A 144,179-nucleotide genomic window follows, 5' to 3' on the forward strand; every position below is an offset into this window, starting at 1 on the left:
AAAAAATATAAAGTGACCTTTCCAGTGGGCAACTGTGACTCAGAGGGAGAGCAGGTAGTCCACTGATCATAAGATCGGCAGTTTGATCCCTGGCTTCTCCACACCGCATGTCAAAGTGCAAGACATTGAACCCCAAATTGCTCCCAAAGCAACCTGCCAGTGAGCGAAAGGCATGCATATATGAGAGCAGTGATAAAGCAGTAGCAGGTAACTCGTAAAAAATATCTCATATTTTCTGAAACTCACAATATCTAGGCAGTAGTACCTGACACATAATGAGAATCAGCTTCTTCTGGCCCCTGCTAGTGCTGCTAATGCCATTTAAAGGAATCTACTGTGCCTGCATGAAAACAACCAATCAGAGCTGGTGCAGTATCAAACGCAGTGTCAGTCACTGCTTGTGCACTCGCTGCACAGAACACCCACCCCCCCACCTCCCCTCCCCTCCCCTCCACCACCTCCTTCCCCCGAACACGCTCTCACTCATTCAAGTTCAATATCTTCAGCTGCGGCTTCGGAAGCACCATTGCAAACCTTATGGCTGAGAAAAATTATGTCATTCCAGCTCTGTGTACTATAGTTAGTGTTTCATTTTTATTCCAGGGGCACACAGGAGGCAGAGGCGCTGCAAAGCACTGTGATATGTTGATCCTCAGCGAGCAGCAGCCTGGCTGTTCACAGCAGAAGCACACTGGTCAACAAGTGATTCTGCTCCCCTGCTTCTTTATGATCACACATAGAGCTGATCCTCGTCAGTGACCTCAAATTCATAACATAAAGGATCCACCCCTCAGTCATTCTGTCTGCGTGTGTGTGTGTGCGTCTGACACAACTGACAAATATGTGGAATAGGTTTGTAATTTAATTTAAAAAAAAAAAAAAAAAAGAAAAATCCCAAATAGCAGCGACACAAGCTTATTTCTAATAAATATAGTGGAAGGGCTTTGGAAATTTCATCATGTAGAGGGAAAAATATTGGGGGAAGTGAAGCTCAGGGCTTGTGCAGTGGGCTGGCTTGTGATCTCCCCAGAGCCTGCAAGCGGCTCGTGCCCACTACCCAGAGCCCCGTGGCCCTGCAGTGTTACCAGCGTGTGCCGTTACTGACGCCATTGTTTACCTGGCCTCTTCAGTTGATTTGCTTTGGTTAGCTATGATTTGCTATGGTAAGCCTGTGCATGCGTGACAGGATCCTCTGCAGGGAGGCACTTTGGAGGCAGAACTGAAGAGATGGAAAGGGAAGAACCTGAAACTGTACTCTTTCAAATTCTGAGGCTAAATCCACTCTCTGCTTTAAAGCAACTTAAGTGATCAAAAGCTGGAGAGGCGCTATCCAGATTGTGCAAGATCTCTGATTTTCTGATGTGCATATCTGGTGGATATTGTAGTTTTAGCTTTTATCTGCCTCTTTATTTCTATAGGATTTAGTGGCACAATCCCAACTGAAATGCTCTTTGTTTCTCTTCATTAGTCATCAAAAATAATGAATGCAGTGTCATTAGAGGGGACGCAGTGATTCTGTCAATATTATAAGCAACCGCCCACCAAAAGAAAAGGACAAATGAAAATCAACATAATTCTACTTTATGTAATTGCCTGCACTTCAAAATAAGTGTGAATGTCACATCTAGATAATGAACACAAAAAATAGATGCATTTCTCATTACTAACTGAACAGGAATTAAGCAGTGCATTTAGGTTCTGCAGCACGCAATTTATGAGCAATGCCAATGTTCCCTGCCAACGCAGGAAGTAGTGTGCCCTTTATGCAGCCAAGTGAAAAGTGGGGGTGTGAAGGTCGGTGTAGTGAATGAGCCTTCAGCGTGTCAGACTGAGACGGAAGATCACATCCCATCTCAGACCAATACTCAATGATGGCTTTTTTCACCATAACCTCATTCTTTCCTAAGCCGTAACCAAGTGTTTTAGTTACTTAACCATTAACTCTCATGTGCATACACAGACACGTTCTCTGAAAAATGTTCATTTTCAATGTAGAGCTATGGAGTTTTCTATAAAAGCCCTAAAAGGACACATTGAATCCTAGCTGCTAACACTTAGTAGAAACTTTTGATGATAATAATGATAATGAGAAGAAGAGGATGGTGCTGGGAGTTCGTTATGTAGCTTGATCCCTGGGCATTAAGGGCTTTGGAAGGAGGAGGACTTTAAAGCCAATTCTAAATGTTAAAGGAAGCCAGTGCAGGGCAGCTAAAACTGGACTGATATGTTCTCTCCTTCTCTCCTCCTGGTTCTGGTTAATAGACAATTTTTTTTTATTTTTTATGAGAGGACAGTAAGAATTAAATGGCCATACGTAGAATATGTTTCTATGGTGGAAAAATTATGTTTTTGTCACCTTGTTAATGCGGGACTTGATATAAGATAACACTAAGACTTGTAATCTCACATTTCATTCACCATGTTCATTTTTCCACATTATTAAACACCATATCTCTTTTTGATTTGTTGCTGAATAGTAGGATTTCAGTAATGGTAATGGGACAGAGCTCATCTTACATGTTTCTGCTGCACCGGAGAATGATTTCTTTTTAAATTGCAGTTAACAAAAAAGATATTTTCTTCAAAACAGGGTTGCATATTGCCAATTTGCATGACCTCCCATGTTGTCCTGCATACCTTAATGCTAAACACCATTTTACCATGCCCGAACCATTCCCATAACTAATGTCCTAACATCACCTCAAATATACAACGCCCACTACAGTAAATATCAATTACACTTATGATTACACTGGGCTAAAGCAGCAGAACAGAGAGGTGAGAGTTGATGAATAGAGAAGAGATGGAGTTGGTGGTGTTTCCCAATATAAACTGCACCTGAGCTAGGCTGCGGAAGATAAAGAACATTCAATTTGCTGCTCCTGATTGAATGTTTGAGAGCTAGACTGTGTAAATAACATTGGGGCTGGCTGTATGAACATGCACAAACACACATACACGCACACATATCCGTGCTCACTCAAATATATAGAGCACATACGCTGCATACCTCAGACTCACATTTGCCTTATTCATTACTGCAGTAACTGTAGACATAATTGTGCTCTCAAACTCTCTACTGTGGAAGCAGTGCGTGTGTGCGCGAGACAGTGAAGCATTGGAAGATAAAAATTTGAAGCTTCATTTGAATGGCTTTGGGCTGTTGACAAGGGTTGAGAAAAATGCTTTTCCTCTTGTATGGGTAAAAAGAAAATCCCACATGTGCACACAAACGCATACACACACACACACACACACACACACACACACACACACACACACACACGTATCAGTACACTCTAACGTGAATTTGCACAAACACACAACTGCACACTCACACTCACATAAGCACCCATCCAGGCAGTGATCTGACAGGTGAGAATGGCTTACAGCTAGGTTAAAGGGGAAGCACACTACATAAGCAGGTCACCTCTCCTGGGACACGGCAATTTTTCAGAGTGTTGCACTAGAGAGAAAAAAAAAAAATGCAACACAATGAATGGGTACGACCTCGTGATCTTTCGGTTGACAGTTTGTCCCCCTCTCACCTCTGTCTTTATTTCCTTGCAAGTTGCTTTTTTTCCCCCCCATGAAGTTCAATTCTCCAATTTTCTGCATAAAAATGGCAGTGAGTAATTTAGCAGGTTATATAACCGCAGTAAGTTGTATGACCTATCCTTTTTAACACTTTGTTCATGCTAATGGTTTACTCCTGAGCATTTCTGTGAGTTTGCAGAACTGGTGCAGTATGAGTAAGGCGCATCTTGACCTTGACCTTTCTCTGTGGTGTTTGTGCATACGTGAGAGGGAAAGAGAGCGAGAGAGAAAAATGCAAAGAGTCTGTGAAACGTTTAGAATTGTTGGAACAAACCACCACTTCTGAAGCAACTGATTTTGCTATAAACGGGTCCATAATTTACTCAATGAACATCATGTTGTGTTGAACAAGACTTGAAACCAGCGATTGAGACCATAAACTCATGAGGGAAATGTCTACTGAGTTTATTAATCAAGTGAGAGCCAGGGCTATTTTTCTCATACACTTTCCATACAATCTGACTCATTTTTGCAACTAGCAGAGTCGCTGGTAGAAAGAGTGCAGGTTTAAGGTACTTCCACATTGGCTTCACTTTTGAGACATGGAAGTTGTGTCCACTTCTTTCATACAGTCTATGGTTGAAAAGCTTTCATGCTTTCACATGCTTTTTTTTTTTTTCTTTTTAAACGCTTGAAGATCCAATCATCACTAAAACGTGTGTCATGCAAGAGAGCTGATCAAAATAAATGGAATGGTCCAAGTTGTCATATTGGCATTTATGGTGTGTTGACTGATTCACAACCACATCTCATGCATTGAGTATCACACAAGAAATCATTCCCCCTTAAAAGTTGCCAGTAGCTGCTGGTAGCCTCTGGCAGTGGCGCAATAAAATATGTTTTTCTCCAGTCTACAGGCAGCTACCATCAACTAGTATAGATGAAAAGGCAGCAAAACATCCTTATGTTTTACGCTGATGTAGCGACTGCAGCATGATATGGTCAAACGATGAAAAAAATTGGGTGTTCTGTTATTCTGTTGTTCTGTTATATCTACTGTATGTAAACGTGCCTCAGTTGGAACAGTGGTTATATAACCTTTGAAACTAGCCACAACTTAGCCCTGCACACAAATCATCGGTGTGCTGCGGCACTTAAACAAATAGCACCATTCCTCTTCCAAAAAGGTAAAGTATAAAAAAAAATGCAATAAACCACTGGTTTATTGAGTAATGTTGCTCAGCAAACCCTATCTGTCTACGTATCTATGATCCCCAAAGAGATCCAAAAGATATGTAAGCTACATCTAGAAAATATCCCTGAAATATAAAAAAAGATATATTTTTTTTGTTACTTTATTCTCATGATACTTTGCCTTGTGATAACAAAGCAAAAGAACATAAAAAGCTGGTTATAATATTCGCTCACTTATAGTGTTCATTATGATCCAGACAGATGTGATCCACTCTATTAAGAGTTGAATATCAAATGAAATGTAATGTTTGCAGTCATCATACAATCCCGTAAAATGAAATGAAATAAAATGTTCCACGCAGAACATCAGAGACCACCCAAAAAAAAAACCTTGCACAACTTGCACCTTCTTGTTAGAACATTTGTTCATGTTTCACAAATATATTCTCATAAATTAATTAAAAGACTGACTAAACTCAGAATATCAGTGATGATTTCCCAAAACCTCCCGACTAGGATGTCTGTCTTCTCTCCGAAAGTATTTATCAAGGTAAGAGACCTTGTGAGTCAGACTGCTTGCAGTGTTACTGCTGTGTGCAAGTGCACCCTCAATATGCTTCTAACAACTGTCTGTGCTTGCAGAGGCTGAATGGGCTCTGCTCATTGAACATGTTTGACTTTCTTGTTTTATAGATTCTCCACTCAAAACCGTCTGCATTAATGGGTACCACTCATTTGGAACATAGTCAAATGGTCAGGGAAGCCTGAAAGACCTTTTACAATACCTCTATCATCTTCCTCATAATGTGGCGGCCACAGGAGCCGCAGCCACTTGTGGAGTCTTCCAGCCGAACAATGGTTCCATTTGGACGGGTCGATAAACTGTAGTACACACAGGGGTTCAGACACTCAGAGCGCTGCTTTATTCTATCGAAACGCTGAAAAATTTGAGGTTCAGATTATAAAGAAATTTTAAAAAAAGACAAGACAAGACTCCCAGGTCTGTCTTCGTGGCATTTTGAAGATAAAAGCCTCATGACTAAGGTGAGACGCATTCTGCTTCTCCAGGAGAGTCGACACTATGACACTGAACCAGCATCAGTGTCTGCTTTCAGCTGCTTTGCTTCCAGTGTGGTGAAGTCTGACTGCAGAGACAGGCAGAGTTACTTTCAGATTTTGGCAGGCTGTGATTAGTCAGGCCTGTGCTCAGCATGCTGCTTATTCTCATATTAATTTCTCCATGTGCCACTACTGACAAAAGTAATGTGGTAATGGTGCACAGTGATAACGGTAAGCAAAGGTAGTTGGCTTTGTCATTTTAGAGGGAAAATAGAAACAGAAAAGGAGACCGAAAATATTTTTCACACCATCTAGGTTTTCTATGTGTGTTTCCTCAACTTATTCTAATTAAAGCAGTTTGACCAATTAGTACAACATGAAATTGACACCAACACCGTGAATACTAATCCATTCTCTTACTGTTTTTACATTTTTGAAATTGCTTATTTGCAGCACAGATTACAATAGTCAGGATTGTCTTTGCAGTAAAGTGCATTAAATTGGACCTGAGCAGTCATGAATCCTATTACAGTCCCAAAAAAGTATTGTTTCTAACATCAGGTATGATGTGCGATATTATCATTAACCTCAATGCAGCAAAAAAAAAAAAAAAATTAAAAATACAAAAAACAGAGACAAATAAAACAAATTTGGAATTGTCTTTAGAATTCACCTGATACATGGCAGTGGTGCTCAAATGCTTTCATTTTTGTATCTTCTTGTTGATATTCTGTCGATTGCCTTTTTGTAGATTTGATTGTGTATTGTGTTAAAACACAAAGGAATTCTGCCATTCTTGCCATTATCTTTATTTCATGACCACTGCCATTTTTAGTTTGTTTTGTTTTACTGTTACCTACACATCACTTGTCATGTTAATTCTTTGTCTCACCCATATTGCTTCTCTGCAGTTACTGCTTTTTGTAGGTTTTACTCTGTGGATTTTCATTGCATTTCACAGCATCTTTGGCAACCATCCTGTCAAATCTGTGAAGACCTTAGGAGTATGTTTGTGTGACTGTTAAGTAGCATGCTATTATGCTATGGGAGTAACATGCTCTCTCAGGTACATTTAGAAAAAGGGGCTAGCGCTAATTTCGCTGGCTAATGAGTGAAATTCTCTCATTAAGTGGGAAGATTTGTCTGAGTAGCCAGTTAGTTGGAGGACATTACACAAGGTCAGAGCCTCTGGCTGCAATGGGAAAATAAGTGAAGTAGAAAAGAGGCAGAGCAGACAGGCTAAAAGACAAGATACTTGCTACGCTGTCTGAAAGCTTCTTGTCTTTTTGACTGGCAGGGCTTGATCTGAGAGGAGTTTGAAGTATGGTCAATGCTGTTTTAGAACATGGAGCTGTTCCAGTCCTAGATGGGGCAGGTGTGTGTGTCTATATGCGGCAGGATGTGTGCTGGTCCATGTATCTATTTAAAATGACTTTGCTGACCATCACCGAGGGGCTAGGTGGATCCTCTTCTTTCCATTGGGCTATAAGGTTTGCTAGCAGAATGGGAAATCAATAACGTCGATAGGATGAGCATTAGGATGGCCAAGTGGCTTTAACAGCCCCATTGTCATTCCACCATTTTTGTAAAGCAGTTTGTGGGCTATTCTCTCTACAGTTTTCAGTGTTCAGAAGGTTGAGGAAGACAGACAGCTACAGAGACGGAGAGACAAAGACAGAAGGAGAGAGGAAAAAAAGAGTGAGCCCTCAGACAATCAAACTGGAAGCACATTTCTGACACATGTCTACTGTTCGACAGCTATTCACAGAAGCTTTCAAGATGTGAGTTTTTTCCACACCATCAGCCCCTGAATTGAACCATAGTTGTTTTCTCATCAGTACTGAACACTCTGCACAACTTGCCCTTCACCAAGGAGGCTGGCTTTTATGATAAACTATTTTTTTTTTTTTTCTTATCGTCAAGCAGCTTGTCCTATACTATATGCCCTTTTGAGCTCAGAAAAAACATATCAAGTGACTCTTAAAAAAAGAAAAAAAAAACTTGTTTAGCAGTACTATATACTAAGCAAAGATTTTTGCATAATTATTGATATGCAACAAATAACTGAATGGCTGTGTGTGTTTTGTGCTACAGTAGCACTCAATCTTAGACCAGAAAATGTGCTTCGATATCTAAACAATCATCCAGGTCTATGAGGATTAGAGCTATACACTGGTGTGAAATCAGAGATAAGGGTGCAGAGCAGCCTCCCACTATTTCTCTGTGACTGTGGGAGACAGTAATGACAGCTTGGTAATACAGACCAGGGCCCCGTTCTTTCAGTTTGGCTTAACTAATTCAGGCCAATTCAACATGCCGTAATCTGGCTAAAATGATAATATTTATTCTCATCCAGCTAATTTGGGTCTTTGAATGCAGCTAGGGGATTGATTTGTTGATCCTTGGTGAAGTTATCTCAATTAACAGTGTCATCTTATTTTTGAAAAAAAAAAAAAAAAAAAAAAAAAAAAGTTTCCCAGCATGCATTGCGGCAACCAATTTATAGACATACCGTCATTTTCACTTTATATGTGTTCCTGCATTATTGTTACAGATGTTGTTTTGTTCTGCGCCGTGCTTCACAACGTTTCCACTGCCGCCACACTTCAGCAGTTGTTGTATAATTAGTTATTATGAGTGCATGTGACTAGACTGTGAGTGATGTGTTCAAGATTAAGCTTGACTAGTGATTTACAAACTATTTCAGCAAACTGTGTCTGATACACAAAATAATGTACCTGCCTTCGGTAAACTCTTCCCATTTTACTTATGTACAATGTTGGGAAGGTTACTTTTGAGATGTAATAGGTTACAGGTTATCCTGGTAAAAATGTAATAAGTACTGTAACTTTTAACTACGCCATCAAAGTGATTTGATTTATTACATCACTTTTCAAACAAATGTGTTAAACTCTGGCGACACAGAACATCAGACACAGAGTCATCACTGGCCACAGAGGGTGTGTCGAGCATTATGTGGTAGAAGTGGGTCGTCCACCAACTGGAAGATTGCTGCATTGATTCCCGGCTTCTCCTGTCCACATGTTGAAGTGTCTTTTGGCAAGGTACTGAAACCCTGAAATTGCTTCTGAAGTTGCAGCATGTGAATGTGTGTGAATGGTTGATCTCCAACTGATGAGCAGATTGGCAGATTTCACAGCTTACATGGTAGCCAGTATCATCAGAGTATAAATGGTGTGTGAATAGATTGATGTGAATTTAGTGTTAAAGTGGCGCTTGAGTGGTTGAAACACACTAGAAAATACAAGTACAGTCAATTTATCGTTTTACTGTTGAAGTTCATTGCCTGAGAAAGCAACGGGTCAGGGTCCTAAACCTAACCAAGTAGGTTTAGTGCCTAAATCTAACCAAACTGCCACTGTTTATTATTGTTATCCATGATGACAAAGGCCTGGTATGCTTGTGGCTATATTGGATGGTCAGGGGCCAGTGTGTCTCATCCGGAGCACCCTGGAGCGTCAGTATTTGATGACCTGGGAATGAGAGTGAAGTGACAGCTAAAGGATCGTGACAAGGCAACGGTGTTTGACGCCCAGGGATGAGCATGGGTTAGTGGATCAGTCCTGCACTTAACCCACCATTGTCACAACAGTTTTGCTGACCTGTGTTGTCTGGAAATATGCCAGAAAAAGGCATTCAAAACTGATTACTTAGTAATATGATAAATCAATTGATAGTAAGGAACCCGTTTGTATGGATTTCTCAAGAATTTAAACCTTTATCCTTGGCGGTGTTCATTTTTATATAGTTCTGTATTCGATGAAAGTGATGTATGTTTTTTTCAAGATGTGTTGCCCTCAGTCAGTCAAATCATTTTCAAGCTCTAGAGCAAAAAGATTGCAGTCAGATGTGGCTGTTATACAGTTAGATTGATGGTCATTTCTCCAAATGTCACTTTTCTCATGAAAGCATCACTTTAAAGTGTCATTTAGCCTCATATCTGTCTAAAAGCATCAGGTGTTTTGTAGTGACATCTCTTCAGACCAAATCCTTCAAATGCAGAGAGGTTAAACTACCTGTTAATCACAATCTTAATGTCATTGTACATTTACACATTGCAGCCCTGCTCTGTACATGCTGCTGAGCTAAGTGTGACTTTGCATAATTGTTTAACTTAGAAAATTAAATTCAGCAATCCCAATTTCCCATCATAAAAGAGCGGGTTATTATTTCGGGTGAAAGTGTGGTTAATTATTGGTCCCGGAGAAAATGGGTTCTTTGTAAGTAATAATTTATCTTAGCAAATGCACAGTAAAGGTCATATTCACAGTGATGTCTCAACATTTCCATTCCTATTGCTTTAATTAGACAAATACATTGTTTTCCGTTGAATGTGAGATTTCAGTATGTTTGAAGTCCTTTTATCTATTGTTGGCAGGAACTTTAAGAAGTTTACTCATAGGTGCAGGACACTGTACACAGGTACAGCAATTTTTAGAAGCAGCAAAAAAAAAAAAAGCTATTGAAAGAGTAAAGAGTACAGATGACAAGAGAAAGAGCAAACAGACACAGAGACAGTCAGGCACACCTTGTTCTCTTATTCCCTCACGATTCACAAGTCACACAGTCTTAACAGAGGAAGTGATTGTAGAAATTTCCTTTGTACTACTGGCTTGCTTTACAACTGCAGCACTTCTGCCCCGCTCCCAAGAGGAATATTAAAATTATGAACTTCCATAAAACTGTTCAACTACATTATTGATTCTACAATACAACGTTAAAAGAGAATTTTACTTCAGTCCTTACATGAAGGATGAATGCATGAAAGGGGACACACATATATTACAGCGATGTGTATGCACATGCTCCTACTTTATACACATTATTTTGATTTGGTATTTTTATTGCTCCACAGTTTTAAAACCTAGTATTACTGTGCTGTTAAATATGAAAAGACACATAAACCAATGGCACATTAAGATTGCTTGAATCCATGTCTGCTGACATCTGTCTAACCTATGGAGCCCTAAGGGTCACAGCGAGAATTTTAATATTTTGTGATCCCTCCCAATATATTATGTGGTCTTTCGCAAAACATCTTTTGTTCTCTGCAATACTTTTCCTTTATCTCACAGTACTTTTCTTCCATTCCTTTTGAGCCATATCTATATCCACTCAGGAGCTCGCAGCGCAATGCCCCAGTATGGATCAGTGAGTCATTGAATATTACTTTGAATGCCAAAGCACTGCAATAGAATGCAACATTTGTACAAAATGTGTACAAAAGAAAGAGAAACAAACAAAGAGACACAAGGCAAAAGTGACAAGATAGTGTATCAAATGGATGCATCCCTTTCCAGTTACAAAGTGGAACAATTATGGAAAGTGATGGCCTAATCTAGTTTCTTGAGCATCTGTATTTATCTGATGTGTGTATCTGTCACGCTGCATTAAGTTGAATTATCATTGCAATTCTTTTTAAGTTTTAGCTTTCATCTATTTATATGTAATTATTGTGGGGGTAGACGCATGTCTATTATTCTTCTGGTTCAGAGGTGGTTTCTCTCTTCTTGGCTGCCGTTTCTGATGCATTTTCAGCCTGACACAAGTTAATGATAACATGGTAATTCTCAGTGAGCAACAGGATAACGCTTACATGCTTAAATAGTGGAGGTTATGTACATCAAACAATTTTTGTTAAAAATAATTTTGGTTAAACTCTTGTGTTTAAACATGCATCTGGAGTTCCTTGCTCTTTCTTGCTCTTTGCTGGTCAAATCAGAGCCTTTACAAATGCTATGTCCCCCTCTCCGTGTCTTGTCCATGAGAATTAAATATCAACACATTCAGTCACATTTTCAGTCCTCAGTCTCACTGTATTGGATAGGCCAATTTAACATGGCTTCACTTCAGTCTGGCTCATTGATAAGAATAACCCAGAGCAGCAAAGGAAACCTTTTCCTTTCCTTGATCGTGTTATCTTAAAGGCATATTCTCTCACTTCCACCGGATGCTGTCATGTTTCTCAGCCCATGTTTTATTTCTTTGCTTTGCACAGGGGAGCCTTGTGCCAACCGAGAAGGGAAAGGGAAATTGCCCCTTCCCTCTCTGTCTTTTTGACTCACTGTAGAGCTCTCCTGCTCCTTTTCTCCATTGTAAATAATGCCTTTTCATTGCATGCATGCTCTAGCTCAACAGTGTGTTGAAAGCATTTTATGAAAATCTGAAGTTGTTTGAAGTTGAAGCTTATTTCAAACTTCAATCTCTTGGCCTTCTACAGTACTTCAGCCCCTCCCCTTTCCTCATTCTCTTTGATATGCAGGCAGTGTACACAGAGCTGATTGAATTTGTATTCATTTTCTGTCAGTATTTTTCTTCTTTGAGACCTAATTTTATCAAATGCATTGGTATTACTGAATTTCTGGTGGTTGATAACCATCCTTGCAATCATTTACCCTTGATGTCTTTTGGTAAAGATAGCTGGATAAGAGAGATGAAGAAAAGGTGGCTGATTGACTTGGATATTTGTTTTGCTTTCTAACTGCTGTTTGAAGTGGTATACACATGAGAGGGAGATGCTTATGAACCCTCATGAGTTTCTAAAGCTTCCAGTGTAGATTCGTTTATCGTGATATGCTCATCAAAAATTCCACTTGGCAACCACACTCACTTTTGCACTCCCTCTTCCTCGTATATCCCTCCCACAGACAGGCATAGCTTCTTCATGTTGGCAACAGACAGTCACTCACGCATTTTCTCATGCACAAAACAGTCATAGACACACCGACTGTTCAGACTGAAACACACAAACAAAATACACCAGCGAAGGCTCTGTCAGGCTTGTCAGATTTGACAGCCTGTCTGTCATTAGCATAGTTTTGCCTTACAAATCAATACATCTCTGGCCTTTTGAAGCACTTGTTGATGTCGGCTTCTGTTTGAAAGTGTGAGTGAGTGGGGTACGAAACACAGATTGCAGCCATTAGTTGTTAAGAAAGCTTTCGAGGCTCGTGAGTCTGCGGGTATATTTAAATATGGATAAACATTTACACACATGCAACATGTGCACGCACACACACAAACACACATTCACTGAGTCATAACTTGCTGTGTTTTTAGCCATAGGGAAGTCCTTTATCCACATAACTAGATTAACTCACAGTGAGCTCTGATCAGCTTAATTTGGATTCAGCCTACTTACCCCTCCCTGATCTGGCTGTCAGTCTGTCTGCATGTTCATCTGTCATTCTGTCGACTTGAATGGCAAGATACTTGCCTGTATGGCTGTGCGTCACTTTCTTTAACTAAGTCACTATGTCTAGTCTTTAACAGGGATTACCACTGGCAAGTTATACCTCCATCCATTTTTAGCTTTTCCCCCTCTCTCACTCATGTGAAGCTCATTTCAGTGCACAGCTGTTTTGTTTTTTCATGAATAACATAAAACTCTTTTACCCTTACAATGAACAGAGGAATATATTATATCAGTTGTTTGTTCCACAACAAGAAGTGCTCTTGCTTCAGGAAGTTTTTTGTATTTTTTAAAATCTTTTTTTAAAACTACATGTAATGAACTCATTCTGTCTGCATGTGTTGGCAGGGTGTCAATGGAATATATTGACTGCAGTAGTCTCTCAGTGTCTTTGGATTGCAGAATCTTTAGGATGCCCCAGGGACAGACTGACGATGAAATAACACACAGAGTGTGGAAACTGTCAATTTTCTGAATAGAAAAAGTCTCCAAAAAGTCAACATTTTTACAAACAGACAGTGATGCATTTTTTTCTTCAGTCAGAGGCATTTTTTCGCATAGTTCACTGTTTCAAAATTCAATCACCTTTGATGTAATGGCTCCATTCAAAGCAGCTTTCCTGCTCAGTCATGAAGTCATTTCAGAGGAGACAGCAAAAGCAAAACCCCAGATGATAACATATATATTCAAATGCCAAGCGGATCATGGAAATTGTGAAAGCTAATAGTCAATAAACATTTCATGATTTGTTGTAATGAACAGCCCTGTTGTGTTTACTCAGCGCCCACAGCTCCTTTTGATCCCCCTTCAAGGACAAGGAAGACAAGGACAGGGCCAGTATGCTTGGGTGTATTTCCTAAAACATGAATTGCAATAAGTCACCATCAAGTAGCACTAGAATTAAGAGTTCAGTTAGTTTAGACATTCAGATAAAATATCCTGAAAAATATTGTCAACAACCAAGTAGTAACAAAAGCTCCAGGGGTGCTAAGTTCGTCATTAATTATTCAAATTCTACCAATTGCATCACTGAATCAATGAGGAACTGTTTTGAGGTTTATAGTTGTGTATGCTATTTTATACTTAACTTAAAGTTGGAAAACCAGAGGCGTCAGCAAAGGAGTGGGCATGGTAAGCTTATGAGCCTGTTTCCCGATGATCAACTAGTCACAAAGACTTGGTGGATGAGGAATCAGGAGGGTACGGCCTTTCGGGACATTAAGACACTAAGACGAGTGGCCAAGGCTAAAGAGTCCCATTACAGAGCTCAGCCTGTGTTCACAGAACTAAGGTTACAAAGCGTAACCATCCGTTCTTTAGTCTCTAGCTGGGAAAGATGGGCCTCGAGCCTCGTTCATTACTGAAGTCTAGAGAAAAACAGCAAGATGAGGACGAAAGATGGAGAAAGGGATGAACACAAAATGGGAGGCGAGCAGGATAAGGAGGCGCGGAAAGGAGAATTATATGAAGGGCCAGAGGGAAGGAGGGGACAGATAGTAGGACAGAAAGCATGAGAAGAAGGAGGATAGAAATAATGAGGGATGGAAGGAAAGTGGGGATAAGCGAGGAATGGAGGAGAAGGAGGGGGCAGCAAAGAGAGAGCTGAGTGGAGCTGAGGAGGCACTGGGCCTGGGGGATTGCTACGCGTTTATCCTCCTCTGCAGCAGGCTTCTGAAGCACTACCTCAGGAAAAGACTTTAAAGCAGGGTGGCTGCTGCTCTGTGCTGATCTGTTAATACCCACAGATACATGAGGCTTCGCCATAGTACTCTGGGGGTGGGGTGGAGTGGGACAGTGTGTGTAAGTCTGCATGTGAGTTTGTGTGTGTGTTTTGTTATGTGTTCAAGGATCATATCATATCTCTGCAGACAATTTTCCATCCCCACTGCTAGCTTGCCCTAACTCACCCGGAGACATGAAGTTACCGGAGCGATTAAAAGATTAGATTGGACTATCATGTGGCTGTGTGTCAGCATTGTCACCTAAAGCTGCTGCTGTGAAGGAGGGGTGGGGGTTATGACTACCCTGTTTTAGGATCCTGTATAAATAGACTTCTGCCTCCTGGGAATTGGTGTAAAACTCCCTCAGAGCCACAGTATGCAGCAAAAAATATACACACTGGGAGGTGGAGAGGATGCATGGGATTTGGGCTGGCTGTTTCACAGACGAACAAGCCCCATACTCTCAAGGGGGGGGCCTACATGATTAATTCAACGAAAGTAAAAGGCCTAAGGGGAAGATAAAGATGTAAAATCGGTTTCTTTATGTTTAGCCCCCCTATTTTACCGATAAAGTTGAATCCCAGTCTGCAGACATTGGCTGAAATTTATAAAATTGTGTCTATGTGAAGTAAACATGTCAAAGTGCTCTTTATTAACTGAATAACAGAAGCAGAAACGTACTATCTGGAAAACTAACGGATATAATTTTTAAGGTTATGTGAAACTACATTCAGGACCATTTCTTACAAGTTAATTTGTGCCAACATGTTTGCCTCTGCTGTCCCATCTTTGTTTTAACACACAATCTCCTCAAAACATAGCACAATTTCTTCTTATTTTCTATTTGAGGAAAGCCTGCCAGACAGAAACATACTTTTTTCATAACTTTTCATATTAACTCCAGTACTGTCCCTCTTAACTCTTTGGTGAGTGTATTTTAAGCAGTGCAAATATTATTATTGATTTGATCTAACGTGACCTGACGATTGGCTTTGGTTAAGGACAGAATAATGCTTGAATAACGGTCAGGCATATAGCGGTATTGGTTATGGTTAATATAAGTATAAACATCCATGAAATGATTCAATTGTCGTACATTGTCCTAAAAATTAAAGCTGCTTAAAAAATACAGGACAACCAAGTGAATAACAATAAAGTTAATAAATAAAGACAAATATTACTGCCAGTGTGAAAGACATGCATGACTGCTTTGTTATTTGTTTGAAGTTGGACACAAAACTATAGCAAATTGCCAATGTGGTGACAGGTAAATGATACCTTAAAAAGCTCTGAAATGATGAAAGACCCGGCGGATTTAGAGCAATAAGCAAAAGCAATGAGAGGAAAATGGAAAACTGAACAATAAAACCATTGCAGACCCAGAATCCGCACTATGTTGGTGTTTGATTAAGATAAACTTAGAGTTCAACAATAATCTCCAGAAGCTTCCTTGTATTCTCCACTGCAAACAAACCTTTTAAACTCCATGTCCTAGATGAGCAACTTTAAGCATTGGGTGTATTGCATGACACAAGTGTTTTCATTATGAATGTGAGCCTAGAAAAGCAGGGGAAGAGGAAAAAGGGATACTGTTGGCAGGTCCAAGTAACTGAGGTTTATCCAATTGATTTTTCACATGTTGTCTTAATTTGTTTATTGACTTCCCAACAGATGTTAACAGTGCCAGGATACTGCTATTTTCTTTATTCCTGTGTTATCATGTCTGATTTAGAGTAATTACTGCTTTTCTTTTCTTTCTCAAACACAGTGTAGCTGTAGTTTTAAGTGGACAAACTGTTCCAGCATGAAAAACATGCCTTGTCATTTACTTGTGTTCTTATGAATGTTTCCGCTCACACTCGCTTGATCGTGTAATTATAAGTCGAGTGTGGTCTGCTGCTGCCTGCTAGAGTGTTAGTTGGTTCTTATCGACCAGGGCCACTTGTCCACTTGATAGCAATCACCTGTATTCTCAGATAACATGACAGGCTATTAGAAAGACGTGGTTAACTAGGCGTGTGATATCGCCCACAGTCGTCTTTAATGATGGTGTAAACAACAGTGGTACCGGGTCAATGCTCTGTGGTAGATGCACTGAGCTTCTGCAGCTTGAATTTATTTGCTTAATATAAAATATAGGGTGTACCTTACAATATATTATAATATAATTAAACAGTTTCTGATCGCAACAGACGTAACATATTATTCACCAATTTAGCATTTATTGCCAGGCTTTTTTAGGCTACAATAGATTCCACCGATGTCCATTATATTTTGCAAACACCCTGTTATTAGAGGTTATTAAAAGAGGTTTACATTTTGTCAGGCTCATAAAAAATGTTGACAAAGATTTTGACTAAGCATGGCATTTCAGATGTGGCACTGAAAACTTACAGCTTTTTCAGCACTTATCCTCTATTCTGCACAATTTGTTGAAGTGTCCTCATTGGTACATGTCTCTAAAAGTGTTACATCTGCAATGTAGATGGCAGAGACCAAAGAATGGGTGTTCACGCCTTCAGAGGTCTTAAGATTGTGTCTGTGCTCGCATTTCAGTCAGCCAAACATCTACACTGTTCAAATGACCTCCATTTCAGCCAGTCGGGAGCAATTGTAAATAATGTTCCACTGAATTAAGAGGCCTAAATCCTGGAACTTCATCTTGCTGACAGAGTCTGTAGCTTGTAATCTGAACACGTGGTTACAGGGCAACTGGGTTTCAGGAGATAGCTTTTTTTGTAATGCCGTCATCAGGACAAAGTTTGTGTGATAAGACTCAAGTAGACTGTAATGAACACAGTTGAATAGCTGTACCACAATCTCCTGGGACCCTTGCATGTTACACTCAAGGTAAGCAAGGGGGAGGTGGTTTGGAGATGTAAAGCAGGCAATTAAATGAAGATTGCAGGCTATTAAATTATCTCCTGGGCAAATAAAGTATGTCCTCATCCGCCCCCCCCCCCCCTTTTTCTTTTTCCCTTCTTCCAACCCCCGCTCTCTAGCCTTACACCTGAGATGAAGATGACAGTTAATGATGGTGTTTTTTAAAACCACTTTAGCTCCTGCCCTATAGCTCACTCTCTCTCTCCAGACAGACCGAGGTTATTTTTTTTCGCCTCTTCTTTCATCCTATCTACCGAGATAGGTCCATGCCATTTTTTTTTTCCTACTTCCATTAGCAAATTGCCTCCCCCTCTTTCTCTCCTCCTTTTTTCCACCTCTCCACCTGCCCCCTCACCTTCCCATTAAAACTCTAACTGGGGAATTTATTCATTTAAACTGGGAAAAACAATGAAGTTCACTCCAGGGTCTGTTTTATTTTTCAGAAGTCGGAGAGCAGCCACAGAGCACGAGAGAGACTAATGTTGGATGGCGTAGTAAAGACAACCTGAAGGACCTGAGAGCCATCATTCGCACAGAGTGGCAGCAAGGTCATCTGGCTAAGGGATGGTGAGTCTTTTATTTGCATATGCCGTGGGCTAAGAGGTAATAAGCTGCTTAGCTTCTCCATTTTAATCATTTAAAAAAGTTTTAGGACAACCATTAGTAAACTGGCCAGCAGAGTGTTTGATTTGCCCGGCTGTTATCTACTTTCTTGCATGCATTGGCCTAGATAAGATAATCCTACACATCTTTTGGAGGATAAAAAGAGACAAGTATGAGCTATATAATTCTTTTGTCAAGCTGTACCATTAATGTTGATAAAAGCCATGAAACTTTGATTCCAGTGTAACATACACAAATTGGTTGAGAGGCCACAAAATTACAGGTCTGGATTGAGTAATTAAGGCCCTAATAGAGAAAACGATTCCCGTTCAAAGCACTGAAGAGGCAGTATTAACACTGTAGGCAAGTCTGAGTAGCGTACAATCACAACACAATTTCTTGCTGAATAAATATATTAATGCGATCCATTATTACTAATCAATCTATTCACTACATATTTGTATGCACAACCCAACAGCTGCATTACATTTGGAGTAATCAACACTTGATTACCATAATAAAATAAGTCATTTAGTTTAAGTCGAGTAAATGAAATGGATAGAGACATGGGGAGAGAGAGACGGTGTTTCCAATCCTTGTGTGATTCACTCAGTATTCTGTCTTCATTTGTGTTTCACTACAGTACTGTGTATTCCCTGCGCTCCAAAAACTGCTGAGTCAGCCAGCTTAGAGCCCTCACACACCGCCCCTTGTCTTAATATGTCTAGTCCTGTGTCAGGTCTCTGGATATCAGGGTTAATATCTAACTGGAGGATCCCATCTTTGAGATTATGTGTGTTTGATTTTGTTTACAGCATCTGCCATCAGATGTAATTGAATGTACTGCATGGTATAATCTGATACATCCGGGGGTGATGTTTTGCTACTGCTGTCGTTTAGTGTGTGTGTGTGTGTGTGTGTGTGTGTGTGTGTGTGTGTGTGCAGTGTTCTATAGCCCATAGATGCCCTGCAGGAAACCAAAAAAGCCTGAAGATGTCCTGCAGGAATTAGTTCCAGGCTTATGGTGAATCATGCTTTCTGGACTTAAGTCTTAACTTATTAAGGAAATATCCTCAGCATTTGATTACGGTGTTGCTACACATCCCAATGAAAAAACGTCCTGTTTGTGCCCATCGATGTTTCCAAAATAGACAAAACCTCACTTTCCAAAGGAGCTCTTCATCCTCTTAATGAGTATTGTTCTTTTAGTTTTATTTATTTTTTTAATTTAACCTTAGTACACATTGTTGTAATGTATGTTTAATGTTTGATTCTAGCCTTCTAATGTGGCAATAGGTCATTTGTCTGGCCTGTGAACATTTAACACCACAGTCCTCATTAACCACAACCTGAAGCATTTGATACTTACACTTGACACACACATTAACATTTTAGTCTGATGCTGCCACGTAGAGTGATGACTGAACAGGTACAGTGGGGGTTCAGTGTCAGGCTCAAGGACACTTCGACAGGGCACAAGGCTGCTGCTGGGACACATGAGCACTTGAGGTGATTAAATCGTCCCTTTTACAACCAGGTGTCTCTTAACTGGCTTGTATAGAATGAGACAATAGTTTTAGCTGTTGCCATGTTCTTCTCGCAGCGTCATCTGAACTATATATACACTTTGTACCACAAGTAAAAAGTCAGTTTTATATCTCTTTTAATTGAATAGTTCTAAATCAAATATGTTGAATTTGATTATTCGTTGTCTTTCCCAGAAATAGTGAGGCACGATCAATACCACTCCCATATTTCTGTGAAATATTAAGCTATAACCAGGTGTTAGCTAAGTTAAAAATCCACCTACCAGCAACTCTAAAGCTTTCTGCACAAAAAAATAAATGTAAAAATTATGAATTATGGTCTCACAGGGAGTTGCTGGACTTTTCTTGGCTGGATTCAGTATCTTGTCATCAAGGTTACCAGGAAATCAGCACAGCAGCTTGTTGTTTATACACTATGTTTGTTTAATGATTGATTGATTGATTTATTTCATGGCTAAAACAAATAAAATATAAACTGGTAGACTGTGTAGGTATCAATAGGGCTTCTAGTATTTATACTAAGCTAAGCTAACATCTCTTTTTCTGCAGGGTCAATTTTCCAAAATTTTGAACAATTTAACCTAAGTTTACCGTTTCATCTTGTACACATGCTTATCCTACCAAAATTCAGTGAACATAACATTGACACCTACCAGTGATGTGAAGTGTTACAGCAGGAAAATACATTATATATATATTTTTATACAAAGTTCAACAAGGGCATCATAAAAACAACTACAGTAAACTTCAAAGCTGTATCCTGAGAAATATAGAAAGAAGATGTTACATGTGATTTGTTTTTCTCCAGCCCACAGAGGATCTGCAGTTCAAAGAGGTAGCCTAGTGAAAAGTATGTCACTGGTACCATGCCAGGATAAGGTATTACTAGCTTTAAATCCTTCTGCACTGATCAAAACCAGACTGACTGCACACATACACAGACACATACACTCACATGCACACACACATACACACAAACACATGCTTTGATCACAATTACTTGAACAATTGCCCCAAAATAGTGACCTATTGGGCCAGTCCACAGGCCAGATGACAGTCAGCAGTGGGTCATACCATGTGGCCAGGGATGCTGTTGTTCTGTAGTTTTCTGTCTTTTATCCTGCTGTCTTACTTTATATTTATTTTTGGCAACCGCAGTATTATCAATAATGCATCAACAAGCGAGGGCAAAACATTGTTATTTGGTTCCAACTCTATTGGTCTGTGATAGGTAGGTACAGTTTCCTTGTGTACAGTGATTCAGCTCTCAGACTACTATAACAATGTGTTGTTTTACATTCCACATCTCTGCTTTAATCAATCATACTGTTAGCTTTGAACAGTAAGTTCATATTCAGACTCAAAGGAACAGTTTTGCTTTGAGACACTGGAATGATGGGAAATGCTCTTTAGAGTTTGTTGCTCCAGCCCCAGAGGTTTAACAACTAAAGATTTGGATTAACCTCTTCAAATGAAAATATGACTGTTAAGTCTGCAAGCCTGAGTTGGAGGGTTTTTAGAGGCTTTTCCAAATCTCCAATTTACACAGTTTAGTTTAGTAAAATCTGTAATGTGCAAGCTTTAAAAACGTGTGAATATTTATAGTGCGTCTGTGTGCGAGTGTGTCTATCTATATTGGTTTCTCCCATCACTGTGCTTATACATACATTAGGTATGCTGTATCTGTAACTGTGTGTGCATGAGACTGTGCTAGACTTTCTGAGTTCATTTACTCATGCTTGTGTACTCACATGCCTCCATATGTCTCATAATCCAGGAGACTGGCACACATCATAGCGTTGGGAGCAGGGGAATTCAGAGCTGTTCTGCCACATTCACCAGTCTAAAGAAAAAGACAGAGAGAACTTATGTGGCTGTGTTTAGCATATTACACAAAATAAAGAAAGATTTTGACTGTGCGCAGGGAACGGCTGCCTCGCTGAATGAGGAATCCGCTGTGGAGAAGATTCAAAGGGGCAATTTTACACCAGCTTATGAGCAGGGGAGTGAATAGAGGGATGCACGCTGCCTAGAGACCGCCAGATGTTACACAAGGGAATCCATCTACAGCAAGACTGACCAAGGGTGGAATGATTCTAAATTGTCTCTGAAAAATTGGGTGCTCGCATACAAATAGATGAAGGAAATATTTAGGGAACATAGTGTTTTATGAAAAATGGGTGCCAGTTTAATTCAGCATCATTTCCATTTCATCTGCCAAGGAGGTCATGTTATCAGCTTGGTTCTTCTGCCTGTTGTTACTTTGTGCGATGTCGCAAAAACTAGACCAGAGATTTCATCACATGCCCAGCCATGGGCCAAGGAACGACGTGTTTTTGGTGTGCAGATCCTAGTTCAGATAAATCAAGGATTTCTTAAGAATTTTGAACATTCTGTTATTTTTCCTACATCCTGCATATGTGAAAAAAACAAACAAGAAAAACAAACTTTGTTTAGGATAAACTTTTTTATTTTATAAAAAAAAAATGTATCCTGTTCACATCACCGTTTAGATGCATGAATGTTAAACATTCTGTAGGATTGGTGAAACATGTAAATATCCTCTGTGTGCTTACTAGTTTTGCAGCATAATTGCAGAGTACTTTTGAATCAGCAGGGACATGCTACTATGTTTTGTACAATACAATGTGATGAGTATCTTTACTAATGAAATGCAAGTAATCTTATTACACAACATATTCAGGCACATAGCTTTATCATCCATTGATGCCTTTTAGCCTCTTAACTGTTTGAATTCTGATAAAAATAATCACATTATACCATGGAAAGTCTTGAAAGGAATGTTAATTACAGTGAGCTGGTCTACATAACACAATATTTGACCCAGGTTGAATCATATTGTCATCACATACACTATGACAGAGTCATCTATTTCTTGAGTCTCTTGAGAGTCTCTTGAGTTAGAGTATTTTTTTTCAACACAGAGTTGGCTTGGTGGGCAGCATAGAGTGATTGAAAATCAATTAACATTTTATCACATACAGCACAAGAAAATTCATGCAGTAATATAAAAGCCATACAGGGGAAGAGCAGGCTGGTCTTAGCAGCTTAAAAGCATGTCCTGGTCAATACCTGGTGTCATATGACCTTTATGAAGGCTACCTTGTCATTCCATTTGCTGTCAGTGCCTAGCGAATCCCCCGGGGTACAGCGTCATAGTGAGGTTGAAATTAACCAAAAATCAAGTTATAAAGAAATAGCCATGAAGCAGAACTGTAGAAGTAACATGGTTACCATCGAATATATTAATGGTCAAACTTTTTTCCAGCTACGATGGAGCAAAATCCACTGGATGAATTTATACTGTAATTCAAAGATAGTGCCTCTACTGGGTAATCCTATAAACACAATAAAAACACACCCCAGTATGAGACTGCTGTTTGTTCAAACCCTATTATCCATCTCCAGAGGTGCTTTGATTCCTTGGCGGATGGAGAGGTGAGAGGCAATAGCATAGTGCACGCTGATCATTACATTGGGCAAACTGTGTGGGTTTGTCTATGTGTGTTTGTGTTCACATTCATGCTCGAGATTGAAGCAACTGCTGGTCTAATCATTCAGTGAGTTAGCTATGGCAGGTGGCTGGCAGTCAGGCATGCTCCATGTTAAATCCAGCTCCTGTTGCGTTTTATTGAACTTTTATCTTTTAAGAAGTAACAGAAAGGTCTTTGGTTTTTGCATCTGTAAACACTGATGTGGTTGTAGGCTGTCTGTAAAGTTAGAGACATTGATCGTGACTGATTGGAAGGCGATGCATGCGCAGTTTGTGCATATAGATGTAAAGACGTTGCCCTTCAAGCTTTCAACTGGCCTTTGCAGGGTAAATGCTCCAATGATCCTTCAAAAGGGCTACCGCAATATAAGTCTAGCAGCCCTTCTTAGCTTGTCTCACAGTATATGTTGTTTCCTTGTATAACTGTATTATTGTATAGTTATCACCTGCCTCTACTAGATACATAACCAAGCTGAGGCCGCTCCTGTGATTCTTACATTCAACCTAATAAGTTCCCATAAGTCCTCTCTCTCTGTTTCAAAAGCTTTCCTCACATTCTGTACGCTTTCAGTCCGTCTGTGACTTCCTTCTCTATCTTGCACCAGCTGAAAAAATAAAACCCACAGACATGAAACCGGAATGGAAATTCTGCCAGGCGCTGCCACCTCCTCAGATGCAATAGTGAACTAAGCAAGGGGATCTTTGAGGAAGCAAAGGGACTTTTAATGAACAGGCTCTTTATTGATCTGTGGACAAAACAGTCGTTAATTATGTGCGGGTGGGCATTTAATTGAGGGAGTGAAACAAGGTCCCTGCTTGCTAAGCTAATGCATGGTCAAGACTGAAGAGAATTTGATTGAGTCCCGTGCCATTGGGGTAAAGGATGAGACACCACGGTCATTCAGCCAATGCCTCTGGATCTTCCTTTCTCCCTCTCGCACTTGTGTCTTTTTACTTCCCTGTCCCTCTCTGCCTCTCCCTTTCTTTGTCTTTCAGTAAGTGACACTTGCTGTGTTATTCTACACTCCCTTTGTTTCCATATTAGGAGGAATTTCCCTCCATCTCCTCATTTTCCTCAACTCTGTGCTCTTTAGTCATCTGTTCAGCCCCGTCTGCCTCGCGCAGCTTTGATTTTCTGACTTGCATAAACGGTAGCAGTGAGGAAGTGTCTAAAGCAATAAAGAATCTGGAAGAGGAGCATATTGACTCAATATAGTTTGTGTGTGTGTTTATGTATTATAGCACTCATATCTCTATGGTTTGTGCAAACTAGTCTATCTCTTTGATTTGTAGTTGTCAGTCATCATCACGCAGCCAACTGTCTTATGGCTCTGCTCAGTGAGTCTTATTATGTGCAAGCACAACTCTCCATCTCTGCTGACTGTCTGTTATGTTGTTTCAGTGAATCTTGTGAAACTGATGGTTATTTAATTGGTTCTCAGCAGCAATTTTAGTCATTTGCCTAAACTGTTTGATCAGAATTTAATGGTTCTTACGTTCACTTCTGAGAGTTGAGCTGTAAAGCCATGGAATTTGCATTAAAAGTTAGAACAATTAATAAATGAGAAAAAGAGTGAGGATATAACTATAACAAAAGATTTTAAGATACATGATGAATCTAATACGATAAATGATTGATTGCGTATGTCGTATGTTACCAGTCATATGGGGGGAAATTGTACACACACACACACACACACACACACTCACACAAATCTGAACACACTCTATCCAGGAGTCATTTGGGTCACCTGTGTAGAGAAATCGTTTGAGGCTTAAGTCATCAGTCCCAGTGTGGTGTGTACCAATAAGCAACAAAATAACTTTCCGTCACTCATGCCACACAATTCTGGAGATGAATGGTGGTGTTTAACTGAAGAACTACGCAAGGTGTAATCCCTACAGAGGATGAGTTGTGTTGCTTGAGCATGAGTGTGTAAGCTCAGCGTGAGTTAGATTCTCATTAAAAGAGGCTTATTTATCTCTACACCTCCTAAAGAATCAAGGCTGGCGTCTTCAAGTCTTTGGGCTGGCAGCAATTACCATACCTATCAAGTAGCTTTTATAACGCCTGTTCTGTGTCATAAGAAAGATGTGCCAAGCTATTACTCAAGCTGCCGGCACTTTTCACAAGGTGTAAGTGCTGAATGCGCCCTCAAAATGGATTTATGTAAAGGGATCAGTTTCTGTGCATGGAAAAAAACACATCCATTTTAGAAGTTAAAAATATAGCTTTGCCATCCTTGCCTGTCTGGAGAAAAGGGAATAGTAGCTCACAGTTGTAAGATGTTGAAACCTCTTGTGTTGGGGATACGCTTTGTATTTGTAAACTCTAACTTTAGAAAATATTATACTAAACATCAAAGAAGCATTTGCCTTTAGTGATACATGGCAATCAGTTACACATAACACAGATTTACTGAAAAAAAAAAAAGTCGCTCATTTAATTTTGTTCCTTTCAAGTCTAGCTTTACCCATTAAAAAAACATCCTAGTTCTTTAGGACAGAAAGGGGAACGACAATTAACAATAAGAAAATTAACAATGTGCATTGTTTTCCAAAATTCAGACCAAAATAGGGGAAAAATCCAAACACAAGCACAGAAATCTGTTTTGTGCACCAGGGACCGAATCAGGAACCGGATGAGCACTTTAAGATGCCATCATCAATTTAATTTTACATCTTTGATGCCATAGTCATGTCATTGAGTATTTGTGTATAGATGCTTTGGCTTTCATCAGCTCAGTCCAGATAAACCCCAATGTGTTTATTTATTAATCTGAAATACTAGAGCTCATTTGTCCACTCATCACTATATATATGATATTCATTTTATAGCCTGTCCATTTGGATGTCAAAAATAGTGACTGCATTCAATCTCCAGTGATTGTCGGAGGTAATTTTTACTGCTAAATTGAAGTGCCACCCCAAGGAGAGATAGTTCAATGCTTGGTAAATAAGACTACCGATTCTATATGATGAAACTCAAAGCAACTCCGTGAGGTCAAGGAATCCAATGTAAAGTCAGCTAAAAAGAAAAATCCATTTATAAGCCTTAGTTGAGCTATACCTCTTTAATAATGCAAAGACTCCTCCAAATGTTCACCTAGTGTCGGGGTCTGGTTGTAGAAAATTCCTCTGCTGATAGTATTGTGTGACTAGCCATAATATCCCACTGCTGCTTGGAGGGCTATTACTGTCATAGTAACCCAACAGGGTGTCATTATATGGCTAGCAGCTGCGACTATTTGTTTTTTCCTGTGTTAACTCAGCCTCACAGCAATGCTTGTGTATATGAGCATGAAGAGGAATGTGTGTGTGTTTGTGTGTGTGTGTGTGTGTGTGTGTGTGTGTACAGGCATGTATACAATACATACGTGTGTGTGCCTTTAACATGCCTCTGCCTGTGTAGTATGTATCAAGCATGAGCATGTGTGCGTGTCAGTGTGTGTGTAATCTACATTACTCTTTTCTCCCAGGGTCCATAACCTCCCAGTGCTCTATGATAAATGTGTGGTACTGTGGTACATGTGTGGCCTTAAAATGAAATGGTCGGCAGGCGCCCACGGGAGCAGTGCATTCTGTTTTCAGACACATCATTACTTGTATGGATCTATTGATTGTTTGTTTGTATTGTATTTCATTGTGTTGTTTTATTCTTTTCAATTAGCTGCACTTTAACACAAATTAAACACTGCTCATGACTCATGCTAAATTATTTGCCCGGGTGAAATACAGTTTGAGTCATTTGAGATTTTGCTCACCAGAAAAACAATGTTTTTTTTAAATAGGCAACCCATCGTAGATGTGTGAAAAATGATTGTTCTCTCCACTAAAACAGTCTCCATTGATTGTTTTTTCAAACCAAATACATTTAATAGTAATGGTGTTGCTTCTATAGCGTGATTAGTCTTTACACTATGTTGGTAACACTGACATTTTACATCATATCATCAGCAAAGAAATGAACACGGCTGTAGGCAAAAATCTGCCTTTGTAGCATAAAGTGATGGGAATTATTTGTTACATTGTTGGTGTGAAATGGATTTTACCTGAATGTTCATCAATTATCTGTCTTTATATTCAGCATTGATTGATACTAGGAATTCTGTATGCTCTGCATTGCTGATGTGACTGAATGTGCCTGTGTGTGAGACGTACGTGAGTGATTTAACCATATCTATGCGCCTCGTGTACTTGTGTGTCAGTCACTCTTCACTAGGTAAAGCAAGGTCCATGTATTTGTGCTCAATGTGAGGTCAGATGCAGCCAGTTACTCACAGCCTTGGAAAGGAAAGTCAGCCCACACACTCGACTAACATTTTGACTGAAAACCTTCAGGGCTTTACTGTCTCCAGCTCAACACTGGTTGGAACCGATCAATCATTTTATTTTTCTCTAGACTGCAGGTGTCTTTATCAATTCTTTAGCAAAGCATTCAGAATCTCCAAGTCCCTTTTTCTCACTATAATAAATCCTAGTGTGGATATGAAAGTTTAATACTAAGTATTTCATTAAAGATTATGGGCTGTGCAGGTCGCATGTGTTGCTTCACTGTAAAAAGATACTCTTCTTCATCTCTTGAATGCAAAAGAAATTGCCTTCACTTACCAATGTAATTACACCCCCCCCCCCACCCCCCCAAAAAACTCTTCAGTTTCCAGGAGTGATCTCTCCTAACAACCCAAGCCTACCAGGATACGTAAGGCCATTACCATTCATAGGAACAACAAGAAGCAAGGCAGTGCAGATGTCCCATAAGACTAACAGCAAATGCATGGTCTTGTCTCACTGTGTTAAATCAACATCATGCTCTGCTCAAAAAAAAAAAAAAATCTTGATGCTTTGCTCTCTCTGTTTGCATCTTTGCTGTCTGTGAAATGGGATTTTTCTGAAGTAGGATCAGACGAGCCCTAATGCTTTATTTTGGCGAGGTGGCACGCCAAACTTAGAGGACACTGATTGCTTGTGTCCTCCACTCTAATGGTCTTGTTAATTCTCCAATGAAGCTGATTGCCACATTCAGATGTGCGGAGCGGGTTAGAGAGGAAAACTCTTAGCGGTGTAGTGACGAGGTCCTGCGGCAGCCTGCCATTAATTCAGCCACTGAGTTGTTTCACCTCTTGTCTTTCGCTCCCCTTCTCTGGCTCTCTTCCTCTCACACTCACTCGCTCCGTTTTTCTGTCCCTCAACCGCTTCACATAACGCTCTAGGAATTAAATTAGAGCTTGCGAAATCTTCAGACATGCTTATTACCGGGCTGGCATTGTTGTAATGTGTCTGACCTTGACCTGTTAAGGATTAATCCAAGCAGACAGGGCTGAGCAGGCGCCCTGGCTGATTCCCATGCAGAGCACAGACACCAGTTGTGTTTACCAATCTGAGATAGAAGAGGAGAACAAACAACAAGTACCAGCTCTACACTCAGGGAGAGCAGTTTGGACTGGACTCACTGTGTCACATCAGACGGCATTGTGTGTGTGTGTGTGTGTGTGTGTGTGTGTGTGTGTGTTGGATGCATAAACTCATGTTGTCAATGTCTGCATGGTTCACTGACTGTGTATTTGAATATTCTGTGCCTTGATTTGCAAAGGTTAAAACTGAAATTTCTAAAAAAACAACAACAAAAAACAACAGAAAAACACAAACAAACTGATCATTCACTTAAATTCCAGCCAAAGTGTCCATGCAGGCCACACTTTGGTTAGTGAGGGGACAGCATTTACTATGTCTGCCAGTGTCGTTTGCTAAAGGGCCAAAGCGGTCTCCAAGTGGAGGCTATGTGAGCAACCATGCAAATAGTACATGGAACATCCTTTACCTGCTGTTTGGACCAAGGTAGACTACTACATGTATTCATACAATCAGTATTACTTTTACCTTCCTCTCTTTTTAGTCCTAGCCAGTCGCTCTCATTATTAAACCCAGAAATCAAAAATTGACTGTATTTACCCAATACATGTTATTTTTTAAGGGAAAAATAACAATAAATCCAACAAGCCCATGATTTGAGAGCAATACTACAGAACTACTTAAATGCTGGCAAAATTTAGCCTTGACAAATAGCAATGTCTGTAATGGCATATTTAGTGCAAACAAAGCCAAAAATCTGAAGATATCAACAAACTAGAGATTAGTTTTTGCAAATGTAGAAAAGCATATTCAGGGCAAGACTTCATATATATATATATATTCAGATTTAAACATAAAAGCAGACTGGAAGCCAATGCAGACATTTGAAAACTGGGGTGATGTGCTCAGCTGCCTTTGTCTGAATCAGCTGTAGCTGTCTGACAGCTTTTATGAAGACCTGTGAAAAGCTCATTACAGTAATCAAAGCTACCAAAGATAGGCATAGCTTAGTTTTTGTTTATCTTGTTTCGACATGAAACAGTCTTCACAGTCTTAGTGTATCTTGAGGTGGTAATGGTTTGTTTTCTTCTTGTCTCGATGTGGCTGTTCTAAACCCACCGCTAACCATCTACACTCCAAGTCCCAACTGAAAAGGGTTTTCACTTGAGATCGGAAGTGTAGATGAGCTTTGACTTTAACTCTTTCTTCTTTGGCACTCAAAAAAAAAAGGGAAATTTCAGTTTTACCCTTTTTTCAAGCAAAGGAAATTTTGGCAAGTCCATTGATTTGCTCAGTGCACCTCTGGTACTGCTCTCAGTGACTGCATGAATGTAATAAGAAATTGTGTGGCATCAATTGAGTAAATGGAATGTGTTCTTTAACTTCCATCTCCTGATTCTGGCGTACAGTCCTGTAACAAAGTGAACAGTTTCTTCACTCATCCAATAAACGTTAAGTGCTGGCTAAAAGCAAACCAGGGCTGTGCCCACTTTTAGTGAATTGTACTCTATTACTGTTGGTGTATTGTGGATGTCTATTGGTGTATTGTGGTATGTGTATTTCCGTATGTATAGTGTAGTGTGGTTTTATGATACCGACAGCAGTATATTCTAATTATGCTATACATGTAAAAGCCCAGCGAGGGACAAGAGTTGGAAATAAGCGATAGCTATAATCTCTCTGTGCCGCACATTGTTTTCATGCTCTGTCTTGCATGTTACAGGTGAGGAGATTGGCTGTGGTGCTTTCCCATGAAAACTGAACAGTTACTGCAGACCTATCCATATATAACAACATGAAGATAAAGGAAAGGAAAACATTTGAACGCACCGTCTAGGAACTTGCTGTGTATAGTCCTGTGTCCTGGTCGGACTGCTTTTGTTACTCCCACAGTCCACTGATCCTGATGGGACTGCACTTCTGCCGTCAGGAGTCTGGTACACTGCAGGAGGGAAACACAAAACACACGAATGACACCGCCTCACACATACACAACTCACACACATACGCGAAGAAGGAGGAGGAAACTTTTTTGATTGTTGCTTAGGTATTGCATTCCTAGACATTTTTTTCTAGTCTTGGCCTTGAGTTGCTCTCTGTGGCTGTCAGGGTTTCACTCTGACCATCACGGACAGCAAGTGTAGCCTGGCAGCGGAGCTCTCCTTTTGTCTCCCCTTGTCCATCATGTTTTTCTATCGCCCCGCATCAAAGGGCTGCTCCATTTCTATGTCTCGCTGTCTCTGTTTGTCCTTGTGCCCTCAATCATCATCTTGATCATCACCATCCTCCACCATCTCCATACTCACATCCCACCTGCTACACTCCCCGGAGCCTTTTCTCTCTCTCAAGCAACCTTCTCAACAACCATGCTTTGTGACCTTATGGCACTATTGTAGAAGATACCAAGCAGTTGCTGTCAGTCACTGAGCACAGCCATTTAATTCATGATCATTGCAGTCACATGCAGAGAAAAGTACAACAAAAATGTGTAAAAAATCAATTTGAATTAATCTCTCTAGTGTTTGTAGAGTTATTACAGTCATCATATTCAGACATGCCAAACTAGGTGAAATGATGTTCACCAGTCTCCATTTTTAACCACCCTATAGGAACATTTCCCTCGTCCATGTGTCTGCACAAAATTCTAATGCAGATTATTTTGGAGCCGTTTCTTAAAAAGAATATATGATATGAAATGTATGATTCCACAGTGAATGTGGTCTGTGTGTCTCTTGTTTTTGGCGCCTGTTTGTTCTAAAGCATCACTAACTAAAACATGTGGTGTGAATTATGTGGCAAGGTGATGCTTTTCCAGAAGAGGACCATATATACTGCTTCTATGTAGGTCATTAGTTCTCAAAATCCTCCACTCTCAACGGTGCTAATCGCTTGCCTAAATTTAGTAATCCTGTTGGCAGTGAGGGCACAGATTCTCTGAGTTTGGCTTCTGCAGCACTTGTGAGGAGCCTGCAGAAATATCTTGTTGGTTTAGCTAGTTTCGACGTCTTCAGATGTGGACATAGCTGAATGAGTTTAGAGATAATTTTGGTTGTCTTGTCATTGAGCTATAATTACACATCTATTTTTAACAATAGGCCTATTTTGTTCTCTTTTTTTTATTTCACAGTCCATCAGTGCATTTACATGGTACTAATACTGACACAATGGTTTTCATGGTCACTAAACACAACTAGCCATTAAACAAATAAATAAGATTTAATCAAAAATGAAAACAGAGAGGCATTCTTTGTTTCAACATCCTAAACTGAGACACAGGAGGTGGATGTCATATTGATATAGTGTAATGCAATTTAATACAATAGCCTATTATTTTGTGAAGCTTATATGATTTATTTTGGGCCGTCATGCAAGAGGTGTCGATTCAAGTATGATAATTGCGACAATATGTTTCTTTTTATGAGGGTAAAAAAAAAAAAAACAGTAGGGGCATGTTACACTATATTGCACTGGCGCTGGATTGATTTTGACCGTATCGGTCAATGTGCTTTAGTATTTGTGTGCTCATTATGGCACATCAACATGAGGCGGTCCATAAGAGCTCGACAACAGGCAGCACAATAAAAGCATATTAACAGCGTGTTAGTGTAAAAATGTATTTTCAGTCATCTGCATTATCTTATGTGAATGGAATGAAGCATTGATTAACAGAACCAGAAGGCAGTACCTATCATGTCTCTGGCGAATGCAACCCACAGCTACATGGTCTTAGTGTTCAAGTATCCTTGCTTCTCTGCGTGTCTGAGAATAGGATGGAGACCCGTTTATCCAGGCTCCAATTAGTGTTGAATATTCTTTGCATTTCCAGCATGCCGAGTCTTATCTTTACTAAAGAAATATAGAAAATGAAAAGGAATGGAGTTATCTAAATTTCCAGTAATTTCCAGAGCAGCCAGCAAATTTGAGTCCCGACCCATCAACTGGACTCTCTCACGACCCTATAGACCCTATTAGTCCTATTAGGCTCTTTTTCTGCTATTTTTTTTCTTATTCTCTGTCCTTTTTTGTCTCATCTTTCCTCTCTTTCCTCGTGGAACTGCAGTGACTTATCCTCTCTGTCTCACACATGTGTCTCTGTCTCTTTCTTTTCCTCTTTTTCCTCTCCTCCTTTCTCCTCTTCTCTCCTTGTCTTTGTCTCTGTTCCCCTTTTCTCCCTCAGCAATGTTTTGTGATTGGCAGCTGAAGCTTGACTGCAGCAGAGTTAATAGAGAATAGAGAGGAATACCTAGAGGATTTACAGCTGAGTGGAGACGCACAAATAAGATAATGACTTGGGAATAACAATTTCGCTGCACCGTTTGGGAAGGCACTGGAGAGAGAGAAAGAGACAGAGGGCGGAAACAGAGAGAAGAGACAGACAAAGAAAGTCTTAAAGACACTGAGGAAGAGAGGAAGAAAAAGAGGCAGGCATAAGTGAACAAATTCTAGGGGCAGCCGAGTTAACAAGATTTTTCTAAATTGGAGAAAATAGTCAGAATCCCTGTGGGTTTTCCGAAAAGATAAAGCTTTGTATTTTTAGACAAATAGCATTGATGAACTAAAACAGTTATTTTCCTTCTGATACAAGTCTGCTTGATTGCTGACCGTATCTTATGTTTCCCAATGGGATTCAATCGACATTTTGAACATTAATACTTCCAAGGCAATGTTAATGTGTGTGTGAGTGTGTATATTTGCGTGTGGGTTGGCGGGTGGGTGGGTGTGTGTGCGTTCGGTGTGGGGTGTCTGCATTTGTTTTATATCGTGCTTTGTTTGTGCTATTTTCATTCGTCATCTGAAACAATGTAAAGACATTTTTCCCATAATGGGAGAGCCGCCTGGTGAGGAGAGATAACCCACGAAAATTCATAACGAGCATCCCTCTAAGTTGCCAGACAGGAATGGGTCAGCCATCAAAACCATAATCTATAGTCATTTGGATGTCAGAGTTGTTGGTTGAGTTATAGAGGCTGGCGGCACTCAGAAGGCCCTCTTAAGGGACCTAATCTCAGACTAAAGACAAGGGCTCTTGGTGATATCATTTTTTCCCTCTCACTTCACTGCTCTGTCCCTCCATCTTCTCTTTGACATCACTCAACGCTCAACAAAGTAGCTAATGAAGCAGAAGAGGAGAGAATATTTGCCCGGTAATTAAGAAAAATGAAAGGAAGTGGAGTTTGAAAGCTGACACGGATGCACACTATAATTGTCCTCTCCTTGACGAGGGAGTATGGCGAAGGCTATACTCTTCCAGTGCACTCCTCTTAATTCAAGTCTCATTAGCTTCTCACTCTTTGCAGCCCTAAGATCTCTGTCTATCTCACAAATTCTTTCTCACTGAATCTCTCCCTCTTTTTCTATTTCTTTTCAAGCCCACAGACAAGTTGGCATTTATTTATTGCATTTGTCAACAAATTGAGGCACTGAGGCCAATGAATGCAGCTAATGTGTCATCCATTTGTATTGCACATGTTCATGTTAGTCACTGAGGTTCTAGTCAGTTCCTTTCATGAGGACAAAATGCACACACCAACTCTTAATTATTTTTTTTAAAGTAATGCACAGTTTTTCAGGTATTTTCAGGGCTCTGAGTTGAAAGCCTTCAAATCAAATTATCTCCTTACACCAGCTCTGGAAAATGCACACAAAGGTCTGAAATACCGACCTCTAATTATTAATAAAAGGCTGCTGAGTGTACCCAGCACTGAATGCAATGGTTTGGAGATGTGCTGAACTGCTTGTGCACATTGTAGGGAATTTCAATCTAGTCGAGAACACAGCTGGAAGTCTTGAAAAACTGTTCAGAAATGTACTATTACTAAGCAGGCCCCAGGTACCAATTCTTCGCACCGTTTCCTGACAATGGTGGGTTACTGTTATATGTGGATACAGGTTCATCTTATATTTCAGGCAGTCACAAACACGTATAACACTGGTATAAAATAAGCTTCGATTTAGTGTATGCTGAAAGAAGTGCTACAAATCACCAGGGATTATGTCTGTTTAAACCACAGGCAATTTTTATATATTTTTTTTCCCCTTCTAATCGGAAACTACCCATTAGGCGTCAACCGGAGGCTTAAAGAAGCTAGTAAGGGATTTCTTCAGCTTACCTGACCTTCATCAGCAAAGAGGGGGATGTACTTCTGAGAACTTCTCATTACCTAGTTGTGGTAACAGCAGCAGTAATTGCTATCAAGAGAGAACATCCCACATTTTATTAAGTTGTCCCGATTCGAAGGAGTTAAGATGTGCATTTTAATTAGTCATAACCAAATCTAAGAACATCACAGACTAGTTTTAGCCTCTCGTGGATGTTGCTGTTCGTAGATGTAGTTTAGGTTTACCAGATTAATCACGTGCTTACTTATGTTTCTTGCACAGTGGTTTGTCTTTTTTCTTGAGGATTTAAAGAGGACGTGCAGAGAAAGAGCCACCATTGGTGGTTTGGTAACCAAAGCAATTAATGGTTGAGTAAAATCCTGAGCACATTATTATTTCCCAAAGGGAATAGTTTGGCTGTGTAGGCCCCACTTAAAGAGATGTGAAATGGATGTCTAATTCAGTGCAGAGTGTAGCATTTGACCTTTAGTTTTTACATTGATTAAGAATATTTTCACATCTTAATTTTGTTGCAATTTATTCATTTCAGGGCATTAGTGTACAAATTGCACTAGATATTTTCTATTTGCAAGCTCATTATTAAATGGACTAGTATACTCCACTGTGTCATTGAAACAGTATTCCTCTTTGCATTCGCTACTAATAGATAATGTTAATCTTTCTTTATCTGCTCATATTACAACCATTACTTCAGCCTGTCCTTTCACAAAAGGACAAAAAAAAGACACACATGAGTAGCACTAGAGCTATTTATTACCTTACTACATGATATCATATTTTCAGAAGGCTACAGAGTCATTTGTTAATATTTCAAGCAATTATTATCATTATTTTACAGCTACAGTTGTTTAAAATCAGAATAGTCATGTCTCCAATCTGAGTAATATTCCATCACATTTGCATCATATTGTGCACACCAGTGAAATTAGCTATTTTTACTTGAAGAAAATCCAAGTCAAACTTGGCATGTAACCCCACCCCCCTTGTAACACAGCCACCTCCTCCTAGTCCACTTCTGGCCACATGCCGTGATCCTGATTGACTTCTGATGGACATTATTCTTTTTATGGTAGCAATAATAACTTCAATGCTGTCCTAATGATAGTGATCATAATGCTGGGAACTCACTCTCTCAATAGTGTGTTGATAGCCGTTCTGCGACCTCAGCGGGGAGTGAGTGAGCTGACTTCAAAGGTATGATTTACCTCACAGTGGCGTGCAGGGCATAACAGCACACATGGGCGCCTGTCATTTTCTTGGTGAACTTCTTCGTTTTGATCCTGTAGTTGAATGTTAGTGCTGTTTACTGGCCAGGATCTCTAGGACTGAGAGAAAGACTCTAAACATCTTCAGTGATTTTCTTTTTTTTAGCGGAGGTCATACCTTCATCTCCACGTAGTATCTCTATAGATAGTCCATCCATTTAGTAATATTATGGCGAGCTTGGCCATGCACTGTAGTGCCAGTTTGGATTAGACGGAGAAGAAAAGTTACACAGAGCACGTCTTGACATTAATATTGATCAGTTAGCCAGTAAACGCCACTTCCTTGCTCAGCCGCAAATTGAACCCTAACACTCCTCCACTCCTCTCATCTCTCCTTGGAATCCTTCCTGCACTGGCCTGGTCATTTTCATGCAAAAGATTGCCTTTTCTGCCCAGAGGAGAACACAATGAATAGATTGATTAGGCAATACCGTAATGGGGATAGGATAATGAGCCTGTCAATCATACAGTGGGCTGTGTCTGGCAGAGAAAATACGCCCAGGCAGCAGAATTACTTTGCTTGTAGATCGACATGCGGTGCAAAATAATGGTTTTAGGATGAGTCAAAGAAGACAGCTGAAACAGAAATTATTTGGGCAAAAGATAGACTTTTCTATTTTTTAGACAAAAGAAACACAGAACAAAGCCATTTTGCGCTTGAGGGTTTAGTAATTTCATCTATTATTTATTTGTTGATTATGCACACGATGAGGATTTGTATTCATCTAAAGTTGAAAAAAATATATATATAAATAATGTTGATGCCTACCTAAATACCCAAACTGCACATCAAAGCATGACGCCACTGAATTTGTTACCACTGAAATTGAAAGCTCTCTAATCCTCTCATGAAAACAAAGGCCTCCCACTGACAGGAGTGAACAGTTGCATCCTTATTCACTGGAAATGAACTGACAAGAAGGAAAAGTATATTGAGTTGCATTACATGTCACCTCCTTTGATCTCTCTGTACTTTTTGTGTCTGAGATGTGAACTAACTCAGAGGTCAAGAGTCACACAGTGATAGCATTTCAAATGTGATATTCTCCGTCATGCACCTTCCCTTTTAACGAATTACTCTGCAAATGTAAATTCTAAAAAGTCATACATGCAGCACAACACACGTGTGACTGATATAAATGCCATCTGCAGGGTCCAGTCATTTCCAGTGTGAACAAGTGCATTATAAACCTAAAAGGAGAGAAACCGTCTCTGTGCCATCCCATTTGTTTTGCTGCTGGGCATGGTGAGCAAATTCGCTTGTATCTGAAGCTGAGGCAATTTGTTTTATTTGACTTCCCGCCCCATAAACTGTCAACTCTGGTTCCTCTAACCCAGAAGAGGTTTGCTACAGAAAACAAATAGGTGCCGTAATGACCCTCTCCAGCAGAGTTCAGTTTTGGGCTGTGATCTATGTATTTATCCTAGAATGTTTGCTCTGTTTATCTACGATGAGGTGGATAACTAGCGAGTTTATTCCTGTGTGCCTCAGCGCCCGTCCTTATCTTTTCATGGATCTCATCATTTCCTCAGAGGGCTGTTAGAAATAGTGGGGAACAACTTAAAATATTTATAGAGCTTCAGAGAAACTGTTATACAATTCAAGACTCTGCTAAATGTGTTTCCTTTCAAATGCACACCTGTATCACACCTTAGGCACTTGTATTTGTGTCTAGGTGTATGGGTCTCTGTGTGTATTTGTGTCCGTGTATGCTGTGGAGAGACGAGAGAGAGAGAGAGAGAGAGAGAGAGAGAGAGAGAGAGAGAGAGAGAGAGAGAGAGAGAGAGAGAGAGAGAGAGAGACAGAGACAGAGACAGAGACAGAGACAGAGACAGAGACAGAGACAGAGAGAGAGAGAGAGAGAGAGAGAGAGAGAAAGGCATTTGTGTTCATGTGTGTGAAACTATGAAGAAGTGAATGTTCTGCCAACTATTGATTTTGGAAAACGCTCTCACTTGAGATGATGAGGAGGTGTGCCCTGTGAAGTGGCTATTATGTGAAATCAGTTGCTGGTGGCTAATTCTGTGTGCTCTATATTCATTGTTTCCAGCTTTCCAAAAAAGCTTAGGCTGCATCTCCTTAGGATGTGCCCAATTGCAGTAGAATCCCACAGTTTAAAGAACACACCAGTGCCTAAACCTGGTTTGCAGGTGCATCCACCATGATTGTTCAAGCTCTCAGCATAATTGTCTAATTTTTCTTGGCTATTTGCGAGATTTAAATCGAGATCTGTGTGGAAATCCGCCAAATCCACGTTCTTAAAATCTTTAAAGAACGTATATATGGTTGTTGCCACAATGCTAATTTCAAGCAGGTCCAGGAGATTTTTGCTATTAACCTCTTCGTAATTACATTACAGTTACTGGCATGATGAAAACATTCAAGTGGTATGAGCACATCCATAAATGCTTCACAGGTGGTGAGCAACAGATATGCACAAGGAGAAAAAGGAGAAACGCCCACACACTACTATCTTGAATGCTCCCAAAGAAGCATGCAAGCATTTATTGAGGAAGGATACTTGAAGTTATGTCACATAAAGATTAAAATACTGTATTAACAAAGACTTCAGTAGTGTACTTATCAGAAAAACCTGTCCACAGCAACAGACCTCACAAAATTCTAGATATATTTTTACAGATGAGAATGTCTCAACCAGTGCTACACAGGCTGACATCCATTTTGTAGAATGTAAATATCTCAGGCTGTGTTGTCGAGGAAATCCTGCTCAATGTGAAGAATTGAGTAAAATAATCATAGTTAATTATAGTTACTTTTTTCTAGTAGCTTCCGCAACGCTGACATTTTCCAACCTATAGATGAGAGTTCAAACAGCCCAGGTCGTAGCTGTTGACATTTGACATGAAGTTCCCCCTAATTCCTGAGCAGCTACATAGTAATTACCACAGTTATACAACCTGTCCCCGGGCTTGGAGGCTTGACCTTTCTGCAAATAACATGTTCATTTTCCCTTAATGTGAAAACGAGGATGTCATTTCCTGTTGTGTACTCGGAACACAACTGCACAGATGTCATCTCGCATGAACTGCATGCACTGTGAACTCAGCACTGCATTGTAATGATGAGCGCATATGTAACGGGGGGGGGTTGTGGGGGCAGGGGGGTGTAAGCGAGTGGGGGATTGAGACTCTATAGCCAGCATCAACAGCAATATCTTAATCACATTCACCATAGTTGGCCCATATTCCTTCTCTGCTGGTATTTTCTTCTCTATTTTGTGCTCAAATAATCGTCCACCATTTGTGAGGGTTTTGCTGCACCCACAACTTAGAAAGAGATGCATTTGGGGGACCCTTCACACGCAATTTCACAACCACACACACACACACACACACTCAACCAGTACAGAGTTGTTGAGAGTGAGAAGAAACACACAGTCAGGTTTGGTCCTTTTTGACCACAATCTGGCCTAATGGGAATCTTATGGCTGAGTGCACCACACAGCACACAGAGTCAGGATGTATGGCCACCTAGTGAATGCATTCCAACAGGAAAAATGAACTACACTGAGGAAAAGTAGGGCCATATTATTGGGCATGAAGCGGGGACAGAAAGATGAGGGGTGGAGAAGAGACCGCGTCGGCATTGGTGATAGAGGCGTCAACAATTTTCTGTTTCAGATTGTGTTTTAAATGCGCGCTATCAATGATTGTAAAGTGAGTTGACTGACTTTTACATGTATTTGTGGCCTGGATGATTATTTGTAATCACGCTGGAAGAAGATGCCTCAGCATATAACAGACGCAAAGCTGTGTACAGTGTTTGCCTTGTTTTTACTTTGTACATATTTGCTCTTCGCTTCGAGGTTTGAAATTGGCCGTTGCAACAACACATCGCCTCTCTGGACTCGCGCAGTGATGGAGAGGAAAGTAGAACACGTGACTGTATCTGAAGTCCTCTTGAAATGTTTATTCCTCTGAATATATTAAAGGATTAGAGATTGTATGTAACATGATTATGAACAAAGTAGCTGAAAGTGAAATCAAAGTGAGGGAGAGAGACACATACACAGGAGACAGAAAAGGTGACGGATAAACAGAAATTATGAGACGGATTAAGAGATTACTCCAGAATGAGATTTTTTCATTAATTAAAACAAAATATTAGCAGTGTACTTTGGTATGGAAGAGTCTGGGAAACAAATCACCTCTGCGCTTTTGAGGTTTTGCCCATGATTTCACGTTATAAGAGCTCTGCTTAATATCGGGCTCTTACTGATATGTTTTCACTCTTGCAGGTTCAGTACACAGTGTAAACATTCATTAAAGTGTCAAAACATGATATGCTTGGCAAGCCATAGTTAAGTGTCTTGTTTTTCTTATATATTTTTTCTGCCCAACATGAATTCACGGTTTATTGTATGCATCACTACTGTGTCAAACACACTGATGTTTATACAAGACAAGTTTCAAATGCCAAGGCAGTGTTGTGACAATAGCTGAGCCTAAATAGCTAAATCAACACATGCCAGCATGTGTTCAGCATTCAAAAGGCACACTTTTCTCTTGTTAGTTGATTTCTTTCAGCCCGGTTTCACAGCCTTTGGGACCTGTGATGGTAAATGTGCTTCTATTCATGTATTATTGAGGTTTAATTAGTTTTTTTATTGTGAGTGGACTATTACCTCTTTAGTTGCACTGCAGTCAGCTCTGACCATCTTATTGGCATTTTTAGCTCAAATACATACACTCAAAAACTCAAGTTTTGATCTCTCATTTGCATTTCTTAAGTTATTCTTGTGATTTAATCTTTGGTCTACTTGTACTAACTCAATTCACAGCTCATTGCTTGCCTGCTTTTGTATTAATTTAAGAAAATACATAATCCTGTAGTTAAAGTAAGCTCTAGCCATATATTTTTGCCAAAGGGCTCTAGTTCATGCATTCAAGTTTTAAGTGTTATCATTTCCTCCGTGAGTGGATAATATTACAGATGAAGTCAGTTCTGCTTGGCTGTGCAAATTAATAGCTAAGTATTCTTTCATTTAAATACTTTCCTGTAAGCACGACAATAGTTAGAAAAGCTAGAGCACTTAATTTGTGTCTTGCAGTCAGGCCAGCAGGGTGCAGGGTATGTTTGGAGCAGTGTGACGCTCAAGGGCAGTTAGCCAAAGGGTGAGTCTCGTCAAAATCAGGTTCTTTTTCATTAGAATCCTGAACTGTGGGCAGGATCATGTATACACACCTAAAACTGATGGCAAGACTGGGCTTGAAGAGAAAGTAACAACATCTCTAAAGCCCACACCCTCCCTCCAGATTCCCCCTTTGGCTCTTCGATATACTGAGTGCTCCAAACACATTGGTGAATATGTCATGTGCAGGTGACAGATGTGGTGCATTCTGATATTGCTTAGCGAGGGAATGAGGGATGACAAATTGGGGAAAAGAGCACTGAGGATGACATAGTGCTGATTTTTCCCTCCAGACACACACCACTGTTCGGAGGTTTGGAATCACCTGTTATAGTGACATTTTCTCGTCATTCCCTCGATAACAGCTATTCTAATATAGATGAAAACAGTAAAGATTTAGACACCAAACATATTACTTGCATTTGAAATAGTTTTTGCCCCAAAAGAAGAACCAAATGATTAAAACTTTCATTTAGTCGATGTCTCCTCAGTGTTGCATGAGGGGAGAATACTGTTGTAACCATTTTTTCTCCCTAATACGATTTGATTTTGAATTTGTTTTCCAGTCCGGAAAAGCCAAGTGACCTTAGATTATTATTGAGAAACAATGGTACAATTGGGCTCTAATTCTGTTGGGAACTTGCTTTCTCTGCAGTCTATTCAATTATATTGAATAGGTTTAAACCTTAAGTCCATTGTCAACCCTGGCTCTCTTAAAAAAAGTATGTTTATATGCAACAAATTTGCTTCCCTAATTACGTTTTACATGTATGTACCATGGTGAAGCAGGACTGTCACACCAGACACCAGAGTTCACATTCATACTCCAGTCTGTTGTTAGATTTAAGCAACAAAAGCACTTTGGTTAAGGTTAAGGAAAGATTGTCATTTTGGTTATTTTGGTGGGAAACAAATGAAATACTGTATGAAATGAAATACTGAAAACAAATGAAATGTGTTGTCAGTTAACGTTTTACTGATACAAACATTTTTTCTACTTTTCGTCATTATATTAATAGAAAACGTAACTCGTTTGGCATTATGTTTCCTTAAAAAAAAAAAATATATACCTCATATTTAATTAATACCAGCTTTTTATAGCCATTATCGTGCACTTGACACTGAAAGAACTTTGCACTGAATTTGATGCTAATCTTCCAATTTCTTTCATCAATGACCGCTTATATTCTTATTTAACTATTGCTTAAGGGGATCTTTGACTCTTTCTGCCCTTTCAATTATCAGTATGGTAGAACCATTGTACAGCTTTTTGTTCTATGTGTAAAAGACATGACTTTTTTTGCAAACCACTTACAATATAATATTTATCTGTACAGAAGACGTTCCACAATGCAAAAGCTTAAAAGACCATTAAGAAACACAGAGTAGTCCTCTGAGCCAGCTGATCAAGCGGGTAAATGTTTGAACGGTAGTCTACATGTCTAATTTATGTTTTAAAGGAAAAACTGTAGGATAACAAAAAAAAAAACAACTTGCTGACAACATCGCCTAACCATGTTGTTGCACACCAGAACAGGTTGCATAAGAGACCAGTGCCCATGGCACAGTACAACTGCTTATGGCAGATGTTGTTAGGACTCCTGGCCAAGTGAACCTAAGGGTAGTCTGCAATAGTGCATGATTCCATTGCTCTAAAATGCTCAGAGCGTGATGCAAATCCCTCTGCTCCAGACCAGTCTCCTGATCCATGATGCATCAAGCTTCCTTTCATAGAAAGAGCAAAGAAACCTGTCATACTTGTTCTGCAAGATACCCAACTTGTTGACATTATGGCAGTCCATCCAACTCACTTAGTTTTACATTTGCATTGGCTGGAAGCAGCTCTGAAAGGCACCAGAGGTCTCTGATTGTCCTGAGAGGGTCCTAAGTATAGTCAGCCTGAAGTTAAGGGCAGAGTCACAGCATTGTGTTGACAGACACCAGCGCTCTTCTACCATCCTGCACCCATGTACACTGACAGCTGTCAACTACCTTGGCCATCACCTGTCTTTCACAGAGACACACACAAGCACAGACACATGTGCATGAACGTGCACACTGACACACATAATATTTCCTTTGCACAGATGCATGCACACAAGCATACATGTGTAAGTAGAAACAAACACACAGAGGAGCAAGCTTTTGGCTCAGGCTCTTAGTCTGGCGTACCCGTCCAGATTTAACTGCATTGCCCTTTTTTTTGTTGGTTTCATTCGTATGCTACATTTCTTCTGTCTCCCTCTCTCTCTCTCTCTCTCTCTCTCCTAGCCAAAGCTGGGGATACAGAGCGCCAGCCACCCGTGAGATGAGCGATTTAGTAATTGTGCAGCTGGCAGCCCAGGCATGGGGGCCTGTGCAGCAGTAGTGGACACTGTGGCATGTATGCGCACAAAGGCTAGTCCAATAGGGAGAAAAGAGAGAAAGACAGAAAGACAAACAGGCAGCGACGGAGAGAAAGGAATGGAACAGGAGCAATTTGTGAAAAATAAATGTAAGAAAAAAAATTAATGGACATAAAGAGAAAGCGAGAGAAAAGAGAGTGGGTGCAGGCTCATCTTGGTATGTGGGTGGAAGCTTTTGAGTTTTGAAGAGTAACAGCAGTATTGGCATGGGAGAGAGGGAACAAGGGAGGAGGATAAGGAAGGGGGGGTGCAGAGATTTGAAGAGAAAGAGAGGGAGGGTGGGACGGGGGTGGAAAAGCAGCAATTAGTGTAATTAGGAGACCAGCTTTAGCAAGGCACTGACAATATGTCACCTCTCATTATAACCCATAAGCAAACACAGCAGCCTAATGCAAGGCAGCACCCATTCTCTAGACAGTTCCCTGTGTCAATGCAGATTTTGTTCTCCCCAGTCACGCTCGGCTGCATATCATTGACTTGCCAATACAACATAGGGTTTTGGATTCAGAATATAGAGTCCGATTGGGGAGAGAGAGACCCAAACAATGGCAAGGTCCAACTAGCATGCTGCTGGGGTACAGGATGTTTGGCAGCCAAACAGAAAAGAGTCTGGATCCTTGTTAAACAACAGGGGGACTGATTAATTCGGATGGATGAAATGTGTTAGATGTTTGTGCAGAGGTGGTTTGAATGGAGGATTATAAGCTGTGGTCAGTTGCAATTGATATTTGGGCCGCATTGTGCTTTGAAGCTGTGGATGATTTGCATCAACATTTCGTTGGTCAACTTTATAGACTTTGTTTATGTATGATTGCTCTTTGAACGTAATATGATAATATATGCCTTTTTCAAAACAAATGCTGACATTAAACACAGTATACAATATAAGAGATAACAGATGAACAAAATCAATCTGCCAATGCAGCATATGAATAGCTGAGACAACTGTGCACAGAATGCAGATGTCTTTGTCATTACTGAGTGATCTCCTGAGTAGCAGGCTCATCATTTTTGCCCGTTTCTGAATATTTACACAGCTTCCATGAGCCAGTACACGTGTTTTCATAGCAACCTTCTGTACTCCACAGCAAACTGGAAAATTGTTTTTTGTTTCCTTTTATTTTGTCAAACTCGCCGCTAACCATGCATTAAAACTTTAACATTGCTACATAAACAGTTTACAGAAACAGACATGTTTTCTGCTGTGCCTCTGGTCCTTTTTTTCAACCTCTCTGTGACATGGCACGGGGCCGCTGAGCCAAGTGACTGTGACAAATTGGGATTGGAAATGACAAAATAGGCTATTTAATAAGCATGGCGGAGGGGATTGGACTCTGGTGTTGGGTTCACTCGAATAAGCAGACTGTCTGAACTCCTCCTGGGCCCGGCTTTGATGGCATCTTTCATCCATCTGATGGGAAGATTCTGGCAATGGAAGATGGAGCCGGGTCTGTCTCTCTGTCTAGGGTGTGTGTGTGTGTGTGTGTGTGTGTTAAGCTGTGCATGCTCGTGTGTGTGCATTGGGAAGGTTTTGAGCAAATGCAAAATCAGTGCACACATCAATCTGAGGAAGAGATATACTGCGGCGAGCGAGTGGGCTTGGAGGGGGTAAATGTGACCATGTGTTAACCTCAGGCTATTAACTTCCAAATATAAACTCCTTCCCTCAAATCGTAATCAGTTGTGCCGTGTTTTTGTCACTCTGGCCCCTGAAACAAGGAGTTGTTATTAGAGAGAGATGCGGCGAGGTTCCCTAATGATACCAGGCTCAGCTGAGTTGTCACATTGTAAGCTTGGGTATGTGAGGGTGCAAAGAGAAATGTTAGTCTGTTGCGTATGTGTAAGAATATGAGCGATAAAGCTATCATTTATTTGAAAATGATAGCAACACAGAACGGTGACCTCACAGAATGTGTTCTAAAGTAATACAGGATGCAACTGAAAAAGATAAAGGAGTGAAAGGAGAAACAGATAAAAGCAGTTAGAAAAACAGATAAACCTGCAACAGGAGTAATGCTGTGACTGTTCAGCAGACAAAAAAAGGCAATAAAAGAACAAGCAAAAATGATTGTGGATTGCAAGGAGAAATGGGCGAGAGAGATGGTGTGGATGGGCAGACAGCATCAGGGATGATAGAAAAAGTGTTGGTGGAGTACAAGAGTGAGTAGAAAGAGAAGACAACAAAACAAAGTGACGCAGAGAAAGAGGGGAGAGAGAGGAAGGCCGAAAAGCAATAGGTTTTAGAACTTATTGACAGTGAGTTAGACACAGAGACAGGGAGAGAGACAAAGACAGAGAAGGCTAAGAGATGCATGGAATATAGAATAGGATGGTGATGGAAGGTGAGAGATGAAGAGTGAAGAAGAGAACTAATCGTTGGAAAGGTGACGGAAGGACAGGGAGAGTATACCTTTGGGCATGTGGAGTACATGCTTGCACACATTGACAAAACCAAATGTTTGTACTCAAGTTTGCATACATATTTTGTGCATATGGTTATTTAAAAAAGTGTGCGTTCTCGTGTGTGTGCGCGCCTGTTTGTGTCTCTGAGTGAGTAAGCGCCAATGTGTGTGTATGTGCTCAGATTATACCAGCCTCTCATGAAGGAAAAAAAAATCATCGCAAGAGACCACTGCATTTCTAACCCAGCTCCAAGACACACTAATGCCTGTGAAAACATGACTTATGAATTAAAGCATGACATTTTCCACTAATGTGCAAATTCAGTCCTATGAGGAATTTCATATTTCCATGCCCCAAAACATTGCATGGTTCAAAATTTGGTTCTAGGCAATGACTCACAGCGGCACTGCACCCTTGGACCAATCCAGCTAAGCTGTTAGTGGCTGTCATGTCAGAACTCAGACCTGTACCTTCCTCTGATGGGAAGAGCTGAGTGAAGTGCTTATTGTTGCAAAACTTGATAATTGAAGAATACTTACAAGTTCAAACAGGTTTGCATGCCATTAAAACTCAGAAGACACATGCCAATGCAAAAACATCAGCATACACAGCTTTACAGCCTCGGGATCTTGAACTACGCGATACTTTCCATACTTAAGCAATGTGTGTGTATATATATATATATATATATATATATATATATATATATATATATATATATATATATATATATATATATATATATATATATATATATATATATATTTATTTATTTATATATATATATTATTTTATTTTATTTTTTTTTTAATCAAAGCACTAAGTATGAAGCTCAACCATGTCCAAAACTAAAACCTGCTGGTGGCACTAGATGCAAAGTCATTAGGACCCATCCTCTGCTGCCCTGTACCAGATGTCATGGCAAAGCAGGTTTCACTTCATCCTCTTGGGACCTCAGATCAGAGGGCATCATCCTATTGGGACCATGAGTATCTGTACAAAATGTAATGGCTGAGCAGCCAATAATTGCTGAGATACTTCTGGCTGGTCTTTTCTTTTTCTGAATTTCATTGTTACGACCTGGAACACAGTGATTCAACATTCCTTGTAAATCCACCAATGCCTCGGCAACATTTGGGGAAACAAAAAATAGGACTTTCATGATGTTGGTGCTCTCAACTCACCTGTCATCCTGCCAGTGCACTAGGGGATCTGATGAGGTGTCGTCAGGTACTTGCTTTGCCAGATTTTGTCACAGCCATGGAGTCTGTGTTTGCAATAATTGTCAGTGTCTTAGTAATGAGCCAGCTTGATCTGCTTTACTCTGACATCACTGACAAATGGTACAAATCATTGCAGGGACCAATTCATCATTTTCAACCCAAGTTAAAAGCTGTTTCCATGAAAAAAGAAGCGGTGTTGCATTTTTCACTCAGTAATTCACAGTACTCACATGCACTCCGCACAGCTCTCTGAAGTGGCAGCTAATCTGATTGGTCAGGGAAGCCACAATAGAGAGGAGAGCGGGCTAATGGCAGAGCACAGAGGCAAAGATAACAAGCTTATCACAGTGTGGAAAAAGTGAGCAAAAACAAACTCGAATATATAATATATTTTGTAAACAAACTCAAATATGTCACTGACCAATCAGCTGATCTGTCAGCCTCATTCTGGCACATTTCAACATGTATTTGCAATAGCTGCAGAGAAATTACAGCAGAATTGGGAGAGGTTCTCTTTCAGTTCAAATCTCTCAGCAAATATTTTCTATTTTGTGTGTTGTATGGTCATTTTTTCCCCCAACAAAAGTATTTTCATACGTTCTCTCCCTCCGTTTTTTGTGGTCTGGAACTTATCCGATGTATGTTTCAAATGCAGAACAAAATATTTAATTCATCCCCACAAAAAGTAGTCCTGTTATTTCAAAGCTGAACAAACGATCTAGAAACAAAAACATGTGTTTGTTTGAGGTGTGTAAAAATGGCAGCTAGATATTTCAGTCATAATCCGTCTGTTTCGCCTACTGTCATGTCAAGTCAGATTACTTGACTATACTTACAATTCTGCTGCTTTGAAAGCAGTTCTGCAAAGAGTATGCTGCCTCTACCTTCTCTCTTCCAATGACACAGCACCTATAAAGAATGAAGAGCAATCATTATGAAGCTTCATTTGTAAAGCTACATTAACCTTACATAACTGTAGTCAACAGTTAGCCTATAACACCCAAATAGGCAACTAGTACAATCAACAGTCAGGCCATTACAGTGTGACGGAACTACAAGCTTCAGGATGTCCAATGTCGAGATGAAACTAGTAATCAACAGTATGTAATCAATGAGAATTCCTTTGCATTTTTATAGATGAAAGAATGACTGTTTCGCACAATCATAACGAACATTGCAATCAGATGAACGTTAAGCTAATTAAGTTACCAATGTGGAGCAAGTAAGAATGCAGCAATCATGCAATGTATACTTAGCAAGAGGTAAACATCTAAACCAAACATAATCATTGAGTAAATCACCAATATGATGATCACTGTATGCTGGAGAGGAGCTTGGCAGACTCTCACAATAATAATGACAATAACATTTCAATCAGGAGAGACTTCATTAAGCGTGACCAAATATTTTATAGACATATTGCACGATAAAGATTAGAAATTTGAAGAGTCTTAAGCATTTAGATCCCATTGTGATGCCATCATATTCATTGTGTCGTCATTGTATTTTAAGAGGGTAGTGAAGCCACGAGTAGCATAGGGTGTCTCGTTCATTGAGTCAAGACATTGATGATGCTTGTGAAGGGATGGAAAGAATAGCTGAAGATGTAGACATGATATGGAGCGTGGCTTCTAATGAGCTCAAACTTAACCAAATCTACCCACCTACCTACCAACCAACCAACATTTTTGGTCAGAGCAGCATGTCAGCCAAAGAGGGCAAAGTGCCACTGATTTGAACCACTATGGCCATGTTCTTTGCATGTCTCTGGTCAAATGCATTGTAACACACACACACACTTACACACACACACACACACACACACACACACACACACGCACAAGCTACACTGCGTGCTTGCATGCCTGCAAATGTGTGTGCGTGTGCAAGAGTGTGTCAGAGAGACAGAGAGGGCTGTCTGCCGGCCATTGGCGCCATGCCTATCAGTTCGCAGTGATCAGTCTTGTCTGCCTGTCGTCTGTCCACTGCCAGCTGTCAAAGGGCCTGCTCTGGGCATGCCCGCTGATGAGAGGCTGCAGCGATGCTCTAGAATCAATCCAGCACTCTAATAGGTCACGTATGGCTGCACAGTGCTTGCCAATAGCTTTGGATTGGAGAATGAGTAGAGGGAGTGGAAAGATATAGAGGAAAGAGAGAGATACATAGGAAGAGACAGATATGTCAGCCATGTTTTTATCGTCAACAATAACTTTTGCTGGCCATTGCTAGAAGAGACAGAACAGTAATTGACATGCACTCGCTGTGGTGATGGCCGAGTTTGAGTGAAACCAGAACACACTAACATAAATCTTTTTAAATCGTTCTCTGTCCTGATCTCCCCTTCTAACTCATTAGAGTTTCCTACTTTTAGACCTAATTATGAGTAAATGTGTACACACTTAATGAAATTCCCTAAGTGGAGAGGCAGAACAGAAGGAGAGGAGATTCAATGGAGGAGTGCAGATTTTTGTCTTTAAATACCAAGCAGTTGGTGCTTAGCAAATGTTTCAGTTTGCAAAGCAACTTCTGGGCTGTTGGTGCACGAAGAAAAATATTTGATACAAATGCTTTCTAATTAAACATATTCAAACTGCCTGCCGCACGGGTAAGTCATCTACTGTAAGGGAACAGGGAAAGTGAAGATAGGCAAAAATGAATTAATTCTATCCTCCCAATGCTGTTTGCCTTTGAGGCACTGAGGAATACACTGTATGTTTTTATTTCTTTGAAGTTATCACTCCACAGCTCAAACATATCTAATTGGAAACTTGAAAAAAAATTACTTTTGATCAATTTAAGTCAAGCGAGGGACTTGAGATGAATTTTCTTTCCTTTTTTTTTAATCGACTGTCATTCAAAGTGATTCACTCATTTTTATCTCACTAAAGGTATATGTGATTGATTTTGATCTCATACAGTCATAAGCCTGGAGGGGATCATGGGTTTGGTCATGTGTGTATCTGTCTGTCTGTACGCAGCTAATCTCTCAAGCTACTGGACCGACCAGCCTTATATTTTTGTGCACTTTTATTTCTGTATGCTGAATTTCCTCTCATGGTTGTGTTGACTCATTCATATGTTTGAAAATGTTATTTTATTTACGGTTTCATACCATCATTAATTGCTGACTCCTCGCTCCTCTTACCCGGGTGGTAGCGCCGCAAGTGATCAACAACTGCTTCAGTTTGGAATCAAAGAGATAAAGCCATTTGTCGAAGCTAAAAATAAAAAGCTACATATTTGCAGGCCACATTTAAGCCTTAATCATGGCTCAAAAACTGACATCCATAAAAATGTTGGTTGTTTTTAACTGGTGCATCTGCAGATTAATTCCATAGCTGATATGTTATATATATATCTGCTGAAGTTTCACTCAGTAGGACATGAATAAATCCCTGTGTGTTACCTTCACTGCCATCTTGGCTGTCAGTTTTTTTTTCCTAATAATTTCATTGAAACAGTTGCACATCAAGTTTAAGAGATGAAACATGGCAGGTGAACCAAAGGTTGTCATAAAAAAGATTTTTAAAAATATTTGCAAAGATTACAGTGGCTGTAGGTTTAGGCGAGGTAATGATTGGGCTTGGCACTCTAATGAGTGCACTTTTGTAGTTCATAGTAAAATGTAAACTTATAGTTGACTCTGACACGTTGTTATGAAGAATTTAGCTTACATTACAATCCCTCAGAGCTGTCTATTCTGATCTATTGTGTAGTAAACAGTAAAATTGTAATGGCTTTCAAGAAGTGATGCACTATTTAGATGGAATTTACATAAATAAACAATAACAATGTCAATGCCACCTTGATCTACAAGCACAGGGCAGATCACCAGGCACCTGCTTGTTTATTGTCTAGGTTCCACATTGGCATAGATGCATTGCTACAGGTATCTGGAATCTGCATGTATTTGATCGGCCAGTGTAGTGTCCTCTGCAGAGGGAGGCACTCACTCTAGCCTAGCCAGTCCACATACTTGAACAGGTGGTGAAGAAGCAGGACATCGTTCATACCTGCAAGTGATTACTAACCTAGATGATGCAATGGTCAGATAGCAATCTAGCGGACTGGGAGGCAGTGATATGACAGTACGATGGTCTGTTTTTGACTTTTGCACACAGTCACCTACAACTTTGACTTATGGCGACTGTGAAACTGGAGACAGAAATGCTGGAACTTGCTCTTTGATATCACAGAAGGGGTGTTTTGGCTGCAGAGGGACACGGTTCTGCCACAGCAGAGAATGATAATAGTGTGTCATCTCCACTGCCAGGCAGCGTGGATTGGCCATCATCCTCTGCAGGGGCAAGTGGTGGATCTTACAGAGGAACACAGGGCACAGTTAGAAGAGCCCGTTCACATTCTGTCTCAGTGCTGTCAGAGCAAAGCTCCATCTGAGGAGAATGCTGGAAAATAGGCCTATCACTGCCAACAAGCACACTCCGACTGCTAGTGGGCGCAGGCAGCTGTATGCTCAGTGCTGAAGCACCACTGGTGTTGGTCTGCTATGCCAATCAGGCCAGGGCACAAGGGGCAGAGTCAATTTAATTCACTCAGACTGATTGGTGAATTGTCTTGCAGGAGTTAAGTGTTGTTACATCTAGTTCATAAGAAAAGTGTATGGGGAATGGGGTCAGAGCAACCATATTCTGCTTCCAAGGGGTGTTGGTAGGCTCATTGTTGAATGGCTGACGATGACTGTCCAAATTTCTGTTAATGGTTCCTGTGGTTGGGTGTGGTGATAAGGTGGTTCCAGGGCCCTGTTACTGGCATACATCTTTTGTGATATTCAACTAATGACAACAATGCAACAAAACGTTTCTTAGACTCTAGAAGTCCCACATACAGTACCCTTATGTCACCAGATTATCTCTAGGTTATCTCTAGTTGGTCTAGGACACTATTTATTGCTTATTTTTCTAATGGATAGCCTAAGTTACAAAGTCAGTACAAGTCAAGATATCTCTTCTTTAATTTTACTTTTTAGCCACATCAACAGTCAACACACCAACAGATTGCTTGGTCTACCACTGTGGTCCAGACTAAAGCATCTATATTACTAAACGGTTTAGTGCAAAATTCATTGAAACCATATATGGCCCATAGAGGACAAAGTCTTATGACTTTGGTGACTTTTCTTACGGTGCCACCATGAAGTTGACATTTTTGTTTTTTAGTGAAATATCTCAACACCTATTGGATGGATTGCCATAGAATCTGGTACAAACATTCATCAGGATAAATTATTATGACTTTGGAGCAGGGGTCACCAACACGGTGCCCCTAAAAATAGCACAACTCACCAGTGAGCTGCGTCTAAAATTTAATTTTTTTCTGTTGCTATTCTTTTTTAATCACGCTTGTATTTATATAGATTTGAAAATGACAATATCTTAAAAATAAAAGAATTAGTGTAGATAGTTTTAGGTGACCTCTGACCTCTTCGAGTTCAAAGGTCAGTATTGTGCGCATGTCAAAACTTTGGCGCTCGTGGAGAGTAAGCTAGCGGGCGCAGCGGAGATGAAGGTGCTGAATACGTGATCAGTGTCTTCACATAGATGAGTATCATTAATCATTAATAATAATAATACATAACTAAAGGCAAACTGAGCAAATTTGTTATTTCAGAGGAGTGTGACAAACTGGTAGCCCTTCGTATGACTCAGTACCCATGAAGTAGCTCTCAGTTTCAAAAAGGTTGGTGACCCCTGCTTTGGAGAGACCATGATTTTTCTTCTAGTGCCATCATCTGGACAAACTTTTAATTTTTCCAGTACTTTGGTGTTTGACCACATACCTGCTAAGCTGCTGACATTCAATCAGCCTCAGCTGGACTTTGAGTTTAGTACTAATTATAATTTTAGCATGCTAACACACTAAACTAAGATGATGAACGTAGTACACATTATATCAGCTTTGTAAGCATTGTCACTGACAACATGTTAGCATGCTGACATCAGCATTTGGCACTGCTGCGCTTAAGTGCAGCCTCACAGAGCCTCTGGTGTAGCTATAGACTCTTGTCAGTCCATTTCTCGCAGGTTCCCCAGCTTTTTCAGCAATCTAAGTCAGAGATAGTATCTTGTTGAGAGCTTTTCAGTCTATTCAGGTTATATTTGTAATAGATATTTTTGATCATGTCTGTTGGTGCCTTGTTTTCGTTGGTCTTATACAACAATAAACTGCACCTTTTTACAATCTGTTTGACGCATCGAGCATTGGGGTCCGTCTTCTGGGGTGTGCTTCTGGTCATTCTTCCATTAATAACACCAACTGTACCAAGTGACCAAGGAGGTCTAAGCTGTTCAAGTTACTCTTGAACTGTTTGCTCTGGAGATTGGACACCCCCAGAGCATTTGGTTTCCAATACCACGGACATTGCCTTGACCAACAGTCTGAAAAGGACTTATTTCCGGAAGCTCCAAGCATGCTTCCGGGCAAGGGGAGAGTGAGATTAGAAGTCCTCTGCTAGCCAGCAGAAATACAATAGGTTAAACCACCTGCTGGCCTGTGGAGCTTTTCTTCAGCTGCTGTTGCAATCTTCTTTTTCTGAGGTCGTAAAGGCCAGAGACATACTAAATGTTATGTTTTCTCCTTTTTTTGTCATCCGCCTTTTGTTCTGAATGTTTCAAAGAGACCATTAATCACACCCACCGCCTCACACAACACACCACAGTCTGTACCATTTCCTCATTTCGTCTTTCACTCATTATTTCTTTCTTCAGTTCTTTCTTTTTTCTTGCTCTTTCTTATTTACCACCCCCCCCCAACCAACCGCTCTCTCTGGCTCTGCTCCGTCAGCTTTGTCTTTCTGTCTAACCTCTGTGCATGTTTCACAACAGCCGAGGACGCCCCCCCCCCCCCCCCCCTATCCCCCACCCGCTACTTTTCGATGTTTGTCTGAAGTATTAGGGGGTTGTTGCCTCATTGGATAGAATTAATTGATTAATACTTTTATCCAATTAGTGCTCCCTCATGCAATTAATCAGCTGGCTGATGTTAGGGCCGCTCCATCAGTCGGACGAACGGCAGACAGATGCTGTGGGTCTGGTGTGTGATGAACAATGACCTCTCTCGCTTGCTTTCCCCCTCTCCCTTTCTCTCTCTCCTTCCTATTTTCCACACACCTGGTTTCCTGTCCTCTTTTCACCGTTCTACCATTGCTCTCCAGCTCACAGCACATTGTTAAAATTCTTGCTGAACACAAGAATCTCTGGTGGAAAACAGGTTCCTCCAGATAATCCTAACAAAATCAACACATTATGGGTTTTGAAGCTCAGAACACACAGAGGTAAAAGAAAGGCAAGATAAAGAAGAAGGAGGCATTGGAGGATTTTTTTCTTTATTTACTGTTTATGGATTGCAACACGTTAAGGGGGTGGAAAAAGTCAGTGTTGAAACAATGATGTCATTCTAAACCCTTTTGTTGGTCATGAAGCCCTTTAGGAAGTATCAAGTAGTTTCTAGATCCAGCCCAAATTGCAATTATGATAACAACAATTTTCTTTTCTGTCTTACAGGTTTGTCCTTTTCTTGCCTTTGAATCACTGATGGAGTTTTCATGATGGCCAAAGTAATACCATAGGACCTTTGAAGAATGAACTTTCCAAACCACTGGATTGTTCTGGACGTAAACGCCATCGAAGATCAAACAAAATCACCAACAGTAAAATCCACTGACCTTTTTCGTAGTTCAAGGATTCTGCTTCAGGAGGCAAACATAGTCATGAATTTTCAAGGAACTGTACTACAGAAGAGTTTTCCTTGCAAAAAAGTTCAATAGAGTAATTTTTGGACATCTTGGTGTTAAACCAACTGAAACTCACGTCAACCATTGGGAGTGGCATGGCTAGAAGTGAAAGCTGAAGCAAGAATGGATGGAAACCATCACTCTTCAGGGGGCGTTTCCCCAATACAGTCGTATCCCTGTATCCCCCTGGCTTCCCCAATGATCAGTGAACTAATGTAGTAAAATCTGTTGTTTTTCAGCCTTCAAAATTCCAGCTTGAAATACATTTTTCAAAGTCTGTTTGTTTTACTACTTTCAAAAATATCAGACTCTAAAAAGTGGGGCAGATACTATAAAAGAATCAGAGTGACTATGGCCATGTTACAATACAAACAAGCACTCTGTGGGTGGTAGGAATCCAATATGCCCCATAACTTGCTCTGTATTCAGCAGATAACTTCCGATTTATTTGTGATCCCATGGATTAACTTTCAAGTTCTCACACAAAGACCTTTTAAGTTTTCCCTGGTGGAGTTGTATTTGGTATAAAATCACAACCAAAGACTCTTCCTGTCTGCATGCATCTTATATATTACATGTAGACCCAGGTCGGATTTCTTTCTTTTTTTCTTTTTTTTTTTTTCCTTTTCCTGTTGTTTTTTTAATATCAAAATGGCTCTTTCTTGGACAATATCATCTTGGCCACTGTTGACAGCATTGGGCCTTCTTAGCTGCTGTAGTTTTGGCTGGTGTGAGGCCTCAAGGACTAGAGGTTCGACCTCAGGAGTTAGTAGACAGGAGCAAGGACCCTCATCACTTGAACGAGTTAAGAGAGGATGGGTGTGGAACCAGTTTTTTGTGGTGGAGGAGTACACGGGCACAGAGCCTCTATACGTGGGGAAGGTAAGTCGTCTAATTTTATAATATAAATATCTTACCAAGGACTTTGCAAATCAATGTTGATTCATTGCATTTTTGTTTTTGAGAAGAAAAAAAAAAGTTTAAATTACGTAGTTAAGATTCAGTCAAGACAAACACAAGACTAGCACTAACTAGCGCAGATGTCTGCGTACTTCTGTCCTTAGGATGAATACATTAGTAAGAGGCTTACCCAATTGCATCAGCTCTATGTAGCAGCAGACATTTTACTAATGAGCAAAGTTCAGTTTCTCCAAAAGGGAAAGCTGTTCTTGTCCTTAAGGAGCACTTCCAAGACATAGATATACAGCACCCAAATATAGATATACAACAAACCAAACAGGCCTCCAAGGGCATACATCTGTTAATAAATTAGTTCACTATTTGAGGGGATAAACAAATTTGTGTTGACATGCTTTTTATACATAGAGGCACACAAAATCTTCTTGTTCTAAAATAACTGGTGCAGTTAATGTAATTTGTACTTCAATGGCATGGACTTTAATTATTAGTCTCCTGCTTTTAATTTTATCAGAGTTGGTCATATTTGATTGTATTGTATTGTAGAAAGCGACTATTGCATATATTTTTCAGTTATGTGACATGATAATTAAGTTTGCGTTTTTTCCAGATGTTTTTTCTTTAATTAGAAAAAAAAACAGTGATTCAAGCTTTGCTTTAAGAAAAAAAAAAATTCATGGAGCTCCAAATGATTCACATTATAATTCTCGATATATAGCTGAGAATTTTGCATATTTTGCTAGTGTCCAGTGTAGAGCACTGTCTGAAACAAGCATTACATTCAGCTCAGCTGTATCATTATTGTAATATTATCATTGTATTGTAATATTCCATTTATTTAACTCAGTACACAATAACTGCATTTTTGTGATTGCAGCTTTTTGGATAAGTACTTCAAAATGAAGCTCAGTTAAAGATGTTTACTTGCCGCACCTTAAATTAAATCAGCGTGATCTGTGATCTGACAAGAGTGCAGCTTTTGCGGCCCCTTCAACACAATATGGGGCCGGTGGTACTGTTGTGCCCACTGACCGGCCCATGCAGCAAGAGCTGGTAGGGATGCACAGCAGGATTTCAGGCAGACATTAGTGACTGTGAAACACATGGAGGAGCCCTGTTTGCCTGACTCCAGGTATTCACCAGCTAGCTGCTTAGGTGTGTCTCTGCAGCCACGATCACATGCTCAGGAACCTCAGCATAATTGTCTTGATCGTAGCTGCAAGTTATAACCCTAATAACAGCAGCTAACAGTTAAAGCTTATTTATTATTATTACCATGCACAGTACTATTGAGCCACCCTAAATCACTGCGGTGGAAATTCCACCCTACTTCTGATCAGTATGAAAACAACTTAAGCCGACCTGCCTCAGCAATATGGTTCATTTGGAGCCACTGAATTACTTACAATTAAACAATAATTGCATCGTAGTTAATTGTATGCCCCTGCCAGGTTTGCACCTGCAAGAGGTCAAGACCATGACATCATGGGCTTTAAAAGAAGAGGAGATAAAAATGAAGTCTCAGGGGCTTTCTGCAAAAAGCTACCTCTGAGAGGTGCTTTATCACCAGTAAACAAGCACTAAAACTTTTTGCCCCTGCAAAGACATTAACCATTAAAAATTTAAAGCTCTAAACACACTTCTGTGTCTCCACTATATTGTCCAAATATATATACAGTATTTTCCCTCAACAATACTGTCACTTTTTTAAACACCATCTTTTGGTTTGGCAAGCCCTCGCATGCCACTATTGTGACCTCATACAACTGAAGAGAGGAAGGCATTTTTTGAAAGAATGGTACTCATTCTTAGCTGTCAGTAGTTTTGTAGCATCTGTTCAATGTAGGAGTTGCTGTGGTTTTGAGTTTCATTTCACTCCTACGTCCCTGTTCTCGTTGTTATCTAACAATAGGAGCCTCAATGTTCTCTGATTCCACTCTGCTTTGTTGTGCTTTAGAATCTCTCAAAGCTGTAAAAGTCCATTGGATACTTTTAATGCGAACAGAGTACTCTGTTGATGTTTTATGTGAAAAGCTTTCCAAAGGAAAACTACTGGAAGAGTTTGTTGTGAAGTTTTTACTTTAGGATGATACATACCTAAAAAAAAAAAAAGTCAGCAGTCGCAACATCCCACCTTCAACTTCTCTTCTCGAACCTCTTGCTCGTGCATTGTCACAGTTTGTTGCGTAAAATTTGAATATTGTTGAAAAAAAAAACTTGTTGCCTTGGACATACAAAATGCTTTTTGCCATTTTTTCATCAATATTCCATTTTACGCTAGTGACTGCAGAGCGAGCTTTCCAGGTGATTTCTTTATTGTGTGTTGTATTGATGTCGGAGTGTTTTCTTTAATGATTTACTTTAAAGATTAGAGAGGCTGCTGTCATCTGTCTGTGCTCTCTCCGCAGCTCAGTCAATATAACGCATCTTCTGCCGTGCAAAGGATTGTGGGTCAGAACAGCCAAAAAAGTGTGCTGGAAATCCATACTGCTAGGACGGATGATTTGTTTGGCATAGTGCATTTGACAAACATGTACTGGGACATACTAACTAGTATGGAAGTATGAGGACTGAAATGCACCGCTTGTGTGTATATTTATGTGCGTTCACTCCTTCCTCTGCCCTGTGTTCCTCTTGCAAGGAGGCAACGATTATTCCACCGCTATGTTTATTCATTCACTGACTGCTGCACTGTCAGGACTCATGTTTTCTTCTTCTGCTTTTGTTCCCCTGTGCTTCGGATAATCGTCCATCAGTCCCTCTTCCCATCCAAGAAGAAGTACACAGCACTAGAGCTGAAGTAGAAAACGTGCGTGTTGACGGTGCAGTCAGTGAATTCGCATAGTGATGGAATAACCATAACTGCTCCCCCACCAACCATCTGATTGGTTCTGAGTACAAGAGTAGGTAAAATTTCAGTCAACCAAATTTTCTGTAGTCACAGCCCTATAATTTAGCTGATTTACTTATTGAGCAGTACACAACTACTACGCACTAAAGAAAGCTTTGTACCTCTTTGTTGTGCAAATAAACAGAAGGAACTTATCTAAGAGCCCAGGAACTATTTTAGGATCTCGAGACACACAACCAGAAGAACCAGAGACTAAATTTAATTCCTTTACCACAGTCCCTGGATCACAAAAAGTCTTCTCTTGAGGAAGCACTTTCTGATCACATAGCATCAGGTTGTATTTTACAGTTCACTGGTCTCCCATTGTACAACTTCATTCATACAGCAAACAACAGGGGAGTGAACAAATTCCTAATTGTTTCACTGCAGTTGCCTACTGAAGTCGATATAATGAAGCATAAACACTCAGCAGATCATAGCTCCTTTAGAGGCAGGCGCTCTGGAGTTTTTCAACTGCTTTTTTCGCCTCTGCCTGTATTTGCATCCAGCAAATAAATCCTGTCTGTTGTGTTTTTTTGCTGTGTGTGTGAAAACTCCATCTCAAACACAACTTTTGTTTCTAAATCCATGATGGGACTAATTTGTTGAATCTTCAGTTCTTTAATAATGCGCAAAAGAGACACCTCGTTCTTTGTGAGGTTCCTGCTGTGGCTCCTTATTTCCTGGAGCAATTTTGCCAGGCAGTGACATCATTCATTGTGATGACAGCCACGGACATGCTCTTCTCTGTGATGCTAAGGACAACGTCTTGACACCAGATATGAGATTATTGATTGTTATTTTTCTAATGTATTTATAGATAACGAGTATGTCAAGTAAAATCTGTTTGCTATCATCTAGGTGCCAATGCGCGCATTTGGGAGAACGCCTGCTTTGTTTTTTCCTCTCTTCTCATTCACATCCTATTCATCAGCTGTTTTTCAAATGAACCTCAGTGAGTTGATGAGAGTGGACAGCATGTATGATTCTATTGCTTTACATAGGACATGATTTGAAAAGACGGAATATTAATGCAGACAGCATCAGACTCAGCGATGAGTCCCCTTGTTTCTAATCATTTAGACATGGCAATTGACCAGCTAATATTGCATCTGCATATATTGATCTCTCTATTCCTACAAATGAAGGGAGATGTTTTCTCCAGACAGGGCCGGGTGTTACAGAATAATTATCCTTTGGCCATTATTTGTCTGCCATTGTGATTGTGTTTGCATTCCTGCTGGCAAAACCAACAACAAGGCCAGCGGGCAGCAATGTTTGTCTGCTGAGGGACAGAGAGATAGACTGAGAGAAATTGAGCGATACATGAGGACAGGAGTGAAGGAGGAGGAAAAGGCTGCAAAGGGAGAGTTGGAAAGAAGACACTGACTTGTGATTCATTACAGGACAGGGTGCCAGGGAAGGCAGTGAACTGATATAAAAAGGCTGAAGGGAGCTCGAGGGAGGGACACAGCAGGAGGCGAAGAGAGATGATTTTATTAATAAAATTATCTAAAGCTATTGCACTTCATGCGAAGAGGGCATCGGCCAGTGCTATCAGTGCTTTTAATGGTGTGTGTGTGTGAATGGGGATGTGACTCTGTCTCTCACACACACACACACACACACACACACACACACACACACACAGAGATGAACTCTTTTGAATTTTTGGTATCAACACTTCAATTTGAACCGTAGATGAATAAAGCCAAACAGTGTGCCTCTGTATTCGATAATTACATTTTTGTTTTGTTTTTTTACTTCACCCGAACACAGCAAAATTGCCAAGCTTGCTCTGTCTCATACTGTAGCTTCCACTGCTCTGCTAATGAAACCAAATTTACCAATAAAATGGTCTCTCAGATTACATTAAACTGGCAGCTTTGGTCAGTCAGTACATTCAGATAATAATACCCTGTGGACTTAAATGATACAACTATATATTTTTTTTTCTTCAAATATGTTCTGTAATGAAAGGAAGGAAATTGGGAGCACACAGGACATTCACCCTTGTAAGAGACGGAGTTGCTGTTGAGCCCAGATAATCCTAAATGGCTGCTGTTAAAGGAAGCACTGGAGGCAAAAATGACACATGCTTGTTTTCCTCGGCCATGTTGCTTTCGTCCTCCATCTTGACAAAAGCTGTCAGAGATAAATCTATTGTTGGTGTGTGTGTGAGAGAGAGAGAGAGAGAGAGAGAGAGAGAGAGAGAGAGAGAGAGAAAGAGAGAGAGAGAGAGAGGGAGAGTTGGACTGTGTGTGTCATGTACATAAAGGTTTATATCTTTGCAACAAGAAGTATAGTTCAAGGTTTTTGCGTACAGTCTCATAGAGTTTTATGTATCCTTCAAACCACCTGGTCTTTGAGGATGTTCCTGGCATGGATTTGTTTTATTCTGTCCCAGGATGAACATTGAAAAAAGTTGCATGCACAGTCCACTGTACTTCTTCGTCTATTGTTAACTCTCAGCTCATAAATTGAAGCCAATTGAAATAGATGGCCTCGTCATTTTTGTTCGCCAAAAGGTCTTCGACCTTCTAAAGGATATCAGTTGGATTTATTGTGTATTGTATTCTGTGGTTGGTCTGGTTTGGGCAAAAGCAGGTTTGGTGTAGTTAGGGTTAGGGATTGTAGGGTTATGTAGTTTGTATTTAAGGTATAGCTTATTGCCTAATCCTCAAAATAAACATGCTGTATATAGTTTTATATTTGCTGCCATTCTACTTATTTTGTTACATAAACTGTTCTTCAAAAATAGCAGCTTTCCAGAAAATGAATGAAAGAATAAAAAAGAGTGAAATAGGAAAAGACTGATGGATTTTTTTTCTCCATCTGTGTCATATTTCAGAGTTCCAGCTGTGCTACTTGACACTCGAGTAGTCTTGGGTGGCATAATTCAAATGCTGTTTATGAGTTTATGAATGAGAGGAAAAAGTGTTTGGCCATTGACGCAGTCAATCAGACAACAGAAAGATGCAAGCACTATGCCTGTTGAAGCAATTCTCCTCATTGTAATGATCTAAGCTATAATTAGTCAAATCTAGGTCTCATTGTAGCAACATCACAAGGCTGTCATCAAAGGGGAACAAAACAGCTTAAGATTGCAGGAACGGAGAAAAAGAGCATCACAGCTGAGGCTGGTGCCGTTGGACTTGGCGTTTTAAGGAACCACATTTGTCATTTTGGAGGACGAGAAAGCCTTTTTTTTCTCCTTGGCTTTATCATCTTTTAAAATTATTTTTACATAGTGTTTTGTAATACCATGTTGTTTTGCTTTTTTTCTCTGTTATCTGCGTATTTCCATCCTCTATCTTCTGTGTAAGCCTTTGCAGGTCTGTCTCCCATCCCAACACCATTACCAACTCATTTTAATTTCTCCTCTCCCTCAGACTTATTTCTCTGTCTTTATCCCTTCCGTTATGCTGCCATTCACTCTCCCGTCCCTCCTCTGGCTCTGTCTTCCATGGTCTGTACCCTTCCTTCCCCATAGCTGTCTCCACCTTGGCTGTCTCTGATACATTCACCTTGTTAACACTTTGAAGCTGTTAAGATCAGAGAGCTTGACAAGCTGCTGAGAAATGTGGCAGGCCTACTCCTGATTACACAGACTTAAATATAAGACAGCCAATTTGCTCTTGCTTCAAAACCCTCAATAAAACAAGAATTCATTGCAGCCCACGTTCAGCTATATACACTGGAAGTGTAAAATTGTGCTCCCCAAATGTCTCTCTATTCTATTCTATGTTATTATATAGCACATTTAATTGTGCTTATTTTCAAATTCCAATTCATAAGCTTGTCATTTGAACATGTGTGACTTTCGCATGTTTTTAAGCGTCTGTAGGTGAAGTGCTTGAACACCAAATTATCACTAACCACTCTGTCATACATTTATTTAGTCTGAGTAACATGCTCTAAGATACTTTTAATGCACATAAGAGCTGACTACCAAATAAGAACAAAACTTTCCGCTGCTGCATGTGAGTCATATGTCATTCCCTTCAAGCAGGTTAGTCTTCAGTGACAGTTAGACACTTTGTTATGACACAAAGGTGAACTTGACAGGGCATCAACAACCTCCCTCTCTCTTGAGTCACCTCACAGCCCTCCACTGTAAACCCTAAAGCAATGCTTACTATTACTTACATAAAGCTTAACTTAAAGCAAGACAGTGAATCATAATAACTGCCAAGCTACAGTGACAAATACACTTATTAAGCAAGTTTAAAGGACACATTCAGATTTATTTTTGTCAATCTTATCCACAATATGTTACTTATAGTTGTGGAAGTCCTGCAGAAATTGTGCAGGTAACTAAAAGTAAGTAAAAAGAAACACTGTTCCTCTTTCCTTTAATCTAAGTCACACTAATCTAAAAATATGTGTATCATGTGGTGAGTATGACTTTTTACCCAAATTACGGCAGTCGGGCACTAAGGGAAGTAAAGGGACTAAAATACCTTTATGGTTAACCTTGCCAACCCTCAACCCTCCCGGGTTAGCATAATTACACATGAACGGACCCAAAAAATGGCTCTCAAAATATGTCGATTAATATCAAACTTAAATTGTTAAAGTGCATGCATTGAAAAAAAATACTCAGCATATGTTAAACTCCCTGTGCTTGCAGCCTTAAAAGGTGATCATAAAGTGTTTGTAGGCTCCTCACAGAGTGCAATTTGCAGCAGTGGTCAGGTTGAATTCAGTCAGTAACAATGGCTTCCAATGGTGACCCATTTACTAAAGCTGCCGTTCACTTCCATACAGGAAACTTTTTTCGACCACCTTTATCGGCTACACGGGAAATGTTATCAACAAAGGGTTAGATGTTGTGTGGTGGGCGTGTGTAGTGTGTTTTAGCCTTTCTTTCAATACTTCTGACTTGATTAATCAAAATCTTAGACGCTAAACCCAAACACCATTTCTGGTTAAGTACAAAGGGGAGGGGTTACTCCACTGTTGCCCATAAAGTTGGAATAATTGTTCAATACCCCTAATTTAGTTAAAGCCTGAAAACACAGTTTGCAAAGGTTAATTGTGGTTTAAGTTTCACTGTGATACGTTTGGAAGAGTTTGATCAATAAAGTTGAGAAGATCTACACTTTATTTATCAAGAATAAATCACATTGTCACAATCATTTCATGAGAAGAGGTAAAAAACATTTTATTCCAACTTTATGGGCAACAGTGTACATTTCACCATCAGATCACTGTATTCATCTGACGACACGGCTGCATGACTTAAAACACAAAGAGCTCAGACAGATGCATCAAGATTTGCCCAATGAAGCAGCTATGATTCTTGCTCAGCAGTGGTGGAGATTTTCTTTTTTCTCCACCTTCTTCTCATGTAAATTTGTTAAGGGCATGTTGGCACTCGTGGTTATTTTTTGCTAAGCGAGTGACGTCCTGGCTCTGACCTTTAGTTTGCGGAGAACAACTTAGCTAAGCGTAGTGTATGTGTTTTTCAAGCTGCCAACTTGAATCACTCCAGTGAGGATGGACTGACAGACGGATGGGTATATCCTGCCTGAGGGGGGGAGAAATACCATCATCCCAGCAGAATGATGAACCCACTATGTATGTATGTGTGTATATGTGCAAGCACTCACAGTAGGTGGTTGTGTGTGGCTGGGTGCGCACATGTACAGTAGGTAGGCACTTATATGCGTGGTGCCCGCATTTGTGCAAATGAATTAACACATGATGACAACATTTCACACACATTCTTGTCTACAGAATCTAATTTAGAAATACAGAGAGAGAATGTCTAGGGGAAACATATCCACTGGCGTATGACTATGCACATTTTTATTGGAGAACTCTCACAGTTTGGACCAATGAAACTTCTTTTATTGTAACTGAAATATTGATATCGCCAGAGTATCAGGCAGTATATTTTCTCTGACTGTTCATGTATTTGTCTTCAGGATGATTTTGGAGTGGTGAGAAAAGGCAAAAACAGATAGATAAAAAGGGATGGGAAAATGGATGAGTGAAGCAATATCGTGGCACAGGCTTGCATTATTCCACAGTTTTACGACAAATACTTAATGAAACCCCCCGCGAGGGTCATAGAAGCCTGTATTTAATTAAGCCTTTATAAAATATTAACCAGGGAGGCCAGGGCGATTTCCCCTCTCCCCTGGTCTGCTCAGTAGATTGAACCACAGTAGCACTGCATAGACGGCTCTGAATTATAATTTCAGATAGAAGGTGAGAGAGAGTGTGTGTGTGTGTGTGTGTGTGTGTGTGTGTGTGTGAGTGTGAGTGTGAGAGAGAGAGAGAGAGAGAGACAGAGAGAGAGCGCACATGTCTAGTGCTGACTAAAGAGCCAAAGGGGAGGTTGGGATGGGGGACCAATGCTGCTCCTACTGCTGCCTCTGGAATGTCTTCTAATCACATTAGGGGGGAACTATAGCTCTGATTTATATGGGCTCTTTTAAGTTCACTTTTTTCAGCCCCGGCACCTCCATGTCTCTACCTTTAACAATCTTTGAAATGACTTTGATCTCCTAGTTTGGGCGTCACATCCTGTGAAGGGCACAATGTGCGCAAAAGGTGTAAATCATCGCTAGAACTGTGGTGTCTTTTTTTGGTGATGGTGATTGCTGGGCTATAGGGAGCTCTAAGAAGGCCCTAAGCTGCAATTGCTATTGGGGAATAAGATAAGGGAATGGGTGGAAGAAATGTACTAATTTCATTTGGTCACGGCTGATGACCAAATGTAATTTTCTGACAACTATCAATTACACAAACCATCAGTATTCACAGCAGTTGAAACTAAATAGAAAATTCATGCAAAACGTGTGACATATTAATTTCAACTCAAAGGTCCAATGATTTTCTGCAAATGGAGCTGGCTCCTGTGTCATCATGTGATCTAACTGAGGAATGTTGGTCATGTGATAACAAGAGTCATATGTTGGGGAAAAGGTCGATGTCGAGTGTACTCAAATATAAAACAGTACTTGAATTTAATCAAAATAAATTACAGTACCTACTACAACACATAGTTTTCACAATGATCTTCTTTATGGAGAACACTTGATTTTTTGACTCGCTAACCTTTAGTGCTGTGAGGGTCCAGACATACCTATGAAAAGAAAATGAATAAATCTTACTTTAGTTGAGCGGACATTGCAGTGCAAAAGCAGATATTGGTGGGAAAACGAATCAAATACATTATCAGTGCACAATTGACAGTATGAACATTTTCCCACTTTGCAAATATACAATGTTATCTCATTATGATGATAAAACAAAACATAATTTGGGCTGCACTGCTGTATATTTCTAACAAAATGTTTTTTACTGTTGCAAATTAGTATTTTTTAAACAGCATTTCTTGGAGGAAAAAGGTTTGCTAATGGGTTAAAATGAAAGAAAATAGAATAAACAATATATAGGGAATGCATCATTTTATGAACTCGCTGATCTCATATTTACTTTGTCTCATTTTATAGATCCATACAGACTCTGATGAGGGTGAGGGCAACATCAAGTACACTATCTCTGGAGAGGGGGCAGGCTCCATCTTCATCATCGATGAGCTAACAGGAGACATCCATGCCACGGAGAGACTGGACCGAGAAGAGAAAGCCTTTTACACCCTTCGAGCTCAGGCCCGGGACCGCCTCTCCAACAACCCTCTGGAGCCAGAGTCAGAGTTTGTCATCAAGGTCCAGGACATCAACGACAGTGAGCCCAAGTTCTTGGAGGGGCCCTACATCGGCAGTGTGGCAGAGCTGTCACCCATAGGTAAGGCAAAAATCATGGTGCAGTCAGACAGGGACCATCTGAATAGCTGTTTGAAGATTTGAGCTCAGGGACGGCCCAAAAGTGCATGTATTGTACAGAATTACCAGTTATAGCACAGCTATTTTCATGATGCATAAGTAGGGTCTGTAACATAATGCTTTGTCCTGGGCTCAGGGGACACTCGAAAGTGCCAAGAAGAGCAATATGCTAAAATTCACCCCCAGAACGCAGACAGGAGATGTTAGATGAAAATAGTTGTGGAGTCAGTGAATTCATTGCGGATGAGAGGGAAGTAGCATGGCGACATGAACATTTGAGGTGGATCCCCTGCATGGACTGTGTCAGAGCTATGACCTGTAGTTAAAAAAGATGGAACATGAAGGCGCGGGCATATAAAGAAAGGAGATATGAATTGCATTACTCCCAGATGAGCTTTGTGGATGAGTTCTGACATACCGTTCCGGGGGGGAAATGATAAAGGGGGGAATAAGGGGTAAAGAGGAGCAGAGGAGAGGTGCTTAAGTAGAGTAGATAATAGTGAGGGTACACCACATTTTCATGGAAGCTATTGACATTGAAACTCCAGCGCTTTTAATCTTGACAAACATGTTTGTTATTGTGAGCAACAGTATTAGCGGCACCCCATGGCTGCTTAAAATCCTCGGCGAAATGGAAAAGGCAGGTGAATGAGGGTGTCAGGGGCTTCATTAGCATGGTATTAATGTCAAAGACAGAGCTGATGTGTAATAAACAAAATTCTGTTTGGCTGCCAAGTGATATCACAATACCACGTGCACTCAGAATGTTGTGTGTGCATGTGTGTTCATGCATATGCAGCGGAGGTGGGGGTGCTTCATGTTTGAGTGACTCCAGGAGTGGTGCAAAATGGAATGGCTCTTCCCTGTTCAAGCCTGATTGGAATTAATTCCTGCTTCCTCAGCATGATCCAAACCATGGGCATTTCTGCCTACAGTGCTCTCTAAAATTGAATGGTGTGTGTGTGTGTGTGTGTGTGAGTGTGAGTGAGTGAGCGGCAGAGAGAGTGCGAGGGGCACAGCAATTGAAAGGTTGCAAAAACAGGGGAGGGATAAAGAGAAAAGAAATAATGCAGAGTTTTTAAAAAAAAAAAAAGATGCAAAACCTTGGGAGGCAAGAGAGCTATTATCTACTCAAGAAAGAGAGAAATGGAGTCATAGAGACCACGCTTAGTTAATGTTAGTTAATGTAATCTTAATGATCACGACCCTTCCACTTTGGCTGCCACCCCTTGTTCGACCCTGTCGCACCTCAGTCAAATTATGCACTAAATGAGTGTGCAGTTCATGTTTTAAACATCATTGTGGAGCACTAGCCCTAATGAGGTAACAGCTACTGCTTAGTTAAGCATTCTCCCGGCCTGTTCCTGTTTCTTTTCTTTCTGCTGTTCTCCTGTTGAACATCAGCTAAGGCCAGCAGTATTTTTTTTGGCACGTCAGTGATAAGGTCACAAGCACAATGACAATAACTGAAGGGAGTGAAGAGAAAAAAAGAAAAATGAATAAGTGCAGGACAGAGCAGAACAGTGAGACAGCCGCATGTCCCTCACCAGCTCACGGGCCCTTCCCACACACTGCTGCGTGTTTGAAGCATAGCTCCAGAAGCTTGTCGAAGGATAAGGCTTTCACTGTTTCAAGTTTTTCTTATTATCAACAAATCGAAAACAGAGCTGACCCTATAAACAAGCACTGTCTGTGTAACCAAAGCTCTGTGAACCTCACAGCCTCACAGCCTCACAAAAAAAGTACAAACACATCTCTGGGTTACACTAGGTGATATATTTCTTAATTACAACGAACATGGGTGCTGTAGTTTATTTTAGGTAAATTCCACATATGGACTGTTGCTTATAGTACCCACTATAGCACCAGCAGTGTATGAATCCCCAACAAATATACTATTTATTCTGAGTGCTGGAGAGAGGGAGGGTATAAGAGACAGACTAAATGCACTGTTGGTTTTAGTCTTTTCATTGGATTTGTTGAAGAAAAAAAACCAACATTTAGAAACACCAGTCTTATCCCTTAAAACAACATGTTTTTCCAATGATTTAATATTTAGTTTGTTTCTGTCCTCATGTCCTTTGAGCTGTCTCATTGCCATCCATAATGTATTTTTATTTGTACCTGTAGCTGTTAGTAGCCCCTCTATTTCCTTTGTGCACTGCACCGTTAGGTAATTGTGTCATTTAACACCACAAAAATGAGGGAGATTTTATAAGCAGGCTTTAATAATGTATACTTGATTTTGTAACTTTTCCTGTGTGATTGCGCTATGCACTCAAAACCTGGTTAGACTCAGTACTTTTCATGTAATTTGGACACAGCTGCTGTGATCTAAAGCAGGGGTGCGTTTTATACGGTGATGGAGGCAGGTTGCAAGCATTAGTCACACCAGTGATATGCTCACTGTGCTGTTTTACAGCCAACCATACAGCAAACTGCCTCGGAAAACGTGAGGCCATAATAGTAAGAAAGTAATCAGTAGTAAGCTGCCTGGGGCATATTCATTTTTACTTATCACTCCTGTCATGTCTCCCAGCGTACGTCTCTGTCATGGCTTTACAGCCTCCACCCCTGCCCCCTTCTCTTTTTGCAGAGGCTTCCTGTCCGTCCGTCCGTCTGTCTGCCTGTCTGCCTGTCTGCCTGCTTGCTCAGCATCTCCCACTAAGAATAATACTTGTGTACATAGCCTGTTTGTTTTTCAGGGTTGATCAACTCTAAAAAGGAGAAGAGAGGGCAAATAAAATAGGAGTGGCAAAGATGATGATGAAGTGTGAGGGCCTGAGCTCTGTGTTGTCCTTTGGAAAATGTGCCGCTAATGAAATTGCAGTCCTAAATCAAATTTGCAGTGCATGGGTGATTGAATGTTGCTCTGAGAACCATGCATGTCTTTATGCCGGAACAGAAGAGCGAACATGGTTGGAGTCGCTCTGCAGAACGTTAGCTGTGTCCTCTGACTTGTGATGATAAAGACTGTGAAAAATTGATTTAATGTGGTGTCTCGGTAGAGGACATCCTGGACTGAACCCAACCAAAAAGAAGCTGACTTGAAGATGTGGTTATAGGATTACAATTAATTGAAGCTCAAATGAATATGTGTTGAATATTTATATTATATAGATTAAAAAGTGTAAAATGTAGTTTAGTTGGAGCAAACTGAGACAACAGTCTGGCTTAGAAGTAAAGAGCTTCACTAACTGCTTTTTGCTGTCTCCTTTATTACCAGGAGGGTGTAACTTTAGCTGGCATTGCTGACCAAAATTAGAAGTGTTCCACAAATGAGTTAACCGAGATTGGTTCCATGATTTAATTGATTTATTATTGTAACTTTCATAGTTTTGAAAGCTTCTTCGGCAAAGTACAGTGATAGGAGTACACTAACTTGCAGGACAGCGTTTAGCACCACAGCAAAAAGGTTCAAATTTAAGCAAGGCCAACTGGGGCCTGTGTCAAATATTCCCTGCAGTTTGCATACTCTCCCAGCAGCCACTCTGTGATTGACTGGCCACCGGTTCATCGTGTTTCCCTGCCTTACGGTCAGTGCATCAGCAGAAAATATGAGAAAATGCATCAGTTTTTCTGAAATGATGGTGCATTGAAGCAATGAATCCCCCATCTGACTTTTGTTTGTGCCTTCCTCCCTTTGGAGGCGCCAAGCACTGCAGAACGGTGATTTAATTGTTTCCTCATCTTTCCTTCTGGATCTGATATGACAGATGCACAAAGATCAGAACTCTTTCTCAATTGTCTTTTAAAGCAGAACTCAAACAACAGTATCACCATTATTTGTCTCTGACTGGAGTACAGGTGGTAAATTCGCTGGCTGAAAATGGTGGGCCCCATTCTGGACCCCAATCTTGAATTGAGTACATTCAAAACAATTTCGTTATGCTTTTCACTGCAACACATTACAGATTCTGAAATTTATCTGACCAGTTCTAACTCAAAGCTCATGCTATGGCTGCGTGCCCCTGAGCTGACTTCAACGTCTGTTTCAGACTATTCTCTAGGTTAGCTGCTTTGTATGTATGTATGTATTCAAGTTGTATGACTATATACTGTATGAATACAGTATGTGTGCATACCTCATATCTGGAAAGGAAAGAGAACAGTTTTATCTGATATAAGAATAATACAGTTTTGCTTGCCTTGTATTAGTAGTTTTACTTTATCACGTTTGAGTATGTTTTTAAAGCTTGAAGGAACAATGTGTATGATGTAGCCAGAGCTTTAGTTCATTGAGTTTGAACGAGATGTGGCAATGACGAGACATTTTTGCGGACACTGAACGATTTATTACGGATTCCACATTGCACCTTCAAACATATAAAGATGTGCTGTATTCTGAAATCTGAAGAACTGTGTATTACAGCTCTATATGGATGCTCACTTAAAGTCCAACAGGTCATCTTTCTGTTCATGGCTCATCATCCCCTGTATTTTCTACCTACGATGTTAAAAGCTAATGTTGCATCATGTCCATTTGTGAGGTTATGTTAGAGGTACAGGTCTTTCCATTTAAAACACCCAGTCCTACATTATAAAAGACCTTAAATTCATCTTTGGCAAAAAGCCCTGTGCCACCCTAAAAGTCCCAATAACACTCACCGAGGCCATTTAAAGTTGCATAATGCGTTGACACACAAAGAGATAAGCAACCAAATACTTTCAGGGTTTTTTTTTTCCTTCTTTATAAAAACAGAACATAAAAGACAGGTCTTTGTTTTTGAAGCAATTTCTGGTTAAACAAAAAGGATCTTTCATGTCTAGCTCTGTAAGGATCCTTTCTTCGCTGTTGTCAGACACTTCGAATTACAATCTGAGCCTGTCAGTGGCAAAAACAAGCACTTTTAGTGGAGTTACTTTGATCTGGAGCGATTGTCCTGAAGGATTACATTGCAACCATTACAGCCCGTTCACTGCTAGTTCTGCTTGCTGCCGGTGATCTACTTGACCAGTTTTTGTACCTACTAGTCAAAATAATTAAAAAATATGAATAATTAAAATTTCCTTGTATGTTTCAGATTTGTTACTATTTATTTATTTTTTGTAGATGTGGGTCTGTTGGGTCCAATTTAAATCATCTGTTTTATGTCATTTAGTTAGTGCTCATGCAGAGTTTTCTCTGCTATATTACTTCAACCGATGTTTTTTAATCATTTAGTTTTATATTTCAAATTAACTTTCTGTTCTTTTTGTCTCCATTTTCTCAATTATGAGAACATCTTTCCTCTAAGTAAAGCTTTCCCAAAATAATTTGGGTGTCCCAAAGGAATTTTGCTTGCAGCAAAGCGTACAAATGCTAGAAAAGTGAGAGAAGCTGAGATTTAAAAAAATAGTGCTCTCATGATTACAAAAGCTACTAAGCCAAAAATAACAGAATATTTGCATTATATATATTATGATTGTCTGACAGTGGAGACAGAAGGATAGGCTTGTGGCTTAGTGCATATATTTAAAATGTAATTGATATCCTAGCCCTATGATGGATAAATGTGACTGTAGAGGACATGGGAAATTATTTATGTTCTATTTTTGTGTCGTTTCGGGTACTGTGTGTGTGTGTGTGTGTGTAGCACTAATAGATGTGAAGATGAGAGCTTGTGCTCTGCATTTACCTTTCTATATGAATATACGTAGGATGACATGTTGAGCTAATGTTTATGTTTTGCAAAGCTTCATCATAATTCATCAGTTTTTTTTTATTTGGATTCATCTCTTTTCCTTCTGTTTTCTCAGCCCAACTTAAGTGTTTAGATATTGTTGTAGCTTTGGGCGAGGCCTCAAAAGTTTTAAAAACCCAAATGCTCAAATAATGTTAAATTGGTATGCCACTTGACAGTATTATGTACACTTGTCATGGCATCTTCAACAGTTCAACGGATAGATTGAGCTTTTGGAAACTATATCTTGCAGCCATACTGCAGAGACATTATTGGCAGTGACACACTGACACCCCAAACTAATGCTATGCTCCACACGCCCAGCTAATATTGAAGTAATAAAGACAAGCCTTTTCCAATTTGAAAAGAGAATTACACCGTGTTAGAGCGTGCATACTAAGACATCCACCAAATTTTTATTTTATTTTTTTTCTTTCTTGTTTGACTGACTGGCTAAGTAGCACAATTTGTTGGGTTTGAAAGCATTTAGCCACTGATGCAGACGTCCTTTCCTGCCATTCAAAGGCTGGGTGACAGTGAGGGAGTCAGTTGGAAATGTGGCTTGGAGAGGTGGCTCTTGATGGTGGAATCACAACAGGGTGAAAAGTTTCCACGGAGCTAATCCTGTGATTGATGTGGTTCCATTAGAGAGGACCTCAGGACCTCTGAGTGGCAGAGATGTGACACGACACGACATCTGTGCTGTAGCCTCTAACCTCAGGTAACACTGACTGACAAGTGAGAGCACAGTGTCCAAAGAACAACAGGCAGGCAAATAGCAGTCTGATAACAGACATTACGCTGACCACTATCCTCAGCTATTATCTACTTATGACAAAAGCTGATGTGGTGGAGAATTGCCAAACACAAAGGACAACAGACAAAGTTCAAATTACCACCATGGTGGTCTTGAAGTAGTGGTCTTGAATCCTACTCTCCATCTAAGACAATCTTTTATATAAAGCTTGGTTGGAGAAATTGACAACACACATTAAACAAATGTGATATGTTTTACGGAAATGTCCTGCAATTTTTTCTTCTAAGCAAGCATTTGAGGCTTTCTTGCATTTTTGTAATGTTGTAGTTGTAGAAAATTTTTTTCTAATGGAATAAGTGTACTTGATTTTGAGTATCAAGTACACTTGGTTTGAGGATACTACAGCACAGTTCTTAACAAATACAATAGGCTTTGTAGCATCTTTATAGAGACATTTGCAACTGCAAAAGACATCTAGTAGACAATTGCTTTATGAAATACATGAAGTGGGGTATAAAGATTGACAAGACTGAGAGCCCAAAGAGCAGCACAGGAGAAACCTTGTGGAATGTACTTCTTAAATGCCTTTGTGAAGGTCACTGTCCCATCTATCACTGTGTGCAAAGTATAACACTATTGTTAGACTCACACACAAAATACACAAGAGAACTGGCGTCTGAAGAGTGTTTGTGGTGAAAGGCACAGAACAGCAGAGTAAAGCAAAGCAAGAAAAATACCTGTCAATAATGGTTTGAAAATGTATTTTGTATTTTCAAACTTTTTTGTCACATCCAAAATGACCTTTCCCAGTATTACTTTGGCAAGTGCACACATAGGAAACCAAACTGTAACTTAAAAACAAGAACTTAGAGACCTTTGTAGGAATTAAGTTATGATGCAACTAAATAAGCCATTTAGGTAGGAGTGCCTTTGTGTGCAAGTTGTTGCAAACAAGCAACACTTTTCACATTTCCTTTCTTCCTAATTTCCTCTTCTTCTTCCTCTTCTTTTGACCTCTCTCTCTCTCTCTCTCTGTCTCTCTCCCTCTCTCCCCTTAGCATAATCAGCATGAATGCTAAATTCCCCCCTGTTTTGTATGTAATGTGAGAACTCCACAAGGGGATTAAAGAAATAATCACCCTTCCTGTTACTGTGGTCCGGAGAGGTTGCCCAGGAGGCTGCAAATTGCTGCAGTCACCATTAGGACAGCTGGGGCCTGTCATGCTAACAGAAGATGAGACATTTGGAGTAGCAGGATCACAGGAGAGAGCAATGCGACAAGGCAGGAGCAACTTACAATCAATATTCTCTGCCAACAACCTTTATGTATATGACCAGTAACATCCACCGTTATGTGCTCAACCACAGTGCTTGACATAATTGATTTTGGCTGATCTGTGCGTGTGGTCATGTGTATGAATCAGTGTGTGTGTGGGGTGGGGGGGGCAGAGAGAGAGAGAGAGAGAGAGAGAGAGAGAGAGAGAGAGAGAGAGAGAGAGAATGTTTGATGTGCTGTGTGAGGATGCATAAAAGATGTGTGTGCAGGACAATACATTTGCAATTGTGAAATTGATTACGGTTCTTTTTTTTCAGTGTTGTAGAGATGCATTCAAGCGAGGAGCATGGACTTTTTACATTATACATTCTGACATTGTGTAAGGAATGTACTAATGTTGATATCTGGCCTGCACATACAGGTGTTCAAATGTCATAATTTATCTACTACTACTACTAATAATAATAATAGTAATAAAGAACGGTTTATTTACCATAATATCTGTTCTTCCATATCGACAGTTCACAACTTTTCATGCCTCTTTGTCTGAGATACAAATGCTTAAAAATAATACGGGCTGGAGATCTAAATGTTGACATGCCACACTGACCCACAATATTGTCCACAGAACAAATAATGATCCGATATATTAAAAGACACAAGTTCAAAGGCTAACAAAGATGAGATTTACGATCTCTGTCGGGAGAGATGAAAAATATCCGTAAATCATTGTAAAGATCTCGAAGAGGATCAATGTAAGCAGGCCATTGGCTTTTATGACGTGGCAGATTTTTCTCCCCTTTATACTTCATTCTCCCCTACCCTCCTTTCTCTCCCTCGCTCTCTCTCTCTTGGGGCATTTATGTGGATGAGAGAGGAATGAATCACAGTAGAAGTGGTGAAGAAATAACTTTTCATGTGAAAACACCTCAGCTTTTATGGCTTTACTAAATGATCCATAATGCGGGCGGGGAGCACTCAGTCCTACAGATTAAGGCAGGTTGGAGTGGGGAAGAGGCTCAGTGCTGCAGCCGTTAGACCCCTCCACTGAAGCCCGCACCAGTACGGCACCAGCTGAGATAGGCACAAATCTCTTTTACGAGGCTGCCTCTTAAATAGCTGTCAGTCTAGTGTCTCACACGTGGCGCACTCCTCCAGCTCCCCTCTCAGTAATTGAACCATCTCTCCAAGAGTGCTGAAATGGTGTGGGAAGCTATTCCGACAGCCTGTGTTGATACCATTAAACCAAACTCATGCATAAATCTAACTATATAGCCATCGTCACCCACCCTTCCCCAAATCCTCCACGGCCCAAAAACAACCCCACTCCTTACTCCATTTCACCACAGATGGTCCCGGGGTTACTTTTCATCTAAATGTTATTGACATTATCCTTTAAGGGGTATTTTGCACTGCTTAAATATCATTTGTAACATAGACTGTATTACTGCATTATTATTTTGGAATTGACTGTTACTTACTTCATGTTCTTCCCACTGTAACAGTATTACAGCATTGTCAGAAGTATCATTTTTTCCAATAAGAAGCAGGCTAATTAGTTGAAAGGAATAACCTTTAAACTGCCTGACACAACAATTATTGTAACTGTACATTATTTACTTAATTAGCTGTTAATCTCACGTACCTGGTGGCGCTTTATGAGCCTTTAAGAGGACTTATCATATTGTAACAATGGAATTATAAAATTAACTATTAAATACAATTTGGGAATAATGTTAAAGAAGCAGCTGATGTTCAGCCGCAATTATGTCCATTTTGCCCTCCCGGAGGATTAAATGAATAACAAAGTTATATCCTCATTATAGCTGCACGGCAATGAGATGTTGTAAACCTGTCTATGCTTCATGCTGAGGCAAGTCACTGCGAGAAACATTACTAAACAGTCTGTGGTGCATGGTAGGAAAACAGCAACACTGTAATTTGTTGCCACATCATCTCATTATTTTACTGAAAATCAGTTGTGCTACATTCGAAAAATTAGCGTATGAAAAACGAGAAAAAAATACTGACGGTTCACTTTTAATGTTTTTTTGTTTGTGAGACTATGTATAAAGCACTGAAGGCATGAGTTGACTAAATATTTAGTTGTTCAGCACAAGTTGGCTCAGACGTCTGACAAAATTATGGAGGTGGCATATGTTTACAGATTTACTTAACCATGCTGAATAGTATTCTTTAAATGACTTCTTCTGGTTAACAGTTGCACTTTTAAACGTGTCTGATTGGGTTAGGCACATGTGTATCAGCACCTATAAGAACACCCAGCAGTGATGTCAGGGTGTACTATAGTAAAATAAATAAATGCACACATCTAATTCAGCAAGGTGAGAACATCAACCACTGGGAAAATAATTTAATTTAAAGTGTTCGTAAAATTAAAGCTACTTTTTAAGTGTAAAAAAATAAACTGAGGCATTAAACAAGGTATAATTGATTGTGCCAACCAATTTCATCCGTTATGTTACTGTTTTTATGTTTTCAGCCCAAACAAATGTAATAACGTAATGTAATTAAAATTGTTATTGCTACAGTGCTTGATTTCTCGTCTGAGAGCAATTTGTGATTGAAGATTTAGCTGGTGAGAGAAAAACAACTCTTTAGCTAATGAATATCTGGAGCTTCTTTCCATTAGACATACTTCTCCTATTACTGCAATATGCATTACGTTCGAATCTTAGACAGTCAATAATTTTTATTGAATTTCCACAAGTCCATCAACAGTAGACTCTGCTTAAGTGAGACGCAAACCATGCCAACAGATACTGTAAATAATGACTTCTCCGACTGAAAACACTGATACAAGTCGGAGCCTTAATAAGAACCCAAGTGCCAGACTCACTGCCTCACTTCTCTTTTTTAATATAAACACAATAAAGAAATATTTGCATTTATATAGTTCTTCTAAGCCGTCTGACGTTGCTGCCAGCCAGTACCAAGAAACAGCTGAGCATCAAACTGATTGTTACCTGGGGGAAAATTAAGATAAGGGAGTAATCCCATGGATGAAAATGGTTTTGTTGGACCCACAGCAGTAAGGCCAACCAGGTAGGCAGAATTAACAGACCCCTGCCTGTTGCCAGTAATGAAAATGCCTAGCTTCTATATAGCCTTATGTATTTAATACGATAAGAATGATATCTCACTCATCCCCCAACTGGGAAGCAGCATATCTTGATCTCCTAAGGATCTGGCCTTTGTGTACTATTGCATATTTGGATGAAGTAACGACGGTATGATATGACTCAGAATATGAATTAAAATCTCCTTCCACCCTAGTTGATATTCACTGCTTTGAATACCCTTGGAGTTGCCATATATGCAGCTGTAACTGAGAACCACACGAGGCTGTTGACAGTCCCAGCATTCATGATCCTTCGGTGGTGCACATACAGTCCTGGAGAAACAATTCATCTGTCCATCCATTTTTGGATGAATAGATGATTGCATTGATGAAAATGCATTTTTTGGTTTCAGGGGATATTTTACCTCTCAGGTAATTTGTCACATTGCTGCAAAAAAAAAAAAGCTGCAAAACAACACAGCCTCATTTGTTTCACCAGTATGTAGAGCAGATCGAGCGCTGCATCACATGCTAGCAGCGTGTTAGCATTCAAACCAGCCAGCTCCTATCTACATGCAGGGAGAACAAAAGAGTGCTATAGGTGACAGCAACAGGATAGTGATCTGAGCTGTCTGATTTAATGGCCGGATGACTTTAATGATAATCCACTGGCCTCCCCCTCCCTGTTTCCCCCTTAGGAGCTCCGTTGGATGACAGGAAACAAACAGTGCTCTGACACTTCCCGCTAATTAGCATCATTAGCATACGGCCATTATGTGGCTGGACAGTAGCATGACAGGGCTCTGAGAAAGGCTACAGCGATGACCTTTGGTGGACAACACCAGCTGTCAGTAATTACCCATAGCATTGGCCAGAGGGTTAGAGACAAAGACTGACTCCTTGTCCTTGAGGACCTATGGCACCCAGGAACGTCTGCCTTCTTTTTTTCCTTTTCCTGCGAGTGAAATTATTTATAGAAAGAAAAAAAGGTGGAAAATGTGTGCTTGCAGGCGATAAGGCAAATGTATGGTTGTTTCTTAACCAAAAAAAATTAAGAACCATAAAGTTTTATTGGCTTTAGGCTGAGCTTTAACTACAATGTGTGACTAAATGACATGCAGCGGAGTGTTTTCTGCCAGAGCCTTGTGTATGCACACTGTTGACATATATACTACACTGAGTGGGAAATAATGACTTAAACACTGTTGATTCACAAATCCAAATTTTAAGGCCTCCTGTGGAAAATGACTGTATTTTCTGCTTAAGTGCCGGTAATCATGAGTAATTGTTTGTGTAGATTTCTTGAGCTTCTAACAGTCTTTGAAGCTATAATGTTGACTTTATGACGCCATGTTTCCTTTCATCTATGAGTGCAACTCCTGTGCCAATGAGAGCCAAAACAACTCTGTGTTGGTAATTTGAAACATCAAAAATTTGTTTGGAAAATGATGTGCATAGAGATGAAATAGCTACCTGATGCAGTGGTGCTCAAATGGTTTAACCTCCCTCGCCCACATAAAATAACAGACAATTACGCATGAGCAAACACACAGGTGTATGTGCAAAAACTCTATAGCTGTAAAGACCCCTTATTGATGTGATGTATTATCTTGCCAACAACCTTAACCATCCCAACCCTTACCATAACTGTAACCTATACCAAGTTTGGATCAGAAGCACACAGCGACGTGTAGCCCACAAACAATGAGTGAGGACAAACCTGCATGTGCTATTTTTGTCCAAAAGTTCTCTGTTACCATACACCAGGGGTCGGCAACTAAGTTTGGCCTAGGGAGATGCGTGCGTCTCAACAGCTGCGGACGGACGGGGGGCGCCACTCGGGGATGCAAATTATTACCGGCAGCGCCCCTCCAGCAGCTGGCGCTCTAGGCGACCGCCTAATTTCACCTGGCGGGCCAGGTATTATTGGCGGCCACGGGCCGCTAGTTGCCGACCGCTGCCATACACGATACAGATTTAGTAAACTAAATATCAGTAGCTCCTGGCTCAGAAGTTTTCATTTTCTTTCATGACATTATGTTTTCTCCTTTCCACAGGAACATCCGTTATGAAGGTTACCGCATCGGATGCTGATGACCCTACATACGGCAGCAGTGCCAGAGTGGTGTACAGCGTGCTGGATGGAGAAAAGTTTTTCACTGTCGACAAACACACAGGTAAGAATAATAAAGACCACACATCATGCAGAGTTCCCAAAAACGTTTCTTTTTTTCTTTCTCATAAGATAAGATTTCTACAACACCTTAAGCAATCAGAGGAGAGACCAGCGACCATAATTCCCAGATCAATCAAAATTTGTGGCCAAAAAATAACATCAGTTGGCCAAAAACAAGTAACTAACAAAGTGTTCGCCAATAACTACTGGCTCCTTTTAGCCACACTCAAAATACCATATGGCATAAATTGCTTGGCTCAACAGTGTTTAGTGTCACCTTCCAGCCTCTCTTTGAGGAACTTACTTGCATAATATGTATGCACCAGGCAACATAAACATGGCAGGATATTGCATTCAATGAGAAAAAAAATGCTATTTACATATGTGTTATATGTTTTCTAACTGTTACGGTTTTATTGTTACCACCTGCTATAGTGATTCTGTTTAGATTCTGCTGATGTTTATCAGACCAAATGCACTGGATGCACATTAAAGCCTAGAAATTAACATATTTGCCCCATTAGTGCTAAGGATCTAATAATAAACAAATGTCACCTGTTATCGCCTTCAATTATATGAGAATCCTGGGTTATATTTCCACCAGATCCAGATTTATCCTATGGAAAATCTCCTCCAACTATATAATGGAAAATTTCCTGTTCCCCAAATGGTCTGCGGCTTATAGGAGTGATATGGCCTGACTCTTTCTTGACTCTGTCTTTCAGGAGTAGCTTAGCATTAGTGTTGCCTTTGAATGCCCCTCCAGGGAAAAGCACTAAAGTTTTAATGATTCCTTTTTTGGTCTCCACCACTTTGATTTGGTCAGCCTGGGAGCATGGATGATAAATGGCTCTGTCTTAGTGGGACCAGCTAGGAGACTGGATGGTTCATTCAGGCTTCTCTCTCACGACCCCCATCCACCCACCTCCTTTCCCCATTTTGTAGGTAGACGGGCCAGCCTAATAGGTGTGAGTCAGGGAGGTCAAAATGAAGAGGAGACACAGCAGCTGTGAAATCTGCCTCATTAATATCACTCTTACGCACCCCAACAGCAAGTCAGTTTGTTTTTTATGTCGTTTTGACCATGCTGGAATTGTTTGTAGGTATTTTTGAGTATCTCAGTTAAATGGGTGATTTTAAATAACAGATCCATACTTTGTGTATAACAATACTTCCTTTTTTTCATTTGAAAGTAGATCACTGTTAGAAATTATATAGCATTACCTACTAAAACACATTTAGATATATGAAATCCTACTTTGCTATTGCTGATTATTCTATTGCTCTGTTGTGATTAAATAACAGACTAAAATATATATACACCTGCATCTTTCATCAAGGTACACAAACAGCTATTCTACATGTAACACTTGCTGCTCTGTAAGAGTGCAAGGGCACATCCCACGAAAACGTGCAGCATTATGTACAGATCATCATTTGCTGACATTGTACACACAGAGGCAGAGGAAATGGCATTCAGACATCCACAAAAAGCAAGCTGGCACCTTAGCCTCGCAAAACTACTTATTTTCAATTTTTATACTCATTGAGGTCCAAATGACAGAACAGCTGGTTTCGTAAGTACACGGTAGAATTACATTTCTATTGCCTAGTGAGATGAAAACAGAAATGCAATTGATGTGGGTAAAAAAAAAAAAGAAGATTGGAACATCATCATTTATTTTATATTAATGTGTTGCATTATCATGCTGAGGCACTATTTCACAGTTGGCGTGCACGGTGCTGTTACTTGGTTAAATTGGTAAATATTAAGGCTACGTGATGCTCATTGGAATCTGGACAGCACAGACTTAACAGGCTGCATTCATGAGTCCAGACCATGTAGACTCATCAGCATATAGTCTCTCTGCTGGAGAAGTGGTGCTGTATACTAGTTGCGGATTTGGGCTTTACTTTTGACAGCCCTAATTTAGATGCATCCCTTCTGGCCTTTGGTGGATGAAAGAGGAGCATGTCATCTGCCTCCCTCTATAACTCCAGTGCTGCATGTACTGTATTTTGGCTACTCACAGAACATGGCCCAGGGCTAAATGTGACAGAAATCAGTGAGTTGTGTACCCAACACAATGCAAACCTTTGGGAGTGAGACAGCACACCAAGCCTAGGAAATGCATCAATAGATTCTGATGTGGATGGTCCCAAGGGGTAAAGTGGAATTATATTACTACTGCACAGCAAACCAGCCAGCTACTGATGTTGTTGCTGCTGCTGCAAGGCCAACAAGGAGGAGATGTGCCAAATAAGAAGGATTATGTGCTAGTTTGTGAGAGCACGATGTATGCATCAGACATGAGACTGATATTCACTGTTGCCCATGAAGTTGGAATAAAATGTTTTTTTCCTCTTCTCATGAAATGATTGTGACAATGTGATTTATTCTTGATAAATAAAGCGTAGATCTTCTCAATTTTATTGATCAAACTCTTCCAAACATCACAGTGAAACTTAAACCACAATTAACCTTTGCAAACCGTGTATTCAAGGCTTTAACAAAATTGGGGGTATTGAACAATTATTCCAACTTTATGGGCAACAGTGTAGAATAAAATTGGAGATCACTGCAGCCAAATATAGTTTTTATGTAAAGCTGACAAAGCTACTATTTTATACTCTCATCCCAATGAGACATTACGGTCTAGAAATCGCATCAAACATAACTTTTTACTAGAATTCATCAGGCTGTCTGCATTGGGTCATAGTAAGCTGACCAGATTTGTTTTCCACAAATGTTTGTCTCAGTTATCACGATGGTTTGTCAGTTGAAATTAGGGAGTTTCACTTGTACATTTTATAATAGCTATAATAGAGGACTAGCATGGCTTAACTTGGTCAAATGCGTGTTTTTAAATGACCACTGACTCTGTTAAAGCGCAAGAGAATGTGCACTCCGGAGTAAATGAAGCCATTCAAGCTATCCATGTGCCTTCTAACTCACTCTCTCCATTAGATCGCTTTTCTCTATGTCTCTTGCTTGGTCTTTGGAAATCCACTTCTCAGGTTTGATTGCAGTCCTACCCATCACGGGAGAGTTGTAATGCTGCTCAGGGTGGCTGAGGCATGCCTTCATTCTGCCCCTATATATTATTCATTTTAATACAGCTGAGCCATAAAATGGTGTATGCACAGAGGAGCAAATATGACACAATTTCTTCCATCCACCCTGTCTGAGGAGGTGAAATGGAATGTGCTGCACTTGTGTCTCCATAATACAGTGCTTAGCAGAAGTTGATATTCAGACTGAGAGGGGAAATATAGTTGGTTACTGCAAGTGCTAACCACTAATGTAACCTTTCCATCGCCCTCACTTACTAATCCTACACTCCTCCACTCTCTCTCCCTCCCTCCCTGCCTCTGTCTCTCTCCCTCAATTTCTCCTCCATCCCTCATTCATTAGGGATCATCATGACTGCAGTGGCAGATTTGGACCGTGAGACACAGGATCGTTATGAGTTGGTCGTCAAGGCAACAGACATGGCAGGACAAATGGGCGGTCTCTCCGGCTCCACCACGGTGACCATAGTGATCACAGACGTTAATGACAACCCGCCGCGCTTCCCACAGAGTGAGTGTCTCCCGCGCATAATTTCACTTTAAACAGCGAAAGAGATGGCGAGACACAGGAGGAAATGGCAGAGATGAAAGGAAATGACAGAGAGTGTGAAAGACAGAAGTGAGAATTAAGAGAGGGAGGAAAAATAATCAGCATCAGCCACCATACTGAATGACTTGCATGTAGTCTGAGAAAATCACACAACTTAAATTTATGGGCCTATCAAACCTTCGGCCCGTAACAAAGTAGTCTATCAAATATGGAGAATTGATGCGTCTCACTGCACGTTTGATCATTCCCAGACTCAAGAGAGGACTGAATCAATACTGTTGATTGTTTCCTCATTGTAATGTTATGGATTTATGATGGTCAGATGCTTTTTGGGCTAAATGGCTTTCAGTGCACACATGCGCAACAGGTAAAACAGTTAGAAATGCAATCTATCTCACGTCACTACACAAACACTTAGATCAGATGAAAGATAGCCTTTCTTGATTCAAACAAGGTTTATTTTTTGCCAACTGAAGTAGCACATTAAAAAGTGCCTGTACTGACGGTTTCTCATCTTTAAAAAGTTGTATTTCACTAGCGCCTAATGTGGTGTGCCTTCCCAATCACTGATACATTATATATGCGTAATGCTACTTCCTACTGCGTAATAATTAGTTTTATGAGTAAAGCGGTACTTCACCTTCTTGCTTTCACTTCATCTTTTTATTTCGTCCTCTTTTTTTGGAGTTAAACCATAACACTATTACTTTTGCTACAGCTGGAAGAACAGCATCTGACAGCCTGGTTGATTGTATTTGATATGTCTCCACACACCTTTTCTTATTTCTGTATAAATCCTTTTTTCATCTCGGTAAATCATATTTACCCAGTCAGAGGGATAAACCCTGCAGGATTGTTGTCTCCATGGTATGGTATGGGGAATAGATAGACTTTGGAAAGCAGGCTCACAAATAAGATGCAAAGGAAGATGACATACCGTATATTTAAGGACTTTGATGCTCTCACATAACTTCCCTCTTGGGAATAGTAAAGTTTTATCTCCTTCCTTTTATCTTTTTATCTTGGTCATAATTAACTCTGGCAGATCTTGCACATTTTCTTCAGCCTGTTCTGTTATTTGAAATATAACTTCAGGCTACGGATAGACAACAGGTGTCAACATAAGTAAATGACATATGCTTGATCATGCATACCGCTTATGATGCATGCTTTATTATCATTATTATTATTATTAGTAGTAGTAGTAGTAGTAGGAGGAGGAGTAGTAGTAGGGTTGTTGTTATTCATAAATGCAATTTCAGTACAGTTACAATTGCTAATCTACTTGTATTATAATGGGATTTCGATTTAATTCCAATTCTACTACTACTACTACAAGAGCACTATTCTACTCTATTCTACTCTAACTGTAATAGGTAAGCAATTAATTAGGGCTAATGTCAACTGTTAACGTAGTCCTAACAAAGCATTGTGATTTGTTCAGATGAAGGACATTGCTGTGTATGGATGAAAGATAAATTATTTTGTACACTTCTTCTTTTGTGAATGCAAATGCGAATGTGATCCCACCGACAAGAACCGCCTGAAGTCTATTTGTTGCTGTTCTTTCATTATAATCCCATCCCAATTTCATTTTCCCATTACCTGTCTCTTCCTCTCTTTACCCTCTTTATCTTTGTTACTCTCTCTCATCCCTTGCTCTTCCCACTTTTGTGTTTCTGCTCCCTATCCATCTCTTCTACCAATATCTTCACTTCCCACCCTCCTTTTTCCACCTACGGCCATCCATCTATCTTTCCTTAACCTTCCTCCGCTGGTGTTTTTCTTCATGTTAGCTTTGCCTTTCTTTCTTCTACTATTGTGTTTTTTCTATACCTACACTTTTTTTTTCACACTTTATCTCCCCGTTGCTTTGTTAAACCTAACTGTCTTTTTTTTATTCGTCCATAACACACCTGCGGTAATCTTCTCTTCTCCGTAAACCAGAGATGTACCAGTTTTCGGTGTCAGAGGGGGTGGCTGTGGGGACACCAGTTGGACACGTCATTGCCACGGACGCAGACATGGGAGAGAACACAGACATGAGCTATCTGATCAAAGAGGGAGGGGAGCTCTTCAAGGTTACTACCGATGTTGAGACACAGGAAGCTGTTGTCTCCATCAAGAAGGTACGGATATCTCAAAGGAGGCTGTGCTGTTGTTATTATCTTTGAAGCAAATATTGATTGATGATTGAAAAAAATCAGACACCTACACTAACTCTTGATGTAAATACATGTGATTCAGTCTTTCATTCCTCCACAGCATGACATCAACCAACTAAAAGCGCTTATTTTCATTGTTTTCTACTTGTGTCACAAATGTACAGAAACAATTTTGTATGTATTATTATGTTAAATAAAAATGAAGAAGTGGCTACCTTGTGCTGTAAAAGGACGACTCAAAAATCAGAGTAGTAGTAGTACCATTACCAGGTATGCTAGTCAAATTTTATTTTACTTAAGCTTTCCTATTTTATTCCATATTTCAAGCTTCCTTTTCACAGACATCAGTCCTTGCCATCCTCTGGCAGAATCCCATGAAGAGTGATTCCTTTCAAGTGACAAGTGGGCCTTTGCTAGTTAGCATTCAACAAAATCTGTGAACACTTGGTCTTTAAATTTAAACAAAATTTGGTCAATTTTGTTTGCGCCTAGCAGCTAAGACTTTGCAGTCAGTATGCTGAAAAGGTTTTAGGCCCTGTTCAGACAGAGGAACTGAGGAGCACTGATGCACTGAGGAGATGAAGAAAGAGAAATGATTGGCCTTTGATGATTGATTATCATTGTAGTTGTGAATGGGGCTTTCATCCAGCAGCAGTGGACCAAATCAGTGGACTGTCAATAATGTGTCTAGCAGGTGATGACCCAGTGGTTAGCTGGTGCTGTAGACAATAACTTAAAATAAAATCAAGAAGATGATACGCATACACTGATGTATTGGCTCAGTGCTGCCACTGATGGCTGGAATCAATATTGCAGCAGTGTCAGCCATGAGCATGGTGTCACTTTCATTAACTTTTTGTGGAATTAAATATTTCTGAAGAATCTCTTTTTTTTTATTTTTTATTTTTTCAGCCGCTGGATTTCGAGAGCAAGCGCACGCACAATGTTGTGGTGGAGGCAGTAAATAAGCATGTTGACCCCCGCTTCGTGGACCTGGGTTCCTTCCGAGACCAGACCATTGTCCGGGTCAGCGTGTCCGACATAGATGAGCCACCTATTTTTCAACCACCTGAGGGCGCAATCATGGAAGTGCAGGAGGATGCTAAAGTCGGAGCACTGGTTGGCATTGTCACTGCCAGAGATCCAGATGTGAAGAATAAACCTGTCAGGTACGGCAAGGGATATGACACAAACTTCTCCAAAAAGAACAAAGGAATTATAATGGTGACAGTGGTAGGATGGTTATCAGACATAAGCTACTTGTGTCAGAAAATAAAGTTATAACTAATTTTTATTATCTGAAGCATACTTTTTACAATTCCAAACCCTGATTTGTGGATGTATCGTCCATATGGATAACTGACAATAGGACAGTGTGTTAGCATCCATGTTGGAGTGCAAACTACTACTGCTTAAAATGTAATGGATAGATCTTTGAAGGGGAGAACTGTATCTGACTGAATTTCACTCGTGGCTGCTTTACAGGACGTTGCATTGGTTTAAATTTATTCTCAGTGAATAGCTATTGACTGTGTGGAAAGTGTAGAGATAAAGTTAAAACAGTAATTAGATACTGTGGGCACACGACCGTTTTTTTTTGCAACAGTAGGTCGCCTAATAAAATATATCAACCAAAACATAGGCAATAAGATATTGCAGTGGGAAGATCTCTGCTGAATATGAATAACAGCATTATAAAAGCAAAGTTTTGCATGACAATAAGTTCCTCAGTTTTATGTGGCTTGGACGGGACACTGAAACCCTGTTACATGGGCAGCCATTCCTCAAGCTCACTATTATGCACTCACTGCATCTACTTTAAAACATTTTAATAAAAACAAAATCTGTACTATGAAAACTGCAACTTTACAAAACTATAACTCTCTAGCTGCAAGTAAATAAATAGGTAGCTGATGGGTTTCAGAGCAAAATCTTTTTAAGACAATTCCTCTTGAAGATGGAGTATAAACCCCAGCAAACGATGAGCGGTAGGACTCGTACAATGGATGAAGCTGTACTGTACATCCCTTTTTTTCTCTAAGATCACAGTGTGCGATAAAAGCAATATCATCTGGTAATCTTCGGTACCAAGGTCTGTGGTTATTTGTCCTCAGAAGAGCAACTGCAGCGTGAGAGGGGAATGTAGATAAGGGCTAAGACAGTCTCACTGACAGAGTATACACCGACACACACCGCGCCTGTGCAAATTACCTCGATTAAAAATGCATGAGGCTCAGAGTTCCAGGTGTAATAAAGTACAACACAATGGCAGCGCTGTCATTCACCAGTGTCTCGACAGCCTGGAGCTGAAAGAGTGTGATACGTGTCCGAGCATATATGAGTGTGCGTGGTTATGCTTGGGTGAGTGAGTGAAAGGGAGAGAGAGAGGTTGGCCAAGAGCCACCTACTGGGCAAAGTTAGTGAGCTCATGGCCTCTGGCATTAGGCAACACATCCTTTTTGAACCCTGCATAATCGTGCGCCCTGATTGATGAGGCCTCAGCACAAAATGTGCACCTAATCGGCAAGAGCACCTTTTAATGGTGAGAGATTTGTTCTGCGACAGGAAAAACAAGCTGCAAATGGAACCACTCCTGCAACAATTAAATGAAAGAAAAGCTTGCAGATATCTATATTAAAAGATGCTGTCAAACACAAAACAAGCAAGATAAAACAAGCAGTGTATATAAAGGACATAAATACTAGTATGCTTATATGATGGGAAGGTGGAAAACCATGTGTGCTGCAGCCAAGTTTTGTGATGCAGAAGGATTATTTTGGAAAGAAAGGGGTTTTTGATTCTGATGGTGTGAGTGTTACTATGCAAAGGGATTGTTGAAAGATTAAAAACATGGTGACGACACTCCCCCGCCCCCCCTACTGCCATCCCACAAAAACTGACATATGCTGGAAACCAAAGATTCATTTTTTTGTTTTCTTTTGAATAATAGTCATGGTAGGCATGTGGGAAGGCAAGGATAGACAAAAACATCTAAAAGCTGTATTTGTTTGTTTTTCTGGCTGTCAAATCTGTCATGAAAGTCTAATTTCTAAGAGAAAAAGACAAATAAAGTGAGATATCTTGCAGCACAATTCAATTTTTGGTAAACGAGAAAGAGAGAAATCAAATTTCAGTGTTTATACTTGAGACAAATGTCAATAGCAGGTGTGACGTGATTCAACCAAATCTAATCAGTGTTTATAATGAGATGCATGTTAATCTAATTGGGCTGTACACGGACAGATGCATGATGATTCATACATACATGCACGTTAGTTCCTCTATGTGGACGTGTGTAAATTTGGATAATTTTCACGTGAACAGGCAAAATCTCATTTCAAACATAGGTTACTTAGAGGTCATTTTATCCAAATCTAGTTACACAGCGACTAATAGTAGAAGACTAAGAGTAGAAGAAATATTTGTCTTCCTGGAGTTAATTATCAGAAGCAGTTTCATTTATCAACATCTGGTGACATGAATTAAATACGAATGCAAATGCAATTCTACGCCCACACTATTTTATTAATGAATGATCAGAAACCTACTTAATCCATGTGCTGTTCTCAGTTTATCATACGGTTCTCTTGACATTATGCATCTACAACATGTGACCGTCATTCTCATGAGACCTGGGAGTATACTGGCTGTTTGTCAGAGAGGCCTTAAAGAGGTTATAATGCCCAATGGTACTTTATTATGGTTTATGTGGGCATGAGTAAGTCAGCCAGCTGCATGTGTGTTGGTTTGTGTGTGTGTGTGTGTGTGTGTGTGTGTGGTGGGGGAGAGGAACTAAGAACAAAGAAACCTTTCAGCAGATTTTCGTTGACTCACCAGTCTTTTCAGAGCACCAAGTACCCCAAAGAGGGAAAGATGCATTTGTGGTTTTTCTAGAGTGCACAATGAAAATTTAATGTTTATTTTCTTATTCTGAATAGGCAAAGAAAGAGTCGCTATATAGCCACTTGCGTCTAAGGGATACCATGCTATTAAGGTCACAGACGCTGTGAAAAGTCTCCAGTAAATGTCTTTAAAATATAATTACTTTAACCCTGGTCCCTTCTGTACAAGTTGTCATTACTCAGTGAGGCCCAAAGTCAACTCTCCAAGTCCTCGTTAAGCTCTCATAAAAGTACAAATACTTAAGTAACTCACTTAAGATTTGAATTTCCTGCACAATTATTGACTCTCCTTCCTCTCACTTGCTTCTTCTCTTTCTTGACAGCCACGGTATATCTTTTTTTGTGTGTGTGCGTTATTACAGGTTCTCCATCGATCGGACCACAGACCTGGAGATGATCTTTCATATTGATCCTGATTCGGGTGCCATCACACTGGGCAAGATTTTGGACCGAGAGACTGCAGGCTGGCACAATATCACTGTGAAGGCTGTAGAAGCAGGTATGTTGTTTACCATTTCAAAGCAGAGTTATTACACATACTGTAGGATTTGTACACCTACACAAAAGTGTGATGGTATTTATTATCTGATGATTTATCTGACAAAATTTCTGGAAGTCGCTGAAACTTTTCCAAATCCATTTCAACAAGTGTATTTAATTAACTGCACCAGGTAAAGTCTGAGCCTAATGAGTCGTTCTAAAGGCTTGTTTTTGACATTTTCTCTCCTGGATCTTAACTAGTCAAAGTTCTGAAGAGACTTGACATCGAGATAACTGCACTGTAGTAACAATGAAATTAACAAATAATTAAAATTCATCCGCATAACAGTTATAGTTAGCTAATTAGCCATGCTCTCTCTTCTCATCACACTGGGAAAACCGAAGGAAACAATGAAACAAAACTTAGATGAGGGGCTACTAAAACTCATCTAAAGAAGAGAACTTGCATTTGTTCGAACAAATCACAATCCAGTTTTTCAAACAAAAAAGTTAAAATTGTTCTAAGGATTGGCAAGCTTTGTGCACAGCCAGTGCCTGCCAGTGAAGGAGACCGTACAAGTTGAATTAGCTGTCCAACATTTGCCGACTCCCACCAGGGGTGATAAGGGGTGACAGACAACTTCAAACTGCTCTGCGTCATTAGCTACCAAAGCTTTTGGCACATTCTCAGACGGGGAGTGTTGTGGCTTTTAGCTTTGAGAAAGACAGAGAATAAGAAAGTAATGTACAGTAGTAGAACAGCACTTAAATGGATGTTCATCTGAGATCAACACACAGCGTAAGTGTCATCGGATGAAAATGGATAAATAACTCATTAGTAGTTTTAAAAGAAAATGTTCTGAGGTTTTGCATGTTTGGTCTGGTGTGTATGTCTAGTATGACTGGTCATAACTGAAACATTTTTAACAAGCATTGCCAATGTAAACATAACTTTTACATCGTTAGACAACATAAATAACTTCTTCTTAGTTTAGATGTATTTGTTGTTAGACCTGTCAATCAATTTAGGATTTTCTTAACCACTGGATCACAAATATCTTCACTGTATTACTCAGCTTAACAGGCAAAAAAAACCCCGCACTCTGGTGGTTTTCATATGCTCTGTCAACCCATCAAGGACGTCATAGCCCTCGGTGGTCGCCATCAATGTCATCTTTCTGATACCAGGGTGAAAACACAGTCATCATTTCATCTCTTCTCGTCTTGGAGCTGACAAACACATCACGGAAAATGAAGGAAGAACATACATTCTTTCTTCTCATTTAGTCCTTTTGTCCCTGCAAAGAAAATGAAGAATGTAATAACTTGCGGGCGCTGGGAAGTTATTACTATACCATTAGAAGTAAACTTGAGAAAGGAGGAGGCTTGGTATTCACCACTTTTTCAATCTCATACAGATGAAGTGATTCTGGGATTGCAGTGAAAGCGGAGGAGATTGCATTCCACATCTAACTGGTAACCACCATCACCCACAAGTAGGAAGCAGAAAACAATGCACATAAACAAAGCTGACTCGAAAACGTCTTCATATTTGTTCCTCCCTCATATAGCCTCAAACTGTGATTACGTCAAAAATCAATATAGCCTAAACTGAATGGTAAGCAGTCTCACCCAACACAAACATTAAGACAAAATTAGACTAGTGTCTTTTTTTTTTTTTTTGAGCCGTAATTCCCAGACCAATTTGGGCGCTTTTGTGCTCTGCCTCTTTGTGCCTGGCATTATGTCACAGGCACATTTTAATGTTAATTGAACATTTAAAGTGGCCCTAACCCTTCCAATATCAGACATAAACACATGCCTGCACTTGATAGATAAAGCCTCTCACATTGCCTTCCAAGGAAACATCCGGACGGACAGAGTCAGTGGTCAACGCCATCAGAATTCCAATCCAGAATTTTTCTTTATCGCCTTTTAGAGTCGTGAGAGCTGGAGACACCCAGACAGGAGGCAGAAAAAAAAACAAAAAATGGAGGGATGCAGAAAGAGAAGAAAAAAAAAAGGCCACAAGAGAGATAGAAATAGAGGGGGGATGGGACTTGTAAAGCAGCTAGCTGGAGTGTTTTAAGAAAGGACTTCATTTTCTCCATAATGATTTTGTTCTTCTTTTTTTGTTGGGTCCCTCTGCTCATTAAGGCTGGAGAGCCACAAGGTCATCTTGTCTGAGGACATTGTTAAAACTAGAGTTTTGTGGCACAACCCTTAATTATTCCCCCAGTCCATTACCGACCTTTGAACTATTGCATTGCCACTGTATCAGTATTGGACAAGTGACAACAGCTTTCTGACATGCTCGTCGGAGTCTGTGCCCAAGGATTAACCCCAGCTACAAAACTGCAAGAAACGCACTAAATGTCAATTGCCTCACATGTGTGTGTGGACTAAGTAAAGATGTTTTAGTTCAAGTGCAGCTATGAGCAGACTGCACGGTGATGATAGCTAACCAATCAAACACACACGCAACATGTCTTCAAATTCACCCAATTAAAAGTAGCGTCTCTTCCTGCAGACATTGTCACTGTAAAAGCGGAAACAGCCTCTCATCTGTATAGCACTCGTCTCCCTTCCAGAGAACACAGAATCTCCTGAGTACAGGAGGAGCATTTAACTGCTCTGTCACTAGCCGGGGTACTTGTATTGCCTGACAGTCACCTCCATAGAAACATATTGGGGTAAGTTAGAGTGACATATAATTTTCCAGAACTGATGGCAAGTATGATATCACCTTGCAAAACTGCTTTTTTACCCAGACAGGTAGGTAGAAAAAAAAACAGCATCACCCTAAGGGCAAAAAGATACCGAAGTAGCTGGAAAGTCTTTATCTCTTGCACTGTTCCAGGGAAGAGACATTTTCTACAGCATAACTTTTCTCACCTGCTGTCTGGCAAACAAATGCAGACTGTTTGATTTTCATGGTGTTAGAACATAAGTCTCTCTGACTCCAAATGAATCACACACTTGTTGCAACATCGCAAACGGAGATGAGTGTGTTTCATTCAAAGATGGAAAAATCAAATAAAAGCTGGAAAATGCAAAAGATAAACGGACCTAAAGAGCAAAGCAAAAAAAGGATAAAAACAGGAAGTCCTATTTGCAGAGTACCATACGTAGTTCACATTAAACTGTGAGTCAAACTGAGATGAAATTTGGTAACTAAGTGCAGAACAGTGGATGTTATTATGCACTGCAGAGGGCTCAAAGTGCTCTCGTTGGATGAATGTACTGTAGATGCTATTGTTGTGAAAAGCACATCTGTCAACAAGGGTTGGGAGACATAATAATCTGTAATCAGGGGCCGGAGGTTGTGACATGGCTAATGTGTACTGCTGGTCTGTCCCGTTATATAATCACTCACATGTCATTACTGTCAGTGGAGTTGCGGAGGAGGAGGAAATCCTGAATACTCAAGCAGTTGTTTGATGTGTTCTGTTTTTGTAGGTTGACATAATTAATTTGTCAAATAGTGATCACGCATAGTACATAGTTTGCTTGTGGGAATTTTCTGCCACTGAAGGCCAAAAAATTGCTCACATGCATTGAATTAGTCTCAGAAGGGAGTGCAGCATGTTCATAATCACATTGTTGCTCTGATTACCATTTCTAATTTGACTGTTGCGAAACTTGGGGTAATTGTGTTGCAAAGTGTGTGGTAGTATAAGATTGATCATTGATCATTGATTGATCAAGAAGATTGTTATTAGCTAAAAGTGACATGCTGACTTATTTACTACAAAATGAGGTGCAATGACATGCTTTACAATTGTAAGTGATATTTTGTCCGTCATAGAAAATGTGCCAAAGATTCCAATGTGGTGAAGTAATGAGGTGACACATAAGGGTCAGTTTGGTTGGTGTGTGTGTGTGTGTGTGTGTGTGTGTGTGTGTGTGTGTGTGTGTGTGTGTGTGTGTTTTTCTATCCTTAATGGGGCCGTTACCAGTATAGAAACCGACCTTGTGAGGACCAGTACCCTGATGGGGACCAAAGCCTGATTTTAATGAGGCAAAACATAATTTCTGAAGTCCCGGTTAAGGTTGTGGTAAGATGTGAATTGAGGTGAAGTGAAGGTTATAGTTAGCCATGAATTGGTTATTGTTAAGTTTAGGGTTTTCAGTTATTCAAATCATATCCAACGGTTGCTGCTAAAGGCAGTGGCGGCAAAGCACATGAACAAAAACGTTCATATCAGATTTTGCAGAGAACACTTCCACCAGCCAAGTAGGCCCTCAGTTCGCAAAGACATGGACTCAGCAGGAAATCAAAGCAGCATATTATTCGGGAGAGATGTGAAATATCTTCTTAGGAAAGCATATGAAGAGTGTTCTAAACTTGTATTGCACCTCTTTGCCAAGACCAAAAAAAGTACCATGTTGATTAGATGATGGAACCCCTTCACAGTTTTCAATCACCAGTGGAGGTGTGTTGGCAGAGACACTATGAGGTTATGATTGCTGCCAGTTTATTTCTCTGTTTCCAAACAAAGGATGTTGCAGATTTTCTTTCTGGAAAGGGTAACTCTGGCAGCAATGCTCATTTCTATTAGATGATACTGGCAAAACAGTCTTGCATTACATCGTGACATGTGCCTTGACATCAGCGGACAAAAAGGCACCTCATTTGTGACTTATCGAGACTGTGCAGATACCTCAGAGGGAGAGCGGGGATATTAAGAGTAAAAAAAATGGCTAGAATATACCCTAGCTGTACAAGATCATTTAAGAGGTTGTTTTAAGATTATTATGACTCTAACCATCCAGTATTGTCACAAAACGTAATCATGTCACATTGTTAGACCACTACAAAGCTTCCCCACGGAATATAAATCTGGATAAAGTTTGACTGAAAAGCAAGAAACATTATGCTCGTAAAGAACCAAGGACAATGCTGGAGAATATCTTTTGTCACATAATCATCAGCTTTTGTGATGAAGCATCGGTTAGCGTGTGTAGTATTTTTTATATAGCCGAGTATGTTTCTGGGCGGCTCTAATTGGTTACTTGGCTGATCAGTTTCTAATGCTTGCATCATGTATTACAGTTCTTGTTAACGTGGGTAGAATACAAAGCAAGTTGTTAGTGTGCAGTTAGTGCTTAGGTGGAAACTCTAAGTGTGATTTCATGCATTTGTTTGGTTGTATTAGTTTAGTGAAATTGTTGTTTGCGTTCATTTTGCCCTGAAAGGTTGTTTTTTTCTTTTGAATGACAAGCAGCACAGAGAAAACCTTTGCATTTAGAAACATATTTGATTCTCCGTGGCGTAACAGATGTGTGTGTATTCCCAGTTGTTAAACCAGTTTAATCTTGACAGTGGTGAGAATTATTTTCCTTATTTGTCGGTTGAATATTGTAATGGAAATGTGTGGCTGTCACCGCACACGTGACTCAGCACCTGAATCTGTTTGCTTTTGTGAAAACATTTGTCATTGAAAAAGGGTTCTTGCGGAGTGTTTGGTTTCCTTTTAAGTGTGTACTGTATAATTTAACAATTTTAGTGAACATTTTCAATTATTCAGTGTCATCGGAGGGCCTTGAAATGTTTTGTGTTGTTTACATGGTGGCATTTACAGCAGTTAGTTCTTAAACACAGGAACGCTCAAAGTGTAATAAAGAGATTTTGGTCAAACGCGGGTGCATCTGTGTAATATTGGAACTATGTAACTGAAGAAAAATGTCTGTAATACTTTTTTGCCTCTGTGGTACATAGCCGGGCCTCTGGCTCAGTAAAGAGACCACAAGCAGACACTGTTGGGTACATTTGTATCCTCATTTTCCCCTCCTGACAAAAGTGACATTTAAACCAAACTGTTTCCTCCAGCAAAGAAAATGAACCATTTGGTCACAAGGAGCATGACACTCCCGACAAACACACACACACACACGCGCAGGGACGCACATGTATGAAAGATGTGCACACACACTCTCACAGGCTCTGTTTTCCCTGAAGTTATGTCAGTATAATTCAGTGCCTAAGAGATCAACTATACAGTCGTTCTGAAAGATTCGCAACAGCTGGTGAGTGCTGCACAGATGCAGAACATGCCAATAATCTGTTGAAATCCTTTTATTCTTCTTCTCTATCTGCAGACAGATTTAGAACAGCACCACTTGGTCCAGATGAATGAACCTGTCTCACTGAATAACTCCTCTTCCCCCGTGGAGGGGGGTTTGGGCTGGGTAGAGGCGGGGCATTCTCACATTGTTTCATCTGTTTTCAATTCTTTGAATTGAAATGTAAAATGTGTAACATCTGATGATTGCTGGTTTTCATTCTGGCTCAGCGGGGACAGACGCATAATGTGAAGACGAAATTAGAAGAAGAGGAAGACGAGAGGAGATATCTAGCACTGGTGGAGCTCACTGTGCGTTTCTCTTCTTGCTGCTCTTGCAAAAAGCAGTCAATTAAAACCCTGCATTGATGTGAGGATTATGCTATTAGTTGAGACCAGCGTTCTCATTAGCAGCTATGCCACTGCTGGGCAGAACTGTGTGGTGAGATAGAGGGAGAGGAGAATGTGTCTGCAAAACTGTTGATTATCGGTCTGCTTGACTGTCTTTGGTATACCTGTCTTGTCTTTTTCTTCTATCTGGCTTGTGGCCCACTTGTCACCATTTCTGTCATCCGCACTGTTCATAGATGGAAGAAAATCATTGACCAGCAAATTTCTGTTAGACTTTTTTAAGCTTGAAATGTACTTTTGGACATGTTGCTAATGCCAGAAAATCCAAATATGGGCAACAAAGAGATGAGATGGAGCTGAGGTGGGGCAAGAAAGCAGCAATTACCACAGCTGAGAGTGAGGATGATTTATCAGTTAATGCAAACACTCCTCCAAACATGTCATTCTTTAAGCATTATTGTTCTTTCTGGGACAATGATTTCAGAAACTGCTGTGAAGACACAAACTAGAGAAGAAGTAGTTGCTGCTGATACCTCAAACCCTTATGAATAAAAGACTGACTTTGTAGAGAGAAGTTCAGGCTCTGTCTAAGGACCTCAGCCCAGTCTCCAGGGACAAGACCAATTGGAAAGTATCAGAAATGACAGTAATAATCATTAGTAAAACTACCAATTTTTTTTACATATGATCACTTGTAGTTGTGCAAACAATATATTTGGAATCGTGTTGGTTGTTTATTTACTGTAGCATCAAAAAAGAATTATTGTGAGCTCTACCAACAGTCAGTTTGTGCTATATTTGTGATCTTGATCTTAACCTAACCATAACCTTGACCATAAGATTTCCTTGAATTTACCTGAGTAGTTGTCCAAATTCATGTATGACAGGCTTAGCAGATAAAAAGAAAAAAACACTGATCAGTCATTTTCATATGAAGACTTTGTATGAATTTGTTGTTTAGGCACTTAGCTCAGACTTATCTTATGGTAATTGTTACTACTATAAACTACTCATTAAAATTGCAAATGATAACCAGGATCACTTAACGGTGTTAATTTCGTTTTTACATATACACACATCTGCTATTTCACAGTGTGAGGGTACTCATTCTTAAGAGCGAGTTCACTTAATTGCACTTAATTATCTGCTATATTTACATAACTGCGACAATTTAAATCCACTACAAGGATTTGTGTGTGTTTTTTCCACCACTGGATTTTTGTCAGTGGCTGCATGTTGTCACATTTTCTTTAGGGTGCATGAACTGGGTGGTGACAGCTGTGCATGTTGATTTATTCATAAGCTTTGTACTCTAATTAGTCAGGATATCCAGACCACTTGAAACAACCAGATCACTAATTTAACACAGAGATAATGTTCTTTCTCTCTCTCTCTCTCTCTTTCTATTTCTCTCTCCAACTCCTCACCCACTGTACTGTACATTGTGTTTTATATGAGTAAAATGGAAGCTCTATCAGGCAGTATCATATGATTAAGAATGGGAATTAAGATTTAAGAATTGAGATGTGCTAATTTGAAGTGGGTTTTGATTGTGCTAATTATATAATCTCTTCCAGTCCCACGTTTATATTTTGGCCCATCAAGAAAAATGCCTTGAGAGTGCATTGTGGTGTTATTCTTGTGTGTTATCCACTTGAAAATCTACATGTAGAATACAATAACAGCACTCGCAATTTTGGCAAATGCATTTATTTGTCATTATCACCATCTCAGACTGTTTAAAAGTTAAACACTGTAGTGTCATTATCGGATAGTGAGTACCTAGAGACAAAAATGGAATCTTTGGTGCAATTTTCATGTCAGTCACTGGTGTCAGAAAGTGTTATTCAGGTAATGGGTGCAATTTCTAGAGGCATTAGTATAAATCCGTCAGCAGTTAGCCACAATGCCAAAATCTGGTGCCTACTTCCTTGTGGAAAATTGCATCTATCTCTGAGTCTTGTCTCACTTATACTGAAGACAAGAAGACCATTAAGCGTTGTGCCCATGGACTCTTAAACCTTGTCTACACCAGCCTCTTATGGTAAAATCAGCGTGTCAGCAGCATATCAGCAGCGCCCTCAACCCTCTGTCAATGTCTGTTCAGCCATAAGACTGCTGTGTCATCAGTTACATTTTGGCAGCGCTCACAGCCCAATACACAATCCCTGTAATTATGCACATAAGTGAAGAAATTGAAATGTAAAAATACACTCTGGGCCGCAATCATGCGCCGAAACTGCTGGTGAAATGCAGGTCTTTATGCAACCTGCGTAAACAGCTTTATTGATTAAAGCAAACGCGTATCAATACACAAGCTGAACGACTGAAAGCTATTGCTGAGACTCCTCCAGTGTAGACAGCCTGTTACAGTGTAGACACACGGCAACCAGCATCAGGACCTCAATTGTTCAGTTGACTGGCACTAGTGTTGTGGTGTTGCTGCTGTTACATCTACTTTATTCACCCTTTACACTCACTGTGATTAGTTTCACTCTGCCAGTCACATAATATTTTGTTGTTGCATATGTTCCACAGTTCTTTACGGAGATGTTTTCTTTCTGTCTCCCCTACAGAGAACCACGCCATGGCATCCCACTCAGCAGTGAGCATTCGGATTCTGGATGTGAATGATAATCCTCCTGAGCTGGCCACACCATACGAAGCCTCTATTTGTGAAGATGCCAAACCAGGACAGGTAAGTTTTTCTTGATTCAAAATAAATTTCATATGTACTTTCAAAGTACAAATTGAATCAGCGCATTCATAAAGTGAAAAAGAAATAAAACTAACTTGTGATTTTCTGTTTGCTGTGCGACAAGGTAGATTTTCCGCTGATTAAGTTACTCTAGCTTCACAGATTACATCATTACACATAAACATCATGACAAAAAAAGATCTGTAACATTACCACAAAGAAACATATCACGTGTGGGTAAGTCAGTTTGCAAGGCAGCAACAAAAGCAGGGCACAGCCCACACAGTATTGAGCACAACACATACACATTATACAAAACTCAAAGCTAATTACTGATGTGAAGGGGAGCTGAAGTGTGCTCAGCTGTGGGTAGTATGCTAACATCAATGATTTTGTCTTGCATTATACACACTAATCACAATAATAATGTAGGAAGTAGATACATTTACATACAAACAATCAATTCGCACAATAATGTAAAAATCATCAATATTTTACATTTTTACTGGCCTCCACACCAAGTAGACAGGGTAGGCCCAAAGTTCTCGATTCTGACGTCTGTCTTCACTGAAAATATTGTTAGATGGAAGAACTGTTTGGATGAATGTCATTGAAGGAGTCTGGTACTGAGAACCAGTATCCTTATTTTCTGTGAGCTCATGTTATTAGGACTAAATTGGTGAGTCACAGATAGCAGCATGTTCTCTAGCTTGCCTTCAAATCAGCTTTTTTCTGCTTCACACACACAGCCTGTGTGTGGCCATTATAAAAAGTGAATGATGCAGAATGTGTTGTACCTTCCTTCCATCTGCATTGTTCTTGATTCAGGCATTAACATGACATTCCCCATGTGTCACATGCACCGCGACGGACTGGAAAGCGATATAGCATTAACATTAAACGTGTGTTGTTTAAAACGTAAAGGCCGTAAACTGGCAAAAGGCTGAACTGCCAGGAAGCAGAGGAGTTTGAAGATAAAATGTCAAGTGTAAAGTAAGGATACAATCTACAATGTACATCAGTATAATAGGTTAACACTGCGGTAGGTGTGTCAGTGCGTCAATACCATGAAGCAATGTATTGTTGTATCTTGAGAGTGGAGATTCCTCTTGACCCTGGTAAATACATACAGCGCTGTGGCCTATCCGTGATAGAATCATCTAAACCATACTTGCAAGTTTTGCTTCAGCAAATGGAAGTTGCACAGGTCATGGCACGGCCTACTTAACTTTGGTAACATTATAAAAGGTGGTTGCATAACCCTCTTATGACACCTGAACAACTTCCATTCAGTGAAAATGGGCTATAGGATTTGGTCAAAAGCTCCCCAAGAACCCAGCAAAAGAACATTGAGAGAAAAATATTTGATCACAGGTATTTCTTTGCTTTACTGATTTTTTTCCCCCACTCACACTCACCAGGCTGTATGTCTTCTCTTTCATAATTGTCTCATTATTTCCATAATTCTGACTTGGATCATTTTCAAAAGAGTATTTTATGTTCATGTTAATGTTTGACATATTCTGTTCTATATCAGCAATGTGGTTGTTTAATCTAAACAGAATAAATTTGGGAATTCACATTTGAAAGGATACCCACTTGATTTCTAAAAGGTCCTCTGCGTTCCATTTAACAGTCTCCACATGAGAGACATCAGTCATCATCCTTTGCATTGTAACAAAAGTTATAGCCGGAGGAGTTTGGCTGTATGCAGGGGTGGTTACCTACACATTTTTTTAATAAACCATGTCGCATATATGCAATACGGCTGTGATAAAAGATTAACATAAATTCCTAAATGGTAAACAGGTGACAAAATTAAACTCAAGAATGACTGTTATGTGCATCATTACTTAATGACCAGTGGGGCCAATGAAACAGTGGGAGTCTGATTGAAAGATCGAGACAAAAGGCAATACCATGGTTATTTCCAATCCAGGATGAGGCCAGGTCTTTTCACTGATCACCGTTAAAAATGGGCAAAGTCATTAGGGTGTTTTATTCTCCTTACATAGTCAACAGGCCCTGGGCTGAGTTAGACCCAATTATCATGTGCAGAGCAAAGGAATAATTAAAAAAGCACGGCTTTAAAGCGGGGCCTCCATGCTGGAAGCTGCATTTACATGTGTAATGAGGCTCAGGCCTCTCCTCCCCTTGATCCACAGACTCTTAACCACTTATAGCCCCCCTGTGCCTCTGCAACGCCGCCCGCCTGCGCCTTTCTAGAACATTGTCTGGTCTGATCTCCCTCACTCCCACCTCGCTCCCTCTCCCATCTGCATGAGCCCACATTAACCTTCAGCTCCTAATCACACAGAGATGATTAGTCTTCCAGCAAAAAGATCATTGCTGGCTCCCAGCATTGTGAAAGAAAGGGCTTTTTAATACTGTCATTAGAGAGAAATGCAGTGAAATATTTCACACTGTAATCATGAACCAAAGAAAGTGATTCAAAAGTACATATAGAAGAATCTATCTATCTATCTATCTATCTATCTATCTATCTATCTATCTATCTATCTATCTATCTATCTATCTATCTATCTATCTATCTATCTATCTATCTATCTATCTATCTATCTGTCTATCTGCCTATCTGTCTGTCTGTCTGTCCATCTGTCTGTCTGTCTGTCTGTCTGCCTGCCTTCCATCCATCCATCCATTCATTTTTTCATACTCTATGTTGGACCAACATTCATTTTTTTCTCCTCACTTTTTGTCTGCTCTCTATAAAGTCTCTCTTTGTGTATTGTTGTGGGGAGCTCTGTCTGAGTCGTCTGCCGAAATTGAATGAAACAGTGTTAGCCTTGGGTCAAAGGCTTTCTAACGCTCATTTTCAGCCTCAGGGGTAACCACTGGGGGGCATGGGGGAAACAATTTTCTCCTCCATGTTATTTTCAGAATAATATAAAAAAAAACAGGTTTCCACTACTTGTTGTCAGTCACTGCATCTTTACCTCTGAAAAATGCAGTGAGCAATGTTAAGAAAATGTTTTGAGTCCAGGGATTTGATGTGTGTGCTGGTGCTGAGAGCTAGTATTTGTAGCATTTTTTTTCTCTCTTATTAATGGTGAGAATAAAGACGTTCTACCGTGTGAGAGAGAGAAGAGAATTAGTAAATCAGTTGACTAATGAATTACTCATATAAGCATCCATATACTTTTCCATTCAAGTGAGACCCATAAACGTTTAGGGAATAACAGGATAAACAAGGCTGAACTAAAAATTTTGCTTTGCAACCAAAAGTCGCCTTAATTCTGCTGAATTTCTCTCTTTCAATAAGTGAAAGGTTGATTCTCAATACTCTAAGAAAATCAGAGATGCTGGCACTCTGCCCTCGTCTAAAACCCTCTGGTCCCTTGAGAGGTAATCAGGTTGTTTGGCAACTGTCCGATCATAGCAATTTGGCCACATCTGATGTTCAAGCCAGCACTTGACCTGTTTTTTTTATTCGTGTCTTGTCAAGAACCACAGACAAGCCATACTTTTAGGAATATCATGAGGTGGACGCTGTATACATGCACCGTAGGTCCAGGGAGCTAACAAGTTGATGTCACGCAGCCTTTATGATGGATTGATGCATATTTTTATATATTTTTACACGCTAGAAGATCCTGATCCTTAATTTTGCCAATATGTTATTATTTATGACCAAAATCACATGAATACATGTGTAGCCATACTTTTGACTTGATGATAAATGCAATAGGAGAAGAAGTGACAGTGTAGGTAGGTTGTGTGTTTTAAAGTTTGTAAGGACTAACTGGACTAACATAAATACATTATTTCATCATAATCAACAGTATATTTGAGTAGTCCACATTAACATCTGTGTAATCATCAGACTTACATACAGGCCTGGTGTGAAACAAATGCGATAGTCAGTGTTGCCAGCCGTGTACAGAATCATATTCATTAGGTGTTTGCTTGGAAACTAATAGTCAAGAATGTCTTATATCATTGTCTTCCTATGAACTAACGTAGGCCCATTCATCTATACAGTAGTAGTGAAAAAGTCCATGCTGAAGACACCGACTACAACTGAAAACAGCATTTTTTTTCTGCTCAGAACCGACAATTTTACAGCCAAACATGAAGATAAAAAAACCCAACGTTCCCCATATTTGTAAGATTTTCTATGGTGTTACAAAATTAATTCAGAGGTCAAAACCAGAGGGTTCTATTGAAGCATGGGGCTGTTGCCTGATATGTTGAAGCACTTTGATGTCTACTGCTTCCCAGGATACACTTATTTATTCAGTAAAATAAGCTGCCAAAGGAGGAGCCTGGAGATATAAGCATCAGCCAACAGATGTTTGCGTGTAAAATGAGTTTCAATTTTGTTTCAGCTCCCCAGAATGTTGTTAATCAATTTTGAAACTTGGACAGGGCAACAACTCTTGGAAATAAGCATAATTATGTAAATTCTTCTTTCACCTGGAATAGTCATCAAACATAAGTGAGCTTTCCCTCTCGCGTACGCCTCTGGACCTCGAGAATGTGCGCTTTGTTCACCTCGTCTGGCCGTTGTTAAACGGAAATCTGAAGTTATAAAGGGTTATTGCTGCTTTATTCAGTGTCTAGTCTGCTTCACCTTCTTTATAGGCTTGCTACACTTATAGAATCAATTAGAGCCGACACAACACCTGCTTATTTTTTTCAATTGAATCAACTGTCAAATTGCTTGGCTCAAGATTCAAAACTTTTCACAGAAGAGTGGTCTTATTAGTTCCATGTTGCCACTGCAAATCAGCCGAAACCCATTTGCAAGGCATCATGAGATCACTTGATTGATAGCAGAACTTGATGCCTAATTCTAATTACAGTAATTTATTTTCCACCTAAATCGTTCAATCGCGCTTGTCAGTGGAATAACAAGGTATATGCTATACTATATATGTGGTGCTTTCTTTGGGCAGTGTATTTTTTCTTTTTTGAGAGAGAGAGAGAGTTTTGTTCCTATTTTCCGATGTGACACTTGTTCTTTGTGTGAAAACACAGGTCAGCAAGTCATGTGGTGTTATTTTGTTCTTTGTGTATGTGTGCGTTCGTGTGTACATATTGTGTTGTCTGGAACAAAAACAGTTTTCACAGTGATGTTGTGGGGACATCTGGGGACAAAAAAAACATGTATCCACGTGTCTGTCTGTCTGTCTGTCCGCCATCCATCCATTTTGTCCATCCACTTCAGCTGAATGGGCTTGGTCTTTTGTCTTCACCGCAAATAGCATTATAAACACAACTCATACATGTCTTTTCCTGCACAGACACGCTACGATGACATGAAGAAGCACGTACACACCCACACACATGTTATATACACACAGCCTTCACTGTCACACTCTTAATATGTCAGATCAACCCACGGTTTACTCGGCTAATGAGCAGCGTTCCATTGTCTCCTGTTGTGTGCTGTGTTATCATCCAGTCTCGTTCATGGAGTGTCAACTCCCTGGCTCAGGTCTAGCTTTCGGTGGAACCACAGAGAAAATCAGATTAACCTAAGCCTTTTAACTGCGGTTGGGTTTGATCCCATTTGAGAGTTGGCAACATAACCTATTTTGTTTGTGTTTAGAGGGAGAGTGCATGCGGAGGGAGGAGGGAGAGCTGGCTGTGAAGTAAATAAAAAAAAATGGGTGACACAGGCTAAGCAGCTTTTGCTTGGGGACACAGTTCAAGCCAGGGCCATGACACAAAGTGTTAAATAGCTTCCCACCTTTTATTTAAGGTATCTTCTAGGGCTCTTATGCAGGCCGATTTTCTGCAATGGAAAGAGAAAGAAAAATAGGGGCTTTACATTAAGATAGAATGAGGCTGTGGACAAAGAGAAAGAGAGGACTGACCAAACATGTCCTTACTGTCAAGATAGAAAAAGAAAAAAAGTGATTTATTTACAAAGGGCTCCTTTGCAAGTTTAATAAACATTAAGGGCTATTTGGACTGTAAAACTTGTAAAATGACATAAGATTTGCTCTCCTTGACGGGAACACAAGCCCTGTGTATACAGCTTTAATCCTCTACTGCTGATGCTGTCATATACTTCAAGTCAACATCAGAGGAAAAATATTACCATATCCTACTGTTTCAGTTATCACAAGTTACTCTGGCTAACAGTGTTATGTAATTCCATAAATGCAAATATATAATTGTCTCGTTTCTAGTGCATTTACATAAACAAAGCCAACAGTGGAGCAATTTACTGCCGTACCGATCACTGTGCTCAACTTACCTCATTTCTAAATGGGCCTTAAAAGGTTTCAAGATGTTATGCAGATTAACAGTAGTGTGGCCATTCAGCCATGTAATGATAAAATAAATAAATATAATAATACATATCTTAGCTTAGTGATGTTACTGTAATTATGGCTCAGAAAATTTATATCCCCTTTTGATTTCTACCATTCTGGATCTATGGTCTGATTTGCCCATTTTCCCAATCTGCTGCACCTCGCTGACTGACACGCGAACACAATCTTTGCCTCTCAGCCCATCCTTCGCCCACCTTGTGGTATTTATCTGACTGAATGCAGAGGGACAGATATCATATAGTGCCATGTGTGCAGAAAAAGGGCTGGGTGGAAAGCCAAATACTAAGTATGGCCCGGGGTAATGGAGGCCTGTCAGCTCTGCCTTGCCGCCTCACAGCTCGCTGGGTGGGTCACTGCGACAGATCACCTCAGCTTGGCCAAGGCATCGCCAACCTCCATCCCTTTGGTGAGTCAGTTTGAAACAGCTAAATGTTAAGCCTGTCGGAAACGCACCACATCACGTACATGTGAGTGCAGCACTTACTCACCTTCTGGACCTACAGAAAGGATACTGAAACAAACACACACAGGAAACATTTGACATACAACAGAAGTGAGTAAAAGAAGAAGAAGAAAACCAACACAGACAAGGAAAAAACCCAGACATACTCACAGTTTTGCCAGACAATATTTCATGAGTAGGAGACTGAGTGAGTCATCTGTTCTACTCACCAAATGCCTCTTCCTTTTGTCTCTCAAATGTTAATCAGACAAACCAGCAGACTAGACAGAATGGATTATTCACTTCTGCCAGCAATATTTTCTTAAATTTACCCTACTTGTGTCTTACAGCAAAGGTCTTTGTGCATTAGATGGACATTTTAACATGTGCCGTTTTGTGTAGCCCAGTGCAGAGTGGTTCTCTGCAACTGGAAATTCATTAGTCTTAAATGACATCTAATCCAAAAGGTCACAAGAGAGGATGACCTGATCAAGATCAATAAGTTAAGGCAAAAACAAGTGTAGCAAGGAATGATCTGGATCTTATGGTTAAATTTAGTTTACTCATCGGTTGACCAAAAACAATGGTGGGTTTACATGGTCCATGTACTTTGGCTTTTCCATCTATACAGGCTACCTACAGTATATGCTACTAATGGAAATTATTACATGGTTTTTATAATGCTTTGTAATTGCTAGTTTGACACCCATCAGATTATGCATTGCGGCTACTGTGATGTGTAAATTTAAAACAAAAAAAATGTTGCTTTCTTGAAAAAGTATATATCATAATCTCATTGCAGCTCTTTTTTCACTGTTTTGTCACTGTGACCCCCCCAAAAAATATAAAAACCCTAATATTGAATTGAAGTTCAGAGCAATGCATTAAGCCATTTTAATGCACCACTGGATACCATGAGGATGCTTTTCACCACCGAAAATAATGTGTTTGGAAAAACAACTCTCATATTGCATTCCAGCTTCAGAGAGGAACCTCTCTCAGGCCATTTGAAGTAGCTAATGTATTTTTTTTAATTTAGTTATTTATTTAGTTATCTATCTATCTATCTATCTATCTATTCATGCTGTGAATCAGAAAGCCGCCTCCCTCCGCCAACCTTGACCTTTCAGACACCTCCAGTGTAGATGGAATATACTTTTGGGAAAGTCTCCCCTTCTAGCTTTCCAGAGATGCAAGAGATTTAAGGGGGTCAGGAAAGGGGACTGCTAGATATAAATCTAATTAGGTGATTGTGCTTGAGGGAGCTTCACTAGCTGCTCGATAAACTCCCACACGCTCGCTCTCCTCCACTCATTTCTCTCTCTCACTTCACTCACTCCTGCCCTCCCTCAGCAGTTTGCTCTCACCCCAAGCTGCCGCCTGAGAGTCCCCCCGCTGAGGGCACAGTCACAGGACGCATATCATGGCTCACTTACTACATTTTCAGTGCTGTTCATATTCCTTCAAAGAAACAAGCAGATCCATTCCATGGCTGAGAATAAAGCCTTTTCTTTAAGTATCTTGTCTTTGCTCATTATTCTTCTACCTTCAGACTGAAATAAACCTGAAACAGCTTCAAAGACTGATGAGAAGACCAGGCCTGATTTTGGCATACAACATCTCAGTTGTATTTTTCATAGATAACTGTAGACTGACTGGATGCGCTGAGGTCTTTGTTTCAGCTCAGCGTTTCTTCATTTATGTGTGAGAACAAACACTCATGTAAAGAAGTCAGATGCAATTCAAAACAGATGACTCCTGCATAAGAATTAACACATTTCTCTGATAAAGTTGTTATCATCTTTGCAGTTTGTTTAACCAATGCACTTTCAGTTAAACTGAAAAGTATATTTGTTGTTTGTTGTCATTGTTTGCTGTTGGTTTGTATTCGGCTGTATTTCTTTAAAAGCTGTCTAACCGTCCAACAACCTGACACCATGTAATCTAATGTTGTTGAATCGTGTGAGTGTATTGTGTAAAACCGATTCAACTTAACTTAAACAATAAGACATCTGAGTAGATGTAGTCATGCGGCAGATTTTGCTACCCTGTCTTGTCTTGGTCATAACGTTCAGAGCCAAAGCTAGAGGTGCTGTGATGTGACGCACTCGCCATCGTCTTCTGACACCCATCACACACACTGGCGCACCGTGCAGACATACAGTAGGGAGTGAAAGAATTGTAGAAATCGTACACAGGATGTGCAAATAGGAGTAGACAATGTGATAAAATTGCTACTTTTCTGAAGCACTGCTGCACCTTGATACTGGGGAACAGGTTGTATCCTGACCCATCCGTGTGCTGGTGTATATGCTTCTTAACCCGTAGCCGAGGGGGTTTATTTGCCTAACTTTAAATATAATGTGCCTTGTTAATGTGTTGCGGTTATTCAATATAGTATAAACATCTAGGCATACCATCATTAACCTATCCTATTCAAATATCCAATTACTCACTCTAAAAAGCAATAAAAGCTTTTACAAACTATCACAATCTGCCCCATGGGTACGATTTGAGATGACATGTACTGATGTTTTGTTCTTCTCTCTTAATCACCTATGTAGGAATACGGGCAGTTTCATTTCCACGTGTCTCTATGTGTTTCTCGAATGCAGATTTTGCAGCATGCTAAGGAAGAAGCGTGTGATTTACCCTGAAATCACGCCATAGCATTTTGTAATTATAAAGTAAGCCATATAATCCCAGCTTCCCTGAGCTGTGGGTATGACTAAGCCTGTTCTGTGTCTGTGATGCAACGTCAATACTGAGGAGCTGTTTATTGTGAAGGTACAATTGTGGCCCCGGAAGTGTACTCGGCAGTAGCTTAGTCACAGCGATGCAAAGCCACTGCTCAGGCTCATAATTCAGAGTTGTGTGCAGTGCTACGAGGCTGTCTGACACACACTTAAAAAAATCACACAATAAAGAAGATGTCTTTATGTGCGAGAAAGATGCGGAGTATATCTACAGTATTATTGTTTGAATAATCAATTTGCAGGTGGATGATAAATGAGGGACACATTTTTCTGGAAAGGACAAGAATGAGAGGGAGATACCTCGGAGAAGATAAATGCAAAGGACAAAGAATCAGAGGAAAAGCAAATCACAGTGATGAATAGAGAGAGCAAGCTGAAGAGACAGAGAGGTGGTGGAGAAAAGATAGACAGAATAAAGGTTGCGTCCAATAAATAAGGCTGTGTTTAACATTTTACAAGTATCCTGCGCCTTGAAGAGGAGACCACTACACTGCAACAGTTGAGTAATGGTTTGATAAATTTCTCCCGATTTTTATCTGATACCATAAGCTTTTGTGAGATCAGACAAAGGAATTACAGCCATCGAACATCCTGCTTTAATCATTCTGAGAAATGCCTCACTTAATAGTGGGTCTGTTGGTTGTTTGTCATGTGTGTCACTGCTGATTTGAACAGTGCCTCTGAGCAGTGCACCTGTGTATGCTTGTGTCTATGTCTGTGTGTAATGTGGGACGCATAGTTGGTGGGTGGGGCGGGGTCAATAAGGTGGGGTTGGGGGACTTCACCCTTGTCTTCCTTAATATAACAATAAAAGGAAAAAAAAAATTACTGGGACATTATATAAGTAGAAAGGAGGATTAGTATTTCTCAGAGTTCAAGTCAAAATTAATTTGTGGGTCCTCTTGCAAGGTTCTACAAAAGTGGAAACGAGTGGTGGATGCTAGAAAGATTTCCTCTGTCAGTCTCCTTTCTTAACTATTCACTATTTACATAATGGAGAAATATGTGTACGAGCCTCCTGCTACACTTCACTGTATTCTGATTCCTCCTCACGCAACTCTTTGACGAGTGTTGGTCAAGTATTTTAGAATTGTTTGCATTCAAGGGGACGGGCTTTCATCAAAAAAAAAAAGCTTTGTGCAGAATAAAAACAGGCAAGTGAGAACAGCTGATTGCGTTCGCAGTAGGAGGAATGTTAAAGAATGGCACAGGAGTAGGATGAACAAATACCTGACCATAACTTAAAGAAACTGAGCTTCCATAAAGTCAGTGGCAGCGCTCATCTTTTTCTGTAAACCAGGATAAAAACAGCCGTCGTGTTACTGACAAAGTGACATTTGCCATCTGTGCTTTCAGTCTTCTGCATTCTGTGATAGACAACGGCAGCAGATGCATGCTTGTTAAAACTTCAGTTTTAAAATGCATTTCAATGCTGTGTGCTGTTATTGATTAAGTAAAAAAAAAAAAAAAGCTTTTCCTCATAATTCAAAATTGACTTTAAAGGAATAGTTTGACATTTTGGGAAATATGTCAGATTAGATCAGAAGATCGTCTGTTATATCTGTCCACTGACATTAACATGTTGTAATAGTCTGATGGATAACTTCCTGTAAAATGGCAAATTCAGGTTTTTACACTCATTACTCAAATTCATTACAGAGTACAATTCTGATTGCATTACATAGCTTTAGGACAATTATTTGACCGGTTTTGTCAGGGTTCTGCGTGTGTCTCTCTTGCCAAAAAATTGCCATGACTCACTTATTTCAAGAGTAGGCAGCCTCAGCCGAAAGAGGAAAACCATTTCACTTCCTTTGCAGCATGGACGCTTCACATTGTACATGAAATACCACTCACGCAAGTACAGATATTACTACCACATGGCTTTAGGTGTGCAACACCAGCTCTTACAAGAACGTGAAGAAACTCCAAAAAAATCACATCATACCCCCTAGTATATTATCAAAGGAATAGATCCATTATTTAAGCTAAAAAAAAAAAAAAAAGAGGCAAAATTTCAACACTTCATGCTAAAATATTCTCAGGCAAAATATAGATATATTTTTCTTGCACATGGAATAGAAATACAATAGCATTCATTAGCTCAAGGCTGATTATGGAATGTACTATTGGACACACATTTTTACATATATGTGTAAGTATGAGTATGAGTATGACTTCTTTAAACCATTAAACCATCATTGCATCATTGGACTTCCATTCCTGGGTGGTTTACACAGTTGTAAGACACTGTAAATAAAATGTAGCATAATACCACAAGTTTGAATTTGAATTCTACCAGGAGACATTTTAGCCAAAACGTCTATTAGCTTGGCTTGTCATGCTGCTCTGCTGTTGGTCTGCTATCTTTTTACCCCCCTATGTAGAGAATTTTGACATTCATTATATTGCAGCACATGTTGTCTGCAACTTCTATGCTTTATTGTATTCAGTTGTATTGAAGACTAGATTTTTGTTTTTGTTTTTTAGTGAGGGGTGTGCAGTAAACAATGGTGAAGGGAATCAAAATAACAAGAAATATGCGGACTCATACTTAGTGTGACACCATAGGAGGAAACAGAGCCGACAGATGCTATGTGAAAATAATTTTTTTTTCAGCTTGGGGTTTGACGCCGTCCACAGATTAATAGGATGAGAGGAGGATGAATTGTCACTGAGAGGCCTGTGTTAAGGTGAAAGGATCTCCAGGGGCTGTTTGATGTCTGCTCAGCTCACCGTGAATCCTATCTCACCTTATTGTGTCCACACAGAGTTCTCAAAATTGGATCACAGTTGAGTTTTATCTTAGAGTGTGGATCACTATTATTGCATTGCACAGAAAGACTACATCCCTGTGCAGTCTGTCTGTCTGTCTTCCTTTCTGTTCCTCACATTTGCATTTTGACTTTGCTCCGTCAGAATATCTCTGTCCTTCTGTTTGAAAAAAGCTTTTTAGTTAGTCATTTTATGATGGTTTAGCATTTCTAACATTAAGACTTCTTCTCTGAAGAAAGACGTTTATACCTCTTTGTGACTGTTGCCCCTTTGAACTGCTCTTTCATAGGCAGAATTCTGAGTCAGTTGCATCCCTGTATATTCGCTTCACCTTAACCTCTCCCTCATGAAAGAGCCATTTGAAGCATAAAGTATACAATGCTTTTCCTACTCTTTTTTTGTGTTCTCATTGATCTGAGTAGATCTCTAACCTCTGTTTCTTTTCTTTCTCGTCCTTTTATGTCATCTTGGCTGCGGCGTCTCTCTCCTTAGCTGATTCACACCATCAGCGTGGTGGATAGAGACGAGCCACAATCTGGACATCGCTTCTACTTCACCTTGGCCCCAGAAGCCTCCAGCAATCACTTCACCCTCTGGGATGTCAAAGGTGAGAGGGCAAAGGCCTTACTGTATATTGAAGTTGTGGATGAAGTAGCATATTTGAGAAGCTATCCCGATGATATTACGAGCACAATTTTATTTTCGGGTTCTAATTACCGTCACCAGGAGTCTATAAAATCGGTTGTTATTTTTTGTGTTTGTGGGTGTGTGCATTTTAAATGTGCACACCAGCAGTGTTCAAGATCGTAATGAAGCTCATAAAGATTGAAGCGTTTAAGATGATCTCACTGTTTCTCAGCCTGATTGGCAATGGGAGAGTTTGGCAAAATGCTTGAGGGCATTCTGCAAATCTAGACCTTAAGGCAATATTGAGTTGGCTTAAAAGACTGCAGCTCCAAAAAGTAGATAAAATACTCCCCAATAATTTCTCAGTTAATTAATTTAGTTGCCAGCTAGTTTACGTTTTTAGAATAAGACAATTCATAGAGTACGCTATCAGAATGTTTTGCAATGGCAAAGGGAAAACAAAATAGTGCATTTTTTCTGTGACTTCACTTGATTATCAGGCAGATTTTTAAAAAATTATTTTTGGATAAACACCACCTGGCACCTGGTTCTGGTCCTCTAAGCACAGTAATATCATTAGAAAGTATTACACGCCACTACATGTCTGACGCTCTGTACTTGTGAATATGTTTCCAGCTGCAGCTGCTAAGCTTTTTTTTCCCCATAATAATAGGATTTTACATGAATGTCGTTATTTTTGAAATATTACTTTTTCAACACTTTAACACAGAGTATTTACTTTATTCCTCTTCCATACAAGGTCAAGCAGCTTACACAATCTGCTCAAGTGTCATCATTAAAATTGCATTCCATAAAAACACAACATTCATGCATATCTCCACAATGTAAGGAATCATTAAAATCACCGTGTCCTCCAGTGATGATTCTGCTTTGTCGGGAAGATGAGTTTTTTTTCATGCTTGTCTGTGTTTTTGCAAACGCGCGTGCAGATCCCTCGTTTAGAGATGTGTACCTAAGTGAATGTGACATCTGGCTAAATCAAGATTGATCTGACACCAGGAAAATGTCAGGGGAGCAGCCCGAGCTAGGGAAATGCCACGGTGTGAAGGCAGTGAGGTCTGCTGTGGTCCCGCTCACATGCATGTGTATGGATACACACGTACTACAGGCCTTGTGTAACATTCATGCACATACACATACTGTACACACACACACACACACACACACGTGCACTGGCGTGCAGGAACTAGTATGGCAGAAGTAAACAATACACACATGTGCATACATATACACCCCGTAACATCAGTGTCTTCTTTTCTTTGTTACGTGTTTTTGTCTCTTTGTGATTGTTTGTGTACTTAGGTGTATATAGCTGTGTGTAGGTGAGAGTGAAGGATGATTAATAATGTATTGACAATATATTCAAGCTTAGATGTAAATGTTACACTTCCTGCCCCATTTCCCCAACACACACACACACACACACACACATTTGTTTAAATATAGATGTATTTACAAACACAAACACTGCTGCAGACCCTGTACTGTATATATTTTGTTGAAAGACAAACAAAACCCCACAGAGACTTTTTATCCTCCCACCCCTCTTTTTTTCTGACTCTGGTGTCTCTTTTCATGGACACATTTGTCAACCTGTCACTTTCAATCTGTCACTTCTTCTTTTCCCCATCATGGCCTCACATCACGTTTTGTCTCCAAGCCTTGACACACAATGATGAAAAGGCAGTTTTTTCACATGTTGCTAAACTCTTTTAAGTCGTTGCAGGCAGTCTGTAGAACAAAACTTCATCTTTGCTAAATACACTTTGCTGTTACATGACAAACTGCCATCATTTTACAAGACAAATGTCCCACATAGAGCATTTCAAATGATCCAGAGCTGAAGAAAAAAAAATAAAATCCCCATTTCAGTGGATTACTTTCTTTGCGAAAGTTCTTGTATTCTCTTTTCATTTCAGAATAGGAAATCGATTGAGATGAAGGTGCATGCATTGTACACGAACCTCTCCATTGTTCACTCCAAAAAGGAACTATGATAGAAGGAATTGCCAAAACAGAGGAATTGACACCAAACTGTCAGACAGTTTTTTTCTGTTCGTTTTGAAAGAAATGATAGATTTACTTTATTTCTTTTGTTTTTAAATTACAAATGAATTACAGCTTATCTAGTTATACTCGTATCATGTAGACTCTTAGTCAAAACACAAACTCAAAAAACAGATTTTGTTGTACAGTTTGTACAGTACGATGTGTTCTCGGGTTCATGTCGATACACATATGGGTTCATTTGGACTTCCAATGAGGAAAGAACAACAATTACACTACTTTTACCACTTTAAGATGAACATACCAGTCTGGGAGGTCAACTTCATCGGTTTTTGATTCAGAACTATACGAGATGCCTCAGTCTGTATCCATTCATATGTCTTGAAGAGAATCATTATCTATCACAGAGAGCTGTGGAAGAGAATTCCTGTGTAAAAGTCAAAAGGACAAACGTAGCGGGCGTAGCGTTCCCGTATATAAACAGTAATATGAAGATTGTTCTACATGTGCCAGAGGAGCTCCAGGGCGACGCGGATAACGGTGATATATGTTCTGGGAGATGGATTGCTCGGTATCCGCTGTGCAAGTCTACCCACAAAGCTTCTCTGACTCTATTTGTCAAAGCCTCCTCCTGTATTCTGTGTTACATTTATCTATGTCTCTGGGAGAGGGCTCATATATACACCGGCGAAGTTTAATTTCAAACAGTGGCTCTCTTGCTCATTTTCTCTCTTGTTTTTTTTTGCTTTAAAAAAAAAACGCATGATAAATGTTAATAGAACAAAAGCAGATCGCCAGTGAAATCATTCAACCCTGAGTTAAATTTGACAATTCGCCTTACACCCTTCGGAGTCCTTGAACTATGCATTATGCCACATGATTTATTCAGTCTTTGTATAACTAGGATGCTGCTGATGGCAACCATCTCACATTGTCATGGGTCAAGTCTTGAAAACTATGATTTGTCCTGACATTTTACACTTTTTCTACTTTTTCCATCAGTGTAGTCTTGAATTCAAAGGAGGGAAAACAACAAGGGGGCTTTGTTCTACAAATATTAAGTCGCTCATGTGTAATTCTCTGCTTCACCTCGTCTTTCTGACCCCACCCCCCCCACCCCCGACACCCTCACACCACCCACCCAGACAACACAGCTGGCATACGGACCCAGCGGTCAGGCTTTAACCGCCATGAGCAGAATGTGTACCTCCTGCCTATCCTGGTGGTTGACAGCGGGCCCCCCTCCCTCAGCTCCACAGGCACCCTCACCATTCACGTCTGTGGCTGTGACACAGGTGAGTGCTACAGTAGGAGCTGCACCATTACTAGCATTATCATCACTGTCACCTTCTACATCAGCAGCAGCACTGCTAAAAGGTCATCTGCATGCCGTTGTTTTGGTCAGCAAACAGTTCTTATTAGCTTATGTTTGTGGAAAACAAAATAACACGAGGCAACAAATCTGCAGACAAATGGGCCTCAACTTTGATTTTAACTGGGGGAAAAAACAGCTATTCTCTTGATAAAACAGTGCTTAATCCTTAACTGGTGTTGGATCTGTACAGTAAATGCCAGTTTTTTCTTTTTCAACACAGAGGGAGCCATCCAGTCCTGCAATGCCACAGCCTATGTGAGTGCTGCCCTCAGCCCTGGGGCACTCATAGCACTATTGGTCTGCATGCTCATCCTCATAGGTAAGCACATGGATGTACTCATGTATGTACGAATGGATGGATGTGTGAGGAGATAAATGGATGGATGTACAGTATGATGGATAGCTACGTGTATGGACGGATAACCACAATTCATTAGTATTGCTTTTCTGGGGTGATTGCTGAGTTCAACGACTCCAGCAGGACCACCAGGAGCATTACATTCAATAGTGGGATGTACTTGTAAAAAGGCAAGACTGAGGGTCGCAGCTGAAAAAAGCTAAAGAAACGACCACATGTTCTAAAATCATGCAACCAAGCATGTGTCCTTTTAATGGATTGACCACTTTTAGAAATGATCTATATTTCATGAATGAAACTGCACGTGCAGTGGCAGAAAAACCAACTCGAATGACATAAAAACGAGATCAATTTTTCATCTTTCTTTCATTAGCGGCTTTCCTGCTGGACGTGCTATCGCCGCTTTTATGAGGAGAAAGCTTTTGTTTAAAGAGGAGCGCAGATGTTGCCTGAGTTTATCAATGATAGCAAGCCACTTTGATCCCTAAAACACAGACGGAGATGGAATGAATGGGAGTTAAGTGGAGGGGGGGGGTTAGAGAGAGCAAAGAGGCAAAGAGGCAAAAGAGCTGCCTCAGCACTTGTATACCTCTGGAACAGCACGCTTTAAATAGACGAGGCTTTCCAGACATTCTCTGATTTTTGTACACAGACACGTACACACATGCACGTAGTAACATATACTGGCATACACACGCTCACCCTCTCAGAGAGCGGAGAGGTTTAGTATTGTCATATCTGAAAATTTTATGAGTTAGCTTCTTGCTCTTCCCCCGCTGTACACTTTAGCATCCCACTCCTCAGTGACAGAAACACTGTGAAACACTGCTGCAGTGTTCTGTCCCCCGTTCTCACGCCTATACATGTTTAACCTCATGCAGGCCGTGAATGATGGATGATGATGACACCAGGCAGCTCTAACTGTAACTAACATTGCTATCTATTTCTTTTAAGAGCTTTTCTAATGAGAGATGTTAAAACTCAGCCTCCATTAAACAGACCATCTACTGAAGTGAACTTCAAAAGCAGACCATCATTTATTCATCGTGGTTTTAAAAGCCTCAACAAAAATGTTATGTACAAATCTGAGGCAACCTCTGCTGGCTATAAAAAAAACGTGTTAGCAGGTTTCGGTGTTCTGGGTTAGATGACATCCCCTCAAAGGCTTGAGTTGCAAACAACTTTCTGGCCTTGTGGAAAGCTGTGCAGAAAAACTACTTACTACACTGTATGCGATACTGTGATTGCCCTTCACTGCAGACACTGTGATTTGGATGAAAACATACTGTGATGCTTTAACTATTTAACTAATTATTTCATGTTCCGTGCCATTTTGATTCCATTAATGAAATGATTCCAAATGTGTCAGTGATGCTAATCGGTGTCACTTTGAGTGACTGATACTGATTGGTAGAAAATGGACTCAGCATGCCTCATCAAAGCACTGAAAGACAGGCGAAGTCGGAGCATCCGGCTTCTGACAGTCATCATGTGGACAGTAAAATCTCAGGGCTGCAGGGGTCTGGGATCAGGGGGATGAACGGTGGTTTCACAGCTATCTTGTGGTGTGAATAAGATACAGGAGCGAGGCATGTGGCAGCAAGCTTATCGACTGCACAGCGCCCGACGCTATCTTGTTCCTGCCTTGCTTACCACACACACACACACACACACACACACATAAACACACACAGACTCACAGACATGCACACACACACACAAATTTAATGTGTATCTGCTCGTGCATGCTAAGCACACATCCGCACACTTAGACAAGCCACTCCCATCTTTTAACTGCAATGCAATCCGTTCTCTCTACGCCCCATTACTGTGTTCACCTTGTCTCTTCACACGCAAGCACACACACACACACACACACACACACACAGCATCTACCTAACCAGCCAGGACTCCCTCTCTCCAGAGGCTGGACCACCTCTATTACATCAATTGTTAGATGATGAGAAAAATGAAAACAAATTTCTGCCTAATTACCTTACAAATAAACAGTCCCTCCATCAGTTCATTTATAGGCCTGATGTGATGAATCCATTCCACTGCGTCGCAGCATCTGCATGCATCCATTCCAATTACCTCCCATCTGCTTGTGATGAACTCCTGGGTGGGGGCAACCAGCGCAGCCCAAGGGTAAATTAACCGTCTTGTCAGGAACGCTTATCGCAACATCTGTACACATGGGGACCGGCTTTGTATGTATAGGAGGCAGCTACACACAGGTACATATGCTTCCTACAAAGCTAAATTCTGTACATGGTGTTGTAACAACATTGCCCGAGGTGTGCCACTCTCCAAATTAAATAGGTTTTCAATAGCTTATAGTTCAAGCATCTCTTTACCCAATAGGCAGTGACACTTGCATGTTATCAGTGATGAAGTCTCAAGTGAATATATCTGAGAGTGTGAACTGCCATCTATTGTCACATACACGTTCAGCACTATTTACTTGAGAAGAAGCTGATAGGCACATATGAGGGAGTTCATAACATCAAGTTTTCTACCTCCTATTACTCTCCTCATTAGTGTGAATTTAGAGTAATTGTCTTAGCGCTTGTTTAATATGCATGGCAGTGTGCGCCTCAATTTACCACAAACCATGACTGTTTCCTCAACCCCGTGGCAATTAATTCGCCCCATTCATGGAGGAGAAGAATAAACACAATGGTTACAGACACAGCTTTCCCAATAGAGCCGAGCAAACAATGTAAGAGGAGAACTAATGTACATTATCAGTCAGAGATACTGCATAAAATCCCCATTCAAGATCAGCAAGGCTCTTTAGGCTGGCACAGCTCTTTAGGCAAGGAACACACTGGGCGTTTGCAGTCCACAAGTTATTTTTAGGCCATTTGCACCAAATGAAGACTATTACTGGGAGCAGCAACAAGTCATTTGTACAGATTATATGCTTGAAACCAATGTTTGGTTCTGAGCTCAGGGGAAAGAAAAGAGTAGTGGAGGGAAATGAAAGCAAAGGTGAACCATGATATTTTCAAGTCACATCCTGACTTCCAAGGTCACTTTGAAAGAATGCATTTGTCCATGGTTTTTTTCATGCATACTAATATATGTGCTTTAAGGTGTGAATTTCGTGAACACAGCACATTAAGTCTTGACATTGATCTAGTTGTGACTGTGAAACGATGTGGGCATATCTCATTTTCACAATGTATGGATGGATGTTCTGGTGGGTTTAGAGCATCAAACATTCCCAGCAACATCCCAGACAGCACGGGTCCCTTTGTAATTGATAGTCTTTTTATCTCTGTGAGCTTGTAGGCATTTGTTTTAGGCTATCTTTTTTCAGAAGATGCATAGTGCCTACTGGTTAATGATCTTTCAAAATGCCCCTTCACTGGCATCCCTTTAGAGTAGGTGCTCATTGTGCCTGTTAAAGAAAAATGGTTTCACTGGGAACACTGTTAGTCTATAATTGACTGGCCACAGGAAACGTGTGCTGCTGCCAATCAAAACTCAAAACTATTTAAAAGAAACATTTTCAAGCCTTCATCCGAGTAATATGTACTTTTTTAATTACATAAATTAATTGATAATGAGCCCGATATTTTTCACCAGAATGTATCATTTCGCACCATGTGGGACAATTAGCCACAAATGCCCACTCATAATGTTTTTTATTTATTTATTTATTTGTTGGTTGCCTTAGTAAATTGTTGTAGTTGTGCAGGCTAACTGGTGCATGTGTGCCTGTAGAATAACACCCTTCCTGTTGTCTTTTTGATTTAATAAATAGATGTGTGCATCATTTTAGTTGCAAAATATTATAATTAGTGTTTTGATATTTGCTTTATGTTTGTATTTGAGAGTATTATGCCACGTACTATACATCAGTCCCGGTCCACATTCTCAGTAGTTAGCTGATCAAAAAAAGGCTTGATTGCTGTTTATCCATAAGACTATTGTAAATTGAGCTGTTCATTATCTTTCTCATACTCCCCAGTGTGCATAATTCATTCATAACTTCCTGCAATATGTTTTTATCTGCACTGAAAATGGCATTTGATTTTGCTGCAAGTCTGAGACAAATCTTGTGGCAGTTTCAGAGGGAAAAGGGCAGCCCAGAGAATGATGTGATGGAGTCTGGGTGTTTGTCTGAGCTAAGTGAGACTTGTCTAATCACAAATGTAGGCACTAATTAAAATAACTAAGTGGAAAATTAAAGCCTTATTGATTTATCTGTGCATACAACCTTTGTTTTCCTCTCATTTCATTAGTCCATAACGTAATCCATCTCTGTGTTTTCCCTGTTTTAATCCAGGCTTCATTTCCAAGGCATTTCTTTCTCTGTGTGGTTTGAAGAAGTGATGGAACCACAAAATCTTTGTTTCATTCAACTTGGATGAGTATTGATATACAGATTGGTCTCCATTAAGCCTTTTAAATCATATTTCTGGGCAAGGCAATCGGGATTGTAAAAAATCAATGCTCATGCATTTGAAATGTAAAACTTGATAATATATTATCTTCCCCCTGCTGTGCCTTTGTCCTGAAAGGTGAAATCAAAGTTACAATGGGGGCACTTAGTAACTTTACTATGGAAAGTACTTGGAAATCCATCATGCAAAGTGCATGGATACTGTGCACCACTATACACACTTGTTCGCACTTGTACTGTGTCATTATTTTCTTTCATACAGTTGTTTTCTTTAGTAATGAATGTCCTGAATCTGGGTTTAGTTTGTCATTATTCTTAGCCTGATGGAAAAGAATTCCATTTTTGCACACAAGCTTTTTAAACTCAGTCTGACAACGTTTAATCCACATCTACTGTGCAGCATGAGATTTAAAGCCACAGATTTCAAAACGCTTGCTGAAATGGAAGTTTCTAAAATCCCCCCCTGGCTTTAATCTCACTGATCTGACAAATTCATATTTAACCTCTACGTTGTGGGGTGCCAAAACACTTAAAAATATCAAGGTTTTCTTCGTACATTTTTTCAATTAATCTGCACATATCTGACCATTGATATTGAATTACAATCTTGGACTTTCTTTCTCTGTCTTGTTCTGTCTCCCTCTCCATCAGTCCTTGTCTTGCTGATCCTGACCCTGAAACGCCACAGGAAGGGCCAGAGGATGGCAGAGGATGAGGAGGACATGAGGGATAACGTCATCAAGTACAATGACGAAGGTGGAGGGGAGCAGGACACTCAGGCATACGACATGAGCGCCCTGAGGAACCTGTATGACTTCCCAGAGGCCAAAAGCTGTGACTCTGGCGCGGACATCCGCTCACTTCCACAGTGGATACAGGCTAACCGGGTCGGTGGGGGAGCGGAGGGAGCTGCGGCAGCAACCGCAGACTTCTCCCTATTCAAAGGTTACATCCGAAAGAAGGTGGAACAGGCTGATGCTGACCTGTCAGTGCCACCGTATGACTCCTTCCAGACGTATGCCTTTGAGGGGACCAGTTCACCAGCGCTTTCACTCAGCTCTATCCACACGTTGTCCACCACCTCAGAGCAGGATTTCTCCTACCTCAGCGACTGGGGACCACGTTTCAGGCAACTGGCGGGCTACTACGCTCCAGGAAACCCTGAGGAAGAAGGGTCCTAGCACAGCTTCTTCTCTGCAGAGAGACATTTAATCTCCTGCTTCCTCTTCTTCTTCTTCTCTGCCTCCTCTTCTCACCCTCTGGCACTCAATTGAGATCATCAGAGCCAGCACTGTGTATTCCCTAAAGACGCCTCTTTATCTTTTTGAAAGAAAAATCAGTGTTGAACTTTGAACTCAAGTTTTTTAGACTCTTTGGTTTTTGTGAGAGTTTTTGGACATCAGCATGAAAGCTCTGGGGATGATATGAGAACGAGTAAAGAAAGAGATCAGTCACTAAAATTGCAATTTAGTCTGAATAAGTCGGAATCATCCCAAATCATAAATGAGAACCTTTATTTTAAGCTATGAGACTGTTTTCATAGTTCAGAGTATCAACTTTACATAGGTAGGGTTAACCCATGCCAAGGCAAACTGTCTGACAAACATGTATTTATTTAAGGAGGAAATATTTATGTATTTATTTGTTTTTATGTATTTATTTATTTATTTACACCACTATCAGTATGGTAACTGCAACAGTGAACTCTGCTGAAGTTCTAAAGAAAGAAGTAAGCGGAGAAGGACATTATAAAAGGACCGTGAGACAACATGGAAGAGATAAAGAAAGAAAGAAAGAAAGAAAGAAAGGAGGACTGCAATTGCAGACAACTCTCAGATGTGCTCAGATGTGACATCTGGTCATATAAAAATTTCATTCTGCAAATATTTGTATTTATTTTCTATGACCACTTTTGTAAAATAAGCCACTTAAGACAGACGAAAAGCAGAGGCAAATAGAAAGAAGAACAGATGAAATGAAAGAATTGCAGAAGAAAAGAGCTGCCAGGTCAGTCTGAGCAGTTGACACTGACATACTTTTGCTGTATTTTAGTGATTTATAAAGGGGTTTTTGGAGGTCACAAACCGAGAACAATTGTGCGTCAACAATTTCTTTTCATATTCTCTCCACAGCCAATTGTAAGGCAATAAGGCACAAACCACAACAGTGATTTAAGACTAAACAAAATGACTGTTTCATGGAATTGGCTGGTGGCCAGCTTTGTCCCACGGGGAGCCAATTTTCATTCCAGATTTGTGTGTGAGTGTGTACAGTATGTTCAATTCATTTTATATCCTGAGACATTTGATTTTGCTTTTGATATTTTATTTCCTTTGGAGGAGGGAGGGAGGGGGGACTAGTGACAACAGGACAATTGTTTCTAATTACGAGGAAAGGGGTTAACGGTAACACATGAAGAATGGACTGGTTACATCCACCTGATATCCACAATCTATTCAATGTTGACCTTAACTTGCAAATGTATGGAAAATTGAAAAAAAAAAAAAGATGAAAACAAATAAATATTTAATTTTTTTGGTAAAAACCTACATCTCGGTGTGTGCAATAAACTAAATTACTTTGTGAATTACTCAGTAAGTGAGATCACAGCGATAAAGTAAATAGAGCATCCCTGTTACTAATTAGTGTTTGCCACTTGTTTGCTGAAGATGTCTGCTGAATTATGAATAATTGTGGAGCTAGCTTGTTTACTCCAGGGGTAGATTCAGAGAATAGTCTTAGATGGAAACAAACAGACCATATGACAGGCCACAGCCAAACAAAGACTCTCCTCTCAGCGTGGCTCCCTCCTGGCTGCCTTCTGCCAAACTACTGTAATTGTCGTAGTCACCAGAGGATGCGAAGCAGAAGAAGTTGCTTTCATCTTTATGATCTGCTGCTTAAATGGCCAGTCAGACATTGGCTGGGATTCAAATTCACTTGCTTTTTTTTTTTAAAGTCATTAGTTGTTCTACTGTATCCACTGATTGCTGAGTGTTTCAAACATAAATTATCCGTCACTGATAAACAAAAAGAATCTTTCTCTGGACTGTAAGTATTCTGTTGTGGAGCCTCAATTGGCAACAACTTGGAAAGATAAAAACTACTGTAGCTGTCACACTCCATTTTGTCTATACAAGTGTAGGACTGATGCCGCCATAATTTTCTACTTCAGGTTTAGCTAATTTTACAACTGTTATGCGATCACAGTATGATAACAAATTGGTAATTTTGCGATTTTTCTAATAATTGTTAATAATCTGAATGACCAACTTAATAGTGTGTAATGCATCAGGAACACGGATACATAGTGTGGATAAATGTCTTAAGCAATTAAGTTAGGTTAAAGTTCAAGCTTAAATTGATTTCACAATTTGAATCAATGAATTACTATACTGCATTGACCTATACTGTTGCACTGTATGTATTTATTTGTATATCTTTGTCATGGAAGGATTTGTCCAGCCATTATTAATCATAGCCTTTAGCCCAACAGCATTTGCTAACTGACAAGCAAATGTCATGGTCTGGATGGATATACTGTACACAAACGTAGGTCAGCATAAGCTCCACAGTCACAGTCACACGACGCAATGAATACATGTGTGCCTTAAAAGGAACCGTGGACAAGACAATACCATTCGGATGGCCGTAGGGCATGTGACCAATGCTGTGAAAGCTGAGGTTTAAGAGTAAGCACATATTTCAGGGGAGGAAAGCTGCCCTGCTCACTTCAATACTTCAATCCTACTTTCCCTGAAAACTAGCCTTTGATTCATCTTCCATCACTGTCAGAGAAAAAGTAATTCCTTAGTGATGGGCTACACATGTGAATGTAAGAATGCGTTGCCATGAATCATATAATTTCCCCCCTAATTCCAAGGGCAACACGAGACCTGTCATTAGTTATGCAGATAGATGTTTGGTGATTGACAGTTCTCTAGGGGGACAGCTGTATGCACATTAAATACCCTCTTCTCTTCTGTCTGTACTCGGCTGGATAATGACAATTGACTATACATTGAGGGGGGAAATATCAATGTGCACTGCAGAAAATATCAATCACATATAGCCTAATAGCCGAATAGCATTAATTATTTAGTTTTCAGACACAGTCAAAACAAAGCTTTCACCTTCACCTGGGCAACAATAAATCCATTCAGCTAAAATACAATGCATAAGCAAACCTGACTTTACTACAAATAGTGCAAATGCAGCACTCCGACAAGCTGGATTAATAAAGTGACATAACTATTATAGTGAGATAGCCATTGAGTCTTAATAAAAACTGCACTCAGGTAGAGAATTGCGTGAGCATATTTTATTCATAAAATGACATCTTTTCCAATGCCAGGCAAGCACTTCATTCAAAGCTTAAATTATGAAGAGGACTTCTGTTGTTGTTGTTGTTTTTTCGTGATACTACATTACTTGGGCCTTTGAGGATCATTAAATTTATTTGAGACAAAATCAAATCAAAAACAATAGTACTATTCATTTGTATAGTACTTATGAAACGCGGGAGTTGAAGTGCTTGAAAATCAAATTAGATAGCCTTGCAATATAAAACATCAAAAACAAAGTCAAACAAGATGAGTATACGAGTAGGATAAAGGTACCAACTAACAACTTGCATTCATCCTTTTAACCACTTATATAATTTAGGGTCACAGTAGGGCAGGAACCTTTCCCAACATGCACCGGACAAGAGGCAGGCATAGTTCACGTGCAAAAAAGTGCCAGTTGACTTTAAAACCAGGACCTTTTCACCTTGAGGCAAGAGTTCACCCATCAAATAAAAACACTTGAAAATACACTATAAACACATCTAAGAAAATATGTTTCAAGCCGTTAAGATGATATTGATTCTGTTATTGCCCAAGCTCCTCAGGCAGGTCGTTCCAAATCACAGAGGCCCTGATGGCAAAAGCCTGGTTTCCCCTTCTTTTAATTCTAAAAGCCCGATCAGCCAGAAGGCCCCACTGGAGGATCAGAGGCTGCACACTGGCTCATACAGGGATAAAATGTGTGCGTTATAGCCAGAAGCCAGACTCAACCAGGCGATCAGTAAAAATTACTTAAAAGTGACAAATTTGGTTTTTGCAGCTGGTGACTTGGAGGATACCTTTTATTATATTCCAGGGTTATATTAGTATAAACAAGGAGTCTAAATAAGGATAAAAATCATGCATATTCTTTGTATTAAGGGTTGACAGCACAGCTGATTCCACTGGGAATCAACTACTTTGCGAAGGTGTCATCTGCCTTACATCTTTTGGTTGGTTGGTCTGTGTGGATGAGTCCTCAGAACTCCCCCACTTAAAACTGTGCCCTTCAGTCACTTCCAGCCCACAAATTCCCCAAAACGACACAGAAAACGGCAGAGAAGCAAAGTAAGTAACGACCAGGTGAAATAAGCTACACATAGCAAGTCAAAGACATCTAGAAATTTTACCACAGGTACCGACTCCAATGGGATCTGTCCATATTTGCCATTTTCTTCTGGACGTGTAAGTATTGTATGTGTGAGGCAACCGTTTGTTAACATGCCAGCAACGAGCACTTGATAAGATGATATGATTTATACTAAATGCTTTATTGTGGAGTTCTTTATCCTCCTTTGGGTTGAAAAATCTTTTAAGTTGAATTCTGAATTCTGTAAGATACTTCTTTCACATACTGATAAATGTTTGTTTTTTTGAAAAGTGAGAAAGCACTGTAGTTTGACAGGTGTCCCTGGAAACCATCATCTGCAACAGTCATGTTACAGTTTGTGATGGACTAAAGCACCATAGTGGGACTTGCATGCGCATAATGGCGCTTTTCCATTACACAGTTTTAGCACTACTCGCCTCTACTCAACTCGACTCTACTCGGTTTCTGTTGTTTTCCATTACAAATGAGTACCACTTCAACGTGGGTGGGGTCGTCAGAGCAAGGCGGCCCAAAACTCCAGTGACATCATTTGTATGCGACACAAACACAACACAACTAAGGACATCGATGCGATGGTATACCTGCTGCTTGGTCTGTGGCTTTTTGTCAGACTCAAGGTACTACGCATGCAAGGTAGTACGCACGGTCGCTGTTGCCAGGTTTTAAAAATGGCGGGTTTGATTCTTGTGAACGAGTCACTCCCTGGCCAATCAGTGGCCTGCAGTCTGTTGATGTCACATTTTCGGCCTGACTCAGCTCGCTTGGAACCCCGGCCTAGTAGGTACTAAAAAAAGTACCTGGTACCAGGTACTATCGCCTAATGGAAAACCCTAAAAACCGAGTCGAGTCGAGTAGAGCCGAGTAGGTGCTAGTGGAAAAGCCCCAAAAGTGTCCAACCTTCCTGTTTGTAACTGTCTTTGATGTCTGGTTTAAGTGAACTTTTTGCCACCATCTAAGGACCCTTCACTCTACATTTGTTGCTAACAGCACTTAAAGTAAGCCTGCTGTAGATGAAAATGGTGTGATGGAATGGTTTGAGTGAGCGTACAGTATGAACCTAGTTTTATTGAACAGAAACTTGATAACACAGGTTTATGGTAATGCAAATAAAGTATAAATGTAACTCTGTGAGTCCGAAGGGCCGTCATTATGGTCTAAATACAATGATAACCTTCATGTCATGCCCACAACCCCCAGAGGTGGAACTTTCCGCACTATAAAAGCACAACTTCTGGCTCGTCCTCTTCCCTTGAAGGCCTCAGAATGTTCTGAGCAACAAGGATAGTGATCTGTTTCAACCTCACTCTAACTGTCACCGTCCAAGTAGGAAAACCCCTGTTCCACATTAGCATGGGAAATGGCATCAACCAACCAATGTGACAAGCATTGAAAAAATTGAAATTTCATGCTTTTATTGTGTGCATCGGTCCCACATGGTCAGAATGTGGCCAACTGACATTATTTTCCTCTTTATCTCAGTTAATCATTGCTTGTCAAACCAAAGCATTTCATTCACGTTACACTGTTTAAAACAATCATGTTGATTAATCTTGATCTCTGGATGCTTCATGGTTTAACACCTGTAGGATGCACATTCACAAAACAAAACAAGATGAGATGAAATGAAGTACATATACACGCTATAACTAATATAGTAAATGTCCGCAATCAACAATGCAGTCAAATATAGTGTTGAATGTACACTTGTAAAACAAGGGAACAGGGTCTGAAGATTGCTGCCAGAACTGACGCATTTTAAGATCACAGTTTTTAAAAGTCTGAGATTTTTCAGAATGCATCCTTACTTGAGCCACTGCTGCCATAATGCTGACTGGTGTTTCACCTCTCAGTCCTCTCTTTATGAATTATCAGAGCTCACTTCTAATACAGAGCCTTTGGAGCACCACTCAATGTAGAGCACACGCTAATCAATGGCCATGTCTGGATAAAACCCAAGTTTCTGTACTATAACAATTAAATGCTAATTTTGAAAAGGCTTTCACCAACTACTTGGTGAGGCTTTACAGAAAGGGGACAGGGGATTTCTCAAAGTGTAAATGTAAGACAGCCCAAGCACCCTAAAATGCTGCTGGAAAATGAGATAGAATGATTAAACATAAATAATACTCCCTGCTACCATGACAGAGCATCTTTCACAGCAAAGCAGAAGACCATCAGACCTTAACTGGAGGACCCACATATCTACTAAAAAAGAAAATCAAATGTTAACATTTGGAAAAAGTTGTATAGTTTTAAATGCTGTCACCTGAAATTAAATTCTCATTTTTCCTCACACCCCTCCACCTTATTGTGACCTACTGATGAACGTATGTGAACATATATGGTTTTATGTTAGCATGGCATGTGAATACTACTACTTTTTTTCAGTGCAGGAGTAAATCACTTTCCTGCCTGCACCTGTTTGCTGTACTACTAAGTGAATTCAACAGAGCCAGGCTTTCATTGCATGAGCTGGCTCAACAAACACTAAACTTGCAACTAGAGATAACAGGTATCATGAAGGTGATTATCAACTGTCTTTGTTAGCCCAGGCTTTCTGCTTCGGCGCATAAAAAGGAGGTTTGACGCGTCATTTTATTCTTCTTCCACAAAATCCTTTAACATTTTCTCACTAAAGAAAAAAAAAAAAAGCCATAAATTCTAACCTAGCAGCTGCTTATTCAATAAGGCGCATTTAAACGTATTCAAGTGCATTTACATCTGACACTGTCCCATAATGAAAGAGACGTGGAAATCACTGTGCAGATTAAATATTATCTGTGACAAATACCAATAGACCAATAAATTTTCTTGAGCGGCAGCACTAGCAGTGTATAACGGAATTTGCAGCTATTCAGGAGCAAACATAAAAAACAGAATCAAAGAGGTCTGTAGCCGCTGAGCCTCCATCAGTTTGTTACTGTGTGGATGGTCTGCTGTAGAAAATGTGTCAGTGTGTGTAATATTATAATATTGGAGATTTTCTGACAATGCGATTCTACAATTGACACTGCTGTAACTGCATGACCTCAATCAGTGACATTACTAATGTACAGCTCAACAAGTTTGCATCGTGACTTTCATTCACAGTATAAGATCTTCCCTCAGCTAAAAATCTTCATCGCTCACGGAGTACAGGGAAAAGGTGGGAGCGCTTTTTAGAGCCAATTTGAGCAGAATCTCTGCAAACATAACCTGGTCCATACCAGGTTAAGTTTGCAGCAAAAGTTATTAAGGTGATCTAGTCAGATTAAGAGAGAGCGACAAAGTTCTATTCAGACAGCAGTGACAGTCAGAGTGATGTCAAAGTAAACTCTTCGTTCCCAGTAGCAACACAGCTAAAAGTTTAGTTTTTTTGTTGCTATTTAATCAAGGATTGTAGAAAACAGATTGTGGGCTAGATTCACTCCCTCGCCTCATCTGGCTTTTGTTAATGTTAGATCTATTTCTTCAGTCAAGTATTTCTTCCTTTGTTTTTGAGGATGAGCGCGGCTCTCTCAATAACGGGTGTACAATCCTCCACCAGGTGTTGCAATTAGGACCTTACCAAGTAGGATTCGTGCGAGTGAGTTCTTTGTCATTATATTTTAAATTCTTTTTATCCAACCCAAGTAAAAGAATCGCTAATCTGGATGTGATATTGCAGACTGATTGTGCAGTTACTAGATATATGATTTATTTTATGGAGCCATGATGTTTTTTTTTGTCTGACCCTTGCTAATGTCTGGGTGGTTTTGACTATGTGGTATTTAAAGCTGTTGTTTCCCCTCATCAAGGGTTTTGTCTGAACACTGAGGAAGTCATTCTCTGCCTTTGTGTTTTTCTTCATTAAAAAAAAAAAAAAATCATACAGTGACGGAAGCAGAGAAGAACCAAAGCTCTGAACTAAGTTTCTGGATGGTTGGTCTTGTTGTTGGTGCTTTATTTATTGTTGGAGCTTTAAGGAACAAAAAACAATAACCTGAAATGCTGGTATTTTGTGGTTGCTACAATGAAACACTTTACTTTGGGTATTACAGGAATGATACCTGCGGCCCCTCGTGCTTTTAGATTGGCAGATGAACCAACAACAGATTCTTATTAAAGATATTTTGGTAACCACCTTACTCAGAGGGATTCAGATTCTCCTAAAGGCCGTAAGTAGTACGAAGTTTTGTGGCAGTCAAATTCAAGTCGGTGGTGACTCTTGTATAACTCATTGCACACTGGCAGTGTAGCAGACGATTGATTTGACACTGTCTCTGTGTTACTACATTTGAGTCTGCCTCTACAGCATTTCTGTCACTTTGAATAAAGGAGGGCTCCTCACTGAGGCCTCACTATACTTAACAACGTGGAGAACAGTGGTACTGTATTGTCTCTTGACATGCAGCTTGCGTGGGTGCTTTGAAGTGCATTATTTCACATCTTTTGATGTATGACGGAAAAGTTTGTATATAATAATTTTAACATATTTCTAACATTCAAAAATATGAGGCATGAAAATATTGCAGTGCTGCGTACACTGCTCGTCTCAGCATAATGTATATTTATGGGCAATACTCCTCTTTTACCATGAGCCACGTTCACTGTAATGTGCATTATTTTTTCATTTTATGTTAATTTATTTGGGACCATGAATATAAATTAGCATTAATCTTATGGAGGAAGAAGAAATTTTGTTTACCAGATTCAGTAACAATCAGTACAGGTAGACACAAACAACCTTCATAAGCTACACTATTTTGATTGGTTAAAATAAAGCAATTAAAATATATATATATGTCTCATATATTGTGTGTGACACACTTTGTTGATACGGTGGTATAAATACGATTTTAATTTATTTATACAATATTGACTTGCAGAATGGATAAATTGGAAGAATTTTCATCAGATACCATGCACACACAAGGAGAATTAATTTTTTCATGTTGAATATCATTGGCTAAGAATAACATTTAAAATGGATGTCCTTGTCAAAGAATAATCAATCTCCCTATCAATACTGGCAATTTAGTGTGCATCAAACCTTCTCTCTTCAAACACGTTACTTTCACATTTCTGGCAAACCAGCAAAATCCTTTGCTTTGTGAAGAGCAAAACTGACAATCTAACTACAGAGTTCACACAGTTTGAAAGGTGGCTTCATCCAGTCTCGTAGCTCTTTCTAGAGGCCCTTGAGACCCTAATTATGTGGCCTTGCACACTCAAAGGCTTGGGAGGAGCTGTTAGATGATGCCTCCCTCCCAAAGAACATCACTCCACCTGAGATGACATCAACCATCATCACATCTACCGGAAATGTTTTCAAAAAATTCTCTTGTCACTTAACAGGAGCCCCCTTGAGGCGTCAACCTTTAAAATATAAAATTAAATAAATGCCACACTCAAAAAGCTGAAGACAGTCCCGTTTGATGTCATCATATGCCCCCCACAACAAAAGGCTACTTTTGTTTGCCCTTCAAGCCCTATGCAGCATGAACAAGTCTGCATATTCTGATCTACTGCCTGCAACACAGGGTGCATACTAATACTCTTTAATCCAGCCATTTAACCAGCGCATTACAAAGGCTCATCCAAGAAGACATATCGGCCTATACCTACACGTCAAAAGTTGTCTTATTGAACATGCAGCACTTCATCAGCGATGTTCTCATTCGAGATTTATGGATAAATTAATGGGTGTCCAGGTAGTTGATCTCTCTACTGCGAGGTGTTTCAAGCATAAGCCTGCTCTCCCACAGGGAGTTAGACTGGGTCTCTCATGCTTCCAGCCATACTGTAGCAGCCTTTATGTAACAGTAAGAAGACACAGCTAGAGCATATATCACTGCATGCAGAGGTGTTCTCCCACTATCCGCTGCAATTTCTTGCCCCGGTTGGATCAATTGTCCTCTAAATGGAGATCGTAATTCAGGTCAGGGTTGACAAAGTACCAGACTTGTCAAGGGCAAGGGTAGAGCTGTATTGGTGTGTTTTTCAAAATTTGTCTTCTTCTTTTCTTTTTTTTTTAAATACATTTTTTTTTGTTGTTGAATCACTCTTTAAATCATCTTTTCATGTTGTGGACCCAATTTTTTTTTTTGTATTTATTTTAATGTACGTAAAATGTGTGTACTCAAAGGGTTTTTACACTGTCTCCCTCTTGATTGACTATTCAAACATTTACAGTGGCCCTTCAGACATGAGCTACAAGAACAATTGCATGATGAGGCGTTCACTATACAGCAACAACGCTAGGTATTCTTCAATAAATGTGGAACAGTGAAACAGCCATGTTCTGCCAATTTGATATGCTCACCAGCACTTTCTTTTCACACTTGCGCTAAAATTGGACATAAAACAGCATTTGGCACAACACATGCTGTGAAAATAAAGTAAAGGTAATGTAAAGGGTATATCTCACCTGTGTCTCATATGACATGAATTTAGTGCGACTTTGTTAATATAAATTTCATCAATTCGATTCATTGCTATTCATGAGCAGAAGATGTTATTAGGTCATCTCAATATAAAAGGGGTTTGAGTCTTTGGAGAGGCTGCTTCAACAATGGACTGAAGAGAGCCACGGTCTGCCTTGGCTTCACTCTTTGATTAGAGATCACATGTGCCTGCATTAATAGGAGACGATCTAATTTAGGTATGGTCATTCCAGTGGCTGAACAATATAGGGGGTGAGTGTGAAAGTAGTTTTCTGCCTACACTGAATATGTTAGCCCTATGATAGCCTTGCATCTTGTCTTCAGTCACAGCGAGAGGTTGAGTGGAACCGTACCATTATGGTCGCCACGATCAGAGAGTGAGACCCAAATGTCGCACACGGAGACAGAGAAGGGAATTTATCGCAGCGATTGGAAGGTTGAGATTAAAAGGCTGGAGCGAAGCATGGAGTGGGGCGGGGGCAGGGGCTACGAGTGCGGCTGGCAGTGGCGAGGGAGGCAGAGGCATGGAGGAATGTCACCGAGCGGGCAGGCAGGACTGCCAAGCTGGCAGAGTGGCAGATGGACAGACAGGAGTAGTGATCCTGAAGCACAAGAAAAAAGCAGCTGTCACGGAGTCCAAAACACGAGGAAATTACTTCGCACGAATATCAAAAAGAAACTCCAGGAAGGAGCCAGGGAATCTACCAGCGAAGCTGCAACAAAAATCTTGTGATGAGTGGAAGGCAGGCAGGGGAAGAAATGCAGGAGGTGATGGGCTGACAAACAGTCAGTGTGTGAGCAGGGGGAGATGATGAGCTGATTGAAACCACGTGTGCAGATAAGCTGGGAGACCGGAGCTGAGAAGTTTAATGACAACATACATACATACAGACAGACAGACAGGGGAGCAAAGACACACGGGGAAAGGGAGACACGAAGAGACACAGGGAAACAGGCTGAGATGACTACAGTAAAGTTTAAAATCTGTCTGCACAGTCAGTAAGAAGCTGCCATCATCAGCAGCTTATGAGGAAATAAAATGTGCATGTTGTGGCAGTGGTAGTGCTAAACAGTTCTGACTAAAATCAGATTTTAAAAAGTTAAACAACCTGATGAGCTTCTGTAGCAGAGGGTTTCTGTGTGGTCCCAAACTTCTGCCATTAATAAAATAAAAACACGGAAGTGAACTTCCTCTGAACTGATCTTCTCCACTTTATTGCCTTGACAAACAGACAGCAGAGACACACACACTTCACCCGTTCTTTTTTTTTCTATCAAAGTAACCTCCTTCCCTCCCAAACAAACACCGCTACAACTAATAAAAAACATAAATTCACGCAGAGCTTTTTGCAAAGAGGCAACTCCATAAAAACAGATTACACTGTTAAATTACCAGCGATAGCTTCCGTTTGCCGACTCTAGTAAAGAGGGAGCTGGAGTAGCAGTAGGAGCTGAACAAAGTGGGTAGAAGAATATATGGTTAGAAAAGGAGGAAGTCAGACTTTACTTCCAGACCATTGAACTAACTGATAATAACAGTGTTAGCCAAAAAGTGTCCGAATAATTAAACAGTTCTGTTAGATTATATTAGATTACACTTAGCCAACATGGCGTGGGACCCGGACAGTGGTGCAGGTGGAGGAAGTCGTGTTTTCGGGTGAGGAGCGGATCGGCAGCGGTGGCTGTTTTACGTGCTGGAGGTGGAAATGCTGTGGAAAGACGCCAGACAGACGCCTGACAGATGTCCAAGCCGAAAGACCGTAGTGTCCTGTCAATATCACGTGAGTTAAGCTAGCAGTTAAGTTAACGTGATGGCATGAAGTACGAAAAATGTTTCCACATGCAGTTTGTTTACGTGTAGTTGCCGTCTGGCCGACACAGAGTTGTTTATGTGGTGCTAATTACTAGCTAAACTTTAGCGCTAGCTAGCTGTTAGCTGATGCTAGCAGCCGTTAGCTAAATGACTGGCACCTAAAGTTGTTTGTGGGCGCGCGAACAGGTTACACATGTCTGAGAGGTCTGACATGAGGATGTGATGAACACTTTAATTAGTGTTGTTTGTTTACATCATGTTGGATATTGAGACATTTGTCTTTTCTGCTGTGGCCTCTCAGCCTCAATCTTTCACTGTCTCCATCCTTTGCTGTCTATACCAGTGTTTTAATTGTATCTAATCCAACCAACCCCTTTACATCAGGGGTTTTTAGTATTGCAAGATGGCAGCGCCCTTGCCAGGAAACATAAAACAGGGCTTCCTTTTTTCTTTTCTATCTTTACATTTGTCATGCTTGCCATATAATTGTTGATTAGTGAGGAAATCCATCTATTAAATCATCTTGGTTGAATGCTTCATGTCCACTTTAACTTGGCACAAACACTGGCAGTGGGTGAAATAGCTGGTCTGGGCCCACCCAAAGAAAACAGCATTTGCCTCGCAGCACCACTGTACTTTTCTTATTCACACTTGTGTCTTATTTGTTTAATCTGTACAAAAAGCCAAGTGTTAAAATGACAGGTTGTGCTTTGGTGGGGCATTATGTGCTATAATTTGTTGACTGGTGCAGCATCTCTCTGACTCTTCATCATCACAGTGAGGTTGCCAGGCAACGAGCAGAGCTAGCTCCAGCTAACCACCTGCTGACAGTCGCTTCATATTTACCTACGGAGAGTGATATGAGTGTGGTATCACTCCCCTCTAACTCATCCAGAAGGCAAATAAGCACATCTCCCAAAATGTCATACTATTGGTTTAGATCATTTGGATTTGTCATTTTTATTTGTTCAGTTAATTGTTCAATTATGCATCTACATGCAGTCAGAGCGCCTTCTCGATGCTGCAGTGTGCAGAGACTAAAACACCGGAATCAGCCTATGAAATAAAAAACAACAGCATGAACTGTCACCAGGCTGCTAATATGCTAACATTTGCATGAAATACAGGGGACATGATCACAGTGTCACCTAAATAATGGAAAATCCTTGACATGAGAAAACCTGTGGACACCACCTTAGACTGTTGGGTGCCATTAAAACTATGAGAACTATTAGAACTTGAAGGACAGAAGTGGAAAAAATGGAAATATAAGGGACATCTGGGTCTCTTAAGTGAGTCCTACTTAAACACATGTTCTGTCCAAAATTTTAACAATTTTGGTTGTTTCTCAGTTTCCTGAAAATTCTCATAATACGAAGTGTGTGGTCCAAGAAACAAGGTGACATCATGTACTTCAGTCAGCAGTGTACCAGTCAGTGTGTACCAGTCCCGGTAGAACAGATTAACTGAGTGCTGAACAAACCTGTGAAGGTGCTGTTACCATAATTATTAGTTCAGTTGCTAGTGTATCATAGAAGAGCTGGTCTATGATTGATGTGCTGTAATGTCACTCTGCTAATGTTAGCTTGGAAACTAGTAACCTACATCTGCTTCCAACTTCTCCAGACAATGAGTATCATTAATTACACCTTCCACAGGCACAATGTCTAACCATAACAAGACTGAGATCCGTAAAGCAAGCCTGGGAGTGAAGGAAATCTGAAACAACTGCACGAGAGTATATAGTTGTCAGACCCTGATCAGAGCCAGTGAATGCCACACTATGATTAGCCAGTGTTATTGGTCAGTTCTTGACCAATTTCCAGATCCTCAAAGACAGCTTAGGGGTCTCCTTCCTTGGTGGGTATAGCTGCTGTAACCCTTGGTGCCATTTTATATTTTCACAATACTCGTTGGACCAATTTAAAACAACATTAAGACCAAAATTGAAAAGAAAATGAGATTCACGGAGTCAATACTAGACATTTAATGTGTCAGAGGCAATGTTTAAGAAGCTTATCAAAATATAAACGTTGAATTTTATTTTTCATATGAATAATATAACAATATATAACAAAGCAGGTGGGTTATTGGTGTCAATTATGTATGGCAAATATAAAGTTTTCATAGTGCTGGAGAACTTGAACAAAGGCATATGGATGTTTACATCCATAATGTGATTTTCACTGGATGTATTTCGTCATTTCACAATATGACGGTGGCCTATGAAACAAAGCTAACCAGTAGCATTAGCATTGGGAAAAAACATTAGCCCACCTGAAACTTTACAGTAAGACAAGAAATGGGCTACAGAGAGTTACAGTAACCACAGCCATCTAAGCAATGTGGTTACATTTTCAAATATCAAATGGAAAAGAAATCAAACATGGGATGTCTTGCTGCAGGCTGGACATATTTTATTTATTAAAACAAATATCTGTGCAGACATTCTCCATAATTATCTTGGTGAAACTAAATGTAAAAAATCTTAAACTCTGATAAATTGTTTGATTGTAGGGGAAATTACATCAGTTTGGGGAAAGTGTTACATGTGTAAACCCGTCTCAACTATTCGTCCTGTGATATAGTCTCAGGAATCAGCACAATATCTCTGGGTTATCAGTCAAGAGTCATAACACCAGGGACAATTTCAACTCAGGTTGAACCCAAAACAACTTCAAATTCGCACTCGAGAATGTTGCATTGCAGCTGAAGGCAGATGTGTTGAGCTGAAAATCAGGCAGCTGAAGTTGGTTGGCACTTCGCACCAGTGAAGAAAATGAAAAATCACCGTGTTCCAAAGAAAAGTCAAAGAGGTCCACTGTATCATTTCAGTGTTCTTTTATAAGTATAGTTTAGAGAAGCAGCGTCTGACCAATCAAAAAGAAAGAAATCTCATTACTGAGTAACTACAACACAGATATTTGAGCTCCTAATGTCCAAAGGATTAAAAAGAGATCAAACATCACACGGTTAAGAATCAATGGTACAAATCTGAAGGGTTGTTCAGATTCTTAACATGTTAATGTCAATTTTAACATACATACAGCTTGCAGCATTTCGTGATAAACAATGACAAAACTTCTAATCTTCCTAGAAATACCATTGTAAGTAAGTAAAAATAATCAGTTAAGAGTGATTTGCATTGTTTTGGATGGAAGTTTTCAAGGTTCTTTTTAATACTTTGGACATTAGGAATGAAAATATCTGTGTTTGGATGCAGGATAAGACAACAGGACAGCAGAACCACGGGAGGTAACTTGAAAGTCCTGAGTGAGGTGTGAAGATTGGAGGCCTCCTACTGTTGCAGGCCTGGAAGAACGTGTGGGGGGGGGGCAGGATTTCCAAAGTTATTTTACAGCCACATGTGACTCCATCTCATCTTCTCATTTCACTTTCAGAATAGTTGATGGTTCTTCACTGATGCCAGACTTTGTCTGGTGTCTTGTGTGTGTGTCTCAGATCTCGGCATGGGCCTGTGTGGAAGGCGCACACACACATCCTTTGTGCGACCTGTGAACTTTGTGTATTCTGCTCAGCCAGTATCCTAATACCTAATGTTAGCATACTGTGGAAATGAACCATATTTTCTCAAACTGAAACTCTCCATATCAAGACACACACCAACTCCAAACGAATGAACAGAACTCATGGCACAAAGATAATGTAATTTAAGCACTTTAAGATTAATTTGAAATTGTTACGTTTTATTAGATGTAAATCTTTTTCTCTTTCTTCTTCTTCTTCCTTTCTGATGTACGTAAGTCATATTGTGTCATGTCATTTGTAAATGCAGGACCCCAGGCAGATCTGGAAGGGTGAACACAGTTGATTAAGCAAGCAAGTTATCAACAACCTGGTTTAATTTTTTGCTTCACAAACTAAGAGTTGAGATCGAGATTCGGGCGGGCGCCAGGTGGGGAGCAGCTACATGTTGTATGTATGTGGGGACATCTCATGGCCATGTGTACACATGCTGGATGATCTGGAGTATGATTGATATGATGTGGATATAAATAAATTATTTAATTTGAAATATGGAATTTTTATTTAAAGGTTATTATATAAGTAAGTTGCATGCAAAATAGGTCTACCAAACCAGAAGATGAAACAATTCAACCTGCTGCAACACTTCAAAAGTAGCCCAATTGTGTGGGACAACCACAGACCTGGCAACGCAGGAGTGAGAGCATGCGCGGGGAATGTGGGGATGTGCAGTGTTGTGCACGAGCAGTGATTGACACCGCATTCGCGACTCCTCCTGGCTCTGATTGGCTGTTTTCATTCATTCCATTGTGTGCATGTATATTTGTGTGCATGCATGTCTGCTGGTATGAAGCTTGCATTGCTGCCTCAGATATGCTGTAAGGAATATTTTTTGTTCACACCTCCTTTCTTCTCACCTAACATTTCAGCAATGAAGAGAAGAAGCAGACATGAAGACTTAGCCTTCATACATTATTAAGTGCATGGCAGTGGAGAGGAGAGACCCTAATAGAGAGAAACCACAGCAGTCTGTAGATATCAATCCTCAGAGACGCTTTCATGTCTTTTTTTCTTGAGTTGAGGTTGAGTGGAAGGAAGTCTGATATGTTTATGTATAATGCATCTGCAAACAGTGCGCCGTAATGCCTTTTTTGGCTTATACTAGTCCTTCTATGAAGACGAAAATGTAATTATCTAACATTGTTGTGATCAAATCTTAAAAAAAAAAAACTTAGTGTGCATCAAAACTAATTTAACTTCACCGAATTAGAATTTTCATATTTATGTCAACATTTGGGAGATCCGAGGCTCGGCTGTATCAAAATCAAAAGCGATCGCACATCCCAGAATGGCACCCAGAACACAGATATAACAAATTACAGAATAATTGGATGAGATTCTTTGTTGAAGGTTGCCAAGCATTACCATGATAATAGAAATGTAATTAGTAATAACACCTAGAAAGTGGAGGCTGTCACTGGGGTTCGCGACATTCTAATTTCTTTTTTTTTTTTTCAAACGGCGGCGATTAGCCAATTTGTCGTGTTGTAAGGCTCGCTGCAGCTTTGAATGAGTCTTTATAGCTTTGTCGAATGAAATAATGTGAACCGCCTATCTGAGTATTTTTTGTATGTGGCGGAATTATGGGTTTATTGAAGCTGTATAATTGCATTTTATTGTTTCTTTCTTTCACCTCTCCCTTCCTCTTGTGGCTCATACCCCATCCGCCCTCAGAGTAAAGTCCTTTTTATTTCTATTTTACTTCTGTACCTCTGTACAGTAAATTTGATCTCCTTTCATTATGCAAATCAATTTAATTTCAGCTAAAACCTGGAGAGAGTAAGTGAGGGGAAACTTAGCTAGTGAGGAAGATGAATTAGAAAAAGATGAAAAGGAAATACCAAATGCATTCGGAATGAAGCATTAGGTTCTCCCTGGATCTAATTTCAATAGATTAAACCTTCCATTTTTTCCCTCACTCGGCCCTTTTATCCATGAAGCATTCCAAGTTGATTTAGGTTGACACCTGTTTTGCCCTAAAACAATTGCACTCCTTGCCCAATGTCGGAGGGTGAAAGACAGATGGAGCTTTAGGATAAACTGTCTCAGTGATTACCCTCTCTGTCTTGTACAGTAAGTCAACATTATAAATCTCAGCGGAGACAGTGGAGCAGTATCAGCCAACTCTAAAAGCCAATTACCTTCTCAATGACCTGGCTCATGTAATATTTACAGCGATATAGTTGGTTCCACTTACTTCAAGTCAAAGAAATTGTGATGTGGAAATAATAAAATTATTATCTTACATTTTCAATATTGCTCTGAATCCAATAAGGCTTCTGTGTGGCGAGGAATGTTTATACAGCAGTACAAAAATGAGACATGATTGTTCTTTTTTTTTCTCTTTTCTCTTTTCAAAATTTTACTTTCAATGTGATTCATTTTGTCCAGTGTATTTTCTCATTTCGCGCATCGAGGTTTTTCTTAAAAGATTTAGCCTTTTTTGGATTTGCTTTGTTCATTTAATGCACACATCCACACATGCTTACACAAGTCTGGCATGATTACCAATGAAATTTCCTGTAAATTGCTGCTCTCTTCCTCCTACACCGTTGACAAATTTAATTATTAGCAAAGAGTTCACAAACAAGCAGTTTGCTATGCGACGCGAAGGCAACAGGCCAGACCTCATAGCGAGAAGGTTGTAGCTCCTCTCCACATGAATCTGTCCGTCGAGCGTGTAGACGCTTTGATGCGGGTGTGTGTTTACGTGTATCGGCATGGAGCTAGACAGACACTGAGGTGTGTACAAGCCTTCTCAGCTGGCCAGTCTGTGCCCACACCAACTATGTGCCTGCGCCAACACACACACATTCTCAAAGCACTCATAAGACACACACACACACACACACACACACACACACATACAATGAATGCCATTGGCAAGGTTATTACTGAGTCTCATGTGTCCTCATGATCCAGTCTGATCTATTCTGTTTTTGAATAAAAAATAATGAGGACGTCATTGCAGATACATCAAAGAGATCAAACACTATCCTCATCTGTGTGGGAGGATTTGTATTTTAGTGCATAGCTTAATAAAATAAACAAGGTAAGTGCATACTTATATTTGACATTTGGCATACATTCACTTGTCTGCATCCATAACAACACTGGCTCACACTCCAGCCTCCAAAATCACCTCTGAATTTGATAAATTGAATTTTGCTGGAATAAGATTCACAAAGGTGTACGCACAGCTATTGCGGAAGATTGCATGAAGTTAGATTGCCTTAGATCTGTGCCTTTTGATTTATATTTTTTTCCAGAATCGCCTAATGCTGATTGAAAGGGCTATTTTGACCTATAAAATGTCAAGTGGTTTGTCACCAGGACATATTGCACACGAGGTGCGTTTTGTACTTGAGTCCTCAGGTTCAGCTAAGAACAATTTGCTGCCAATTCCTGCTTTTTGACTTTCATTTGACAAGCTTTTCTGCTCAGGTCATATTTTCAGTAGTAGAATGATGTGCTTCCTGACAGATGAGCGGCTCTATGGATCAAATGTTTACTGTAAATCATGTATTGATGCTATTCTTTGACATTCTTTGACTTACAGTATCTACAGCTTGACAAAACGTCCAGGTTTGTGGCAGTCTGAGATAAATAAAAAACTAAATAAAAGAGCCACGAGCCAAAACAACCATCGAATCAACAAACCACTTTCCAATATCACAATAGAGGGACAACTAGCTAGATCTTGGCCCTGGCCACCGTTTATTACATATTTGCATTTATTACTCTAAGCAAATGATACAGTTTGAAAAAAGACAGGAAAATAATGTGTTGAATCACTAGAGCTGCTGAGGGTTTGTTCAGGAATGAATGGTGAATGCATGGCACAGCTGGCTATGGGAGCTGGTTTAATCCAAAAAGGTGCAATGCCTCTCAAGGTCAGATCTTGGTCTAACCACAAACAACCAACCACCACTTCTGCAAGGTTTTGGTCCACTCTCGGATGTGATTGTTGTGTTCAGTCCTGCCCAAACGAACCACAGCAAGCGGGTAATTCAACTGAACCAAACACAACAGGTGTGAAAACACAGTGAGTCTATTGTGATACAGTATTAGCTGTGTCTATATTTAATGACTCATTTGTCTCTATCAGGAGACTGTAAAAAGATTAAAAAAAAATACACCTGCCATTTGCTCAGTGATAATGCTGCTCAGGAAGTATAGAGCTTTGGTCCTACTTTACTACAGATATGTTTAGGGGTTAATTAGTGGTGTAGGTGGTGCTGCTGATGGAATACAGTGACCGTGAGTTTAATCACAACAGTTCCATCCAGTTTCAATAAAGATGGTGTGTGTCAACCATAGGACACACTGTGGGATCAGTCTGTTGATGGTTGATGATGATGTTTTAAGTGTACAACAATAAGATTGGCCAATGGGCCGGGGCCAGTAAAAAGTTACTCCAGGCTAGAAAGCAAGCAGCCAGTTACCCATTCAGGCCTGTGCTTGAAAAAGAAAATAATTTCATATAAATAATGTTCTCGATATCGCTACACTAGCGACGTTGCTACATCTTTTCTACTCTGTACGACTTGGCTCTGCTCTCCTTGCGTCTGTCTGCGTGCGGCACATCTACACACAGTCTCATGTATTACGTGTAATACATGGGGCTGTGGGTGGAGCTCGCCATGCAGGGACAGATACAGGCTTTTTTTACCGGCATTTTTTACTTCATAGATGAAATGGTGGTCAATCCTAAAACAACACGGTTTAAACACAGTTTTAATGCAAAAAGAAGATAGTATCGGCGAATAGGGCAAGGAGCGTAGTCTGATTTCAACTATCTTATGATTATCTGTTGACCCAGTTATAAGTTAACTCAGAAATATCAATATTAAAGGATTAATGAATTTCAGCTTTCTTAAATACATATTATAGAGTTATGAAGAAATAAACCTTTAAAAAAAACTGGTGCTGTTTTTGTTCTGTCTTTGTGTTTGTGTGTAGGCAAAATCATGTGAATGTTGGGCCCTGTAGTGCATATCACATTTACTATTTGTTCGTTGCCTTGTTAAGAAATCACTGTGGACATATATTGAGTAAAGTCATTCATAAAACATGGCATCATCTGTAGCAACTGGGTCAACCCCACCATTGCTCTCAGTGTAGATGTTCGTCTCTCAGGTCTCAGGAAGAAACTCTTAGGCACTGTGCTAACTTTTAGTACCACTTATTATAGGAGGATTATGCAGGACTGTAAGAGAACAATCAACATTGGAAAGTGTGCCGCAGAAATTTTAGAACAAAATATCATACTCTACATTTTCAAGCAAACACTTGGTGCGTTAATAGAGGCTTATTGATGAGTACATAAAATTTAAATTGCTGCTCCAGAATCACTGAAGGCTTTTTCTTTTACATTAATCACAAACTGATGGCTCATAATGTCAGACAAAGTTGCCCACTCAGGATGCCTCAGTGGAGAATATCATTATTGCCTCTGCTTTATACAGCCAGTCCTTGACAACATCTGCATAATGTCTCCAATATGATGCTGATGTCAACAGGACGATGCAGATTGGTGAAAGCGAGGACAGTTTCAACGGCCTACTTTCCCTCATACAGATGGCAGTGGCTGTGACTCAACAGGTAGACCCAAGGGCGTAATTTTCTTTTCAACTTTTGAGACATCTGCTTGGAACTACTCACTGCTGCTACAATTACAGTCTCCATATGAGCACTATGTTCTTAATGGAATAGTGCTAATGTGCATAGCACACTCCATATACTATTGAATATACTATATTGAGAAAGGGGGATGATGGTTGCAATTATTGATTTTAATCATAAAACAATCAAATCCATTTTGGCACTGACAACTGATTTTAAGTATGTCCCAAAGATGCTGGCAAGATTTTAACCCCAGCTGTTGTGAAGCGAAACGTGCTTTTTCATGTGATAAACATTTTGAGCTACAGCCCAGCTCACACATAAGAAGTCCAGATGAGACTACTGGATTGATTTGATCATCAGTTTGTCAGGTAATAGCCTGAATGATGACATGTGAACTGTGTAGTCAATTTGAAGAGTGGTGAGACTCTTTCAGACTCCTGATGGAGTTATCAATAATGAAATGGTTTATTTGATAAAAATTACATGAAATAAAATCACACCAATGGCTGGAGTTCTAGGAGGCAGAAAAAAAGTAGAAGAAGTGTTGCCACCAGACAAGAACTCTTCAATGTACCAGCTTTTCTAGGACAGCAGCCTGCACTCAGCTCTCCAAGACTGGATGTGGCTAAACAGCCTGCGAGATGCGCTGCCTGCTATTCATATGACTGTCTTGTGTAGAGATGACAGAGTTGGCACCACCATGAAAATGGTATTTCAGTGAGTAGGGTAAATGCCCAGTTGGATGTTGGCTGTCTGAAAATGGCAGCAGTGTTTTCCCAACAGCCCTCGAACACGATGATGCTTTGCCCTCATCCTGGCCTAGACAGCAGCGATGATGGTTGTAGAGCTGTAGAGCTCGCTGCACTCAGCACTTGAGCTTTAGACAGTGAAACAGAGGGACACACATGTAACTAACCACTCATTATTTTCTGTTGAGTGAAGAGAGTATGACAGTATGGCAGGAATTTATTTCATCTTTGAGCTTGAGAAGTTGGTCTCAACATATATGTTGATATTCAATTTGTGACACTCCGTGTCTCAATATGACATCTGTACCACAGATTTAAGAAGCGTCGGGGATACAGCTCCAGTTCCAGTGATTTCAGGATTTCCAGAAAGCTTTCATACAAAGCCGCACTTGGCTTCTTCGACACTGAAGAGAAGTTGCCTCTAAAACAGTGATATAGACTATAAGGGAAGTAAAGACAAATGTATTCTTCTTTAAATTATAGGAGAGTAAATTTGTCTTTCTTGTTGTGTGTTAATTTGTTTAAACACATAATGATAACTTGCTTTGGTCCCATCGACTATTGCAATATTGCTTCCCTTGCTAAATTGTAGTGGAATCTTTCACTTCATAAGGACGGAGCAAAATAAAATGCACAAGCTATGTGCAAGCTATCCCGTTATGAAACGGAAACGTTTGATCAGTCTGTATTTACTGTATTGATGCTGAGAGAAAACATAAGAGTCATTAGAG

General features: G+C 40.0%; 1 protein-coding gene across 1 annotated transcript; it reads left to right on the top strand.

The window, feature by feature from the left end:
• Positions 1 to 55,593: 55,593 nt before the first annotated feature.
• On the top strand, positions 55,594 to 121,053 carry LOC139209338 (cadherin-22). The gene is made up of 12 exons (XM_070838991.1): positions 55,594 to 55,824; positions 66,220 to 66,514; positions 79,388 to 79,507; positions 82,922 to 83,089; positions 85,076 to 85,257; positions 86,206 to 86,462; positions 89,558 to 89,694; positions 98,668 to 98,789; positions 111,563 to 111,677; positions 114,871 to 115,020; positions 115,321 to 115,419; positions 120,524 to 121,053. Exons 1-12 carry the CDS (start codon positions 55,594 to 55,596, stop codon positions 121,051 to 121,053), a joined length of 2,406 nt encoding a protein of 801 aa, XP_070695092.1.
• The last annotated feature ends 23,126 nt before the right edge of the window (positions 121,054 to 144,179 follow it).

The sequence above is a fragment of the Pempheris klunzingeri genome, chromosome 2, assembly GCF_042242105.1.
Source record: "Pempheris klunzingeri isolate RE-2024b chromosome 2, fPemKlu1.hap1, whole genome shotgun sequence".
Taxonomy (NCBI): Eukaryota; Metazoa; Chordata; class Actinopteri; order Acropomatiformes; family Pempheridae; genus Pempheris; species Pempheris klunzingeri.

Coding starts and splice junctions, on each gene's coding strand:
- LOC139209338 (XM_070838991.1), top strand. CDS start 55,594: ATGGCTCTTTCTTGGACAATATCATCTTGGCCACTGTTGACAGCATTG. Junction 79,508..82,921: donor CACTGTCGACAAACACACAG/GTAAGAATAATA, acceptor CTCATTCATTAG/GGATCATCATGACTGCAGTG. Junction 98,790..111,562: donor AAGATGCCAAACCAGGACAG/GTAAGTTTTTCT, acceptor CTCTCTCCTTAG/CTGATTCACACCATCAGCGT.